Here is a 144179-nt window from a genome sequence, read left to right as displayed (position 1 = left end):
ATGTTACCTCTGTGTCTGTCACAAAATATAAGCAGATGCCCAAAACTGGATCAAGTATTTTAAGAATGAAACAACACTATAGGGGGAAAAATGTAGTTATCAATAACATATAGACAAATTTGATTGTGTTGAGTGTCTGATTCACAGAGGTGGTTTTGCCAGGTTTTTCCTCCTTGGTTGAGTCAATTTAATCAAAATGGAAATTTGATATAGCATACTTATTCCATATTTAAATTAGAAAAACATGACGTGCTTTTGAGTATGACCTGCTACATCAGCTCTTCCATGGCAGCTGTGAGAGCACAGGTTCTAGAGAAAAACACCCTGAGTTCAGCTCCTGCCTCTGCCACTTAATAGTTTGTGATCTTGGGAAAATTGTTTAAGAAAAACATTTACCTCATAAGGTTATTCTGAAAACACCTGCCTCATAAGAGTATTATAGGGCTTCCCTGGTGGCACAGTGGTTGAGAGCCCGCCTGCTGATGCAGGGGACACGGGTTCGTGTTCTGGTCTGGGAAGATCCCACATGCCGTGGAGTGGCTGGGCCCGTGAGCCATGGCCGCTGAGCCTGTGCGTCCAGAACCTGTGCTCTGCAACGGGAGAGGCCACAACAGTGAGAGGCCCACGTAACGCAAAAAAAAAAAAAGAGTATTATAACATCAGTGAATACATGGAACTTCCCTGTTGGTCCAGTGGTTAAGACTCCACGATCCCAATGCAGGGGGCCTGGGTTCGATCCCTGGTCAGGGAACTAGATCCCGCATGCTGCAACTAAGAGCCCACATGCCGCAACTAAAAGATCCCACATGCCGCAATGAAGATCCCATGTGCCACAACTAAGACCCAGCGCAGCCAAATAAATAAATATTTTAAAAAAGATAACATCAGTGAATACATGTGAAGTTCTGAGATCAGTGTCTGGGAAATACTAAGTACTCTATAAATTTTGCCCATGATTATTATGTAAATGAATCTAAATGGGTTCCCATAAGTTCTCAATGATTATAACTAAAAAGAAGAGTTCTATGGTCAGATAAGCTTATGAATCAGGTTTAACACAATTAAGCAATTTTTTTTAAACCATAGTATTTCTCAGAGCCTTCCCCATGCAAATGTGTATTATAAATATCCAAGGAAGAATTTACTTCCTAATTTTTTTCACAGCCAGGGCCATTCCCCAAGTGAAGGAACAACAGTATTCACAACCTCTGGTTCAGAAGCTAAGAAAATTGTTGAGTCGTGGTTGCCTGAACCACTAGGATGGAAATTTAAAGCATACTGATTAATTACCATATAGACCAGGTAGGTCTTACTTAAAACTTTCCCTTTTTGAAACGGCATCTTATAAAGTGGGATTGGCAGGAGGCAGAGTTGTATATGGTTAAAACACAGACACTAGAGTTGGACAGACCTGGGTTTAAATCTGTCAAACAAGTTATTTAATATCTCTAAGCTTCAGTGTCCTCACCTGTAAAATGGGGGCAATAATGATATTTACCTGCTAGGCTTGCTATATGAATTAAATGAGGTAATTCCTGGCTCTGTTAGCTATTATTGATGCATATATCCCACAGAGGGGCTAATATTTGTCAACAAATAATGAGTTAGTTATTCTGTTCTCAACTACTCTACTCATTCAGAGACCTTGATGCCTCCAAGGTGGCAGTAGGAAAAGCACTGCAATGGGACTCAGCATCTGTGGGCTTTAGGGCAACCTTTTTGCTTGATTGAGTAGTTAGTTGACGGACATATATCATGTGTCTACTGACATCATCATGCCTCCCTATGCCGTTTCCTCTTCTGTGAAAAACAACAACAGTAGCACACCTTTCCTACCTGTCTCTGGGTTATTGTGAGATCAGATCCCTGATTCTCATCTTCATATGGTTTTCTTAAAGTATAAAGGCTTATAGCTTTTTCAAAAATAATTTAATGAATGCTTACTATATTCTAGGTGGTGTGCTGGGTCTTACATGTAATTCCTCATTTTAATCCTCACTATCAGGTGGGTATTATCATACCTACTTTAGAGATGAGGAAACTGAAGGCTGGGAGGCCAGATACTGCTCATTTCCCCCAAGGTCTCATAGCTAATAAGTGATAGAGCCAAGAATCAACTCCAAAGGTCTTAGAACCACTGTGCTTTAAAAAATAATACCATTAAAATACATTGTAAGTTTGAGATTAGTATCGGCCACATACAATTCATCTCTCTACCAGGTTCTACAGACATCTTTCTAATGTTGTAAAATCCTTAACTTGGAAAGCACACAGCAGTTAAATGAATGAAGATGAAGCATTGGGTAGAAAACAGAATGATCAACACAGGATCCACTCGCTTAACTGGATGATTATTTATGGACACTGGCTAGTTACTTAACATTCCCTGTGACCGATGTATATTTGCTATGATTATTACTACGATTAACATATGTTTGAGGACACCAACTGGAGAAAATCCAGTCACCTGTGTTAATTGATCTCTACCTCCTGGTAGTTCCTGGATGGCAAACTGACATGCACAGCAAGCAGCTTCATGGACTGAAGTTGAGCAAGGTCTGTCAGAGAGGGAAAATCCATATTAATGATATGCTATAAAACACTTTTTGTTAGTTACATATATTCCTTTACTTTCATTTCCCAAGAATAGCTCAGCTGTCAAAGCATTTCCAAGATTTCCATAGATTCGGCAAATACTGTGCGATTGAATTATTGCTCTGAGAGAAGCTGCAATTAAAACACATTAATCATTGTAACAAAGGATCCTTATTGAGGCTGACAAAGGTGGTGAAATCTGATGAGTAATTAGTCTGGTTAATCTTTTAAAAGTGAATTAAACCGCTAACAAGTTAAATCACTGTGATTTTCAAAATAAGCCTCCAGGGTGAGCAGAGAATGGGAATATTATCATCATTTTTAAAAGATATTTTCTTCCTCTTTCTCATCTCTGGGCTTGCATTGGAGGCCCTGGGTTAGAATAGTAGGACCCAGAGGAGCAGCTAGGGAGAATGAGGCTGGTCAAGCTTTTACCCACAATGATTTCTCAATATATCTAAGAAAGTCTTATAGTGGATGGAGGAGGAACCATGCATCGTGACCTTTAAATCTGATTCAGAACTAATATGGCACCTGCTTACCAGCCATTCTCAATGACCTCTGGCGGATATATCATGCCATTCTGATTTCTTTCCCACCAACCATGACAACAGGGTCACTCATGTATAACTTTGCCTTTTGCCCTTCCCTCTAGTCAGATGGCTTATTCTTCCAGACAACACCTCTCCTCTTTGCATGTCAATTACTGTGAAAAATCTGCCATACCCTGAAATGAACTGAGATGGGCAAATGTGAACTAATAAATCATGGGAACTGGAACAACAGGATAATCCTTTGGGCTAAAGTCTTCACTTTGGCTGAGCCTCCACAACTTTTGGGAGGTTTAGTGGATGTTGTGATGCATGGTCCAGATGCCCTTCAGGTAGGAAGGACTTATTTCTCCAGCTGCTAGGAGTGCTGCTGGCATTTGGTCCTCAGCTGTTAGCCTTGAGTGAAGAAAACTGCCCCTCCAAGGTCATGCTTCCTTCCAGGGGCAGCTGATACCCATTTACTGATCAATGTGGCGGTATAAAATCTGGCCTGACTTGGAACAACTCCAAGGGGGTCATTCTGATTCTGGAGTTCCCTGGGGGGTTGGCTAAGGCCTTTGCTGGGAGAGTATCGCAGCCCAATTTCTCCCTTACCCAATCTTAATTTCTTCTCCTCCCTATAGGTATTAATCACAAGAGGACTCCCTAACAAATAAACTGACTGCTAAACTCCTTCTCGGAATCTGTTTACAGGGACTTCCCTGGTGGCACAGTGGTCAAGAATCCACCTGCCACTGCAGGGGACATGGGATCAAGCCCTGGTCCTGGAAGATCCCACATGCCGCGGAGCAACTAAGCCCGTGCGCCACAGCTACTGACCCTGCACTCTAGAGCCCGTGCTCCACAACAAGAGAAGCCACCATGATGAGAAGCCGACACACCACAACGGAGAGTAGCCCCCGCTCACTGCAACTAGAGAAAGCCTGCGCACAGCAACGAAGACCCAACGTAGCCAAAAGTAAAATAAAATTTTAAAAACTGATGGTGAGAAAGAACAACCATTAAAAAAAAAAAAGAATCTGCTTCCTGGAGGCCCCAACCTATAACAGAAGATGTCTCACTTGTGAAATGGAGGTCTCAAATGACTATTGATCCAATAACAGCAGATGGGAACAATGAATCGGCCAAGCTCCCAACTCAGCTACCTCCCAGCTCTACATTACTCCTACAGCAAGAGTATTCCTACCAACAGATGCTCTAGGAGATGTCAAGGATCATTCCAAAAAAGAGAGATCATTGCTATCACAGATGAAAGGCTTATAGCTTTGAAAAGCAGGTGGATCTTAAATTATTTAAGCCTAGTTACTTAACTTTTCTGGTTTTTTTCATCTGCACAGTGAGCAGGTACAATCAGCCTCACAAGTTTATTGGTTAAGTGAGATGATATATGGCAGTTGCCTGATCCCAAATCCTACCAAGGGTTTATTTCTCTTTTATACATCCTCCATCCCCCTCACTCTGTTTTCCAGATTCCAGGAAAATCACTGCTTTTCTTTTTTTCTGACTGAGTTCATCTAATCCACGGGTATTTTGGAGATTCCATTTCAGGTGTTCATTCACCCATCTTCAGACCATGAAGTCTCTCTTGAGACAGCTGTTCTCATCAATTAGATGTCCATACCTGTTAGTTCTAATGCGGGTGAGGGCACCTCATTGTAATTCCCTGGGGACTGACAACACTTTGCATTCGGAAAATACAGGGGACAGCTCAATGTTGTTGAAGAGTGATTATTTTCAGTTTAAATCTGGGCTCTGTTCCTGGTTTCGAGTATGGCAGCCACTTCTCCCCACTAAACTGTAAGTTCTATGAGGGCAAGTAGCATATCATCTCTTGTCACCCACCAGATCTAGCCTGGAGGGAGTGTTTTTTGCCAAATTACTTGGGGATGTTGACAAAGAAACTGATAAGAGAATAAGCAATACCCATAAAAATTACATGTCCTGGGATCTCCCCAATCACTCTGTGGCAATTCCCAAGCCTCTTTAAATATTCTTTAATCTCCTGGTAATGCTGCTGTCATAGGTAATTGTGAATGAAAGCCAAATTTACAATGTTTTTGTCATGAATCAGACCCCTGTCTCTATTGCAGCAAATCTAAAAAAACCTGTAAAAGTATCAAGGGAAAGTTTGGGAATCTGGCTAAAATTGGACCTCAGAGAAAAGTGAAATAGAATTGAGATTTTTGGCCCAGGATAAGGGAAGTTCTACTAACTCCCTTCCCATGAAAAAGTCTATTGTGAGGAAACTGTTCAAGTCTTCCTTGACTTCCCATAGGAACAAACAAGATTGAAGCAGAAAGAACTTTGGCCAGGATTACTGAAGAATACTGAAATCTTTAGAGATTAAATCAGACTACCGTGTGTGTGTGTGTGTGTGTGTGTGTGTGTGTGTGTGTGTGTGTTTTACTTTCAGGATTGCTTTTTAAATATTTCGTTTTATAGCTATGTAACATACTAACATGGTTTCAAAGTCAAATCTACAAAACAATGTATGTTCAAAGAATTCTAACTATCCCTGATCCTCCTATTCTATTCTCTCCCTCTCCCCTAAGAAACATGTTTATGTTTTTAGTTTGTTTTGGCCTATATCCCTTTTAAAATCTCTTTTTTCCTTTTTACTCGCTATTACCCTTCAGTCACTCATTTATCTATTGAGCTTATTATTCTCTTTTGTGTTTTCCTAATTTAGTCTTCATTTCTGAAATAAAATTTTCCCTTTATTTCGAATTCTTTCCTGGGTTTATCACTTCATTTCCAAAATTTTCAGATTCCACATTGTCATTCTTTTATATCTTCTATCAGTTTAAAAAGTTTCTTTTAGCTTGTCTGAAATATTAGGACCTTCTTTTCATCCGTTTCATGAATATCTTTTTCTAAGTGGCTTTTAGTTTGGGGATGAAAATATTTCCTTGATGCCCCAGCCTCAGTGCCCTTCATCTTCACTCCTCTCTACACACCTCCACCCAGGACCCTTCCCAGGAACTGACTCAGAGATTCTACCCTCCCCACTCCTCCAGGGTCTTGATCCCCCCAATTTCTGTCACTTCTCTTTTTCTGTACTTTTAACCCCTCCCTCTACTGGAACTTTTCCTTCAGCATATAAACACGTTTGTATCTTTAAAAATTAATACAAACTGCCCCCCTTCCCATCTTATATCCCCCTTTAGCCATCTTCTTCTCTTATTCTTCTCTTAGCCAACCTTTTGCAAGGTCTGTCTGCATTACTTCATTTCCCATTCCCTTGTCAACCCGTGTCAGTTAGCCGATGCCTACACCCCTCTGCTGAAACTCTTGCTGAGGTCACAAGTGACTTCCTGGTTGTTAAATCCAATTACCTTTTTTCAGTTTTTATCTTATGTGACCTGTTTCTACTCTCAGACACCACTGACTACCTCCTCTTTCCTGAAATGCTCTCCTTTGCTAGCTCTCTTTCTTTGATTTCTCCTTCCTCAGCCAACCACATAAATTTGCTATTCTGGGGGTTCCATCCTTGGCCCTGGTCTCTCCTCTTATCGCCTGTCCTCCCTGGGTGATCTCATTCACTGCCTCAATTTCCACTACCACTCCAATGTTAATGATTTCCTATTTACTACTTATTTATTTATACCCCTCCTTATTAAAAAATTAACTTAAGACATTTTAGTAAGATATACAGTGAAAAAATTAACGGAGAAAATCTAGGCAAAGGGTGGTGGTGGGGGTCTACAAATAAGGTAGAACACAAAAATGTGGTTCTAAGATTTCTTGTAGCCAGTTGAAAAAGGAAAACAGAATAACGCATACATTTCACTATTTGCTCAATAGAAGCACAGAATTCACGGTTTTTTGGGGTTTTTTTGAATTCACGGTTTTGAGACACAAGCTTTTGGTCCCATAAAGTCCTCATAAAGGGGACATTGCACTGTGTTATGGTGTGTTCTCAAAATATATTAGTATAGTAAATACAATGATGTTTTTCTACAAACTGTTTTTTTTTTAATAATGCCTCCCAACATTGATAAATTTGATTTTTTTTAAAGTAAACATATGGAGGGCCAAAACAATGTAGTCCAGGTACTCTGGTCTTTGACAACCAAGCCCATATTTTCAAACATTTTAACAGCAGACTTCTTTGTTAAAAAGGAAATCTCATGCGGAGTACTAACACTTAAAACCAATTCAGTTGGAACAGTTCTGATTGAAAGGGAAAGCAGAGCCCTTGTCCTTCCATCTCCTGTCCATCCCCACCCGCCCGAGAACCTCTGAGGTTCAGCAGAACAACTTCTGGAAGCCACCATCCCGACTTTGGTTCAAGGGTAAATTCAGAGAATCCCATCTTGAATGAAATGCTTTAGACAATTCTCCGTAATTATACCCCGAAGCTGAACTTTGGATCAGTATTGACTAAGGACATGGGGCAACAATTATTCAGCAATACACTAAGCAAATTAGCACAACCATTTTGGAAGACAATTCGGCAATACCTTTAAAAAGTAGCAATAAGTGGTAGTGAGTTCAAGGATATATTTGCAAATACGTGTAAGTGTTCTAAGTTGCCATGTAAGTACAGATCCACATGATGAAATGATTGGCCAAGTTGCAGATAGGATCAGGATTCTCATAGGCAATGGCTCTCAAACTTAAGCTAGCATCAGAGTCACCTGGAGACTTGTTAAAACATAGATTGGTACACTCCACCTGCAGAATTTCTGATTCAGTAGGTCTGAGAAGGAGCCTGAAAATTTGCATATCTCACAAATTCCTGGGTGATGCTGATGCTGCTAGTCTGGGGACAACACTTTGAGAACCACTGTTCTTTTTTTTTTTTTTGGCAGTACGCGGGCCTCTCACTGCCCTGGCGTCTCCCGTTGCGGAGCACAGGCTCCGGACGCGCAGGCTCAGCGGCCATGGCTCACGGGCCCAGCCGCTCCACAGCATGTGGGATCTTCCCGGACCGGGGCACGAACCCGTGTCCCCTGCATCGGCAGGCGGACCCTCAACCACTGCGCCACCAGGGAAGCCCCAGAACCACTGTTCTTAAAGAAACTTAGGGAAACCTAAGGTAGCTACCTCACCTACCCAGAGTATCCAATTGCAGGTATGTAATATTCCTCAAAATATAATTTTGAATACAATCTAACTCAGATGTACAGAGCAATCAAGGCATTATATTGCTATGATTTAAAATGGCAACAATAAATGTTAAAACAAGAAAAATCTTAAAACATTGTTGTCATCTTGGTCTTTAAAAATATACTATTAGTAAAGATGCCTAAATGTTTAATTGAGTGATACAACTTTCTGGTGGGCAAAAAACAAAAACGAAAAAATAAAACAAAACCCCAAACCCTAGTTAACTTCTTTAATTCAGAGTGAGATTTCACATTTTTATTTCTTTTTCTGTGAACTATCTTTTGATGCTATCCTTTCACCATTCTAACAGAACTGTTTATCTTTTTCTTAACAACTTAACACAACCTTGGTCTGCCATTGGGTTGCAAGTATTTTCCAAGTTTGTCTTAACCTTGTGGTCATTTTTTAATATACATATTTTGAAATTTGTCACATTCAAGCATACATGTCAGTCTTTTCCTTAATATCTTATGGTTTTGTATTTTGAAATTTAGAAAGTTCAAAATCTCTATTGAAGATTATATTTTAAAAATTCACCTATACTTTCCCTATCAATTTTTATGGACTTACACTCTTTTTAAAAATTAATTAACTAAGTAATTAATTAATTTTTAGCTGCATTGGGTCTTTGTTGCTGCACGCAAGTTTTCTCTAGTTGTGGCAAGTGGGGGCTACTCTTCAATGCAGTGCGCGGGCTTCTCATTGCGGTGGCTTCTCTTGCTGCGGAGCATGGGCTCTAGGTGCGTGGGCTTCAGTAGTTGTGGCACACTGGCTCAGTAGTTATGGCTTGCAGACTCTAGAGCACAGGCTCAGTAGTTGTGGCGCACGGGCTTTGTTGCTCCGCGGCAAGTGGGATCTTCCTGGACCAGAGCTCAAACCCGTGTCGCCTGCATTGGCAGGCAGATTCTTTTTTTTGGCAGGCAGATTCTTGACTACTGCACCACCAGGGAGGTCCTGGACTTATGTTTTTATGTTTAAATCATAGACTCATCCAAATTTTATCTTGATGTATCAGCTGTATTCTTTTCTCCAAACACTAGCCAGGTACCCTTAAGCTTTATTAAATTATCTAATATAAAGCTTCCCTTTTAAGGAAAAGGAAGAGATCAATATTTATTTCCCAGAATTCCCTGGTGGCAAGAATCCCCTAAGGCACATAGTAAAATATAAGTTCCCAGGCCCCTACCCAGGAGACTGATTAATGTGGCAGGGGTGTGTGCAGGAATTTATATATTTTAATAAGTACCCCCAGGTGATTCTTATCCAGGAAGTTTGGCAAACACTGGAGCAGACTCTGCTCTGGATCTAAATAGACAGGACCATGCCTTCAGAGATTGGATCCTGACATTTCTTGAGAGGTCTGGGAATTTGTATTTCTTAGACCTGCTTCCTTAGACGACCTTCCACCAAATTACCCAACCACAGCTCAAATCCAAACCAAATAGGTTCTTTCTAAGCACCCTCTTACTGAGACATCCCATGGTTTCCCAGGGTGTGCGCTCCCTCACTGCAACAATAAACCCAATTTGTTCAACTACATTACGGGTGTGTCCCTGGTTGTGTTTGGCTGAAGGGCATTGATAAAATACAAAAGCCTCTTTGGTAGTTCTAACATCTAAACAATTGCTGTAGTATCTGTTGATTTTTAATAAAACATACACTACCTTCAAATTAGGCCATTTTATTACTTTTAATAAACACTGTATTCTTTGTGAAAGTTAATTTGGGACACTCAGTTATACAGTTGTGTCCCATGCATATGAATTCAGCTATGTGCATTTATCTCAAGAGTAAGTTTCTAACGGTTTGGTATGGTTCTTGCTCTTACGTCTCCAGCCCCTATGATACTACATATTCCTGTGGATGTGTATTCTACTGCATATTCTAGTGGAAAGAGAGATCATCCAAGTCCACAAAGCACAAACATTACTTAACAGTAGATTAAAAATAACAATAACAGTATACGAAACAGTGATTGTAAAGAAACACAATTTTAAACACAAATACAAGCTCCAAATGGAAATATCTAAAAGTCTCTAGAGTCAGTCCTGAAGAAACAAAGACAAGAATATTGCAGTCTCATATATACACTAATATGTATAAAATAGATAACTAGTAAGAACCTGCTGTATAAAAATATAATTAAATTAAAAAAAGAATATTGCAGTCTCTGGAATTTATTGTGAAATGGAATTTTTATGAATCTCTACCAAACTTTTCCTAATTATTTGCATATTTGTTGTCTCATGTGAAAGAAACTTATCAAAATTACAATTAAATAAAAATGTTTTTGATCAACTATGAGTGAAGACATGTTGACAAATCTGGCTATACTGACTACTGAATGGGAATGTGCAAAGAAAAGCAGTTTTGATATAGTCAATGACAAAGATGCAGAAGCTGTATTTCAAAACCAGAAACTATAATGTTAGTATTTGTTCAGCTACAGACCAATAAGTAGGTATAAGTTTTTTCCCCTTTTTCAAAAAAAAAAATTATTAAATTTAATGTGTCATTTTATTACCTTTTTCTTTTTTGTATAATAATATTTTTCGTTTTGTTTAAAGTTTTAAAGGCATGATTATACACATGATATTCAGCAAAAGATTTTCACTATCTGCATTTTTCACTGGCCGTTATTCTTGTGTGTGTGTGTGTGTGTGTTTATTGAGGTATAATTAACATTATAACTAATGTTAATTATAAGCTAATTAACATTAGTTTCATGAGTACAACATGATTCCATATTCATATATATTGCTAAGCAATCACCACAATAACCCTAGTTAACATCTGTCCCCATACACAGTCACAAAAAATTTTTTTCTCGTGATGACTTTCATTATTCCTTTGTTTCATCTATGATTATTACTGAATAATTGTGTTGAATAGCGAGGGAGTATTTAACAAGAATCAGCTCTGAGTATCCAACATATGAGGTGCATCACTGCAGACCAGGCTCTCTTTGCCTTGGGACCTCAGCCTGGAATGCACTTTCTCTTTCTCCTGCCAGGTAATCTTTACTCATGCTCAGGCCTTAGCTAAAGTGATACTTGTGGGAAACCACCTTTAAACCTTCTGCAGTCCAGAGCGCCTGTATATTTCCCTCTGGACCTATATTTCCTTTTTTCATATTGTCCACGCCTGTTTAACTGTTTATTACTTCAGCTAGCTTGTGAGCAGCATAAGGAAAGGGCTTGTATTTCTCCTGCTTGCTCAATAGGTGTTTGCTGAGTGCATTGAATAATGAATCCCCACCCCAGACACCTAAGGTAACAGATCAAATAAGTAATTGGCCTGAGCTACAGAGCAAGTCTTTTGGTAGAATTCCCAAAGCAGGAAATTTCTAAATAGAAAGTTTTCTAGGAGGTATTCCCACAACAAACTTGTGAGAATCAAAAGAACCAACTTCAATTTTACCTTCCCTCTATTCTTCTAGTCCCTGCCTCTCTCTGCGCTTTAATATCACAAAAGTGCCCCAAGAAAATTCAATGTAAAGATAAAGAAAGTAAAAATCCACTAGAGATGTCTAAAAACAAATAGAATATCAAGAGGAATAGGACTTGAGGAAAAAGAGAAGAGCAGGAATATCCTCCACCCAGAATAGAACTGTGAGGGGCAAGCACTTCCCCCCTTAACCCCTGACCTTGACAGGTACAAAGTTCTCAGAATTAGGAGGAGTGAAGGGGCAACAAACTTGGGTCTCCAAGGCTGAGGCAAACCCAGAGGAAAGAAAACAAGACTGATTCCTGGGGAGGGGATCAGAGAGCCTCCTGTTTTCCTGAGGATCCATTGCTAGTCCAGGTCAGCAGATAACAGGAGGCCAGGCATCCTGGATGAGCAATGCCTTGAGTTCTCCCTTGTCCTTAGCATTTTAACATGAGGATTCAGGGTGATAAACACTCACAAGTGACTCGTGTTCCCAAGAGCCCTTGTATCACTTGTGTTCAGGGTTGACACCCAATCCACAGGATGGCTCGCAGGGGACCCTGAGCCGTGCCATAGCCTTGACCATCAGAGTTGCCCCAGATATGATATGAATATCCAGTGCTGATATGAATGTCCAGTGTGGGTAATTGAGTCTGCTTGCCCAGCAGAGAAACCCAGTATTCCACATACAGAACTGCTGTACTGATTAAAATGTATGTTTTGAGGCAGAAAAAGATTCCCTACATTATAGTGGGACTGAGAAACTTGCATGTCAGGGTGAAGCCTGATACAAATTAAACAAATGGGTAACAAACCCTTCTGGAGAGGAGCTTATAATGGAAACACTGACGGGATATAATTATGATCTGGATTTTGATCACTACGTTCTATTGAAGACACCTCCGGTATACAGTAGTTATGTAAAATACCTGTACACTGTTGTCAAGTGGCATTTTAAAAAAGCATTAAAGTTAATTTTTAAGAGCCTCAAAAACCACAGTAATGATTAAATGAGGAAGCCAACACTGCATTCTCTTTGCTACAAAGGAATTCAAGAGAGGCAAGAGGAGGAGGTGACTGGTGGCAATCCACTTAAGTCCTGTCTGTTTTTCCTTCACTTCTAAGAGATTCTCAGCCTTCATAGTCTATTTTGAAGGTCTAATTGAAGGACTGGTACACAAATGTAGCCAGATAGCATTTTTCCAAATAATTAAATTCAACCAATACTATGGATTGCTTGTGGTACACACAACATAAATCACAATTATTGCTCTCAAGGAATTTACAATCTAGTGGAAGAGAGATAATCCAAAGGCACAAACTACTAATATGCAAAGCTAAGCATTGTAGATACCATGGGGCCTTAAGGCTCCTTATTTAGTTGGGAGACTAGGAGAAGCCTCTGAATATTCAGGGCTTAAACAATAGGCAAAATCTTCAGGAACAGACAAAGGTGAGGAGTGTTTAGGGCATGGCAGGCAGAGCGAACAGTAAGAACTATGGTGTGGAGGCCCTTAAGGTCTGAATTGGGCAAAGCACTAGACAAGAGAAGTAGAACTTTCCAATGGGTGATAGTCATTAGTTCGAGGTCAGCCTGGAGTGAAAGAGTGGAAAAAGACCCCGTGAATGGCATGCTGACGACTTAGAACAATAAGAATGCTTTATGCACTGAAGATTTGTTATCAGGAAGAAGTCCCATCAGAGTCATGTTAACATCTCTAAGCAAGAACAAACCTGATAATGCCCCTTAGTGACAGAATTGTCCCTTAAAAAAAAATAGATGTGCTTCAGATGTTTTTAATAGGTTCTAAATCCTTTTACACTTATCTTTCCTTCCTTTTTTTCCCTCTCTTAATCAAAGAATACTATGCTGGCTCCAGCCCTCAGATGTCAGACCTCAAGCTAAGCCTGATTGAGAAGTTTGCAGATGAGAATTAAGAAACCAGAAAAAAAAAAAAAAAAACCTCAGATTATACTCTTAGAATTAGACCATCCAGCTTCTGCAGCTTTCTTGTCCTTTTCTATCCTGGGCCTCAGCAGGAGGCAAGCTGGGGGCCTCAGACTAGGGAGGATTGGCTGGTCTTAGGATGCTATTATAGACAACAGAGTTCCATGTCTTGGTAGTAAGGGAAAGTTAAGTTCAGAAGGGTAAAAATGCCACTACTCATTTTCTTCTTCCAGGGTCCTTAATCTTTGTAAAAACAATTAGTTTTAATTTTCTGAAAGCTTTGGGTTTTCTGTACATCTGTACATCAAGTCTCTAAAGAAAGCACATCTGGGGCTCTCCTCGCCCTGGTGGGAGTCCAAAGAAAGGGAAGCTTGGTAGAAAGATTCATCTTTGAAATTCCTGAAAGATTCCATTCCACTGGTTTGGTACTGACAGATCTACTTCACCAAGTCTAAATTTCTCTGCCTGGAGTTGCAGCGTGCCGCCACAGCATCGCTGTCCATGGTGCTGACAACCACTGTTCCGCTAAGCAGACATGGTTGTTTCTCATTTCTGAGACACTGTTGATGGTGAATTGAAGGTCCTTGTGTGCACTATGTCAAAATGGTCATAGTTGTATATATTTTATATTCTATCTGAAGAGTAACTTTATTTTTTACTATATTGCATAACAAAATTATGGTTTACATTTTCCAATGTAGGTAGAGGATTCACATACACTGAGAGTTCTACCATGTTTCTGTTGATGATAAAATATCTCCCTCTGGAAGGCACATGGGCTATCCACTCTTCCCCATATCTCTCTACTTATAACTCTACCTGGCTTTAAAAGTACTCTCCAATCTGATCATAATACCTGTATATCCCTATCTCCTGCTTTCAGCACACACTCTCAGCAGCAGAGAGCAATTGCCTTTTCACCCCTCACATGCTACAATCAATCCCCTCTATTTCTTGACTCATTCTGGCTCCCAGACTGTAATTCCCCTCTATGACTTTCCTTCTTTCTCATAAAAACTCTACCCAGATTTCAACGTTCAGTTCCTACCCTGCCTCCTCCATGTAACCTTCTTTGATAATCCAATTACTTCATTCTTCCTCTTCTCCAAATTCTTTCAGAATTTGTTATTTGGAAAATCTGGCATTGCATCTGGGATCATAGCACATTTGGAAGGGAACCTCAACTTTAGTTCCATGCCTGTGCCAAAACAGTGCAGTGGAAAGTGCATATGTTTTAGTATCAGACAATTTTTTTTTTTTTTTTAGTATCAGACAATTCTTAATTTCAGTTCTAACTTCTCCATTCCCTAGCTTGAGTTGAGGTACTTAACCTTTTAAAGCCTCCTTTCTTCTCTAATCATGAAGAAAAATGTTTAACCTATATATCATGAAATTATATATGCATTATAAATTATTTGGCATACAATAGGCCCTCAGTAAATGAGTTTTTGCTCTCTTCTTCCTCCCCACTGTAGCCTTCATACTACCCAGCACAATGTTGAACATATGGTAAATGTGACTTTACTGAAATGCACAGAAAATTCAGTTTGACTACTCAGCTTTTCTGTGAAATCCACCTGCAAGGAACTGGCCATCTCTCATCAAGCACATTTTGGGCAGAGAAGTGTCCACAAGGCCTGAGAGAGCAAACTTAAGAGAGACCATTAGAATAGATGTTAAACTACTTGGCTCTTGAAATGGTTATAGTGATGGTTAATTTTATGTGTCAACTTGACTGGGCTAAAGGGATGCCCAGAGAGTTGGTTAGACATAATTTCTGGGGGTGTCTGTGAGTATTTCTGGATGAGATTAGCATTTGAATGGGTAGACTCAGTAAAGAAATTGACCTCATCAATGTAGGTGGGAATGATCCAATCCACTGAGGGCCTGAATAGAACAAAAAAGTGGAAGAAGGGCAAATTTGCTCTCTACCTGAGCTGGGACATCCACCTTCTCCTGTCCTTGGACATCAGCACTCCTGGTTCTCAAGCCTTCAGAGTTAGACTGAATTATACCACCAGTTTTCCCAGTTCTCCACCTTGTGGATGGCAGATTTGGGGAATTCTTGCCTTCCATAATCCTGTGAGCCAATTCCTATAATATTACCTCCTTTTATATATCTCTCTATATATCCTATTGGTTCTTTCTTTGGAGAGCCCTAACACAGTCATGTTCTCAGTCAAGGTCCGATGACCAAGTACAAAACTCATGGATGTGGGCACTGGTGAAGGATACACGTAGCTGTGAAAACCTGACTCCTGCACAACTTGTGCCCAAAACTCTTTAAAATTCAAAGTGCAGTGTTGGAGGAAATTTTTACTCTCTACACTTGCCAAATTTTGACATTTCCCCCCTGACATTTTTATTTTCTATTATCAGAATTTCTTCTGAAAAAGAGAAGAAAAAGAAGATACATAGAATATTGGTTTTAAGTGTTATTTTTGTTCTTGAAAAGGCTTCTCATAGACTTTAAAAGAAAGCTTTTTTCCTTCAGAGATTTATTTTGATAGAATTATCTGAGCCTTGTCAGGAAGAACAAAATTTTTGTGAGCCTACCGTACCAGTAAAATGCCAAATTATATGCTGTAAGTTTTTTGTTTTATCTCTGGGTCCAGTCAAAGAGAGAAAAGATTTTGAATCCAGAACTATTAGCATTTGGAGACAAAAAAGAGTCTTCACTGCAGCTGATACCCTGGGGCTTGTTCCCCAGCCCTACAGGCTCCATCACTCAGGTGGGAAGATGCTATATCCCTCACACACACACACACACACACACTTCTGGAAATCTAAGGAGTTTACAAACAAGATCAATTTCCTCAGTAGCCTCTTTTAAAAGCATTAAGACAACTTTATAATGAGCACCAGGAGATGAGTGCACACACACATGCACACACACACACACCACACCCCCACCAAAAAAGTAACATTTTACTGAGGGCATTAAGTCTGCACTGGTATATCCTGATCACAAAGAAGTAACAGAGTGCAGTGGGAAGAGTTTAGACTTTAAAACCAGACACATCTGGATGTGAATCCCAGTTCTACCACTGTCTGGCTCTGCTACTTTGGGCAAATTACCTAACCTCTCTGAGTCTCAGTTTCTTCATTTGTATAGAGGAGATAATAGTAATATCCGTGTTGAGGAGTCATGGTTAGAATTAAAAATTATATGGGTAAAAATGCCTTATGTATTGGCTTGCCTGCAGTAGGAGTTCCCTAAATGGTATAATGTTACTATAAATGAAACCTGGGACTGTGACACCTGAGAGACAAACTTCATGTGTTGGAGACGCCACAGGCAGGCTAGTGTGAGTGGAAAGAGGCACCAACAAGTCGGTGAGGCTGCAGAAATGAGCAGGGGCCACATCAGGTAGGAACTCATGCAACCACAGTAAGGACTTTGGAATTTTGTTCTCCGTGTGATGGGAAAGCCATGAAGAGTTTTGATTAGGGGAATAAAAATTTTCGATTATGTTTTGAAAATATTTCTTCAGTTGCTATGTAGGAAACAGACTGTGGTTGAGTGATTAGGAGGCTACTTTTGGAGTCCAGGTGAGAGCTGATAATGGTGGGAGATGATGATGCAAATGGCAAGAAGTGTTTTGAAGTGCAGTATGACTTGATGGTAGAGTTGACAGAACTTGCTGATAGACTGGGTGCATCGTATGAGAGAGAGGGGAGGAAAAATATGATTTTTAGAGTTTTGCACTGAGGAATTAGGAAAATGGAATAGCCATGAAACAGGGAAGACTGTGGGAGAAGCAGTTTGGGTCAGAGAGAGCAGGGAATGAAGAATTCTGCTTTGGGCATGGGAGGTCTGCAATACCTATTAAACACCCAAGTAGGAATTGGAGACCGGACCTCAGAGGAGAAGTGAGATAGGAATTTGGATGTTATCATCCTAAAGATGGTATATGGAGCCACGAGAAGAGGAGATTGCCAAGGTAGAGACAGAAGGAATCTGAGGCCGAGGGCACTGCAACATTTAGAGGCTGGAAAAGGAGGAAGTCCAGTAAAATAGACTTAGGAGGACTATTCACCCCTGGATTTAGCTACACAAACATATTGGTAAGTGGAATAGTGGGGACAAAAGCCTGATGTGAATAAGTTCCAGAATGAATGGAAACTGACGGAGGAAAAAAAAAAACCAGTATAGGCAACTCTTTTCAGGGATTTTATTGTAAGGGGAAAAAAAGAGAGAATAGCTGGAAGGAGAAGTAGAGTCTTGAGAGTTTTTTTTTTTAAGATGGAAAACATATTAGAATTTATGCTGATGAGAATGATTTAGTAGAGAGGGGAAATTAATGGTGCAGGAAAAAGAAGTGAAAATATCAGGAGTGAAGTCCTTGAGTAGGCCAGAGGAGGTGAGATCTGAAGAAAGTGGGAGGGTTGGCCTTACACACAGTGAATTGTAAGAGGAAAGAAAGCCAAGTTTATGAGCAGAGATTCAGGAGGCTGGTAGAATAATTGCCTTGCATATTCTAGAACAAGGCCTAGGCCAAAGCACATTACTGGAGAGTACCCTGTATTGGAGATGGGGGCATTCTACAGTATGATATTTCACCACACAGCATAGGGAAAGGTAATTTTGTTTTTCTCCTGGTTCCCTGCCATCGACCCCTCCTGCAGCCTCTGTGGCTTTTCTCTCCAGACTCTGGCATGGACACTGCATGCTAATGAGACAACACTTGGTCCAATCCCAGACACTTGTTTCTGAATAATCTGGCATTTTATCAGCACCTACAGCCTTGGTTTTCCTGATGGAATAAAAGGCCAACGCTCTTAACAACCGTCAACTAGCTCTTTGGTGTGGTTTGGCTCCATGTCATATTAACCCACTGGGAAGTCTGGAACAATCTGATGAAAGGAGCACACCCTCCCCCTTTTGGGTCCTCCCCCAAACCACAGCTCAGACAGCAGGGGTTCAGCTTAGTCTTTCTGGGAAGATGGAGGAGGATAGGATGTCCTGACAATTTCAATTCCACACACCCATTTTGAACATCACCAGGGCCCTCTGGCTTTCCTGAGTCCCTTCCAACCATTCAAAGGCCTTGTTTTTGTTTGCCCTCTGGCAATTCTCATGTCTCCCTCCTCTCCGTCTGCTAGTCTTCTATTTCTCCTGAATGTGATCAAAGTCAGCTTAAGTATGACTTAAGCCCTAAATTCAAAATAAAGTCTCCTTCCTATTGAGAATTAAAAAAAAAAAAAAACCCAAACAAGAACAGGTTTCTCTCAGTTCAAGTTTGAAAATGCCAGGCAGAAGCTACACCTTTTAAATAAGCTTTGAGATTTCTTTGAAGATGGCAGAAAGATGGAAGAGAAAGAGGATCGGGTAGCAACTGGCTTCTGTGAAGTCCAGCTGGCACTGTAGAGCTTCCTGAATTCACAAGGGTCATCAGAGGCACTGAGATAGCAGAGATCGTTGTGGCAGAAGCAACTGGAAAATGTCCTGGGACTGAAACACAGACAGATTAACATCACCCCGGTGGACACTAATGACTTGCACTTTGAAATGCCAGAGGCTCATACTGCCAGTTAAAACAAGGGAAAAACACATTTCTAGTCTCCAAAGACCTTAGATCTTTCCAAACTCTGCAGGCAAATGCAGCCGTCATGAATTTCTGCAGCGGGGCAGCCCCTTCGTGACAGTAGGGGAATCACTGCCAGAGTTGCTATGGGCAGCGTAGTCAGCAAAGCTGAATAAAACAACCCCTGAAAACCTCTCAGAAGTTAGTAATGATTCAATTTATAATTCAACACAATCAAGCCTACAGCATCTCCAAACACCAAGCTTATTTTAGTGATACCACATAAAACACTTTTTCCTCTGAAGGTTCACAGGCTAGACAAAAGGGTTTCCAAAAAAGTTTTATGATTTACCATCAACAGATAATTAGAATGTCTTTTCAATCACTGGCATCTGGATAAAGTAATTTTGCCCCAGCACAGGCATTTCTAGGAAGCAAACAAAAGTCAAAGAGTAGGGCGGAGTCAGATGGCGTACTAGGGGGACGCAGAATTCACGTCTCCTCACAACTAGGGCACCTACCAGGCACCGGTGGGGTACCACAGACACCTCAGGCGACGGGAGGAACCCCCAGCGACCAGGTAGGACGTGGGGCATTGGGGCAGTGAAGGGGGAGGAGAAGTGGAGGCAGGACGGGACTGGCTCCCCTGAGGAGCAGCTGGGGTAGGGGAAGGGATCCCACCCCGTAAGGGGTAAATTGGGGGACCACTGGGAGGGCAGAGGATCAAAAGGGAGTGTGACCAGGTTTCCCCTAACCACTTGGGCCCCCAGGAACCTGCTGAGATCCCGGGCCTCATCCTCTGCCCACCGAGGCCCCCTCCAGCCACGCAGGTCCTGAGGGAGTGGGAGGGAGGGAAGGGGGAGTAAAAGTAAAGGCTGGACCTCCAGGACAGGCACCCCTGAGGGGTGGCTGGGGAGGGGGGTTCCTACACCCAGCGGGACCCACCCGCGGTTACGGGTCCAGCAGTGACGGGGGACACCCTGGGGGAGACGGTGGGGGAGGGGCACGAAGGAATGGAAGGGAATGCGGCCAGTGCCTTCCCTGTCCACTTAGGCACCAGGGAGCCTGTTGGGCTCGGGCCTAATCCTCTGCCCTTGGAGGCTCCCCCCTGCCTCTCAGAACCCCAGCCCCGCCCTTACACCCCCACCCAGGGCCCTACCTCTACACTCGGAGACCCCCTCCAACGAGCTGGGCCTAAACCCCACCCACACACCCTCACTCAGGGCCCTACCTCCAAACTCGGGAACCCCACACTCCAGAGGCCCTCCCTTCCACGTGCTGCCTCTCCCCACCTGCACAGGTCCTAAGCATAGGCCCTGCCCGACGCTTTAAGGTCTCCCTGCACCCTCCTAGGTCCTGCCCCACCCTAAACCCCGTCCCTACCAAAGTTCCACCCCCACCCCCCCACCCCCGCCTAAACTCCACCCCCATAGCCAAGGCTTTTTTTTTTCATCTTTTAGATTGGGGTTCTGTTTTACCTTGTTGATTCATTGTTGTTGATACTTTTAAATTTTTATTTTTCCTAATAAATCTTTTATTTTTCTAATTTTATTTTATTCTTTATACTTTGTTATTGTTCTCTCCTTTTGGCTTGTCCCCTCCCCCCCCACACCCTTCCTTTTTCCTTTTTTCTGTTGTGGTCTTATTTTACCTTGTTGTAGTTGTTTCAATTACAGTTTTATTTTTCCTAATATATTTTTTATCTTTCTAATTTTATTTTTTTTTTAATTCTTTGATATTGTACTGCTCCTTCTTTTTCTTTCTTTCTTTCTTTCTTTTCATTTTTTTAACCACGCCACGAGGCTTGCGAGATCTTGGTTCCCAGGCCAGAGGTCAGGCCCAAGCTCCTGAGGTGGGAGCTCCGAGTCCAAACCACTGGACTAACAGAGAACCTCAGACCCCAAGGAATATTAATCAGAGTGAGGCCTCCTGGAGGTCCTTATCTCAGCACCAAGACCCGGCTCTATCCAACTGCCTGCAAACTCCAGTGTTGGACGTCTCAGGCCAAACAACCAGTAAGACAGGAATACAGTACCACCCATCAAAAAGAGAGAGAGAAAATAAAGAAACGACAAAAAAAATATGTTACAGATGAAGGAGCAAGGTAAAAACTTACAAGAACAAATAAATGAAGATGAAATAGGCAAACTACCTGCAAAAGAATTCCGAGTAATGACAGTAAAGATGATCCAAAATCTCGGAAACAGAATGGTGAAAATACAAGAAACATTTAACAAGTATCTAGAAGAACTAAAGGGCAAACAAACAGTGATGAAAAACACAATTACTGAAATTAAAAATACTCTAGAAGGAATGAATAGCAGAATGACTGAGGCAGAAAAACGGATAAGTGAGCTGGAAGATTAAATGCTGGAAATAACTGCCAAGGAGCAGAATGAAACAAAAATAATGAAAAGTATTGAGGACAGTCTCAGAGACCTCTGGGACAACATTAAATGCACCAACATTCAAATTATAGGTGTCCCAGAAGAAGAGAAAAAGAAGGGGTCTGAGAAAATATTTAAAGAGATTATAGTCGAAAACTTCCCTAACATGGGAAAGGAAATAGTCAAGTCCAGGAAGCACAGAGAGCACCATACAGGATAAATCCAAAGAGAAACACACTGAGACACATACTAATGCAACTATCAAAAATTAAATACAAAGAAAAATATTAAAAGCAGCAAGGGAAAAGCAACAAATAACATACAAGGGAATCCCCATAAGGTTAACAGCTGATTTCTCAGCAGAAACTCTGCAAGCCAGAAGGGAGTGGCAGGACAGACTTCAAGTGATGAAAGGGAAAAACCTACAACCAAGCAAGGATCTCATTCAGATTCGATGGAGAAATTATAACCTTTACAGATAAGCAAAAGTTAAGAGAATTCAGCACCACCAAACCAGCTTTACAGCAGATACTAAAGGAGCTTCTCTAGGCAGGAAACACAAGAGAAGGAAAAGACCTACAATAACAAACCCAAAACAGTTAAGAAAATGGTAATAGGAACATATCAATAATTACCTTAAATGTAAATGGATTAAATGCTCCAACCAAAAGACATAGACTGGCTGAATGGATACAAAAACAAGACCCGTATATATGCTGTCTACAAGAGACCCACTTCAGACCTATGGACACATACAGACTGAAAGTGAGGGGATGGAAAAAGATATTCCATGCAAATGGAAATCAAAAGAAAGCTGGAGTAGCAATCCCCATATGAGACAAAATAGACTTTAAACAAAGACTATTACAAGAGACAAAGAAGGACACTACAGGGCTTCCCTGGTGGCGCAGTGGTTGAGAGTCCTCCTGCCAATGCAGGGGACACGGGTTCGTGCCCCAGTCTGGGAAGATCCCACGTGCCGTGGAGCGGCTGGGCCCGTGGGCCATGGCCGCTGAGCCTGCGTGTCCGGAGCCTGTGCTCCGCAACAGGAGAGGCCACAACAGTGAGAGGCCCACGTACCACAAAAAAAAAAAAAAAAAAAAAGGACCCTACATAATGATCAAGGGATCAATCCAAGAAGAAGATATAACAATTGTAAATATTTTTACACCCAACATAGGAGCACCTCAATACATAAGGCAAATGCTAACAGCCATAAAAGGGGAAATCAACAGTAACACAATCAGAGTAGGGGACTTTAACACTGCACTTTCACTGATGGACAGATCATCCAAAATGAAAATAAATAAGGAAACACAAGCTTTAAATGACACATTAAACAAGATGGACTTAATTGATATTTATAGGACATTCCATCCAAAAACAACAGAATACACTTTCTTCTCAGGTGCACATGGAACATTCTCCAGGACAGATCATATCTTGCGTCACAAATCAAGCCTTGGTAAATTTAAGAAAATTGAAATCGTATCACGTATCTTTTCTGACCAAAATGCTATGAGACTAGATATCAATGACAGGAAAAGATCTGTAAAAAATACAAACACATGGAGGCTAAACAGTAGGCTACTAAATAGCCAAGAGATCACTGAAGAAATCAAAGAGGAAATCAGAAAATACCTAGAAACAAATGACAATGAAAACACGACGACCCAAAACCTATGGGATGCAGCAAAAGCAGTTCTGAAAGGGAAGTTGATAGCAATACAATCCTACCTCAAGAAACAAGAAACTCTCAAATAAACAACCTAACCTTACTACTAAAGCAATTAGAGAAAGAAGAACCAAAAAACCCCCAAAATTACCAGAAGGAAAGAAATCATAAAGATCAGATCAGAAACAAATGAAAAAGAAACGAAGGAAACAATAGCAAAGATCAATAAAACTAAAAGCTGGTTATTTGAGAAGATAAACAAAATTGATAAACCATTAGCCAGATTCATCAAGAAAAAAAGGGAGAAGACTCAAATTAACAGAACTAGAAATGAAAAAGGAGAAGTAACAACTGACACTGCAGAATACAAAGGATCATGTGAGATTACTACAAGCAACTCTACGCCAATAAAATGGACAACCTGGAAGAAATGGACAAATTCTTAGAAAAGCACAACCTTCTGAGACTGAACCAGGAAGAAATAGAAAATATGAACACACCGATCACAAGCACTGAAATTGAAACTGTGATTTAAAATCTTCCAACATACAAAAGCCCAGGACCAGATGGCTTCACAGGCGAATTCTATCAAACATTTAGAGAAGAGCTATCCTTCTCAAACTTTCCAAAATACAGCAGAGGGAGGAACACTCCCGAACTCATTCAACGAGGCCACCGTCACCTGATACCAAAACCAGATAAGGATGTCCCATGAAAGAAAACTACAGGCCAATATCACTGATGAACATAGATGCAAAAATCCTCAACAAAATACTAGCAAACAGACTCCAACAGCACATTAAAAGGATCATACATCGTGATCAAGTGGGGTTTATCCCAGGAATGCAAAGATTCTTCAATATACACAAATCAATCAATGTGATACACCATATTAACAAAATGAAGGATAAAAACCATATGATCATCTCAATAGATGCAGAAAAAGCTTTTGACAAAATTCAACACCCATTTGATGAAAACCCTCCAGAAAGTAGGCATAGAGGGAACACACCTCAACATAATAGAGGCCATATATGACAAACTCACAGCCAACATCATTCTCAATGGTGAAAAACTGAAAGCATTTCCTCTAAGATCAGGAACAAGACAAGGTTGCCCACTCTCACCACTGTTATTCAACATATTTTTGGAAGTTATAGCCACAGCAATCAGAGAAGAAAAAGAAATAAAAGGAATCCAAATCAGAAAAGAAGTAAAACTGTCACTGTTTACAGATGACATGATACTACACATAGATAATCCTAAAGATGCTACTAGAAAACTACTAGAGCAAATCAATGAATTTGGTAGAGTAGCAGGATACAAAATTAATGCATAGAAATCTTTTGCATTCCTATACACTAATGATGATAAATCTGAAAGAAAAATTAAGGAAACACTCCCATTTACCATTGCAACAAAAAGAATAAAATACCTAGGAACAAACCTACCTAAGGAGACAAAAGACCTATATGCAGAAAACTGTAAGACAGTGATGAAAGAAATTAAAGATGACACAAACAGATGGAGAGATATACCATGTTCTTTGGTTGGAAGAATCAACATTGTGAAAATGACTATACTACCCAAAGCAATCTACCAATTCAATACAATCCGTATCAAACTACGAATGGCATTTTTCACAGAACTAGAACAAAAAATTTCACAATTTGTATGGAAACACAAAAGATCCCGAATGGCCAAAGCAATCTTGAGAAAGAAAAACAGAGCTGGAGGAATCAGGCTCCCTGACTTCAGAATATACTACAATGCTACAGTAATCAAGACAGTATGGTACTGGAACAAAAACAGAAATACAGATCAATGGAATAGGATAGAAAGCCCAGAGATAAACCCATGCATATATGGTTACCTTATCTTTGATAAAGGAGGCAAGAGTATACAATGGATGAAAGACTGCCTCTTCAATAAGTGGTGCTGGGAAAACTGGACAGTTCCATGTAAAAGAATGAAATTAGAACACTCCCTAACACCATACACAAAAATAAACTCAAAATGGATTAAAGACCTAAATGTAAGTGCAGACACTATTAAACTCCTAGAGGAAAACATAGGCAGAACACTCTATGACATAAATCACAGCAAGATCCTTTATTACCTACCTCCTAGAGAAATGGAAATAAAAACAAAAATAAACAAATGGGACCTAATGAAACTTAAAAGCTTTTGCACAGCAAAGGAAAACATAAACAAGATGAAAAGACAACCCTTAGAATGGGAGAAAATATTTACAAACAAAACAACTGACAAAGATTAATCTCCAAAATATACAACAGCTCATGCACCTCAATATCAAAAAAACAAACAACCCAATCCAAAATAGGCAGAAGACCTAAATAGACATTTCTCCAAAGAAGATATATAGATAGCCAACAAACACATGAAAGGATGCTCAACATCACTAATCATTAGAGAAATGCAAATCAAAACTACAATGAGGTATCACCTCACACCGGTCAGAATGTCCATCATCAAAAAAATCTACAAACAATAAATGCTGGAGAGGGTGTGGAGAAAAGGGAACCCTCTTGCACTGTTGGTGGGAATGTAAATTGATACAGCTACTATGGAGAACAGTATGGAGGTTCCTTAACAAACTAAAAATAGAACTACCATATAACCCAGCAACCCCACTACTGGGCATATACCCTGAAAAAACCATAATTCAAACACAGTCATGTACCACAGTGTTCATTGCAGCACTATTTACAATAGCCAGGACACGAAAGCAACCTAAGTGTCCATTGACATATGAATGGATAAAGAAGATGTAGCACATTTATACAATGGAATATTACTCTGCCATAAAAAAAACGAAATTGAATTATTTGTAGTGAGGTGGATGGACTTTGAGTCTGTCATACAGAGTGAAGTAAGTCAGAAAGAGAAAAACAAATACCGTATGCTAACACATATATATGGAATCTAAAAAGAAAAGAAATGGTTCTGGTGAACCTAGGGGCAGGACGGGAATAAAGACACAGACGTAGAGAATGGACTTAAGGACACAGGGAGGGGGAAGGGGAAGCTCGGATGAAGTGAGAGAGTAACACTGACATATATACACTACCAAATGTAAAATAGATAGCTAGTGGGAAGCAGCTGCATAGCACAGGGAAATCAGCTCAGTGCTGTGACCACCTAGAGGGGTGGGATAAGGAGGGTGGGAGGGGGACACAAGAGGGAGGGGACATTACGGGGCTATACATATGCATATAGCCGATTCACTTTATTATACAGCAGAAACTAACACAACATTGTAAAGCAATTATACTCCAATAAAGATGTTAAAGGAAAAAAGAAAAAAAAAATCAAAGAGGAAAGAGCTTGCTGGAAACTTTCTCCAAAGGAAAATCTTTCAAGAACCACTCTCAGCTGCAGGAAGGGAACGTTCCCACACCAATTTGATCAGCAAAATAAACGGGGGCTTTGAGCAGTGCGGATCAACAAAAGAGTATCTGGTGTGACTGAAGGAAGGAAATCTCTGGTTAAATATCTAAAACTGCAAATGGGTAGGAACTGATTAAACGTAACATCAATCTCATGAAATCAGTCCTAAATGAATCTAAAATTCACACATCACAGGTTTCTAAAGTCAATTTAGCGCTTACAAATCTGGTCGACAAATAACTTTCCAATGCCCTGCACCAGGTGCTACAAGCAAGGGGAGAAGTAAAACTGGACCTGAGTTCTCAATTTCTCATCCAGTTGAGAAGGCCAAACTAACAGAATGAAAGGGGCATAATTAAATGCCAAATTGTGCAATACTGATCTTAAGTTGAATATAAATTCAGAAATGAGAGAAATCAGTGTTGGTTGGGGTGGAAGAGTTCCTGGGAGGCAGAGTAGCAAAAGACCCCCAATGAACGAAGACATATTCTTCTACAGGCCTGCCTGCAATTGTCACCATCACTGCTGTGCCTTTGCATTGTGGTTATTATTTTAAAACAGTGTAGGATAGTGGTTAGATACACACTGGCTTTGGAACCCGCCTGCCTGGGTTTCAAACCTGGCTCAATCACTTATTAGCTGTGTGATCTGGAGCAAATTAGCCTTTCTGTGCCTCAGTTTTCTCATTTATAAAATGTAGTTACTAACAGATCCCACCTTATAGAACCGTTCGGAACATTAAATTAGTTAACGTATGTAATTCACTCAATGAGTTTATAATTTGGTGTGCATCAGAATCACCTGGGGAGTTATGTAAACTATGGGGTCTGTAGAAGTTAAAGAAACTAAGCTCCCTAGTGCAGCTAATTACATTTGGGGAGATGGTGGTAGGATATAGTGTAGAGACTTTTTTCTTTTTTTTTTTTTTGCGGTAACGCGGGCCTCTCACTGTTGTGGCCTCTCCCATTGTGGACCACAGGCTCCGGACGCGCAGGCTCAGCTGCCATGGCTCACAGGCCCAGCCGCTCTGCTGAATGTGGGATCTTCCCAGACCAGGGCATGAACCCGCGTCCCCTGCATCGGCAGGCGGACTCCCAACCACTGCACCACCAGGGAAGCCCCAAGACTTTTTTCTTTGAGTGTCTTATTTCCAAGCCACTTGGTCAGCAGACCATTTCACCTTTGTTCTAGGGTGTTTCTCCTCAACCTCCGTGCACAATTTTGCTTTAGAATATTTTTGGTGTGTTAGTTTCAATTTGGAGTATATCTGATTTTTTAAAAAATTCATTTATTCTTGACTTGTTCCCTTTTGTTGAAACTTTGGAGTATAGCTTGGTTATATTTTCATCTTTCAACATTTTCAGTGTGTTATCTTTTTTTAATGTAATGAAGTTATAATCAACAAAATGATAAAGCAATGAGAACACAGAGAATGAATTAAAACAGTAAAAATAATTTAAAAAATCAACTTACTGATGTTTAGAGGAAGCATGCTGTTAAAGAATTAAACCTAAAACTATGGAGAATAATGGTACTACCCAAAGTCAGTATGTATTAAGTTGGGCCTTTTTCTAGTGCAACAGCAAAAGCTCTCTGAAACCAGCTTAAGTACAAAGGTGATTTATTGGCTCATGTACCTGGTAATTAAGTCCAGGGGTAAATCTGGCTTCAAGCACAACTGGATATGGAAACACCAATAAAGTCATAAGCCTTCTCTCCAGACCTTGGCTCTGCTTCTCTGTGTTGTTCTCATTCTCTCCTACTACATACAGGTGTCTTGGTGGGGCAGGGAGAATGCCACCAGCAATTACTGATTCACGTTTTCATGGCTGATAATTCTACAATAAGGTGTCTTTCCTACCAGCTGCAGTTAAAAATTCAATGAATTATGCCATGTGCTTTATTTTGGGTCCCTATTACTCTAGCCAAAAGGATGGGATTCTCTCATAGCCTGGCTCATGTGCTGATCCCCTGACCACTAGAGGGGTGTAATATTGGAAATTAGAAGAAGTATGAATGTAGGGGAAACATTGGGGAACAATGAAAAAAAATGCTGACAGTCTCCTTCTAACATGCAGCGATAAACACCTATCTTTCTTGCCATATATAATTCAAAAAAGTGCTTTAATCTAATATAATTCAACTGTCCCACACTCAACGAAAACACGCCACTCACTTTCCAGTGGGAGACAACCTCAAGACACACATTGGTTCTACATCCTGCTTGCTGTGCCACATTTGCAGGTGATTTGCATTCCTCCCAGTCAGGCCTGGAAAGCAAGATGGGCAGCCAAGAACAATAGCCATATCAATGTCTTTGCAACTTAATGCAATGAAAAATCCATATATTCTTTACTAAGCACAAGTAAAGTCTATTAGTTTCCCTCTCCAGCTTAAACTGAAATTATCAGAAGGTAAATTGCATAAAAGTATCCAACTTGTAAAAGAAATTACTTTCCAACCCTTGGAGAGACACAAGCTAAAACAAAATTTCGTATTACCTATTGCTCTTAGAAAATTAAATATATTTTCTAGTTCCTTAAAAACAACAACAGGGCTTCCCTGGTGGCTCAGTGGTTGAGAATCTGCCTGCCAATGCAGGGGACATGGGTTCGAGCCCTGGTCTGGGAAGATCCCACATGCAGCGGAGCGACTAAGCCCGTGCGCCACAGCTACTGAGCCTGCGCATCTGGAGCTTGTGCTCCGCAACATGAGAGGCCGCGATAGTGAGAGGCCCGCGCACCGCGATGAAGAGTGGCCCCCGCTTGCCACAACTAGAGAAAGCCCTCACACAGAAACGAAGACGCAACACAGCAAAAGTATATAAATTAATTAAAAAAACAAAAAAACCCAAAACAACAACAACAACAACAACAACAAAAACTTCAGTTAAACAGGAAATTTAAGAGACCCATGTCACATTTTAGGAATTAACAATGACTGTTAATAAAGACTTCCTAAAGTTTATGTTCAGCTATTACAAGGATGATAACTGTTTTCTGTCTTGAAGGGATTCAGTTGTATAGTACATTGAAATGCCAATTACGTTTGACTACTATTCTATATTGATTTATCCGGACACTATCCGCCCTGTGGGAAACACATAAACTTTCAGCCTTCACACATGGCAACACTGGGAAAATATCAGCAATAACCCCTTGTTGCCAATGCTGGTTACTTTCTTACAGTAAATGACCCTGCACCTGTCTTCCTGGTTTGTGCACTTATGAAAGAATTATTGTTTGATGGAAGTGTTGCTGAAGGGTGTAACAATGACAAATTGGACCTCCACTTATAATGAGAATCTCGGGGCTGTCTGCAAATAAAGGTCTGAGCAGAATATTTTTTGAATAATTGGGAATTACATACATGTATAAATTTGGATATGAAAAATGTAGTCACAGATGGAAGAAGCCCTTGATTCATCAGACAAGTTGCCTTAAGAAAAAATACAATCATAACTAAACATTAAATCTGCTGCTTAAAATATGTTAAGGCTTTTAAGCAAACGAGGCTTTTAAACTCAAGGCAATCACTTGGTTCTTTGCTCACAGTAGTTTGGATGTATTTGTGTGAAAATTGGAGGAGACTCCAAAAAGGCCAACAAACAATTATGAATGATCAGCTCTAGTTTTTGATTCTTTGCGATTCCTCATAAATTATATGAGGCCAAGAAAAGGTTAATTTGACCTAAGTGAGATTAATGTCCACCGCCTTGTAAATTTCCCATTCAGGGCGTTGAGTACCATACTTTCAGCTAAGAATTTTGAAGTTAAATCTTTTTCTTTTTTTAAACTTTGGTCTTAAATGAAAATCTTTGTCTTAGATTGTATTAGCTACAATCTCAGATATTTCATGTTTTATGTAAAATGACTTAGCAACAACAGCAACTTTTTTTTTTTTTTTTTTTTTTTTCAGTACGCGGGGCCTCTCACTGTTGTGGCCTCTCCTGTTGTGGAGCACAGGCTCCAGACGCACAGGCTCAGCGGCCATGGCTCACGGGCCCAGGCGCTCCGCGGCATGTGGGATCTTCCTGGACCGGGGCGCGAACCCGTGTCCCCTGCATCGGCAGGCGGACTCTCAACCACTGCGCCACCAGGGAAGCCCAACAGCAACTTTTAATGTGTGAGCAACTATTTACTGGAGAAGTCAATCAACCATGTTGTTCCCATGAACACGTCTCCAGTTCGAAGAGGTACAGTCTGATACATTTATCTGCCTGTTTCTGTTTACCCTGCACTTATATTGACATGACTGAGTACAGTGTTTTTCAAACTCCAAGTCATGCTGTATTAATGAATAGTGAAATCAAAATACAACCAGCATTTAAGATCTTTTTCTTTATGAACACTTAAAACCATATATAAAGTAGAGAGAATAGTAAAATGAACTCCTATACACCCACCCAGATTTTAAAAATAGCAAGATATTCACACTTGCTTCTTATGTCCTTTTGTTCTAACTTTTATTCCTTGGGGATGTTTCTTCAAGAAAATTCCACACAGCATGTTAATTTACTTCTACATATGCCAGCACGTATCTCTAAGAATATACAAGTATTTTCTTACACAGCAACAGAGCCCATTATTACACTAAAAAAGCAATAATTCTTGTATTGTGCATTATACCTGTGTCTAAAAAAGTCTTCTTATAGCTGGTTTGTTTGAATTAGGATCAATCAGCATTTTAAAAAATGAAATAGAAAATAGATAAGTAAATATCTAATGGCATCACATGTAGCAAGGCTCATTACTGTTTTATAAAATTTTTTGGTATGTGTGTATTTGTGTCACTTATAAAACGTATTTTCTTACCATTGGTCATAGCCACGGAAGCATGAACACCACTGGTTTAGAGATCCTCTCCTTTACTCGATAGGCTCTGGGCAAACTTCTGTGTCCAAAAACACTTTCTGCAGTTTAAGAAGGGTTGTATATACAGAAAGGAGAGCTCTGTATCTTTACTTTTACTGTTCCCTCTGACTAGAAGTCCTCTCGCCATGATGTCTACTACTTAACATCTTCCCCAGCCTACGAGGGCTGAAATATCATTCCCACTATGAAACCTTCTTCTGTTCTCCTGCCTGGCTATCATTTGGCTTGTCTCTTCTTCATTCTACTCATCACACTGCCTAATGTGATGGTTATCTATATACAATATGTGTTTTATCCTCTCCTATAAATTAAGCTCATCAAATGTAGTATGAATAATTTCTTTGCCCTGAGATGTAACTTGCCCCGTGCTTTGCTTACACTAAGCATTTAACAACTGGAAAACTAAGTTAGGAATTTGGGACACTGGCCATAGATTATTAGGCAGTAAAGATGTTGGGGTCAAAAACTGGACCCCAGGGAGAGACTGGAGAAGAACCCAAATTCATGAGGTTTAGACTTGATTATGAAAAGCAACAACAATATTGATAGTAGTAACATTATTTTTCACAGTTTCCTATGCGCCTGTAAGTACGTCACTAATATTCCCAAATAATCCTGGGAGGAAAGGGTAGATATCACCAGTTTTACACATTAAAAAAAAAAAAGCAGTTAAGTACTTCTGCAAAGTCTGGCTTCTAAACTGTTAAAATTCTGTTCAGAGGCTATTCTATTTACTGGGATGGGGACCCCTAATTTTCTAACCAACAGTTGAACGCATTTCATAGTTCAGAATAACTTGAGGGAGAAACCAAGGATGCTCAACCTGGGCTTCTCTTCCACTTTGTCACATCTTCTGGAGACTAAAGAAATCTGAGGACAACTTGGTCAAGTGTGAACTGAAAAACAGGCAAAACCACTCTTTCTCTCTTACACACACACAGCACATACCTTGCATGTGTTAACAGCTAGTCATCCTTCAGACCTCAACTTAAAGATCCCTTCCCTGGAAACGTTTTTTGATTCCCAGGTGAGGCATACTCGCTCAAGGAAACATGTCTCTTTCCTTCAGAACCCCTGTTTCAGTGTTTAATTCCTTTAGTGTGATTATTTGATTAATATCTGCCTTGTCCCTTAGAATGTAACTTCCATAACAGTAAGGACCATGCCTGCTTTTGCCCATCATATTTTTTTCTACACTTAACTTGCTGCCTGGCAGAACTTAGGGGTTTAATAGTGAATACATTTATGATTGAATAAATGAATGCCTAGACAAATTTCATCAGTATTGCCTCATACTTCAAGAGGAAGCCTGGTACAAGAACAGAGAGCATCTTGGTTGGAGATTAAGGGTTTCAGAGCTAGAAGCAAGTAGAAAAGAATATGCATTCATTCTCACTACTGCCTCTACCAGCCTCATTGATTCTGCAACCACATGGCTTGTCCTCCCTTCTGTGACATTGGTTGGACTGTCTGGATTCTTACCTAAAGTCAATCCCTTCACTTTTGTACTGGATCCCATCCCGTCTTGCATATTCAATGTACTCTTTCTCCGTCTTATGCTGCATTATCAGTTTTTCACCCCTTACTGCAGCACTGTCCAGTAGAATTTTCTACGATGATGAAAATGTTCTCTGTGCTGTCCAATACGGTAGCTACTAGCTATATGTGGTTGAATGTGGTTAATTACTAAGGAACTGAATTTTAAAATTTATTTAAATTTAAATCTCCACTTCCCCTTCCTTCATGTACTCTTAAACTTGCTTCGCTCAATCATTTAGCTCAGCATGTCACCAAAATGGCTCTTCTAAGCATCACCAGGGACCCCTGGGTTGAGAAATCCTATGGTCAATGTTGAGTGCTCATTTCACCAGAACAGCAGCATTTTACGTGGTTGATAATTCCCATGGTTGAAAGATTTCTCTGTTATTTGTGAACTCACTACTCTCTCTTGGTTCTCCCCCTACCTCTCTGGCTATTCTTTCTCAGTTTCTTGTGCTGGATTTTCATCTTCGCATCCTCTAAATACTGAAGTGTCATAAATCTCAGTCCTTCGACCTCAACTTTTGTCTATCCGTATTTTCCTCCTAGGTGCTTTCGTCCATTTCTCATCCATTTCTATGGCTTCAAATAATAGATACAGACAATAAACTCCCAAGTGTATCTTTAGCTCTGAACTCCAGACTTGTATATCATACAGCCAACCCCCTACTCAAACTTGACATTTCGATGTCTAACAGGCACTTCAAGTTTAATATTCCAGATTACTTTTGATTTCACCTTTTAAATCTGCTTTTCCCTCAGTCTTTCTCTTCTTAATCAGTGCCATCTCTATCTTTCTAATTGCTCAGGTCAAAAATTTTGGAGTCATTTTTGACTTACATCCCATAGCCAATCCATCAGTAAATCCTCTTGGTTCTATTTAAATAGAGTGAGGATCTGACCCTTTTTCATTCTCTCACCTGCCACCCCCCTTGTCCAAGCCACTACCATCTATACTCTGGATTATTGCAAAAGCCTCCTCACTGGTCTCCCTACTTTTATTTATCCTATTCCCTTAAAATCACCTTTTCAAACAGCAGCCAGTGTAATCCTTTAAAAATGCAAATGGATTCATATCACAACATACTAAACTTTCCAGTGGTTTCCCATCTCATTCTGAATAAAAATCAAAGCCCTTACTACAACACTCTGCATGATGAGGCCCAACGCCCACGGTCTCCACCACCCCATTTGCTCTTTCTTCTCATCCACACAGTCCTCATTGTTCTCCGAGGGGGTTAAGCATACCATCCTCAATTCTTTTCCCCTTATTTATTTTACATCACAGTTCTGATCTGTCTTCCCAAACTAAACTTTGGAGCCAATCGAATCAAAATCCAGACTTGGTCTCTTTTGTTCTCTGCTGTATCCGCATCTCAAATAGTGCCTGGCACTATTTGAGAACACTATTTATGTGTTCAATAAATCAGTGTTGAATAAGTGAATAAATAAATTATATCCTAGTGCCTAGTAGAATAACCCAGAGTAAATCATTTAACCTTTTTTTGGATCTCATTTTTCTCATCTCTCAAAGGAGAAATGAGCTGGATAACCTCCAAACACATTTATTCAGTAATTATTGAACGCAACCTACCGTGTGCTTGGCACTGGGTAGGTGCTTCCGCTACAGGAAAAGGTCGCACGGTTCCTGCTTTCACGGAGCTCCTTGTCGGGCTTCCGGAAAAAACTTCTTTCACCTGGGAATGCTTAGAATACAGCTAGGTGAAGAGGGCGCTGGAGAGTTGTCTGTACTTGAAGCCTGTTCTCGGCTTCCCACATAACTCCGATTGCCCCAACAGACACTGAACCGGCAAAACTTTGCTGAGAAAGCTGCTCTGAATTGTTTGAAAATACATACATAACTTGACTATCAATTAGTGTTTTTACAAACTGAGATGGCATATTACAGTACTGTTTTAAAAGTTATGTTTATGAATCGAAACCTTTGGGTAACTTGGGAACTTGGAACCCAAATTTACATATATAATATGCAAAAAATCTTTTAAGTTGATTTACATGCACAGGGTACCCTTCCAGGTCGTAAGGCTGGGGCCCTCCTATTTTATCCCCAGACTTGGCTCAGGACTTTTTTTTTTTCAGGACTCTTAAGCATACTGTTATCTTGCTGGTGCATTTACTGAAGGAATGGGTGGGGTGGGAGTTGGGGAATATAATGCGTTCACCGCCAGCTTTAAAACTATACGACCTTCATTATAATCCATCCATTTCATAAAGCAAGGCACTGCTCATGGACTTAAAAGTTGTACCTCCGTATACCTTTACACTGTCCCCTGGCCCCAAGCACACAAATCACATCACATTTAACCTTGGAGGCCCCTAGCACAGTGCAAAGGTCCTTAACGTTCTTCCTATCCCACACTTCTGACTATAGTACGTTCCTCTTAGTAGGCGCGGCATCTTCGGCTTGGAGCGGGAACCGCGTAACGTTGGCTACAACTCTCGCACTCTGCAGAGAAAAGTCTCACACTCCGGGTTCTTCACAGTCGGCTCTTCTCGAGAGTTCCCGGGTGTTCTCGCTAGTTGGCCCCCCGCAAGCCCTTGCGCGAACCTGGGAGGAATCGACCTCTTCCGACTCTACCAACTGAAAATTGAAGGGGTGGAGAGACTGAACATGCTGACGTGAAGGAAAGAGAACGGAAAGGAACGCTCCGTGGAATGATATACCAAGCTACCTTGTAATGCACATATTTCGTGGGGATCATATGTCCTGGGAGAAACAGGTTTTTCAATCTTCCAAGTTATAACAACACGTGCCTCCCCCTACATCTGGCGCGCCCGGCCTTTGGTCTCTCCCGCGCCGGAAGACCCCGCGGTCACGTGCTCCCCCATCCTTGCCCAGCGTGCAGCCTACGGTGGGGACGGCGGAGCCATGGCGGCCCTGCTGAGACCGGCCCGCTGGTTCCTCCGCGCCGGGGCGGCCGCGCACCTCCCGCTCTCCCTGCGCCTTCTAGCGGGCGGCCCGAGCCGGCCGCACGCCGCCTTCTGTCCGCACGCCGCTCGCGCCGGGCGCGTCGCCGGGTGAGTGTCCGGCCGCTTTCTCAGCCCGCCTGCAGCGCGGCAGTTCCTCGGGGTCGTGGACGTGGGCGAGGGCCGGGTCCCACTTGTGCTCTTTCCACACCCTCCTCGCTGCTCCAGGGCCAGGCGTCCCCGGGCCTCGTATCACGCTCCTCACCGGGGGGTTTAGGGTGACAGGGTTGGTCGCCTTCAGAAGGTTACGGCCGCGGGCGTGGCTTGCTTCCGTCATGGATCCTGCCATCGCCGCCTCGGACTCGGTCATCCTGCCCTCGGGCTACGGACGTCTTAAGAAGCTGAGAGGGGCTTTGAAGGCTGCTGCTGGGGGTCAGGTGTTACTTTTCTATGATTGACCGGCTCGGGTGTTGTCCCACGTGCAAGCGTTATTGGTGCTTAGTAACCAACTACGATTTAGGTTTCGAGAGCTTTCTTTTTGGAGGGAGGATAGGTTGGGAATTGTGGGTGAGCTAGGGGTAGTTTAGAGGTGGAAGTTTAATTATCATCAGTGTGGGCTTTTGCCTCCGTTTTCTTCAGTGGAGTTTACCTCAGTATTTACGAAGATGTGCAGCGGGTTGGGAGTCGGGACAGTAGACTCTGTAAATGTCAGTGAATGGATCAGTGGACACATTCTAGGCACTCTGTGGGAACTGGGGGTGCAAAGGCAGATTAAGTTCTCAGTGGGTGTCAAATGTGTGAATAAATGCTCTCATGGATTGAAGTTTATCAGGGGGTAAGTTTGGTATAGACTTTGCCAAGGAGAGGATAAGGAAGCTTGATGAAGGTGTTAATTTGAGTAGTATTTTTTTTTTTTACATCTTTATTGGAGTATAATTGCTCTACAATGGTGTGTCAGTTTCTGCTTTGTAACAAAGTGAATTAGCCATACACACACACATGTTCCCATATCTCTTCCCTCTTGCGTCTCCCTCCCTCCCACCCTCCCTATCCCACCCCTCTAGGTGGTCACAAAGCACCAAGCTGATCTCCCTATGCTATGCGGCTGCTTCCCACTAGCTATCTATTTTACGTTTGAGTAGTATTCTGATCACCTGAGAAGGGTAGATGGGCACTGAGGTTTTAGAGTTGAAGAAAAACTGATTTTGAAAGACGAGTGTTTATAAATAGAGGTACTTTGGGAGACAGCATAAGGACTAAGAGCTGAGGATCTGGAATAGGCCAGGGCTGGACTGCGGGCTTCTCTATTTGCATTATGCCACTCGACAAGTTACGTAACGTTGACAGGCCTCAGTTTCTTTAGTTATAAGGTGGGAGTAGTAATAGTGTTGGTGACATTGCATGAGGTTATCTATATAAATCTCTTAACATAGGGCCTGGTTCCTCGTAAATGCTGTATTAGTTACTAGAATAGTAACAGTAATAGCTGTGATTGCGTGGATTTTTTGTGGTCCTTGGAAATGTACATTATGTGTAGAATTACATGGAGGAAATGTTTTATGACTTCTTAGCAACTTAGTTATACATCTTTGGAATGTAGTCTGCTTATGACTTGGAGCCTACCTGAATTTTCTCATTAGGCCTGAACAGTTAACCTTTAGAAGTTGTGCCTCTGCTTTCACAGATCTACACTTCTTGGCTTTCAGAGAGGTTCTTTTGAGAAAGTTGTGCCAATTATTTATATTTTTCTAGTCCTTAACATCCCTGTGAGGCCAGGGGAGGGTCGATGTTACATTTCATCTTCGCTGTTGCGTTTGAGGAAAACAGTAAGGGGAACACAGTCTAGTAGAGAGGGTGTTGGTCTGCTCATCAGACCTGGGTTCCATTTACTTGCTGCATAACCTTACCTAACCTTTTTGATCCTCAGTTCATTGTCTGTGAAGTAGAGGTAACAAGGCCTTTCCCTCTTCTTTTAAAGCTCATTTCTTGTCATTCAGGACTCACCTTAAATGCTATCTCTTCAGGGAGGCCTAACCTCAACACTCAGTGCAAACCCTATTTTAGTTGTATCACGGCATGTCTCACTTGTTTGATATTATTTACCTGCCCGCTGCTTGTTTCCTTAGAACTTAGTCTTGTTCACCATTGTGTGCTCAGCTCATAACAGGCAGTAAAGAAGTGTTTGTTTTCTTGTTCTCCTGGACTCTGAACATTTTCTATACAGTTTCCTACCCACAGCCTGTAAGCATGCTCACATCTTTCCCACCTGAAAAACAAAACCTTTCCTGAAACTGGACTTAACTCCACATGCTCCCCAGTCTCTTCTTCCTGTCTGTACTCCTGTCTCCTTCATTTCTTCACTTCGAATTCGCTCTTTGACCCACTGCAGTCACACCACTGGGAATAGCCATCATTGTTTTATTTATTAACTTTTTATTATGTATTTTTAAATTTTAGAACTTATGTGCCTTCAGGAACAATTGCAAAATATTTGGGGGGAAAGCAATAAACTAAAAATCACTCTTAATTGTATCACCCACAGAGAGCCATTGAGATGTGTGTGTGTGTGTGTGTATATATATATATATATATATATACAGAGAGAGAGAGGGTGCTTTTAAAATTAGGCATGTGTGAGATGTAAGTTTATTTCATTTAATTTTTTTAAGGGACTTCTTTAATAACCAGATCCACTCTTGGTTTTTTTAATATAAATTTTTTTTAATTTTTGGCTGCGTTGGGTCATTGTTGTTGTGCGCAGGCTTTCTCTGGTTGCGGCGAGTGGGGGCTACTCTTCGTCACAGTGTGCGGGCTTCTCATTGCAGTGGCTTCTCGTTGCGGAGCACAGGCTCTAGGTGCGCGGGCTTCAGTAGTTGTGGCACGCGGACTCAGTAGCTGTGGCTCGTGAGCTCTAGAGGGCAGGCTCAATAGTTGTGGCACACGGGCTTAGTTGCTCCGCGGCATGTGGGATCTTCCCGGACCAGGGCTCCAACCTGTGCCCCCTGCATTGGCAGGCAGATTCTTAATCACTGCGCCACCAGGGAAGCCCCCAGATCCACTCTTAAGGCCTTGACCTCTGGCATTACTGTCTCCCATTTCCCCCTTAATGAAACCCTTTTATTGGCATTGAAGATGACACCACTCTTTCTTGATTTTATTCTCTTTAGAATTTTTCTCATTTTGTTGCATCCTTTTTCCTCTGTTCATCTCTTAAATGCTGATATCTTTCGGGGGTGGCGGTGGTTGTCCTTAGTCCTTTTGTTTTCTCATTTTTTTTCATTCCCTTTGGGCGACCTCTTCCATTTTTAGGGCATCAGCTGATACCTGCCTATCTGATGATGGCAATATTTTCCCTCCTGGAGGTGCCTGCCTGCTACTAGGCACCTCCACTGGTTGACCTATAGGTACTTCAAACCCATACATCTCAAACTGGATTCATCACTTTGCTGTACACCAGAAACTAACACAACATTGTAAGTCAACTATACTTCAATTTTTTTTTTTTTTTTTTTTTTGTGGTATGCGGGCCTCTCACTGTTGTGGCCTCTCCCGTTGCGGAGCACAGGCTCCGGATGCGCGGGCTCAGTGGCCATGGCTCATGGGCCCAGCCACTCCGCCGCATGTGGGATCTTCCCGGACCGGGGCACGAACCCGTGTCCCCTGCATCGGCAGGCGGACTTTCAACCACTGCGCCACCAGGGAAGCCCTATACTTCAATTTTAAAAATTTAAAAAAAAAAAAGAAAATATCAAACTGGATTCATCTTTCCTCCCAAATCTGTTCCTTGTGCGTCCCCTGTTTTAGTGAATGTTGCTATTTCTGTCAGCTTTATAGAGATTTTTCATTCATATTTCTTTGACACTTCCCTGTTCCCATCCTCCCTCCTATGTATTGGTTGCACAAATGATTAAGTTCTGTTAGATCTACTTCATCTGGAATGATTTCCCTCTTCTTCCAACCCCCACTTTATTCTGTAGTTTCCCTGGTAATTTGATCTTGTCATTTTCCTACTTAAGAATTAGATACTGTGGTAGCTTCCATTTGTTCCAGGATAAGGTGCTTCATGATCTGGAGATGCCTCTGGAGCCTCACTTCTTGTGAGTTCATTCCCATGGTGTCCTCTGTGCTAGCCATCTCAAACTCTACTTCAGAGTCCTCCACAGCACGGCTTCTGAAACTGTAATGAGCATAAGAATTCCCTGGGGATCCTCTGAAAATGTGGATTCTGACTTTGTAGGTATAGGTAGGGGACTGAGATTCCGCATTTTTAACAAGCCCTCAGATAATAAAGGTGCTGCTGGTCTGTGAACCAGCAAGGCTTTGATGGAGCACGTTGCACATCTCTTTACCTTTGACTGTGATGTTCATTTATGGGTTGTGTCTCCTCTTCTCTGTTTAATCTCTGTTGCTGGCTTCTCCCTTTGACCACTCCCTTCTTGTGCTTTCTCTCAGATCCGGAATCACTAAAGCACCCATTAACACTATTGCATGTGTACCCACCAGCACTCCAGACCTGGTTGAAGGTTCCTTGAGGGCAGGGACTTTGTCTTACTCTTTTTGCTTCCCCTGGTGTCTGACTTTGTGGCACATAGTAGATGTCAAATATTTGTTGAGTAAATCAATGAAAATCTTAGACATTGAGGAAGGAATATTTGTGGGATGCAATGGAGTTTGAAGGGGTACTTAACCCATTCATGTAGTACAGTGGATCTCCACAAATTCACCCTGATCTTGATTTCCAGGAATGTCTGAGAAGGACAGATGAGTATTATTGAGTGAAATTATTAGAATTTATTAATACTTAGGTGCTTCAGAGGAAAGGTAAACTTTGAGCTAAATCAGTTTGGAAGCGGATCTAGATTGATGATTATCTTAAAGGTGAAGAGCACATATTGCCCTATGACAGAATGATGTGACTTCTAAAATTGAAAGGAGAGAAAACTTTTCCTTGTTTACCTTTCATTAAAAAAACGTTCTCAGCACATCTTAAAAGTCTGTCTGGGTCCTTTGGAGTTGCGATTCAGCCTCTGCTCCCTGTGGGTTTAAGTTTATCAATTACAGAGGACTATGATAGGCACGTGTACAACATGTTATGTATGTGCTATCCATAGAGAGGAATATAACACTGTGGCATTTCAGAGAGAAGAAGGAAAGAAACATTTGTTTTGTGGTAGGGGATTGCTCAAGTTTAAGAGGCCATGTGGTAATGAGTAGTTAGAATGCTCCAGGGGAAGAAAGAGGAGGAAGAAACTTGGAGGCCATACTTTTATCCTGTGTGTCTACGTGGGGTGGGATGTAGTGGAAGTTGATACTGCAAAAGCCAATCAATTTCTTTTTTTAAAAAAATAATTTATTTTTGGCTGCGTTGGGTCTTTGTTGCTGCACGCGGGCTTTCTCTAGTTGTGGCGAGCAGTGGCTACTCTTGGTTGCAGGTGCACGGGCTTCTCATTGCGGTGGCTTCTCATTGCGGTGGCTTCTCTTGTTGTGGAGCACAGGCTGTAGGCACGCGGGCTTCAGGAGTTGTGGCACACAGGCTTAGTTGCTCTACGGCATGTGGGATCCTCCTGGACCAGGGCTCGACCCCGTGTCCCCTGCATTGGTAGGCGGATTCTTAACCACTACACCACCAGGGAAGTCCCCAATCAATTTCTTAAAACTACCAGCGTTGATTAGAAAGTTGTTCAGAAGCCGTTGGAGGCTTTTGAGAAGTACAGGTCTTGACAAAGTTTACAAAGACCCTAGGAGAAATAGGGACTGGGGATAGATAGACCAGTGAGGAACAACATTGATACATACTGCAGATTAGGCTTAATAGGGCCACAACTAGGTGGTGCAGAACTGAAGAAAAGATACTTCCTTTTCTGAAGGAAAGAGAACAGGAGCTTGGTGAGAATGTTAGAATTAGGAAGAATTGATTTGGAGGTTAGGATAAATAATAGTACCTTTGAGGTAGATCTTTACCATTGTCAGACTGTGTTTGTATGAATTTATCACACACGTTTCATCTTCTGTGGGTTGATATTACAAGTTAGGAAACTGAGGTTTAGAAGGGTGAAGTAATTTATCCACGATCTCCAGTTGGGATTCAACTGCAGATGCTGTGATTCTCAGTTCCCAAGTGCTTTGAATATGTTGTGTTTTAGGTGCTAAAGGGATTACTTATGGACATAAAAACATTTTTTAAAAAAGGCAATACATAATACAGTATAAATTGAGGAATTAGAGACTATCACAAGTAAGTAAGCATATGATAAGGTCTCAGAATGTAAACTCTGGAGGGCATCTCTAGAATAATCTAGTCTATCCCACTCTTGCTTTATATTGATAGATTCTACAGAGTATCTTGCTCCACATTACATCTAAGGTCCCAGCCTGGGTAACTGACTCTTGTTACTTCCTGTCATAGCTGAGACAAAGGAGACATCCCTTTGGACTGGAGGAGCCTGAGATGGAGGGGACATCTGGATAGGTGGAAAGGAATGGCATTGGTGTTTCAGGTCAGAAGACTGTTACCAACTGTAGAAGGGTTGCAAGTGACTTTTTTACTCTGAAGTTCTGTGACTTACCATAGAGCATAAAGCAGTGTTTGGGGGACAGCTTAGCTGGGCAAGAGTTTTTGGAGAGCTGAGGTCTTGGAAAATTCAGGGAGAATTTTTCAGGGAGAAAGTTCATTGTGACAGCTTTACAAGAGATTTTTTTAAAAGATCAAACAGCATATATTTATTGAGCACCTTCTATAATAAGAACTATTTATTGAGCACTATTTTGTTAGGAATCTTATTTTTTTATGTGATCTTTACAAGGTAGGTACGTTTTCTCACTTGAGGGAACTAATGCTTAAACCAAATACCTTTCCCAGAGTCACATACCTGTTAAACAGCATAGCTTGGATTTCAGTAGGCCTTTTAAAATAAGTCTTGTACTTTCTGCTAATACATTTTAAAAAGAAGAAATAATTTAGTTAATATTTATTATGCTTAATTTGCTGGGTCCTTTATGTATACTTTTCTCAGTGTTGCCCAGACCTTGGGCATTTGTGTACTGCCTTCACATATTTTGCCAAATCTAGTACTACCTAAACTATTATTTATGTTTAGCATTTTTCTTTTCATTGGGTTTAGGTTTAAACTGACATTTTATAACTTAATTTTGTTTTAAGCAAGAATTCTAGGAAGATAAAGAGCTAGATGCAATAGTTATTTTAAACTATTTATTGAAGTAAATAAAACTACAGAAATAGAAAGTCTTTGTCTACATGCTATCTAAAACCATTTTCCTGGCAGAAGTGCAATATTTTGGGAAACACTGCATTATCTCAGTCTTTGTGATATTCCTGTGAGGTGAGTACTATTATCTCTGAGATTTTACAGGCTTAGAGAGAGTTGTGGTAACTTGGCCAAAGTTAACATATCTTAGAAATGGCAGAGCCTGAAATCAGTACAGTCTGTTTGTTTGTTTTTTTTCCCTTGCAATGAGAATGTCTTGAATGACCTAAATTTTGCATAATGGCTAACTGTTTATCCTTTTTTTTTCCATATAATTAGAGACTTTTGGCTTATAATTAGTGATAGTTCCCAGGAAACATGGCAACAGATATAAAAAGAGTATGTTAGACATTTCTTATTGGAATCTAGGTTTCTATTGAGTCTGGTGTTAGCAAATTTGGAATACTAGACTTCTCAGTACAAGCTCTTCTGTTCTTAAGCTTCTTTCTTTTCTCCTTATAATATAGACTTTACAGTTAGGGGCCATGTTGGAAATTCTTAATTTTTTTTAACATAAAATATTCCTGTTAAATTTGACTCTAAAGAATTTTAAGGACCAAAATTAGGAGTAATTGCCAAAATTTCCCCTCCTTATCCCAATAACCATTTTACATTTTTACATTCAAGCCCACACTCTGAAAGCTGGTGTGTTTCCACTATGCCATGGAGCCTTCTGTTTTTGTCTCTAAGATTGTGCTTATCAAGTGTTACGAAAATGATACATAATACGTTAAGATGTATACAGAGGATTAATTAAGACTCTGTAGGGCTCTTTTACATGAATTTTTCTCTATTACATGGAAGTGAGAATTAACAAATTGTACTGGCAAGACTTGTTGCCTGGAATTTGCAGTTAAATCAGGTGGGAGCCTTGGTGATTGTCATCTCCGCGCCCACCCTCTAAGCTTCAGTCTCTCATTTGGACTGCTGCAACAGCTACCTAAATGGTATCTCTATTAAATTCTTGCTGCTTTCTAATTTTTGGTCCACCCTGCAGCTAGACTGATCTTTTCTAAACAGAAATAGATCATACCACAACCCCTGCTTACAAAACCTTCAGTAGGGTTATATAACAGTTTTGTACTTGGAATGAAATCTGTATCTAGAATAAAATCCAGACTCCTTACCTTCACAATCCTCCATGATCTAGCCCAGCCTTCCTCTCCAATGTCATACCATCTGTTGCTCACACACTTGGTGTACTGACTGTTCCACTTGGCCTAGAATACTCATCCTCTGATATCTGTATGGCTGCTGCTTTTAATCCTTAGTTAAAAATTTTGAGTGTCATCATCTTTGTACATTTAATCCAAAGTAGAACCCTACTGTTGTTTGATTGGAGTCCTAGAACTTAACACAACTCGGGTTTTGTTTTTTAAGTTTAACTAATTGATTATCAGGTTTACTTACTAGATAAGTAGAAAGGCTGATCCTAGCACAGTGCTTTATACATAGAAGGTGCTTAATAAATCTTCTTTGAATCAATAAATGAAAGAATTTAGGTGTTGTGATAAAAGTAAAAAAAAACAGTTATAGGATCCTAAAGACGCAGTGGCATGAGACGGTTTTGGGGGAGATTGATCTGGCAGTTGTATGAAGAAAAGCTGAAGCCTGAGAAACTAATATGAGTTTTGTTGGAAAAATCCATGTGTTCTGGATTGAACAAGGAACTCGGAAATAAAGAGGTATCTGAGGGCTCAACAGATGTGCTGTGAAGGATGAGAGGGATTGAGCAATTATCCTAAGATTTTGAGCTTGAGGGAACAATGTTAAAGATGGTGTAGTCAGTAGCAGTGAAGAAATTTGAAAGGAATACCAACCACTTTTAGGAGGAGTCATTGTTTTTTGAATTTTTAACATGTTAAAACTTAATTGGAATCAGTGCATACATAAAATGTATAAAATAATTATATACTGCAACCAAGTTGGGTTTATTCCAGGTGTGCAAGCCTGGTTCAAGGTTTGAATAGTCAGTTGATGTAATCAACCATATCAACAGACTAAATAAAGAAAACTCAAGTAGAATAGTTAAAATAAGGGATTGGTGAGAACATAAGAGAAATTTGGATACCTATTGCCTACAGAATAGTTCAGCAAAATATGCTGCTGTGAGAGCAGCATTGTGAAAATCAGTCTTGTATTTTATAAGCATGTCATAAAATCCAAATCCTGTCGTTATCAGCCATTGTAGACTTTCCCTTATCTCGTCTCACATTCCCTGCCTAGGTTTAATTTTTACCACTTTCCAGTGTAAACTGCCTGTTGCAGCCAGATAAGTTTCCTTGATGCCCTTCCGCCATGTTGAGCTCATTTCAGAATGAAATTACCCATGTACAGGTACAGGTCCTGTCATTTAACTAGCTTTTACTGTGACTTTGGGCAAGCTATTTCACTTTTCTTATCTGTAAAGTCAAGATTATAGTCCTAATTTTCTATTACCTTGCATGTCTTAAATGCATAATAAACATTAGCTACTGACTATACCTGTTCTATTGCTGTATCTTTAAACTCTGATAGCTCTAAAGTGATGCCAAATTGGCTCATAATAGCAGTGAAAAAGGAAGAAGAGAATAGGGAAGGGAGAGTTTTAAAAATGTATGTGATTAGTTTGGTGTATATTCAGAGTTTAAAAGGAATGAATAACAGTTCAATAAAAAGTTGACTTGAAAGAAATAAACACTGAGACTATCCAAAACATACAAAGAACTCTTAAAACTCAATGAGAAAACTTAATGACCTAGTTGAGAAATTAGCAGATCTGAACAGTTCACCAAAGAAATACTGAAGGCAAGTAAGCATATGAAAAGATGCTCATATCATATGTCATTAGGGAATTGCAAACAGTTAGATACCACTACATGCATGTTAGAATGGCTAAAACACCTATGGCATCTGTGGTGAGATGTGGAGCAATAGGAACTCTCATTTATTGCTAGTGGGAATGCAAAATGGTACAGTCATTTTGGAAGATAGTGTGACGGTTTCTTACAAAGATAAATAAACATAAGCTTACCATATGATCCAGCAGTCACACTCCTAGATATTTACCCAAATGAGTTGAAGATTTCTGTCAACACAAAAACCTGCACATACATGTTTACAGTAGCTTTATTCATAATTGCCCAAAATTGGAAGCAACTAGTATGTCCTTCAGTAGGTGAACTGATAAGCAAATTGTGGTACATCCATACAGTGGAATGTTATTCAGCACTAAAAAGAAATGAACTATCAAGCCATGAAAAGACACAGGGGAACCTTAAATGTGTATTGCTAGGTGAAAGAAGCCAATCTGAAAAAGATTACATCCTGTATGATTCAACTATATGACATTCTGGAAAAGGCGAAACAAGACAAGTAAAAAGTGGTTGCTAGGGGTTCAGGAGGAGGGGGAAGGGATGAGTAGGTGGAACACAGGGCATTTTGAGGGCAGTGAAATACTCTGTGGTTCTGTAATGCATGTCATGTATTTGTCAAAGCCCATAGATATGTACACACAGAGCGTGAACATTTTTGCATACTATAGACCTTAGCTAATAAAAATGTATCAATATTGGTCATCATTTGTAACAAATGTACCACACTAATACAGAATGTTAATAGAGGAAATTAGGTGGAGGGGGAAGAGGGTCTAATACATGGGAACTCCGTACTTTCTGGACAGTTTTTCTGTAAACTTAAAAATGCCTTGAAAAAGTAAGGCATTGATTTTTAAAAGTGACAGGCTTAATAGGGGAGCCTATTAATTAGGGAACCCATGGAAGCCTGTTTATAATAATCTAATAATAATCTAGGCCTTGTACCTTTTTGAAATATGGACGCTCAACTATAAAATCATTATTTTTTTCACTCAAGAGTCAAAAAACACTAGCACCCATTATAAAAAACAACAAAACCTGAGAAAAATAACTTTTTAAATGCCAGATTTTGCCAGAGAAAATTCATGGGTAACCTGGAAGTTGGTTGCTAGTGCTGGAGTCTCAGGAGGGAACCTGAGAAATTTAACTCAAAAATGTAAAGGAGCCATTTATGACACTTGGGTGAAATGATAAAATAATTTTCCCTTATGTGTTTACATCATTGGTCATCAGGTTTTGGAGGCAGTGCATTCCAGCTTGTTCAGGCCTGATGGTTAGGTTCCTGCCTTGCATGGACCCACCTTAACCCCTGCACTTGTTCTTTCCTTTCCTTTCTATCACAACATACCTATCGTTCTAGGCTGTGAACACACCCTTTTTCCTTCAGGGTGTGTTCAAGTGAATTTAAAAATAAATTCTGTGTCAAATAAGAAATGTAGAAAGTGCTGCCATGTGAGGAAGCACTGGAGAATCCTTTTTTTTTTTTTTTTTTGTGGTACGTGGGCCTCTCACTGTTGTGGCCTCTCCCATTTCGGAGCACTGGCTCCGGACGCGCAGGCTCAGCGGCCACGGCTCACGGGCCCAGCCGATCCGCGGCATGTGGGATCTTCCCGGACCGGGGCACGAACCCGTGTCCCCTGCATCGACAGGTGGACTCTCAACCACTGCGCCACCAGGGAAGCCCTGGAGAATCCTTTTGAAGAGTGAAGAATCCTTTGATTTAAATATGTAACTCTTCCCCTCCCCAGTTTATTTTATAGTAGATTCATATTTTGACTTAACTAATTAAAGCCAAACACACGTGAAGGAGACTTAGCAGCATTAAAGATTTATTTTGTGAGAAAAATTAGCTTTAGAATGTTCAGTATGCAGTGCTGGTTTATTAATGTCTGTTTTCTGCCTGGATTTTATTTGTGTTTGTTTGATCTTACATTTTATTTTATTTTTTAATATTTATTTATTTATTTTGGTTGCACAGGGTCTTGGTTGTGGCATGTGGACTCTTAGTTGCGGCATGCATGCGGGATCTAGTTCCCTGACCAGGGATCGAACTCGGGCCCCCTGCATTGGGAGCGCAGAGTTTTACCCACTGGACTACCAGGGAGGTCCCTGATCTTACATTTTGAAACTGCATTTTAAACAGAGGTTTTATTTTTATGCCCCTTCACAGTTTATCAGATTTGGGTTGTGTAAAAAACATTGACAAATACACTTCACTACAATTTTGAAATCTCTTATGTTATTTAGCTTTCATTGTTGAACAATATTATTGCACACTCTCCTGAACCTGACACATTGTTCTAGGTGATTTAAAATAATATTTTGTGTTTGCCTGACTAACAAGGGCATAGGTTAGTAACAGCCAGACAAACAGCCAGAGAAAACTTTTTTGAAAATAAGGGATAAGTATATGTAGGCATGTATCTTCTGTGGTTTATAGGTAAAAATCTAGCATTTAATTAATTCAGTTCATTTAACTAACTTTAATCAATTAGCCATCTACAAGTGCTGATCATTAGGCTTCTTAACTAAACAAGATAAGACATTGTCTTGTTTAGTTACTATTTTGACTTTTTCCATTGTTTTCCAGTCTACTGATTTACATAGGTGGAATCATTTATGGCCAGAGTGGTTGTGATTTGTCCCAGGTCACAGTGGTAGAATTTCTAGTCGAATATCAGTTACTGCCTCTGTGTTTTACATAACCTTGTTGTGAAACTACTGGTGTAGCTTTCTTTAATGTAACATCAGGTACTTAATCATTCAGTTTTGTGACTGGTTTTCCAGGTTAATAACATAGGATAGGAAGTCAACAATTTTATTTTTAAACTCACTAGTATGTAAATATTGATTTTGGTAATTTTGGTAAAAAATGTGCACATGCTAGAAAAATGTGATTGTCATCCTAAACGCATTCTCAAATTAGTAAGTAGAGTGTTTTTACATTATAGTTAGTTACTATATACTTAGTATTATTTAGTTATACTTACTGGCTACTTCTGAAAAGTCTAAGATATTTGGGGTAAAGATGTAAATCTCTGAGAATTAGATAATTTTGTGTGAGATTTGAATGCACAGAAAGAGTTTAAATTCAATTCAAAGATTTATGACAGGGTTTCCTTCACACATAAGGATTATTTCTAAGTTTGATGTTTGTAAATCAGGTAGAGCCTATTTCTACAGCGTAGAATACCTCTGATTTCACGTTTTGGAGCATTTGGTCTGCATGCTAGACCTGTTTTATTAAAATGTTGAATGGTTTAAAGGTTGTTTGCTTTTTGTAAACACACATATACTAGTCTGACCTTAATTTTTTTTCCTTTTGACTTTCCCCAAATTAATGATGTTTAACAGCAGAAATCTAGTTTTATATTTGTTGGTTGCAGTTGTTAAAATGATTAGAAAAGTATACAGTTAGCATTTTGACATATGAATTGAGAGTTGAAACATCAGTATAAAATGTTTCAGATTTATTTAGAAAGATGGGAAATTCTTTCATTGTTAATGATCCTTTAAAATGTATAATTTTAACTTGGAAATTGGTCTTCTTAATAATTCATAAGCAACACCTGGAAAGCATTTGAAGAATGCTTTAGAATTCTTCAGAATTTTAGATATATTTTAGATCTCTTGTCTCATTTGTAGAGGTGAGAAGAGCTTTGTAGCATAATCTTCATTTTCCTTCACTGACTTGGTTTTGGTTAAGGGAGATTTAAAAACACTTAAAACATACTGTATTATTGTCTTAGTTTGAGTTGATTCCATGTGAAAAGTTATCCAGACATTGTCAAACAGTTATTCAAGAGGTTAATTTGCATGCAATTTATGTGCATGTGACTTCATTTAAAGCAAAGGTCTAAACTTTCTTCCCTACCAATTTATACTTCTCTGTGCATTTTTGTATTGTGCTATGAATTTAGGTATTTAGTAACTAATAAGAAAGCTTTGTATAAATTTTACTCACAAAGATGACCTATGTGGTTAGTAGTTGACATAGTTTATTTCTAATTGTCTTTCATTTTGTAGAGAGCTACTGAGCCAAGCCAGGCTGTATGCCATTGCTGCTGAAAAAAAGAATTATCTTCAAGAGGAGGCCACTTCTTCTCATAGAAGGAATACCAGTCAGTTTGATTGGGCTCTAACGAGGCTAGATAATTCTGTTCGAAGAACTGGCCGCATCCCTAAGACTCTTCTACAAAAAGTCTTTGATAACACCTGCCACTCAGGTATTTCAAGATTTTCTGTTCAAAAAGTTGAACTTAAGTACTGGTTTGGTGGTAAGCTCATTATAGAGCACATTATTTGATACTTCAAATTTTGTTATTTCTATTCATGATTTTATGTTATGATTGTGATCTGTTTTTCCAACTCATCAGAGCAAAGTTTTGAGTAAAACATTTTGTTTTGCATGTTTATTTCAAAATCAGCAAATAAAAATGGTCTTTTCCCACAGTTTATGAAGGAATCACTTTGAGTGGTAAATTTTCTTGGAAGATATTAGTTTTTCTTATCTTCTATTGTATAGTGTCTGCTTTCCCTAAGATAATCACATATGACAAATTCCCAGAAAGACTGATAATCACTGTTTCCCTTTCATTTTCACTTAGCTATTAAAATTTATTTGAGTCACTTATGCAACTTTGATAATCTGATAGAAACTTGCCCTCAACACCCCCCCCAAAAAAAAACCCTAATCACACAAAAGCCCACGTGCAAGCCACACACATAATTTTGTATATAGTTTGAGAGCATTCACCAGCTTCCCAAAGCCCATCCATGATTTCAGTCACATTAAGCTGTAGAATCTAATGATGAAGGATACTAAAGAAGTATCAGTAATAATTTGCATTTAAAGACAGTTTTTATCATTTTCTCTCTTTGATTTATTGAGTTGTATGGCTATCACTGCAGTCAATTTTAGAACATTTTTATCACCCCCAAAAGAAACCTCCATACTCCTAAACATCAGTCCCTAGACCTCCATCCCTTCCAGCCCTAGGCAACCACTAGTGTACTTCCTTGTAGATTTGCTTATCCTGGATACTTTGTATAAATGGAATCATGAAATAAGTGGTTTGTTTTTGTTTTAAAGTCAGTTTTCAGAGACATGTGGATAAAGGGAGAAGGAAGTTAATATTTTGTAGAGGATTATAAATCTAAGTTGGATATTCTTGGGTTTTAATTGTACTGCTTTGTACTATTTTCATAAGATACTGAGAAGTTTAGCCTTTCTATTGCAGTGAACACTAGGTTCTTCGTAGTCTTGCAGATTGTATAGATTTATAATCTTAGCTTCCCTAAGAAAACAGATCAGTTTTAAAAACTTGTAGTAACATTGTAAGTGATACTTGTTGATTGGGATAGGATTTTTCTGATGTATGAGTACTCTTTTAATATTATCTTTAGTGAGGCAGGAGATTTTAAAATATTTACAGATTTCAACTTAAGTTTTGATATTTATCTGCATGGTATTGATACTATGTTAAATATTATACGTTAACCTGTTTTCATAGGTAGCCGAGGTGGTAATCAAGCCTTGCTTCTGCTGCGCAGCTGTGGTTCTCTCTTGCCTGAACTAAAGCTCTCAGAGAGAACAGAATTTGCTCATAGGATATGGGACAAACTTCAGAAATTGGGTATGATTGTATGAATATATGATGTGTATAAAGGGTGTAGATACTTTTTCTTTTAGTAAAAAAGAATTTCTTTTCATAAATGCTGTAGTTCAGTTTTATGGAAGGGTTTTACTTGATTCATATTTTTTTGTGATATGACTTATTTGGTGAGTTATAGTGACATCTAGGGGCATTAAGAATAAAATAATTTTTCATAACAAGTATTACTTTTAGGGTAAGTTAAAAAGAACGAAGTAGAAAGACATTTAGTCTGTCAAAGTTATAAGTGCACATACTATTTGACCAAGCATTTCTATTTGTTAGAATTTATTAACATATCAAGCATTTCAGTGTTTTAATATGTTTATACTTAAAAAAATTCCTTTTGACATACAGTTGATTTACAATATTATATTAACTTGAGGTGTACAACATAGTCTGTTAGAGTTTAGATAGATATACTCACACGTGCAAAAGGATATTCTTCATTGTAGCTTGTTTGCAAAAGTAAAAATTGGAACCAACTCTAATGTCCCTCACTAGAGGTTTGGTTAAATAAGTTATGGAGTGTCTGTAAAATGGAATACGGTGCAACCATTAAAAGAATGGAGTTCTTCATATACTAATGTGGGGTTTTCTCCAAAATATAATTAAAAATTAAGATGCAGAACAGAGTGTATAATTTGATACCATTCTGAAGAAAAATGTTTATATGTGTATGTGCATATGATATTAAAATATTTCTGGAAGGATGATAAACACTAGATACAATTTTTACTCTATACTTTTAAAAAAAATTATAGTTGATTATCCTATACTCTTTTATACTTTTTCATTTTGGGGCTATGAATAGTACCTATTCAAAAAATAAAATAGTTTAAAAGATCATTTGATAAAATTCAGTGTTCATTCCTGATTTAAGAAAATCTTAACAAAGCAAACTAGAAATATCTATATGTCAGTAAGTCACATAATTTAAAAACACTTGTTGAACTGGGAGAAATATTTGTGAGAATGGTTATATTCTAAAATAGAAAAGAGCCCTTACATAGTAGTCATAACATTAATACCTCAATAGAAAGATAGACACGCATTACTTTCTATTATAATTGTTCACAAACATGTCTTCTCTCTATACTGTATATCCTTTGTGAGAGTAGAATTCATAACATCTTTGTTTTTCTCTTTGCCAATAGAATAATGCTTTGAACTTATTACACTTGTTAACTAGTTGTTGAATTAATATTGTTAGAAACCTGGTAGATTGCTACCGTGACTCTTGTTCACAGACTTTTTTTAAGCTGTAAGAGATTTTTTAGCTTAGGTAATATGTCCAAAGTTACAGAATGAGCTGTGACAGATCCGAGACTGGAACTGCGTTTTCCAGACTAAAGGGGATTCTTTAGTCCCCTTTAGTCTGGAAATGATAGGCTCTCATTTCAATGTTGCCATATGCTAAATTTTTTTTTTTTTTTTTTGTGATACGCGGGCCTCTCACTGTTGTGGCCTCTCCTGTTGCGGAGCACAGGCTCCGGACGCGCAGGCTCAGCGGCCATGGTTCACGGGCCTGGCCACTCTGTGGCATGTGGGATTTTCCCGGACCAGGGCACGAACCCGTGTCCCCCGCATCGGCAGGCGGACTCTCAACCACTGTGCCACCAGGGAAACCCTAAATTTTTTAAAATAGAATTACTTCTGGTGTACTTCTTGGCCACATCATGATAATATATGTCTCCTTAAGTTTTTTTATTCAGGTTATTTATCTTTTCTGGAGTGTTCTTTTGTTTCTTACTCTTTAAGTCAATCCATTTTTCAAGCTATAATTTAAATCCCTGCTTTCTAGAGTTTTACCTCCAGTCCCAATTAGTGTCTCATCAGTTTCCTGCATTAGAATTGTGAATTTGTCTTTTTTTTTTTTCTTTGGCTGCATTGGGTCTTCTTTGCTGCATGCGGGCTTTCTCTAGTTGCAGTGAGTGGCAGCTACTCTGTGTTGTGGTGTGTGGACTTCTCATTGTGGGTTTTCTTGTTGCGGAGCACGGGCTCTAGGCATGTGGGTTTCAGTAGTTGTGGCACGCAGTCTCAGCAGTTGTGGCACACGAGCTTAGTTGCTCCACGGCATGTGGGATCTTCCTGGACCAGGGATCGAACCTGTGTCCCCTGTACTGGCAAGTGGACTCTTAACCACTGCGCCACCAGGGAAGTCCCTGAATTTGTCTTTTTAATAGATATTCTTCTCTTGGAGGCTGATGATCTTATCTTATTCATATTTAGATCTTTGTCATGAACCTTCCAGTGTTTTGCACATGTTGGGTACTAAAGTAGTAATAGTTGAAATTGTAGAAAATGTTCAAGCAAATTTAACTTGACTTCAAAAAAATACAAATTCTACTTCATTACATAGTAAATCTATTAGTATTAACATGGTTCAAATGCAAAAGGTTCAATAAAGTTTATAGTGAAAGGCTTTGACCTATGTTCCCCAGACACCCAGTTCTACTCTTGGGGCCAGTCAGTCAAATCTAACTTAAAAAAAATTCTCTAAGAAAATAATCACATTTTGGAAAAAGATAGATGTAAATTTTTTAGAAAACTATTTCTTACAAAGGCTGTTAATCTATTTGGGATTGCAAAAAACCTTGATCACTAGAACTCTGGTTTAGAGACAAAGGTAGGGAGGGATAAAAACTACTCTGAACAAAAAAGTGCAAACATGTTTTTAAGTATTGGTATTAAGGACAGATCCACATTTAATATATTTATATAATCTTAATGAAGGGAACTATATAATGACATCTTAAAGTTTTCAGATGACACCGTATTTTTCTTGAACAGTAAAATGTCAAGCTAATTAACATAACTACACATAAAAAGCCCTGTGAGATGACAGAAAAGTGGCAGGTAACTTTTACTGTGGGCAAGCACAAGGTAATACATGGAAGAGAGAATAATTATCCAAAATACACCAATGGATGAGCACTAATCTAGCAAGAAACCTGGCTTTTATCTAAAATAGTAATATTTTAGGATATTCTTTCAGGTTTGAACAAAATTAAGTATAAGATAAATGTAAGTGGATGACAATTTACAAAATTATTACATAACGAGATTGAACAAGAACATAATATTAAAACATTAAAAGTAATGGACAGCAGAGCCAGAGTCATGAGATAGTATTAGAGGTATAAGGGTATATGGTAAGGTACATAAGGAAATGCTATTATATAGCTTTTGATTATTAAAGTAAGATATTTTAGGATTATGTCCCTAAACTTTGAGTTTTTAATTTAAATTTTAAAGATTTTAATTCACTCTATGAAAGATGCACTATGTATTTTTAAAAAATGATTCTTCAAGAAATGACCCATGAAATTAACTAGACATAATAGTAAATATGGGGATAAAATTTTTACTGAAGTTCACAGAAACGTTTTTGTCATCTGTAGAATAATGTCAATGTGGCAGAAATAAAGAAATGAAACCCAGTTGAGTTATGTTAACATTGATCTTGACTAAAATCTGTATGAAAATCCAGAGTAGATGTTACTTATCTGGATTTTCAGCAGTTTCCTCAGCTTTTCCAGCACACTAGAGTAAATACCTTTATAAAATTATAGAATATAACTTCCTCAGCCTTAGAGCTGTAGCCGACCATTGTTAGAGTTCAGCTTGAGTTGATGGTTTTTTGAAAGTTCTCAGACACTACATGGTAACCCTGTTGCATAATTATATTACAGATGTGGACTTGCATATGGTTTCCTATAAGGCCCTGTATAAAGTATTACAATGGTTAAGAGATTGGGCTCTCAAGGCAGACTACCTACATTCAAATTTATGGTCACATACTAGCCTTGTGGCCTTGGGTAAATGGAAGAGTCAGTTTTCCTAATCTGTAAGATGGGGATGATAACAGTACCTTCCTGAAAGCTGTTGTGAAGAGTAATTCAACCTCTGTATGCAGAACACTTAGTACAGTGCCTGAAACATAGTAAATACACTACATGTCTAAGGTTAAAAACAAGTTTTCATTTAATAGAACAGGACTCTACTGCTTTGAAGGTCAAACTGACACCACAGGCCTGTGTAGCCACAGGCAGTTGAATAAAGATATAAAATTTAATTCCTGACAATTTAGTAAAACATGTTAGCACTGTATTGATATGGTAACCCTGATGTCATGTTGTGCGTTGGTATAGTAAGGCTGAGTGGTAACCTTAATTGATATGGCCTTAGGCAAGATAAACATAGAAAGAGGGCTTCCCTGGTGGCGCAGTGGTTGAGAGTCCGCCTGCCGATGCGGGGGACACGGGTTCGTGCCCTGGTCCGGGGGGATCCCACATGCCACGGAGTGGCTGGGCCCATGAGCCATGGCCGCTGAGCCTGCGTGTCCGGAGCCTGTGCTCCGCAACGGGAGAGGCCACAGCAGTGAGAGGCCCGCGTACTGCAAAACAAAAACAAAAACAAAAAACATAGAAAACAAAGGGCATTGGAATACAGGTAATTAACAATAGCAGACTAGAAATGGTGTTCAGCAACTAGAAATGGAGTGGAAATGGAGCCTTCAAACACTGAGTAGCCTGGTTAGTAAATAAGCAAAATTGTTAGCACAGTCCTACCTGTATATAACAACTGCAGTCACAATTCATCCATCTCAGGGTATCTGTAATGTGGCAAGGACTGCTTTATAAGGAAAAATCTTTCAGCCACTTTAAATGTAGGGGTCTTACTATTATAAAACTCTTAGAGGAAAACATAGGCAGAACACTCTATGACATAAATCACAGCAAGATCCTTTTTGACCCACCTCCTAGAGAAATGGAAATAAAAACAAAAATAAACAAATGGGACCTAATGAAACTTAAAAGCTTTTTGCACAGCAAAGGAAACCATAAACAAGATGAAAAGACAACCCTCAGAATGGGAGAAAATATTTGCAAATGAAGCAACTGACAAAGGATTAATCTCCAAAATTTATAAGCAGCTCATGCAGCTCAATATCAAAAAAATAACCCAATCCAAAAATGGGCAGAAGACCTAACTAGACATTTCTCCAAAGAAGATATACAAATTGCCAACAGACTCCTGAAAAGATGCTCAACATCACTAATCATTAGAGAAATGCAAATCAAAACTACATTGAGGTATCACCCCACATCAGAATGGCCATCATCAAAAAATCTACAAACAATAAATGCTGGAGAGGGTGTGGAGAAAAGGGAACCCTCTTGCACTGTTGGTGGGAATGTAAACTGATACAGCCACTATGGAGAACAGTATGGAGGTTCCTTAAACAACTAAAAATAGAACTACCATATGACCCAGCAATCCCACTACTAAGCATATACCCTGAGAAAACCATAATTCAAAAAGAGTCATGTACCACAGTGTTGATTGCAGCTCTATTTACAATAGCCAGGACATGGAAGCAACCTAAGTGTCCATCGACAGATGAATGGATAAAGATGTGGCACATATGTACAATGGAATATTACTCAGCCATAAAAAGAAATGAAATTGAGTTATTTGTAGTGAGGTGGATGGACCTAGAGACTGTCATACACAGTGAAGTAAGTCAGAAAGAGAAAAAGAAATACCGTATGCTAACACATATATATGGAATCTAAAAAAATAAAAAATGGTTCTGAAGAACCTAGGGGCAGGATGGTAATAAAGACACAGATGTAGAGAATGGACTTGACACGGGGAGGGGGAAGGGTAAGCTGGGAAGAAGTGAGACAGTGGCATGGACATGTATATACTACCAAATGTAAAATAGATAGTGGGAAACAGCCGCATAGCACAGTGAGATGAGGTTGGTGCTTTGTGACCACCTAGAGGGGTGGGATAGGGAGGGTGGGAGGGAGACTCAAGAGGGAGGAGATATGGGGATATATGTATATGTATAGCTGATTCACTTTGTTATAAAGCAGAAACTAACACAGCATTGTAAAGCAATTATACTCCAATAAATATGTTAAAAAAATACAGGGGTCTTGTCAGCATTTTCTAACAGGAAGGGAGTACTATGCTTCATAAGTAAGAGAACTTTTAATCCTTGAATAGGCAGTTACTTGTAACTGTCCATTAATTCAGTAATTACTCTCTTGTATACTTAGTTTCCTCTGTTCTGGCAGAATTTCTATATAGGTGGGTCTAAATATGGGGTATAATGCTGAAGTGATCATTTTACCCTCCTTGTTTGTTACATTTAAGTGCACATATTTCAGTTGTGTTAAAGGGTATGACTTTAAGTGATCTTCTAAAAATTTGATTTAAATTTCATTTGTAGGTACTGTGTATGATGTAAGTCACTATAATGCTTTGCTTAAAGTCTACCTTCAAAATGAGTATAAATTTTCACCAACTGACTTCTTGGAAAAAATGGAGAAAGCAAACATTCAACCAAATCGAGTAAGTAGTTGCTATTATAAATGTTTATTGGTCATATCCACTTTTATTTTTACCCAGAAAAAAAAATTTTTTAGGCAGTATTAACTGGTCCATTTCATTGACAGGTGACATACCAAAGGTTGATTGCTGCTTATTGTAATATGGGAGATATTGAAGGTGCCAGGTATGTAGTTCTATAAATGTATGTTTAAGCCAACAAATTTGTAAGTCTTGTAAACCTAGAATATTTTCATTCTTTTTTTTCTAAGTTTCTACTTAGTAAGAAAATTATTTCAGAAGTATTTTAACCTAGCAAATTTGGTCATATGACTTAGATAAAATATAAAATTTTGTAAAAGGGGAAATGTAATTGAAAATTGCTGTTTTAATTAAAAATTTCATTTACTGGAGCAGAAGTTTAAAATTGTTGAGGTACAAAGCTGGCTTTACTTTTTTTTTAATTGCTGTTTCCAAAAGTAAATGTTCTTAACCATTTACACTGTATTCATTTATAAAACTGATAATATTCTCTTTTTTCAGTGATTTGTATAAAATTAGTTATGACATTTCTCTGCTCATGTAAAATTTATTAATACTTTTGGATGGAGGGTTTAGGAAATAAGGAATAAATTGAAATGTACAATCTCATATTTAATGAAATGAATCACTAAACTTTATGCTTTTTAAAGGTTAATTAGTACAGAAGAAACAATCAGATTTTTAAAACTTACCTACTGTTTTTAACAAGAGTACTTCAAGACTATTGATAGAACTTCAGGGAGTGGAATTTTGTGTGCACATGTTGTAAAAGGTGTTTTTCATGTGTATTTCCAAGAAGTATTTTTATTTCTCTTTTGTTGCAGCAAGATTCTTGGATTTATGAAAACTAAGGATCTTCCAGTCACAGAGGCAGTATTCAGTGCTCTTGTTACAGGGCATGCAAGAGCTGGGTAATGTTCCACCTAAGGTTTTATTCTCAAGTGAGATTTAAATTACAGAAAATTATTGTGGAAAATTCTTAAACTATGTTTATCTACCTCTCAAAAAAAATCTTGAGTGTGTGTGGTAGAACATGCACATCTTAAAATAAATTATTCTTAAATTTATCTGTTTCATCAAACTTTTATTTGAAGATTTCAGTTTTAAAAATTGGACTTGATCCAAAGTAACTGACTTTGTAAAGTTTATTAACTACTCTGCTAGTGACCTGGAAAATATTTATTTTTGAAGAATAATTTACTAAATGTTATTCTTTCCTAAAAAGGTAAATTTAAGTCACAACATACCAAGTGAAAGAGGGCACGTTATTTAATGTCTATGTAATTATTATTTAATTTGGTTTCTATTTTGGAAAAGTTACCTATAAAAATTTGAGATGTTTATGATCTTTATTATTTCAGAAATCTGTTACCAGTTTAATATGTATTTATTCTTTTCTGATGTTATGATTCTAAATGGTACTTAAGAATTTTAGTAAGCGTAAGTAATACATTCTAGATTAAATGATATGACATTTGGCAGTATTATGGTAATCTATTTTATTTTCTTTGAATTAACTTACAGAGATATGGAGAATGCAGAAAATATTCTCACAGTGATGAAAGAGGCTGGAATTGAGCCTGGTCCAGACACATACCTAGCACTGTTGAATGCATATGCTGAGAAGGGTGACATTGACCATGTTAAACAGGTGTGACTTATATAAATAAACATACTTTAAAATCATTTGTATAAACTGTGCTACATTTTGCAGGATGCAGAAAAGTGTAGTTTATATGTTTTTAAAGATATCTCTTGTAGACAGTCTTGAAGGAGAATTCTTACTATAGTTCAGTACTTTGGTGTTGATGTAACAGTTATTGTTGGAATAGAATGTTTCTCTTTTTCATAAAAGAAGTCTTAAACCTTTAGATGGTATGTGTTTCTAATTTTTTTAAATCTTGGTATTTTAATTTATTTAGCTCTAATAAAAAAAAAAAACTTGTGTCTAACTTGTTCTTCTAATTTCTGGAACTGTCTATAGACCCTGGAGAAAGTAGAGAAGTCTGATCTTTACCTTATGGATCGTGATATATTGCAAATTATCTTTAGCTTCAGTAAAGCTGGGTATCCTCAATATGTCTCAGAAATTTTGGAAAAAATTACATATGAAAGAAGATATATTCCAGGTAGTTTTACAATTTTTATTTTCATGATTTTTCTAAAAATAAGAATTACTATTTTTACATGATGGAAAGGGCATTCTTTAACAAGAGGGTATTGTGGTAGATGAACATAGGATTCTTTTAAAGTCAGCTTAATAAACTGAAAAACTTGAGTGAATGAATACGTGGGAATGTTTTGATTTGGAAGGATTTCACTATTATTTAGGCAGATAAATCCTTTTGGTATTTGTAGTTCATAAGTTTGTCTTTCATATTGGTAGCAGTGTAGAAATATTGTTCAAATCAGTAACAAAAGATGTCTTTGTTTTCTTTCCAGATACAATGAACCTCATTTTGCTTTTAGTCACAGAAAAATTGGAAGATACAGCATTGCAGATTTTATTAGCATGTCCTATATCAAGGGAAGACAGTCTGAGTGACTTTGGCAGTTTCTTTTTACGACACTGTGTGACTATGAATACGGTATTTACATAGTCCATTTTTTCTTTGTAGACAATGTAATTGGCAGTGAAACAATATTCTTTAAAATAAGAGAACATATTATGAGATTAGACCAACTATAAATATTAAGAGAACTTTGTTTTTGTGTTGGAAGATTATTGGATGGAAAGAGGGTGAGAAGTTCAAATTTTTTATCTCAAAAGTGGTAGAATATTTGCAGAAGGTCAAATGGTAGGATATTTGCAGATTCAGCTGATGTGGTGCCTTTCTTTTCTAGCCTGCAGAGAAGCTTAAAGACTACTGTAAGAAGTTAAAGGAAGCCCAGATGCACACATCTCCTTTCCAGTTCACACTCCACTGTGCTTTACTAGCCAAAAATATGGGTACTATATTCTCGTAATTAAAACCCACATAAGTAAGTTTTGCTGGGGTAGCTTTGTAATATTTTATGGTGTCTCTTTCAGATTTGGCAAAAGCTCTAATGAAGGCTCTGAAGGAAGAAGGTTTTCCTATCAGAACTCATTATTTCTGGCCATTACTGGTTGGACATCAGAAGGAGAAAAATGTTCAAGGTTAGGTTTTACCTTTTACAGATTTAATAGTGGTTTAGATATCCAGTATAACAGTTTCTACACACATCTGATTATTTGGGAAAACATGCTTATTAGATCTTATGAGAAAATAGAATTAAGTCGTAGTAAAGTATTAGGTAAACGTTTAAAAAACAAACATAATGGATTTCTTTCATCTTAATTTCCTTTTTTTTTTTTTTTTTGCGGTACGCGGGCCTCTCACTGTGTGGCCTCTCCTGTTGCGGAGCACCAGCTCCGGACGTGCAGGCTCAGTGGCCATAGCTCACAGGCCCAGCCGCTCCGTGGCATGAGGGATCTTCCCGGACCAGGGCACGAACCCGTGTCCCCTGCGTCGGCAGGTGGACTCCCAACCACTGCGCCACCAGGGAAGCCCTTAATTTCATTTCTTAATTCATCTCTGATCTTGATATTCAGAGTTGTGATTGTGGTTTTAAATAGTTCATTGTTTTTTTGTTTTTTTTTTTTTTTGTTTTTTTTTTTTTTTTTGCAGTACGCGGGCCTCTCACTGTTGTGGCCCCTCCCGCTGCGGAGCACAGGCTCCGGACGCGCAGGCTCAATGGCCATGGCTCAGGGGCCCAGCCACTCCACGGCATGTGGGATCTTCCCGGACCGGGGCACGAACCCGTGTCCCCTGCATCGGCAGGCAGACTCTCAACCACTGCGCCACCAGGGAAGCCCTAGTTCATTGTTTTTAAGTTTTTCAAAAAACTCTTTAGTTCTTGATTTTACATACATACAGTGTTTGAAATTAGTTTAGCCTTATTAAAGATAAAATATATACAATCAGACCATTTTCTTTGTGGACCAGTCTTATTTCTTCTTAACTGAGCTGAGTTAAAATAATAGGAAAGGCAGGAAAACTTTTATTGCAAAATGAATGCTCATGACCTGACAGCCAACTGATTGAAGGACAGAAATGTTCAATCTTTCAGGTTCTTAAGTACATTTAAGCATTTAGCATACTTTTACCTGTACACATGGGATGTCTATAGGATATGAATAAGAATTGAACAAATATTAAATTTTAGAGTACAGTATCTAATTCTTTGGTTTGCATTATTGGTAATTCAGAAAGAGTAGTCTCATAAAAAGATGCTTTTAACAGAAGTACTTCCCCCTTGGGGAAACAAAAAATGGTCTTTTTCATTTTATCTCGCCGTATAATGTGCTTTAGAATGAGATGCAGAGTTGTTAGTATGACATTGGGTGACAAACAAAATGCACAAACAACAAAAAAAAGTGCTTTTAGCAGACTTTCATATTGCAATTTTATTTAAATATATAGCTGTCTTCTGGTTTAAAGGAAATAGTGAAACAAGTATTCCCTAATTGTTTCTGGCTGTAAAAGTCTCTAAATCCTTTTTAGAAAAATTTTTGTGAAAACAATATGCTGGTTGATTAACTCTTTGCATATCCTCCAGTTCTGAAAACTCTAAGAGTTAACCTTTAACCCTAGTATTTTTGAACCACAGAAAGTTTGCATCATTCCATGAAAATCTTTGGCCATGTTAGTATTGTCCACAATTCACAGATATGAAAAGACTTTTGGTACTCCTGTTGAAATGTTTGTTTATTCATCAGGTAAATTTCATTTTCTCAGCCTATCATGGTATCTAGACTTGAATTGGTTACTACATTTTTACTACTTAGTAAACGTGAAATAATTCAGGTAATTCTTTCCATAGTTGTAGCTCAAACTAGTAGAAAAGTGGACTTTATCTTGAAGCCATTTTTTTCTTAGAATCGTAGAATCAAAGGTGCCTTGTTGAAAGCTCACATTATATTAATGAAGGAACTGAGAGCCCAGAGAGATTCAGTGGCTGATCTTAGGTTCCACACCTAGTTGTCAGAAGTGCTGGGATTAGAACTAGGATTTCTGTCCTCCTGTTGTAAATACTTATTTTTAATACCGTAACACCTCCATATTAGACACTTGTAAATATGCCGTACTTGTTTTATAAAAATTCTTAGCTCTTGGTTAAAAATTAGGTATCGATTTTGGCATTAAGGACATATTTAAAAAGTGGTACCAAGTTTTTTAATCAGTGAAGGTTTTAACTGGAAAAACAGGAAAGCTGGAAAGTTAACTTGAGAGTACAAGAGATTGTCAGCTGTTTTACAGTTTTTAAAAAGTACTTTCTCCTTTGCAGGAAGTCCTGAAATAGAGTAAAGTATGTATTCTACAGTCTTTTCTTCATGTAACAGGGAAATGGCTGTATATATTCTATATAGTTTCTTTAGTGTAAGATAAGAAAGTAAGATTCTTTTTAGTGCAGTCAATTTGTTTTTTGTCTGGGGAAAGTCATTATAAACTGGTAGAAATAAATAATTAACAGAAGAAAATGACTACAGAGATGGAGGATGTAGAGGAGTGTTTCATAAGGAATAAATAAAACCCTTCAGGAAATCAAAGAAAGGTATGTAGAGGTCAGATCAGACTGAACCAAGTGTTCAACAATAGGATGATCAAACTTTTATTGAATTCTAGAATTTTCCTGGCTGCAAATTTGGCCAGCCCTTAAAAAAGATTCTTATAATGACTTCCTCATGGCTTATCTTGCTAGTATTTTTCTCTGTTGTGCAAATGGAAAAGTCCTCTCTTAGAATTTTAGCAAATTAGCGCAAGTGAGAGGAAATAATGCAGAGTTATTGAGGGATTATCTACATCCCTTGGTATATTTAGGAAACATGAAAATAAGAATATAAAACAGGTAAAATATAAAAGGAAGGGCTGGTATGAAAACCTAAATGCCAGTTGAGTGAATGGTTGAGTAGATGATACTTTTTAAAAAGTAAGAAATTGCCTCCTCGTAAAGTGAGCGCTCTGGGTAGAGTCTAAAATTATGTGGAGTAAAGAGTCCTAGTTGGTGGAATTTGTTCAGGAAAACCATATATCTTTCCCAATAGTTTGAACTACTTTAATTCTTATAAAACTTTTTGAATGGAGACTTTCCTTTAGATTCATAAACTTTCTTGTGCCTACATTTGAAATATTTTTACTAGATTGTTTAAATTTTCTAAGTTCACAGAGGTTTGGGATCCTCATTTATCTAAGTTAACATATGATTATTTTAATCTTTTATTTTAAAAACAAATATGAATTGTATTTTTGAGGAGGATATTTGTAGGTATGTCAGATCAATCACCTTTCTTTCTCCTTATTGAGAAGTGTTTCCCTCTTCCTGTCCAACTATAGTTACTGAAGGGAATATCCTTGTGTGCTTCCTCAGAGTGCTTGAGGGAGTGATTGATCTTGGCTGAGCAATGGTGTGAACCCAGGTTTTCTTAAACCTGCTTTAGTTTCAGTTGGAAAGATACATGAGTTACAAATGCTACCAACCGAGGTCATCTAAACGAGCAGAATGCACTCCTCTCCCTGAAAAACATTATTGGAAAAATGAATTAAGAGAATAAAATATATTTGAGGCATAGATGATGAGGGGAAGTGTTTGTATAGGAATAGGAATCTTCTATCTGCAGTCAATTTGTTGGCCTGTTTTCAAACATTAGAAAATGAAATAGAGTTACCTTATGCTAAATTTTTGAAATTATTAGAGTATTTTAAGACAGCTAAAAAAATTAAATCACTGTTACTATTAACATTTGTTTAGTATTTTTAGGGTTTCACACTTTTTTTTTTTTAGTTTTAATGACCATCCTGGGAAGTAAATAGGCAGCTGTATTATCATTCCTGTATGCAAAATGACTTGATCCCACATCCTTCTGATTGGAGGGAAAAGTAGGTTTTTGCAGTTTTGTAGTGTTACAAGCACCTGCCAGCAATTAGGAGACAAGGTTTCTTTTTCAAGACACGTCTCTGATCTTGAAGAAATCGCTTACTTTAACATTTTTGTTAAAATACAGATTATTGGACTTCTAAAGGCATTTCCAGCTTTATTTAAATAGAGAAGTGTACACCCCGCTTCTCCCTGCCCACCCAGTAGGCTGAAATGAAAGTCTTGTTAGTATGAACCTGATATATTGATCTAAACTGAGATGTAATACTGCGGTTCTTTTTGTTCAGTATGTTCTGTTTTTTTCTGTTGTCCTCCATCTTCCTGTAGGCCTAGACCACAGAATTTCTTCCATACCTGTGGGTAATATTTACAATTTTTGTTACTTTGCTTCTATCCATTCAATAGGCATGAACTCTTATAGGTCAGAAAATTGTTCTATTTATTGAGTGCCTTGACTCGTATTGCCTTGCTTAATCCATGGATGGTGGGTAGAAGGATCAAGCCAAAAGGTACATGTTAAAGTGTCTAGAAGGCACGGTTCTGGCATATTGCCATTTCTAGTGTGTAAGCTAAGAAAATGGCTCAGAAAAGTGGAGTTACTTGCTCAGATTTACACTGCCATTAAGTGGAAGAACCAGGGTTGAAAGGTAGGTCTCTTTAAATTGCAAAACCTGTTTTTGTTTTGTCACTTCTCTGTAGTGTCTTATCAGACAGTGCAGTCATTACTGGCCAGAAGGGACATTGAGGACATTAGCACAAGACTATTACAAGTAATTGAAAAGCAGCTAAAAAGAAAAGAAAAGCAGCTATGTCCTCCTGTCAGGTGCTTAGTAATCTTTGCATATGAAGAAGAGCCCAGGGCTTCCCTGGTGGCACAGTGGTTGAGAGTCCACCTGCCGATGCAGGGGACACGGGTTCCTCTCCCGGTCTGGGAGGATCCCACATGCTGCGGAGCCTGCGCGTCCGGAGCCTGTGCTCCGCAACAGGAGAGGCCACAACAGTGAGAGGCCCGTGTACTGCAAAAAAAAACAAAAAAAAAAAGCACTTTTGTCTTGGAAAGATTTCCTCTAATCGCTTCTCTCTGCAGTATTTAGTCATGTCAAGTTTTATTTTGTAGATCTGTATTGCTCTGTGATAGCAATGCTGTTTTATGATCTCTGTTCAATTGGGATACTGGAAATTACTAAGCATCTTGCTTGTTTTCATTTTTCTTATAATTTCTAGGGTATTTCCTTAGCACTTTCTCCTGAATTAATAGGGAGAGATGAAGGAAGGAGCAATAAAATTTTTTCATTTATCATCTTACTATCCAGTTCTGTTGTTCTTTCTCTTTCAGATAAACAAAATGCCGAGTACTTTTCCTACGTTATAATTCAGAAAGTAAATGAACTGAACTTTTTGATTTTTTGTTAATTTATTCCAAGTTCCTCATCTTTGTGCTTCTAAATTTGATTTTACAGGTATAGTTGAAGTCCTCAAAGAAATGCATGAAATAGGAGTAACTCCTGATCAGGAGACATACATAAATTACGTGTTTCCATGCTTTGATAGTGTAAAGTCAGTTCGTGCTATTTTGCAGGTGAGTGCAAGTGTGGTTTTAATTTCATAATTGAAGAACATTTTTCCTCCCTAATGTTTTGTGGTAATCAAAGAAAAAAAAAGTCACTGAGCTGAGACTAAAATGGTTATGTTGGTATATAATTTTCTGAAGCTTTGTAAAAATATTGGTTAGCGTAACAGCTGTAGTTTTTTTTTTTTAATATTTATTTATTTATTTTGGCTGCACCAGGTCTTAGTTGTGGCATGTGGGATCTTTAGTTGTGACATTCAGGCTTCTTAGTTGTGGCATGTGAACTCTTAGTTGCAGCATGCGTACGGGATCTAGTTCCCCTACCAGGGATCGAACCTGGGCCCCCTGCATTGGGAGTAGGGAATCTTACCCACTGGACTACCAGGGAAGTCTAGCATCTGTAGTTACTAAAGTCTTATAAAGGTGAAGTAGTATTTTTCTTCTGTGTTGAAAAGACAGTATGTCAATATCAGACAAAATTTAAATGAAACAGTTTCACTCTTTAATCCCACTCTACAGTGCAACTGCACCTTTCATTTTTGAATATTACTTTTCACTCCTATATGAATTTTCATAATAAACTCTTAGTATATTTACTATTCTGTTTTTTTTTTTTTTTTTGTAAGTAATCTTTTGTATGACCCCAGAGCATTGTTTTCCTGCCAGATAATTCCTGTGCCCACCAGAATAAGTAAGGCATTTATAAAGGGGCATATGAAAAATTGACCCAGTGCACTGGGGCAGCAATGGTTACACTTTCCATTTTCAGAATAAAGTGCTATGCAATTAGGAACAACATGGCGGAGAACCACACATTTTAGTAAGAAATATTTTGTTCAGAAGACCTGTTTCCGGGCTTCCCTGGTGGCGCAGTGGTTGAGACTCCGCCTGCCGATGCAGGGGACACGGGTTCGTGCCCCGGTCTGGGAGGATCCCACATGCCGCGGAGCGGCTGGGCCCGTGAGCCATGGCCGCTGAGCCTGCGCGTCCGGAGCCTGTGCTCCGCTACGGGAGAGGCCACAGCGGTGAGAGGCCCGCGTACCGCAAAAAAAAAAAAACCAGAAACAAACAAAAAAACAGAAGACCTGTTTCCTAGGTGGTCACATAATGCCTTTATTTTTCTAATATTGTGTTAGAGTGTTCTTTTCTTTCCTTGAAATAATTTCATAATTACAGTCCTCTTCAAGGGAGAGTTTATGTCTTGAGTGTCTTTACCTTTCTTCCCTGAGTATTTAACAGTGTATTTTGACACTGTGCTATACATATTTTACTGTTAAAAAATATATTTAAAAAAGTAATTTTCCCACATGTTATTTTTCCCCAAAACCTACTTTTTTCACGGCACCTTTACATTATAGTATGTAATTCCACAAATGATTGTTTATGTTTGTATGATGTTTTATTGTGTGGATATACTGTAATTTATCTTGATTCGTTTCTTATTGATTAGTTAATTTTCAATATTGTGCTATTACTGTAAAGTGGTTCAGTAAACATGTTTGGCTAAATTTCAGCCCATATACTTAAATTATTAAATATGATGTTGAGATAAATCATTAGCCATTTGAAGTTAAATAAAACTAAATTTGATCTTTACCTCATTATATGTCTTAAAATATCATTTTAGATCAGTGCATTCAATTTTTATTTTGTTGTTAATTAGAGAATTGTTCTAATGTCTTCAATAGTAAACTCTTCCTAGAAGGAAGACACTCTAAGGGTAACAGATTATATGAATTTGAAGATAAGCATTTAATTTGGGATGTTGGGACTGTATCTCATAGCTTTTGCTGAAGTTTGGTTATTCAGTTTATTTGCATTATTTTAGAAAACGATCTTTTTTAAATGAAGGATTATCAGAATACGGTCATATAAAGAAATGGGAAAACAGGAAGTTTGAATGACATATCAAAATATTTTTAGCTGAGGTGTATTATCATTGAAATATGCTTTATCCCTAGGAAAATGGATGTCTACATGAAGATAGTATATTTTCTCAAGCTGAATTGAGAACTGAAGCAGTAAATGGAAACTTAGACTATATTTTATCATTTTGTAAGTATGCAGCATTAGAAGAAAGCTTGACAGGTGTTAATTTCAGTTACTTTTGAGGGCGTACAGGGTGGTTCGTGCCCTCACTGCCTGCCTCAGGTAGTTCAAAGTATTTTCCTCAAAAGCAAGGAAGTTTTTATGTTTTATTTAAGTTAGCCTTATAAGATAGTTTATGAGTTTAACTTGTAGGTAATTTGGAAGTAACTTTAAAGTTAATAGGACCTTGGAGATAACATGGTGTTAGGTTGGACTGGGGACCCAGAGGACTTGGGTCCATATTTATAATTTAGCTGCAGATTATAGGACCTGAAACAAATACCCGTATTGTTCTTTTCTTTCAATTTTATGAAATGGGATAGTATTGCCTATCTGTCTACCTTGTGGGAGTTTTGAGAACCATATGAGATCTTGTTTTTGAAAGTGTTTTCTAAACTAATGCTTATTATGACCCTAAGTTACATGAAGCCATCTCCCAGTCCTCATTATTAAAAACACAGTAAATGTTTCCAAACACTTATAAATGATAGGGTGCTTTACAACGTTCATCACATGTTAATAAACTTCCTCCATTGATAGATGAAGAAAGGCAGAGAGATGTTAAATGATTTGCCCAAAGTTAGTGATTGAGTCTGAACCAAGATCATCTAATCTTATGAACTTATTTTTCAACTATACTATGTTTTAATTTAATAAATTAGACATTTTTTAATTTTAATTTTTAACATATCTATGGCATTATTTTGACAGTGTTTCATATCTTGTGAAAGAGATATCATTTAAAAATAAATATACAAACATCAATTTCTAGCACACCGAAATGTTAAAAGTTAAGATTTTATTAACGTATATTCAAATTGTGTAAGTGGAAGCTTTGTTAAAACCAGATTACTGGTGTATGTTATCTGTGTTTGAGTTATTTAAAATAGTTTATTGTATTATTATAAAGGGAAAGGCGAAGTGTTCAGTATGAAAGCGTTGACTGTTAGAGGTGTAGTTATTTGAGTGTAAGATTGAGTATTAATGCTGGCTGCTATCCGAGAGTATTGATTTTGCCTTCTACTCTGTATAATATATAGATTTTCCATACTGACAAGATGAAAACAGAAGCATTAGCTGAGGGATCTAGGTGCATAAGGTGGATACATGAGAGCTGCCTTTTCCCTTTATCATACCATCCACTCTACTTCATTGTCAATCTCTTGAAATTTTTCACACTTGTTTGTTGCTAAGGAAACTAGATGCTCTTTGTCAGCAGCCTTCCAGCTTGCTGAGACGTTTCTGGTCACCTTTTTAATGAATAAAAACTTGATAACATTCTGTAAAATACTAATTTGAATAGTTTAGAAATAAGTTTCCAAGAGGTTGTTTATTAAATGTGAAAAAGAAAAATGCCATGAACTTAAAGACTAAAGAAGATTTCAGCTTCCTCACCCTTTGAATTACAGATCTGTGAAGAGCAGTTAGTTCTATAATTGCTGGTATTCCCTGTAGGCTGCTTATAGATAGGCACTTTTGGTTACTACAAGGAATGGCAGGTAGTAGAGAAAAGTAAATGGCTTGTCTTTTTTTTTTAATTGAGGTATAATTGATATACAATATTATATTAGTTTCAGGTGTACAACATAATGATTCAATATTTGTGTATATTGCAAAGTGGTCACGACAGTAAGTCTGGTTAACATTCGTCCACATACGTGGTTACAAAAATTTTTTTTTCTTGTGATGAGGATTTCAAAGATCTACTCTCTCAACAACTTTCACATATGAAATATAGTATTATTAACTGTAGTCACCATGCTGTACATTCCATACCCCTGACTTATTAAATGGCTTATTTTGATCAAGTTTGTGGAGTAGTAAGAAACATTTTCCCACTTGATTTTATAGGCATGGAAATTAATTTGATCAAGCAAAATTAAAGGTTACCGAAAAGCATGTGGTGTATCCACTTTAAAATTCCTGAGTGACTAAACACAGCTCATTTCAGAGATGATTTTTAGAGTTTTAAATGCCACATGAAACCACTGAGAAACTTACGCTTCCTGTTCAAGGGATCTAACAGTCAGTCTAAAGTATTTCTCCTTGTGTGTGTGGGTTAAATTTTTATTCATATTTAGGGAGATGAGCAAATCTTAAAACCTAGTGTGATTTTTCCCATGAGTTTTTTTTTAAGTTAACCAGCTATCTTAATCTTTACCTAAACTGTATTTATTAATTCTATCTTCAGAATTTACCTCCACTATGAGATCCTATCTAATTCCATCCCTCTTGAATCATTCAGTAGCTGCTTTGCATATATACAGAAAAGATTAAAACAATTACTTATAATATGGCACTATTTTAATATAGTGACAGGGAAAAATAAATTCAGGATATGCCTGCTGTGATTCTGTCCCAATATAATTATGGCAAGGGTTATGTGGAGAACCAGGTCTTACGCATTAAGGCCTGATTCTTATACTAAGGCAAATCAGGCTTAGAATGTCAGCATTGAAACGCTGTATAAATACCAAAATGAATAGTAGAGCAAACAAATCATCAGAAAAGTGAAAGATCAGTATAAATCAGTTACATAACAGAGGTAAAGAGGTTATTATGACTTTAGGTTGTCACTCTTGCATGAATGCAGGTCATAGATCATGTGGAAAATAGAATGAGGAAGTGTGAGTGGTTCAACAGAATCCAGCAACACTCTCAGAAAAGAACTTTCCCCCTCATCTTCTGTCTTTAAAGGGTAGTTACAGTCTCTCCCTTCATAGTGCCATGTTGTCCAGTAACATACAGCCTTGGTATGTGTACCAGACTGACTTTGAGTATGCTGGTAGATTAGTTAATTGCCATTTATAGAAAAGAATATTTATAAATTCATTAGTTGTATAGATTTATGTAAATGAAGTAAAGTGTTTTAAAAGGATAGCTTATATTGCCAGTATATATTTCTGCAATTTCTAATTAACTTTGTATGCAAACTTTAACATTTTAAAAATAATATTTCCCAGATGAAAATTGAAAGGTGTTGGTATAAATGTGCTTTCAAATAAATTGATAATTTAAGTTTTTGGTTTTGGTCTGGGGTTTTATGATGATTATTTTCTTTTGCAGTGGAATCAAATACATTGCCTTTCTCATTTGCTTCATTGAGAGGCAGCCTAATTCTAGGCTTTAGGAGGTAAGATGATCACCTTATATAATCTTTGCCTGAATATAGACTGATTTCTCCTTTTTGACCTACTGTGTGAGGAAAGAAACAGATATTCTTATCTTCCAATACACTAGTTACCTGAAATAACCTTATCTATTTTATTCTTCCTACTAAGTAGTTGTGAGTTTAGGCTGCCTTTTTGTATCATGTATTCCAAGAAATTCATACTGATTTGGTAGAGGTCTTGTTTCAAAAAAAGAAAGCACTCTTTGAATATGGCGAGTTGGAGTTATAGACAAATTTGCATGTATATTTGATTTATACTTTGAGCATTTAATTACAAGAGGAATTTTATTCAGTGTAATACTACTCTCCTCCTCGGTGTGCTCAGGGAATGTTAATGACCTTTTTTCCCAATTTTGTTGTTTTGAAAATATTCAAACATAAAGACAAGTTGAGTGGTAAAGGAAATACTCACATACCCTTTATGTAGATTCACCAATTGTTGATATTTTGCCATATTGACTTGCTTTCTCTCTCATACACTTTTTCTATAATATATACATATGGACATATACATATACATATATACACTTTTTCTCCTTTTTTGCTGAACTCCTTGAAGTTGTAGACATCATGATACTGGATCCTTCAATATATCTCTCTCAAGAATAAGGTCATAATCTATGTAATCCCAATACCAGTATCACTCCTAAAAATTAACACTACTATAATATCAGCTAATATACATTGTGTTAAGATTGTCCCAGCTGTTCTAAAATTCTTTTACAGCTGTTTTACTTTTTGAGGATTCAGTTAAGTTCATGCATGGTATTTGATTGCTATCTCTTTATTCTCTTAAAAACAATTCCTTACTTTTTTGGTGGTGGTGGGGAAAGAATCGAGGCTTCTTTCTCTATAGAATGTCCCTCTCATATTTTGTGTTTACCTAATTTTTCCCTCACGATCAGACTCAGATTGAACATTTTTAGCAAGTATATTTCATAGGTGATTGGCAGTTCTTAAGGAATATAATGTCAGGTGTCTAACTTTGGTGCCATCAGCTAATTTTGATCATTTGCTTACATTGGTGGCCCCCACTTCTCTTCCTTGCAAAGGAACCTCATCTCCTTTGTAATTAGTAAGGCGTCTTTGGGGTGATACTTTGAGATAGTGTGTCTACCCTGTTTCCTAGCACCTTTCACTCAGTGGTGATAGTAGCCATTGGTCCTTGTTGAATCAGGTGTTAGCAGAGGTGGTTGCAAAAGGATAAGTTTCTAATATTGTTATTCTTTCTTTGTTTATAATGTTAATGACTTCTGATATTGATCCCAGTAATTTTTAGACTGTTTGTTGATGGAAGCACTAGGTTTTCTGTTGACATCTCTGGAACCTCCATTGCAGGCAAGAAGAGATAGAACAAGTAGGAGGGATTCTTGTTGCCATTCTTTATTTAGCCAGTGCAGTTCCACTCCTCTCATACACCTACATAGATGTAAATAATTGCTGTTTTCCTGAAGTTAAGAAAAAAAAAAAAAACAAGGTCTGTGCCTATAAAGTTTGAAAAATACAGAACACATAATCAAGTAGATAAAAATGCTAGTAGAGCCAGATTTTAAAACAAGAACCCATAATGCATTTTGAAGTGAAATATAGTGACTTTTCATATAATTATCCTTGACAAAAGACTTGAAAAAAAGTTTTTCATATAAACTTCCAGATGATGGTTATTTCCTTCTTTACCTTTATTATTTTTCTTAGTCAGTTTGAAAGCCAGTTGTTATATTTCACAAATCCTACACTTTTTTTTTTTTTTTTTTTTTTTTTTTGCAGTACACGGGCCTCTCACTGTTGTGGTCTCTCCCGTTGTGGAGCACAGGCTCCGGACGCGCAGGCCCAGTGGCCATGGCACACGCTCCCAGCCGCTCCGCGGCATGTGGGATCTTCCCGGACTGGGGCACGAACCTGCGTCCCCTGCATCGGCAGGCGGGCTTTCAACCACTGCGCCACCAGGGAAGCCCTAGAGCAGCTTTTAGTCTAGGATTATTCCCACTAAAGTAGTCAAGCCCTACTATTAAGGTAGTATCCTCCTGATACTGATAATTCTGTCTGCTAGCCCATGTATTTTGAGATTATTAGGAATGTGAACTATTCCAATTCCATGTGTGGGTTCTGGGAATTGTCTTTTTTTGAGCTTCTGGAAAGTTCTCAGGTAGTTTCCTGGACTTCAGATTGTTTCTTCACTCGAACATGCTTATCAGTACTTAGCTGAAGCCTGAGGACAACCCTCTGCAGTTCTCCAGGGCTCTGTATTTGTCAAGGTCTCTCTGCTCTGATAGTCTGCCCTATAAAAACAAGTTTTAATTAGTCCCTTCCAGAGAAATATTTTAAATCTGTAGGTTCTAAAACTATATTATGTTGATGAATTTCTTATTGTAGATACTGAAAAGTTTCAGGTTGTGGTAATTTGGCATTAATCATAAGAATGTGCAAAATTTGAAGTATTTGACCAGAGGTAATTTCTTTCTTTTCCTCCCACCCCCAAAACAATTAAAAATTCAAAACATAGTCATTACAGTCCATTATCTTGGCATTAATGTAGCCTTCTATTCTTTCATTTGATGCTGAGCCAAATAGTATATATATTTTCAAATCCCTTTGTCAGTACATTCAGTACAGCTTTTGAAACAGTCACCTATCACATGCTTCTCAGGGTCCTGTTGTACTCTTCTGGCAACTTTAGAATTGGCTGAGTGACTGAAAGCTGTTCTGAAAACCAAACTGATTGGTATTGCCAGTAGACTCCTGCAGCTCCTATAAGGATTAGCCCATAAGAGATTCACTTAAAGTTACCAGAAAAAATTATTCATAGTTACCAGAAATAAGTTATAAAACATTAAATGAGATAGCATAGTCACTTTATCTAATTCTAAGGGAAACTTGGATGTGCATTTCAGTATTGGAATGCAATTTTTGTAAGAGTTATCTGCCTTTAGTATTACCTGCCTAATAGTGGTAGATCCATGGTCCAAGAGGCAGTAGTTCCTCCCATGTGTTCTGTAACCTATTTGGGCCCAGATTAATTTTTTATGCTATCCCACAATATTTTTGAAAGACCAACACTATTTTCTTCATATATTCTGAGAGTGGTGTTTAAGTGGCAAGCTAGTATTTCTGTAAATTGATAAGCTCAGGAGATGGTCATTGAATACCAATTAAGTGTCATGCCTTCCCGAAGTTTCCCAGTGTATAAACCAAACTGGTAGCCTATAGAGGCGAAGTCACCTATATAAAATGTTTAAAATTCAGTATTGCTATTAGTTAGGATGAGATTATTCAAGGTTATTAGGGAATTTTTACTTTAAAATTAAAAAAAAAATAAAGCTATTTTAAAGTATTTGAAAAGGCATTTACTCTGGTAAAGTTAGTGAATTCTTCTGTCAAATCCAGGGCAAGAATATGTTTAGTATGAATAAGATTTTCTTTCCTCTTAACAATAGTTCCAGCTGAACAAAGTTCAAATGAGAAGGAAGGCAGTGTACATTTTGTATATTAGTGAAAACTCCACCCCAGAAATATTGAGTCACTTCTAAGAGACAAAGTGTCGCTGAAGATAGTTCAAAATTTGGTTGGCAAATACCAAAAAGAGAAATGTTTGAGAATTGGCTTGGAGGCACTTAAGTCTTCGTAGTCCATAGATAAAGAGTTCTGTGTGATATAAGGAGAGATTTTTCTGACCCAATGGCAAGAGTTTGAACTTGACAAGTGGGAATCTGTACCACTGGAGCAGAGCTGCCTTTCACATGTTGAAAAAAATGAAGTTTCTGACACTAGCCCTGTCACAGTCAACCAAGTTAAGTGCCAGGTGTTAAGTTCCTCTTTTCAGTCAGCCAGTGAGGCTCCCACTCATGACATTTTTACAAGGAGAAGGGAAGTACTTCATGAAGTACAGTTTGTGAGTACTCAGGAAGTATTAGCTCTTAGCATGTGTTAAGGGCTGGGACTGTGAGGTAATAGGTAATTCAGGAATGAATAGGAATCTTCTTGCCCCCAACTTGTTAACTAGGTACCAGAAAATAGGAAAGCAACTGCAAACTATCTTGATAATTATGAATATATAGAGGAGAAGATACTATCTGAATGGATAAAGAAGATGTGGTGTGTACACATGCACACACACACACACACACACACACACACACACAATGGAATACTATTCAGCCATAAAAAGAATGAAACAATGCCATTTGCTGCAACATGGAGATACCTGGAGATTATCATGCTAAGTGAAGTAAGTCAGAAAGACAAATGTCATATATCACTTTTATGTGGAATCTAAAATATGATACGAGTGAACTTATTTACAAAACAGAAACACAGCCACAGAACACAAACTTATGGTTACCAAAGGTGAAATGGGTGGAGGAATAAATTAGGAGTTTAGGATTAGCAGATGCAAACTACTATATATAAAAGAGATAAACAACAGGTCCTACTGTATAGCACAGGGAACTATGTTCAATATCCTGTAATAAACCATAATGAAAAAGAATATATATATATATGTATATATAACTGAATCACTGTCTCTTTCTGCCAAGGTTAGGGGAGGAATGGGTCAGGGCAAGATGTGTAGAGAAGGTGCTGAACTGAGGTTAAAGGATGAATAAACATTTGCCCAGGGGAAGGAAGGGCATTCCAGGCAAAGGCATTGAAGCTGAGAGAACAGTGCATTTGGGAACCTGATGATAGATTGACATAATGGTTGCCCGTGAAATAATGGCAAGAAATAAAGCCAAAGTCGTAGCCTGGGGCTGTTCACAATTGCTCTCATTCTAAGTTATGAAGTTTAGACCTTGAGTCATGGCTTTCAGCCGCAGAAAGATTGACATAATGAAGGTTAAGACTGACTGGATATTTGAAGCGGGGAGAAAAGGGTACTGGTAAGGGTAGGTGGGGGAATAGGACAACAGCAAGAGATAATCAACAATTCGTGGGATCCTTTTAGGTGCCTGTGGAACTTCCGGTGAAGATAATTCTAAACTTAGCCTTTCTGAGTCTGTTTCTTCTTCTGTGAAACAGGGAATTTAAATGCCTGCTTGCAGGATTGTCTTAAAAATTAAAAAATAAAATGCACTTGGAACCTAGTACAGAGGATTGTTTTTAAGGAGCACCTAGGGAAGGAGAATTTCTGAAACAGATTGAGTAGCATCACTGGAAAACTGGCAGGGAATGATCAACAACACAAATCTCAAAACTTAGTCAAAGGGGACCAGAAGGTGTTAGTTGAATTTTGAATTGAGATTAGTGGTAATAGTAAGAGTACTTTTCAAGTGGAGGTTTGGGGCCAGAAGCCAGATTGCACGGATTGAGTGTGTGATGAAGAAGTGTTAACTATCCTTCACACAGCTTAGTTGAAAAGATTCTGTGTGGGGTTTTTTAGTTTGTTTTTTCTGGACCTGTGCCATCTGTCATGAAGCTTCACATTCAAGGTAGTGCTTTTTGTCATTTTCAGTTATTTTAGATATATGTACAATTTTGAGAGTTTGCCTCTATGCCTTCCCTAGGTACTTCATGCCAGGTTTGATGGCAATTTACTATCTTAGGGATATTTTTTGTTCTCCATTAAGTTGATGTTTGATGAAAGATATATTAAAGTAGCTTTTCTTAAAAAAAAAGTCCAGTTTATTAATGCTGAGAGTTAGAATAGAGATGTAAAATTTAGACCAGAGATGGTATGTGTTTATTTTTCATTATGGAGCTTTCAATCATTCACGAAAGTAGAACTCCAAAGTAGCCACTGCCCAGCTTCAACAGTTAAGATTTGGGCAGTCTTGTTTCATTTATTCCTTCCCCACCCCCACCCCCCTTTTTTCCCCTAGACTGTTTAAAATTATGGACCTCTTGTCATTCTGTCTCATATATACCTCAGAACTTACTTTAAATAAAACAACCACTGTAATGTTATCACACCTGACAAAACTAACAGTAATTGAGAAAACGAATTCACTGAAGTCCCAAAGGGGTCCATGGTACAGGACAGATGACAAACCACTGCAAATCTTGCCACTTAATATTGTGCACTTTTGGGCATTGGCTTCTCAAGTCCTTGCAAGCTGATTTCCCTACTCCCTTTATTCTCACCCTCCTCCCCAGCACCACCACCCCCTACCCCAATTCCTTAGGTGTGGTAAGCATCTATCTACAGGTTCAGATTTCTTAGAATTAAAGCGGATTCTAGCCTAACCAAAAAAGATGACTGATTTTTTTATCAATATAGATTTTTAGTGTATCTTATTCTTCACTGCACAGCATTTTATCTTCTTTTTTTTAACTAATTAATTTATTTTGGCTGCGCCAGGTCTTAGTTGCAGCATGCAGGATCTTCTTTGCGGCATGAGGAATCTTTAGTTGCAGTGTGCGGACTTCTTAGTTGCGGCATGCGGGCTTCTTAGTAGTGGCATGCATGTGGTATCTAGTTCCCTGACCAGGGATCGAACCCGGGCCCCCTGCATTGGGAGCGTGGAGTCTTACCTGCTGGACCTCCAGGGAAGTCCATATCTTCATATTTTGAGTGCTCACTCTTCTTTCACTTACTATTTGGCCCAAAAAAAAAAAAAATTTTTTTTTTTTAAACATATGGAAGTGTCAGGTAGTCGGAGGAGGCTGCTCTGTAATCAGTGGATGGATGAGTTGAAAAACTTTCTTGTAACAGTTGAGAGATTGTCTTCCAGTTCAGCCTAGAGATACAATTTTTAGGTCAGTTTATCATGTCTTCTGCTAACTGATTACTCAGAGTTCTTTCCAAAACTGGAAGAAACACTATTAAATGCAGGGCTTCGTAAACATTTTTTCCCCCACTTACGAATAAGATTTCATCTTTCTCAAAACTTTTCCTTAATGTGCTTTAGTAGGAGGGATGGTTTTTATCATAAGGCAGAGGATTCTAGAGGGGCATGGAACATGTTTTTATTTTTTGTTTTGAAGTACTTATGGAGTCATGGAAGTTGCAAAGATAGGACACAAAGGGCCTGTATACTCTCCAGCCATTTTCCCCCAATGGTTACATCTCATTTTATCACACGTATAGATTTGTGTAACCATTACTGCAGTGAAGATACAGAACTATGCCATCACTACAAATTACCCCCTGCCCCCAGTACCTCTTTATCTCCCATCCACCATTCCTAACCTATGGTAGCCACTAATTTGTTCTCAGTTTTTATAATTTTAGTTTGCAAAGGTTATATAACTGGACTCGTAGAGTATATCATATTTTGAGATTGGCCTTTTTTCACTCAGTGTAATGTCCCTGAAATCCATCCAAGTAGTCATGTGTGTCAGTAGTTCATTCTGAATGTTTTTAAAGTTGAAATAAGTGCCTTATTAACTCACTATACCAAAACAGTCCACCCTAAACTACCCAACCTCAAGTTTAAAGAGGGCTATGGATTTTTAAAAAGGCCTGTAAGTTTTGTGGGTATTTTACAATGTTAAGTATAATATACATAATTATAATAAATATATAAATCATTCGCATTGTAAAATTATCATTAAAATGTAACTAGTCTCTTTAAATAAATTCTGTGTTTGACTTAAATATACAAAGCTTATAGACATTAAGTTTACAAAGCTTAAATAGTATAAGACTAGGGTTCATTGGTTACCCAGTTTTGTAAATGATTTTTCATTTAAACAGTCAGAATTTGGGTGAGCCGTTCTTTTTGCTTTCCTGAAATAATTTCACATTTATAGAAAATTACAAGAGTAGTACAGAGAACTTTTATATATCCCATTTATTTAACTTTTAGCATTTTTTGACATTATCATTATACATTCTTTCCATCTATTTATACATGCATGTATATATAAATTTTAATTTTGGGGAACTATTTGGGCTTAGGTTGCATATGTCATGACCCTTTATCCTTAAATATGTCAGTATATAATTCTACAGAACAAGGATGTTCCCTTAACACAACTGTATCACAGTTGACAAATTCAGGAAATTTAACGTTGATGGAATATTTTTATCTAATACAGCTCATATTACCAGTTTTATCAATTATTTTCTCTTTCTCGCTCTTTTTTTTTTCTGTCCTCCAGAACAGAACAGAATCCAGTTCAGGGATGGATGTTAGTTGTCTTTTCTCTTTAATTTTCTCTGATCTAGAATAGTTCTTCAGGCTTTGTCGTTTATGACATTAGTAGTTTTGGAGAATACAGGCTGGTTATTTTCTAGAATGTTCCTCATGGTTCCCCATGATTAGTTTCATGTTACATCCCTGATTGGAATACCGCAGGAGTGATGTTCTGTCCTTCTCAGGGAATTAAATCTAAAATGTGTCCGTCAGGGCTTCCCTGGTGCAGTGGTTGAGAGTCCGCCTGCCGATGCAGGGGACACGGGTTCATGCCCCGGTCCGGGAAGATCCCACATGCCGCGGAGCGACTGGGCCTGTGAGCCATGGCCGCTGAGCCTGCGCGTCCGGAGCCTGTGCTCCGCAACGGGAGAGGCCACAAGAGTGAGAGGCCCACGTACCGCAAAAAAAAAAAACAAAAAACAAAATTAAAAAGTGTCCATCAGCATTTCATTAGTGGTATTAATTTTGATCACTCAGTGAAGATATTGGTTCGATTTCTCCATTACGTGGTTACTGTCTTTACCATTACAAGTAATAAGCAGTCTTCGGTAGGCACTTTGAGACCATGCAAATATCCTGCTCCATCAAACTGGGACCCCAAGATTTACTGATTCTTGTTCTTGAATCAGAGCAAGAGCAAGAATCAGTAAATCTTATTTTGAGGGTTCAAAGTAAATGAGAGTCAATCTTTCTAATTACCTTGGCTTGAAAATTCACCTTGATTTTGGAAACACTTATTTACTTACATTTTTTAGGGCTTTGATCTGTATGCATTGCATATAATAATTGCTAGTGTCTTTTAACTTAAAAATGTTTCTTAAACTTTTGGGTTTATTTTTAATCCTTTGCTGCCCCCTGCAGGTCTATGAATATAAATCTTTGGAGCAAGGTAAGTATTCCTAATATTGCAAATCATAACATGGTATATAAAAAGCAAAAGTTATAATAGCTTCATATATTTGTCATGTATCATTATAAATTAAGTGAATTTAGAATCTTCAAGTTGGTCATTTTAGTTTTAAAACTGCTTTCCTGGAGCATGAAATTTATTATTGAAGTGATCCTTTACTTTGTCCTAAATTCTTCATAAGGTTTTCAACTTTTCAAAAAAACAACTGTTAACGTTATTGCAGTAACCATACAGGTTTAATAATTATTTTAAAAAATATATGCATGTGTGTATATGTTTGTGTATCTATATGTATATCTATATATGAATGATATACAAATAAATTTTAAACTGTTATCTTTTTAAGAAGTTAACTGCTTTTATGCAGGAAGTACAATGATCCTTATGCTGAATTACAAGAATATTTGTAGCTTAATAAAATCAGAACGCACACTATTGATTGGAATTCCCAATTTAAATAATTTTTAAAATCTTATTTTCATTCAGTTCTGTTTTTAGTATTACTTAAACTGCCATTCAAACTATATAGTCAGTTATATGGTTGAGATATTTATATTTAGAACTAATTTTTTGACTAGAAAGATTTTTCATTGGTTTATTAAATGAGTCTTTGTTCAAAATGTGGTGTTAAATTTGGCTGTCATGTCTGATGTATGGCTATAGCTTCTGGTAGAATTTATTGTCTACCTTCTACGCATGTCTGTGTTGGTTAAAAAACAGTTTGTAGGTAAGGATTGTTTTGTTTTGCTTTGCTTTTGAACAGTTTCTACCTTAACCTTTGAATTGCTATTAACAGCAGCATGATTTATGGTGGAGTGAAGTGGGGTATGGTCAGTTTTGCCTTATTTTCCATATTAGAAAATAAATAGTTGAAGAAGCTGCTGTAGTTTGAGTTGTTAATACTTATGGTATGTGCTGGGCACTATTTAAAGAACAAATAAGTTCACTCGTAGTATACACATGAGGTAATTCAGAATTCCTAACTCATATCACTTCAGAAAACTATGTTCCTTTCTTATTATCTTCTGGCTGTGGATATATAGTCAAGTACTGTGATCAAAAGTTAGATGTCAGTACTGTATGTAGGTTTTGTAATCGTTTTCATCATATATATTTGAATTTTTTAAATTGAAATTTTTTGGCAGAATTAATGTTGATGAGTAAGTCTTTAGTTTTTGTGTATTCGGTTGATAAGAATCAATGAGAACAAACATGTTAGAACTTTCAACCCCCTTTTGTTTTAATGCCATTAAAATGACTGGGAAAATGTTGAAAAACTTAAAAAAAAAGTTATTTAGTGGTTCAGGGAATTTTACTTTCTTACTTCTGTAAAACTACACTTAAAAGGAGGAAACTAGACCAATTTCAACAAGACCAAAAACAATACAATGACAAATAACATTGGTTGATAATTTCTATATTTCCTGTTATAACAGTTTATTTAAAACAGTATATAAAAGATCAGTTTAGAGGCTTTCTTAGTGACATTTCATGAAACATTGCAGTTTTCCTTCAACATGGATTTGTTTTGTTTTTGTTTTTAAAAGACAAGCCTATTATTTAAAAACGAAACAATCTCCTTGGCAGGTGGGGATGGTGTTGAATTACTATGATACAGAATAACACCTTACTGGGGAGAGGCTTTATTATTTCAAGAATTCAATTTCAGATTGTATTTGTTCTTGTTTGCTTCTCTTGCTGCAATGCACGCATTTCCTGTCTTACCAGATAACAGAACTGTTGTACAAGGATGGACGTTATTGCCAGGAGCCTCCAGGACCAACGGGTAGCGTTTCAATTTCGATGATTGTAACTTATCCACAAATCCATTCTTCTGTGTAATGATGGACTGACTAGAAGGATTACAGCAGTAAACATTTTCTTTTTGAAAGTGAAATTTGAAAACATTTGGTTATAAATCTTTATATTGATAACCACAACATTTTGAGATCTATGAGGTGTTTGGTTTTATCATAATTGTTTTTTTAAAGCGAGGGTTGGGAGGGCTTTTTTTTTAGATATTGAGGAAATGCTTCTTATAGAATCAATCAAAATAGGCTTAAAAATTAGTAATCCTTAGTGTTTATGTGATTTTAATGTTTTGCCAGTATAATCAAACATATAAAATAGTAAAGCGGTCTTGTAGATTTTTCCACTTAAATATAATTTATTACCTAAAATATATTATTTGACATTTAATGATTTTTGTTTTCACATAATAAAGTGTAGAATATATGGGTTTCTGTAAGAAGGTACCCTTCTTGAAAGTTCGTATTTTTCTATCCTAGGTATTAACACATGGCCCTATACATTTTATGCTTGAATGCATAGGAAAATTACTGTTGTTACAAAGCATCTTTGTTAATCTCAGTTTTTCATTGGCTAATAGGCAGCTCTCCACAGGATTACTGTATCTGCTTATTAAAATTATTTAACTTTCTATACTCAACATTTAACAGTCCTCTCTAATTTTATGTTTCCCTACTAAGTATTGCCCACCAAAAAATTAGTGTAGAAATGTGTACAGGGCATTTATTTATTCTCACTATTTGTGATTTGGACAGGAAAGGGGTAAGGCCTTGGGCAGGACAACTTCTGTCACAGAGTGGTGGAAAAAAATAGATTGAAGTAAGATTCAGTACTGAAAAGCTGTCACTCGGTCTGAAAATAATTAATATTCCTTTCACTCACCAGTTAGATATGTGCTCCCAAACCACATAATCTCTATGCCTCAGTGATCATTGTTGCCATTTCAGAGCCTCTCATCAGGGTGACATCTCACACCAAAATGATTTCTTATAAATTAATCTTGATAACATGACAGTCTCAGTAATTTTAGTGGAATGCTTTCTCTTGTTTTTTTCCACAGAAGCTGTTGGCTATTTTCTTTATAACTTGATTGACAGCATGAGTGACTCAGAGGTACAGGCCAAGGAGGAGCGTTTGAGACAATACTTCCATCAGCTGATGGAGATGGTACCATTTCATTTTTTGCTATATAATGCCTGTCCTGCCTGACATGTATCTATTAGATTTGAAATTGCTGCTTTTAAGTACAACCAGACCACTTCTCAATGACATAGATGAGTTGGAGACTTAAATTATGTCTGAGATAATTTCTGTTAGACAAATCTCAGTTTGGTTGTCTAAAACTCAGTTGTTTTTTCTCCTCCCTTCCCTTTGCACAGAATGTAAAAATTCCTGAAAACATCTACAGAGGCATTCGTAATCTGCTGGATAGCTACCATGTTCCTGAATTGATTAAGGTGTGTGTGAAACAGTAATCAACTTTTTAAAATGCTTAATTTATATATAAAAGCATGTTAAAATTTTATTTAAATATGTTGCTTTTGGCCAAAAGTTTATTTAAATGACAACCTTTAAAACAAGGCTTTTCATTGATTGTTGGTAAATGCTGTTTATATATTGAAGAACGTGTTTAAAGTATTTATTACAGTGGTTATAAAGCATGAACAATTTCTGCAAAATTTTGGAAGATGGAAAAATAACAGTGAAATGAAACGAAATTTCCAAAATTTGCTTTTGACATTTGCTTATATATTTTACACATGTTTTCTGATTCTAATTTAAATCCCAATTTTAGGATGTTAATATGTTGGTTGAAAGAGAGAAGACAGACTCTCGAAAAGTAAGTAGGCTTTTTGAGTAGATTCTACATGCTATAGTAACCACATTTAATGAGAGTTCTAGACTGTGTCCTTATAAAACCAGTGGTTCCTAACATTTTTGTCATCAGTGTACCTCTAAGAAGTTGGTAAAAGCTATTTCAGAAAAATCAGCATATCTCAAAAAAATCGGCATATCTGAGAAATTTGCATATAATCTCAGGAGCTTTATAAACCCCTGGAGTCCATCCCCAGATCCCCAGATTAATACCCATGATAGCATTTATGACATTTAGGAAAGGTCAGTTTAAAGGGAAGAGTGACAAAGGGTGCATTTTCTTTGTAGGAAATTTCTTTCCTTCTTTTTTCTTTCCATTTCTGTAGACTGCACAGCCTACATCATCTGATTTGGAGTCTAAACTTGAAAAACTAAAAGCTGAAAATCAACCTGTAGGAGATGTCCTGAAGCAACTCATATTAATGCTGTGTTCAGAAGAGGTAACTTTTAACTATTTCAAATACGCTATTAAAGTAAAAAGAAATTCTTTATAGATAAAAGTAAGCAAAGCCAAATATAATATTTATGATTTTTACAATTATTATACATCATGTCTGTGAAGAATGCAATTAAATGAAAGGTTAGCTAATTTCAGCTACACCTTGAATGGCATGTTTTCCGGTTACTGTAGTTTGTTTACAATAACCTGCAAAGTGAATGATAGTAACAGCCATGATAGGTTTATCATACATGCCAAATGTCCTTTCAAGCCATGGCTCCGGTCTCTTATATCTAGATTGTCAAGCAACTGATACATGCAGTCGTCATTTGCAAGTCAAATATTACTGAGTTGTTAATGCAGGGATTGAAATTCCATTTTCCTGCTGAAAAAAAGTCTTTCTGAGATAAAGGGTCTCTTGCCTTTTTTCAGCAGGCGTCCAGCTGTACTTTGTGTTCATTTTAGTGTGCGTCTGCAATTTGTGGTATATCACTAGACTTTTTCGGTTTTTAGTTCAGTATCATTTGGTCTTATGCCTGTGTTTCTAGGGTAACAGAAATAACAGCTGACTTTAAGGTTATAACATGGTACTATTAAATTCTAAAATATTTCCTTACATTACTTGGATATTGAACTAGACTGTGAGGAACGTTGCAGTGATAGACATTTCTGTGCCTGGAAATTGGATGGTGAGTAAGGGCTCACTTGGTACATATTTAATCTGGAAGTTTTTTTTTTTATAATACAATACCCAAACCTTAAAACATCAAATTTGGCATAGTGGCCGGTTTTGCAGTGTAGATAACAAATCTTTTAACCCCCACATATATATATCTTTTCCTGCTTTTTAAAAGGCAAATAAAAATACCAGGGAGCAAGGTGAAGTTAATAACATGAATCCATTTCTTTTCAGGGAGCAAGGTGAAGTTAATAACATGAATCTATTTATTTTAAAAGTACTATTAACTTTTTTTACACTCTGAACATTGAAACTAGAAATTTTATTTTATTTTTATATTAATTTCTTATTTTTCACTTCCATCCTTTATTTTAGAACATGCATAAAGCTCTTGAATTGAAAGCAAAATATGAATCAGATATGGTTATCGGTGGCTATGCCTCTTTAATAAATTTGTGCTGTCGACATGATAATGCAGAAGAGGCATTGAACCTGAAACGAGAATTGTGAGTACCCTGGCACTGAAACAAATCATCAGCATGTATGCTGATATACAGTCCTTGATGGATCATGTAGATTGAATACTACTCTCATATAATGTGAATTTAAAAAATTCTCTTTTGTGTTTTTGAAATTTCATACTGTAAGACTCTTTGATTAATTATGGCTTGTTTTCAGCAAGGAGTTTTTGTTTAAGTATGATAAGACATTCTATTCCTTAAAGCCAGTTTTTTTCCTCTTGATTATACAACTGCATATGACAACAGTGGTGATGGTAACTATTTTATAAAGCTTGTTAAATATTCCACTTTCTGTACTGTAGGGTAAACAAAATTCTGTCCATTTCTAAGGTATCTTTGGTTTCCCATCCTGATACATTTACCAAATAAAAATATGTCTTTCAGGGGTATTTATTTCAGTATTCATGACAAAGTTAGAATCACCTTAAGTGCCATGAAGCAAAAGAGTTCCTTATTAGTGTCATTTGCAGATGGAAAGATGCAATATATATGTAGTGTTAGATTTTTACTTCGTCACTTTGAATATAATTACATGTGGATTTGTATATGGCTTCAAAAATAAACCTTAACTAAATTGTAGAGGCCAATGTTAATAACAGTACAGATTCTGATGAGTTTTTGAAAAGTGATCAAGTAGATATTGCAGTCCTTTTAACAGTTAAACAACTTCTAACATAATATAAATATGGCTTTAATTTTTAGTGACCGTTTAGATTCTTCTGCTGTCCTTGATACCAGCAAGTATGTAAGACTTGTAAAAGTATTGGGAAAACATGGCAAGCTCCAAGGTAAGCGTCAGCACATAAAGGAAACATGTGATGCAAGTATCTTGCCACTGGAATAACATGTGAATTGATATTAATGGTATATCATGTCTTGCAAAGTGCTTGAACACTTTGCAAAATTTGCATGTGAATCCAGCCAGAGCTGCATGGACAGTGTAGGCCATTAGTTTTAATGGATTGGCAAGCTTGTCATTTACATTTGCACAGCTCAGTGCTTTTTGCATTTCTGCAGCTAGTTTTTATTAGCATTGCTGTTTGGATTGAGTTTGAAGATCATGACTTATGGCACAATTTGCCTATATGCCTGCACTAATGGCTTTGTTTTTGCTTAAGAACATTAGAAGGCTGAACATAAAACCTATAAATATAACCTTAATTCAAGAATATGAATTTTGCAGGAGTCTTTGTCTTCACTTTTAATAACATTAACAAAATGTGTACTTCAATAAGGTTTTACATAGAAGTTTGCGGGGAGAGCCTAGCCGATTATATTGTTGATTTATATACTCTAATTTTCTCGTAGTTGAGATAATGCTAAACGTAATATAATTACACTTGATAATGTATTCTTACTGTTTGCTTGTTTCTTTCTCATTGGGCTTTATTTTGAAACTCTTTTTTTAACCTCCCTCTCTTCCTTTTATTCCTAGAGAAGATTTAAAAAAAAATCTTTATAGTGAAAAATATGGAGAAAATATTTGATTTGAACATTGAATTTTTTCCTAGGAAGCCTTTCTAACACAAAATTCTTTATGAAGATTAGACTGCTTTTTAAAAATCATTTTCTGTAAAGCGGTCAAAACATTTTTTCTGTGCAATAATTAAGAACAACATTATAAAAATGAACTTATTCCATATCCTAAAATGTTTGTTTCTGCCTTCCTAATGAAGCTTAATGAATCTAATGTATTAACATGCAGTCTTTTGGAAAGCTTTCATTGGCTCTGCTTGGCTAATTAGTATCGACATAGCAAACAGGCCCTATCGGTATCAGACCATTAGTCTGGCTGTATGTACAGTGTAAACACATCTTTTATTATCTGGCCTCCTGACAAGCCATCTGCCGAAGAAACAATGGTGTGATTTAGCAGATGTTAGCTCTGAACGATAAAAGCATCCATTTAGGAGGATCTTACAGCTATAGGGCAGACAGTACAGGGTTATGTGGTGCAGAGTGGGCACACAGTCTCTATCTATAATTTGTAGTCAAAGTTGCAGGGAAATGATAAAACCATGCTATTGTGGATTTATAATTGTAGTCTCGTTTAGAAATGCAAGTAGTAATTAACTTGAAATCGGCATTATACACTAGAATTTACATTCCTGCTGGGCTTGAAATGCTGTTTTAATAGCAGTTTGTTTTCCCTACATGAAATTACCTAAGGGTCTTTTGTGCTACTTCATTGTAGATGCTATTAACATTCTAAAGGAGATGAAAGAGAAGGATGTTCTTATCAAAGATGCAACAGTCTTGTCCTTTTTTCACATCCTAAATGGCGCAGCTTTAAGAGGTGAAACTGAAACAGTAAAACAGTTGCATGAAGCCATCGTGACTCTAGGGTTAGCGAAACCGTCTACTACCTTAAGTTCCCCATTGGTCACCCTGTATCTGGAAAAGTAAGTTAATTGAATTTTCAATTTTAAATGTTGGCATTGAAAGAATGAATCTAATCATTTGGGGATTATACTTTATAAATTCTCTGTAGTGCTGTGGAAGCCTTGGAGGTTATTCACCACAGAATAAGAGGACTTCTGTGGAGTAGGTGACCTATAAAATCACCAGCCACCCTGTGGTCCTATGGATTACTTCTCAATGGAATGATCTATGGTGATTTTTTTTTTGTGGGGCATGTGATGATATTACATGAAGCCAAATTTAGTTTTTCCCAGTTTTGAGCCTTATAAGTGTTAATTATTAATAAATATAAGAAAGAAGGATTCTCTGGGGCTTTTGATTATGCTTCACGACTGTTATTCAGGTAATGATGTGGCAGCGTCTCTTCATTGCTCCTTTCCTCCATGTAGTATTTTAATTGTATGTACCAATACAGTAGTTATTCTGGCTTCGATAAATATTGTAAGAAGATGTCTCTGTGTCTTGTGGGAAGAAGATGAATTTTGTTAATAGGGTGAGATTTACTGAATTTGAAAATTTTTACATTCGGAATGTTTATGTTGGTGCCCAATTTAAGGTATTTTTTCTAGTGCAAATCATAAAGTCAACCTACTCTCTTGTAATGAGTGAAACATTTTAGTAAGATGATAAAGTATCCTTTATTCTTTTCCTTTTGTGTTTGTTTTTCTTTTCCATTTTAAAAAATTTCTCAGATCTTACCTCTTTGTCATCTCTTCCATGGCTTAATGCAATTTTTAATCTGCTTATTTTGTGATTGTGATTTTCTAATTTTAGTTTGGATGTTGCCGTATCAGTGTCAGGAGAAAAGTAAAAGATAAATCTTAACGGTTCTCATATTCTTCCCACATTTCTGGTAGTTTTTCTTTATTTATTAGGGGGTATAATTAATTGAATATAATGAATGATTTAGTATTGAATTTAAAATGTGGGATAAAAACATCTCTTTTAACTAACTGTTAGGAAATATGTGTACACACATATATATATATGCACACACATACATGCACAGAAATGTTTTATGAAATAATTTCTTTGCCATCAATCAAAAAGTAGTTTATCAGCTTATATGATTTGGCTAAATCTTAACCTCCACAATCTCAGCATTACATCTTTTTAAAGAAATAGTGATTCAAACAATTATTGTGTTATTGAGTTCTCATGTTCACAGCCTACTTTATATAGAAATCCTATAATTAATATGCTTCCTCCTAGAATTTTTTTGATTGTTTAAAAGACCCGTCTCTGCAAATTGCATGTGGAGCTCTGCATAGGGATTTGAAAGAAATGGGCCCAGTGCCCAGAAGAATTAGGCCCTCCTCCACCACTGGGCAAAAATAAAATAATTAACAATGAAAATGAGGCCATGGTAGAAAAAGTATCTTACAAATAGAAATACTTTGAAGAGAGAGGAGATACAAAAGTTTTCCAGAAGAGGTCTGCAGATGGGGCTCATGAACCAAGGAGAACTTCCCCCAGGGGAAAATGGAAATAGCATGGGATTCAGATGTTAATGTGGAGCATACTCTGTGCTTCCGATTTTACTGTACAGTCAGATTTGTGTGTCTCTGTAAAATCTGACTGTCCCTGTTAATTGGGCTAGAGAAATCTAAATTAGTTTCTTTTATGATTTTTTTTTTTTTTTTACTACTTTCAGATACAACGAGAAATTACCTTCTATTTTTATTTGCCTGAATTTGTTTTTGTTTTTTGCTATCTTTGCTTTGCAGAGGCAGTTTCCATGACAAGATCTTCAGTTTCATCTGTCATGATAAAAAGGTTTTGTTGACTCTCTTAGAGTCAGGAGAATAATTAAAAGGAGATAAAGGAAATTTCATTCATGTTTAGCAGAAAACAGTAGTAGCACTCCTGGTGGGGGCTAAGTTGGAGGAAAACATTGACTTTGCAACTTATTTTCAATTGTGTTTTCCCAACTGATGGAAGATAGCTAATTAATTCAGAATCATGACAAGTGCAGTACTAGGATTAACTATGCTAGCCTGCCCAAAAGTCTACATGTATTTGATTTGATTAAATATGTTTAATCTTCAATAATATCAGGTAATTGGCCTCAGCAGGTATGAACTCATCTGGAGAATGAGGCTTTTATTCAAACTTGAGGTAGAATTATGAGAATCATTTCAGAACACTTTACAAAATCTTCATCCTTTCAAAGGCAAGCATCTTTTTGGAAAGTCATTGCAAAGACTCTGAAGAAGGCTGTCACTTACAAATTGTAATTCTAGAACAAATTTGCGAGGTTGAGTTCCTTAGAAAGATGATCTTTAAGATTCAATAGATATTAATTTTGGACTGACTTTTCCAGCATTGGATAAAACACAGGAGAAATTTAATATTGTATCAGTTTGTTACTTGGATATTGTTTTAAAAGTTTTACAGTTATGAAAAATAATACATTTTGTTTTTATTCATTTGCCAAAGGAAATCCAAAATAACAGGTTTGCAAAATTTTGAAGAACTTGTTAAACTAATCTGATTTGTATTATCAAAATAATACTTGCACTGAAAAGAAGTATGCTGATTTGAGCAAAATTTTCATGTGTTTCGTTTACACTGGGACTGTTCTGTAAGACACATGTCTACATGTAGTCCACATGAATGTTAAACATTTTCCTTTGTAACTACTTAAAAAAATTTTTTTAATTGAAATCATGCCTGATCCAGAAAGATGACCTGGATCCTCCATATTAAGGAAGAAAGAAATGCTTTAAAATAGGTTAAAAGAGCTTTTGATTAGTCTTTATGCTATGATAAAGGAAATAAAATTAATGAAATCTGGGCCATTAGTTTTTAAAGCATAAAAATTTGTATGATGCAGTTTCAGATTCACTTGTATAGCTGATCCATTTTGGTTTCATTTCATATGAAAAATATCTGAAGCTGTTTAACTGGATTATTTAGTGCAAATGATCAAAGAAGCTTTAATTTCTGCTTTCCATTTAGGATTTTTCTGTGCTGATTTGTGCTATAATCTGTATATACCCACATGCATTTCATTTAAGTGAATCATGGACTTTGTCCATATAATCCTCCCAGAACTCTTGCTAAATTAATCTTGAGTTCTTCATAAAGGTCACAATTTCTGTAAGATGAACCTATACCAATACGTTTTAAAATTTACTGTAACACTTCAATATGTTGCAGAAGTGGGAAATACATTTTTTATAATGCTGGTTATTCTGTCATATATACTCCCCTTCAATTTTGGCATCTTCATTTGTACTGGATACTTTTATTATTTGTGGGAATGCTCGCCTTCTAGAGTAAAACTCTTTATGTGTTGAAAGGAAATTAAGGAGGTTTGGCTCTTTTACTCCATTATTGCAATTAAGAATTTAGCATCATCAGTGCCAAAGGACAAAAGTGGTTCATTTGCCCTAGGGGGACAGGACAGTGATAAGATGATTTTTCGTCAAGGATCATTGGGTCGTAATTAAGTTACATTCATGGCTATTGCTTTTTGAAGGATGATTGGTAAATGACAGGCTTCATGTGCTTAGTACGGACAGTGTTCAGTAGGGTTTTTTCTCCCTCTGTCAGAAAATCCTGTTGAGCCTGATAATGTAAATGTGGCATTTTATTCTGAACAAAAGAGCAGGGAAATGAGCTATCTTGTCTAATCATTCAGTTGTTTAACACCGACTTCCAGTTTAGACTCAATTGGCTGGAAAGCACTTGACATGTAAAGTTAGTGCTGTTCCGAACGCATGTTTGAGTAAATTTGAAAGTAAGTGACAGCTAAATTGTACCTAGGGAAATTACAAAGCCTTCAACACAGTTAATTTTTTTGGGAGGATTAGTTGTAATTGCAACACTAGTCTCCTTGAAGATTCCGCATTTATAGATGATGAACAGAAAAAGAAACATTTAGCTCTTTCAAGGGCTGGTTCTCTTCACAGAATAATTTTTGTGAAGTCGATGGTTTCTCCTGAATTGATTTCTTTCCACACTGAACATCTGCTTAAGATTTATAGAATAGTCAGTTTTTAGAGTGTTACGGTGTTTTTTGTTTCCCCCTCCCTTGTTTTGAACTTTTTTCTCCCCTAAAGCCCCTCTTTTCTCCACTGATTTCAGATTTTGAGAGCTTTTCAGTCAGTAAGCTCTTTAGGTAAATCGCCACTTCACTAACACTTTATGCATAATGTTGAAGCACTTTATTCCAATTAAAAAATTAATATTTGTCATTTAAAATTTTGATTAAATTGGAAGTTATTTGCTATAGGTAAGGAGACTAAGTTTAAAGCTACCAATAGGTAGATAGTTGTCACTGGTTGTTCTTGTTCAAGATTGTATGAAACACATTTGTGATTTTTACAGTTATATATAAAGGAATTTGAGTTAGGAGGACTTTGTTTTCTGGTACCTTTAAGTAGATAGTTTTATGATCAGCCTCATATAAATGTTATGTCCAGGGTTTGTTTTTCTGTCAATGACATAAAGCATACTTTCATTTCATAATAAGGACTAACACAAGAGGTAACATCAGATTTGCCATGTTCTTATTGTACTCAGTCTTATTATATATATGTGTGTTCTTAAAATTTAGAATTATAGAATCTTCCTTTCCACTGTTCTGTTTTTATTTCATAGGCTCCCAGAATTTTAATAAAGGCTATGTGAGTTAATTTACATCAATCAAAAATATTTTAAAATGATTGTTTACTTTTTATTAGCATGTATAGTTTTATTTATGAAAATCGCTTTATGTATATCATTGAAATACTTTGAGAGGGTGTCTAGTCGTTGAAAATATCACAGTGGATTTTTCTTAGAGATAATAGTATGTTATACAGTTGATTTTCACTTAGTATTATTTGAGGTTTTTGAAAGCAGTGGCTAAATTTTTATCAGGATTGGACTTTTAAAAATTTGTGACCCGTTTGTATATAAAGCTTTAGGAATTATGCGTGTATACTGAAATAAGCACGGAGTAAGTTTTGAATCCAGAATTAATGTTTTCAACAAGATTTCTTCAAAAGATTATTATTTTAGAGTAGAGTTTTAAATCAGTTCTAGTGTTTTAAAGTGTACAAAGGAAATCACAGAATCATTTTAGGTCACAGAAACTAGAATTACACTGATTGATAAAGTCTTCCCCCACATTTTGGGTATAAGGCAGTTTCCGCCTTTTTCCATTTGATATTTTACTGCACTTACTGATTTCATCCAGCCTAATAAAAGTGGTATTTTCATGTGATGATTTTTTCTGCTGGTGTGAAACATTTGAGATGATGAACCTAACAAGCTCAAGTTCATAGAACCTTGCGTTAGAGTATTAGAACTGGGAGGGAACCCAAAGGTCCTTGAGTTCAACTGTTGTGATAATCTGCTTTCATCACTTCTAGAAATGTGTCACACTGCTGTAGCCAAGCTGCATGTAGTACTTATCAATTGGGATTGAAATTCAAAAGTCCTATGCGTATACAACTATTTTCACAGTAATGTGAATTTTATATACTTTCTCATATTTTTCATTTCCCTCACCCAAAGTTTTCAAGCTTTAATAGGAAAGATTAATGATGACATCAAATCATACGAGGAGTGGACATTTTTATCTCTTTAAAGTGACGTGATCCAACCAAACACAAGTCAGACTGTAGATAATAAGCACTGAAAAGAAACGACTAGACCTTAGTTCATTTCTATCATCAGTAAGCGCACTTTGTACGAAATGTTTCACTATAGATTTCTAATTCATTTTGTTGGCAACCTGGGGTCAGTGACATTGTTACTTAAAATTACTAACATATGAATTATTTCCATTTTGCTATACTTGTCTTTTCTGTTGTTGTTCTGGGCATGTATAATCTTCAGAAGCATATATTTGGAGACCAAAGACTATTAACATGTCTCTTTGATTGACAGAACAATTATTCACTCATTTATTGATAGCTTTGACCTAATGTAGGGAAAATACAATTGAGACAATATTATCCTAGTTTGGAAATTGATCTGAAAAAGCAAATTATACTGCTTTTTAAAAATCAGTGTGTGTTAGTTTTTCTCTTAAATATTTTGGTAGTTTTCCATTAAATGGAATTGTAAAAAGGTAATAACTTGTATCTGAAGCAAGGGAAAATACTGATTATATAAAGCTTTATATCATATGTGGTAGCATTTCTCTTGTATGACAGTAATCTAGCCTGCAACATCTACTTGCAGTTTTGAAATTAACCTGTAATTTAGTCTTCACCCCAAATGACAAAAATTCAAATGACTCTGTGGGGTGCCGGAAGATGCACTGTAAACAGGGCTTAGTAAGGGGATACGGTGGAGTTCCGTCAGGATAGGCTCATTTTCACTGTGGCAGTATTGTAGTGGAATTAATGCTTCTTCATGATAGTTTACTTTTTAGTACAGTTTAAAACCTTAATCTAGATAAAATGGTAATTCAGTCTAGGGCAACATAACATTTGTATAATGAACCAAAATGTTAGGGCTTCAATGGAAAATTTTAAAAGGCTTTCTTCCTTTTGAAAACTGTTGCACATGTGAGAGAAATGTGTTTTCTCCACAAAGATTGTCACTGTTATTGCTACTTGTACTTTGGTCCATGTCTCTAACCATGCTTCTTTTTTTAATACATTTCATACTTTCTTTTCAAAAATCTTTAATTTCTTATTCCATATTACACCACCTTATTAGGTTAAACAAACAACATTGCTTTTAATAGAGCATAATGTATAATTAGATGTACTCAACTGAAAGGGGGGAGAGTCCAGGGACCTGATGACAGTGCCTTTCTCTGTTTACCTGGTGGCCTTAGGCTAATCAGTCAATCTCCAGATGCCTTAATTTCCTCATCTATTTAAAAATAAAGGAAGATGGCAAGTAGAATTGGATCACATAATCTCTACAGCTTTTTCAAGGTCTTAATAATTTCTCATAGTGTCATTTTCCAAGAGAAATAGTAGGTTTTGAGGACACACAAGAATGTGTTTCCACACTCTTATTTAATAAACTGACTTAATGAAAATATCTTTTTATTTTAATTAATTAACCACATAAGAGAAGCTTCGATTTTATAATTGGAAATAATTTTTAAAAGCTTACCCTCTTATGAAAAGCTTTTAAAGAGTTCTAGAATTCACCAACCCTAAGAATATCCTAGGTTTAGCAACAGCAAGTTTCTATATGTATGAATCCTAAAGTTACTTCTTCCTGGGATTTCCTTGTGGCACAGTGGTTAGGAATCCGCCTGCTAATGCAGGGGACATGGGTTTGAGCCCTGGTCCAGGAAGGTCCCACATACTGCGGAGCAACTAAGCCCGTGCGCCACAACTACTGAAGCCCGAGTGCCTAGAGCCCGTGCTCTGCAACAAGAGAAGCCACAGCAATGAGAAGCCCACGCACTACAATGAAGAGTAGCTCCTGCTCACCACAACTAGAGAAAGCCCACGCGCAACGACAAAGACCCAACGCAGCCAAAAGTAAATTAAAAAGAAAAAAAGTTATTTCCTCCTTATCTGGAGAGGCAGCAGTATGAAACATATGATGAGAAAGGTGAAAGTGCTTGAAAAGTTCTGGATGACTGTTGATGGACATTTAATAAATTTTCCCAAATCTGGAATTATTGAGGACCATAAACACAAAGTAGTTGGAAAAAATATTTGACAGTAGTCCTTGTTTTTAGAATAATGCATTCTTATAGCAATTTATATATAATCTGAGAGAATGCCTTCATCTTTTGGACTTTTTAATAAGTACCATTTAGCAAGCAAAATAATAAAAGTTGAAGCAGGGAAAACGGGGAACCACTAATGATGTCTGTACTCTGAACATTGACTTTTATGTAAGGATTGTTTCTTGTATTTTTTTTTTTCCAATTTGGCTTCGTGGTATTCTACCTTAAATAAAACTTACTCGTGTACCTTTTGACTGGTCATTGTATAGCTCTCAAATTAATTAGATATATTTTATTCATTGTTAATATTTTGATGTTTCCAAGGGATGACTTACCTACTGCTCTTGAAGTCACGATTGACTGCTATAAAAAGTATAAAATACTACCAAGGATTCATGATGTCCTATGTAAACTGATAGAGAAAGGCGAGACTGATCTAATTCAGAAAGGTTAGTCACCTTCTAATTCGTTAGTGTTGTTAGTTTTCTTTTTTCCCCTCTTGCTTATTTAATCTTAATGTGTTGCTGTGAAGAGAGAATTGAACAAGAAGGCAAGCACATCCAGAGAAACTTTGTTACACTTCTGAGTTGAAAAATATCAGGTAGATTTTTAACATAAATGTACTTGATTTTAGTAACTTCATTTTGAAAAGTCACCCCTCTTGTTTTTTTTGTGTGTGTGTGTGGTACGCGGGCTTCTCACTGTTGTGGCCTCTCCCGTTGCGGAGCACTGGCTCCGGACACGCAGGCTCAGCGGCCATGGCTCACGGGCCTAGCCACTCCGTGGCATGTGGGATCTTCCCGGACCGGGGCACGAACCGATGTCCCCTGCATCGGCAGGTGGACTCTCAACCACTGCGCCACCAGGGAAGCCCCCCTCTGTTATTTTTTGGTCCGCTTCTTGATGATCTGCCTTTGTGAGATTTTCAGCCTTATCCTCACCAGTTCTCTTTTAAGCTAGTCACAGGTACTTAATGTCATAAATGTATGCTGTTACATAATGAATGTGACAGAAAATTGGTTGATTTAGCTATAACCTTTAAGTTATTCTAAATATTTGTTTTAAAGTTTTCTTGTATTTGTTCAGAACTCTTCAAGTGATATAGTTAGTCTATGTTTTGTCTTCTAATATATTTTCTTCTTTCCTCTCTAGCAATGGACTTTGTGAGCCAAGAACAAGGTGAAATGACTATGCTGTATGATCTCTTCTTTGCCTTCCTACAAACAGGAAATTACAGAGAGGCCAAGAAGATCATTGAGGTATGATTTTAACTCCACTGTTCTAATTGTACAGCTATTTAGACTCTTAATTAGAATATGTTTACAAATTTTAACCTTTAATTACACATGTTCTGATTCATGTTAATATAATTCAGTCTCAGTAATGTGGGGTGAGAGGGAGAGACTCGGCCAGCTTCTTTATTGTATATAATTGCAGTTCAGAAAAGGCAGCCTGGTTGTATATTGAATTTGTTTCTTCACTTTGTTAAATTCACTGTTATATATCAAAATGATATTTGCATATTAAATCTTGGATTGTGGAACAATTAAATTAAACTGGCATTCCTGTGTGTAAAATTGCTAATCCTCTTTGCCAAGGAATTCTTTGTTCTTAAAAGCAGTGGAATTTAATTTGCTGCAGACCATGCTCAGATTTATTTGTAATGCTTGTCTATAAGTTAATCAGCCAAACAAGTGCTGTCTGCAGGTGTTTGGCATTTAATTTAAAATTTCTTCTTTTTTTTCACTATGGTAAGCAGCTTACGGGAAATGGTAGGTGACAAACCTGGGCTATTTAGGATTAGTATATTTTACCTAGGCTTGATTGAAATTTTGCTTACTGAAATTGATAAGTCAAAGGGCAACGATAAAGTCTGTCCAAATTGTGATTAATTTCACTATTAAACAATTCTGTATCTCCTAAAAAAATCATTTCAGAGAAGATGGACCCATCGCCTTAAGAAATATTACTTTTAATGTGAGTAAAATAAACTTGTGAATACATCAGTAATCATTTTTCTCTCAGATATACTTTACTGTTACTCCATGTCTTTTCCCAAAAGTGCCCATGGTGGATGAGACATAAAGGTGGTGTTTGGCCTCCTTGTTTTTATGTTGATGACTGCTTATAATGGATTTGAAAATAGAGGCACACATCCCAGAAAATTATTAGTTTCTCTTGACATTTTTCAAAGAAAAGTCTAGTATGAAAAAGGACTGTGAAATTAATTCAGAACTTTCTTATATTTCTATCTGTCTTTAACTCAATCTCCTGTCGGAGGGAAGTGTGGAGTATGCTGTCTTGGACAGGTGCTTCTATAGCTCGAGTAGTTCATTTGTATTTTCTAGAAAATGTTATAAATTCTCTCATTGAAAGTGCACAGTGTATGTATCTGAAAATGAGAGAAGCTGTCTGCCTGTTGAGTTCTGTACTCTGTATGCATGTTATCAGTATTAGTAAGGCACTGATCAGAGCAGAAATAAAGCTCAGGTATTCAGATAATAGTGATTAGAGGTTCTACAGCAGGAAATCATGTGCCTCTCTTTGTGTAATAAGCAAGACATAATAGGAAGCACAAAAGGCATGAGTGGGTTCTCCTTCTGACATCTACTTGCTAGTGTGATAATAAATAAGTTACTAAACCTTTCTAAGCTTCCTCATCTCTAAAAGGGAATATAGTATCTTTCTTTAAGATTCAATCACATAATGTATGTAAAGCAGCTTGCATGTTTCCTGGATTATGGTAGTAATCAATATTATTAATTCTCTTTGCCCCTTAAAGGTAGAGATTGTGTTTTCTTCATCCCACATAATTCACAGTATGATGCTTAGCATAAGGTGCATGTTTGTCACATGAATAGGCGAGAGGAGGCTGCATCTTAATTACTTTAAAGCTTTGCCAATGTACAACATCATTGAGTGTAATCATTTAGGAATGGCTGTCTACTGATGACACAGTTTTTATAGTGAATGTGTACAGAATTGCTTAAAGGGTACAGAATAGCTTTACAGAATCCCTCTGCAGTACCCTAGGGTAGGACAGCAGGGTGTGCAATATATGGAAATATACTGAAGCACGTTTTTAGGGTTTTTTTTGTTTTTTTAATGGTTAGTTGGAATTGAATTAAAGTGGGAACTTGATTTTTTTACTATTAAAATTCAAGACCTGGAGTTCTCTCTTGTGGTTTTCTAAGGATGATTGGAAATATTAAAAGTAATGAAAATTAATAAACTAGGACTGTATCACCATATGAAAGAATATTATAAATACTGAGGAACATTTTTATTATTCCCCAAAACACAATAGTGTCTTATCAATGGGTAGATTCACTAGAGTTGAATTTCCAAAGCAAAATATACAATAAAGCTTCTTTGTATTTGAAACACTGTGGGAGATAAGATAAACCAAGTCATACAAATGGTCTCATTAAGTAAAGAAAGAGACAAGATTCAGTGTATAATATGACCTGTGCTTTTAAAATGAGTTGGTATACATACATATATATAATACGTTTTAACATAGTTTTATATTTTAATTCTACCCATGGATTATTGCAGGAGGGTGGAATTATAGCTGGCATTTTGCTATATACTTTTCTGTATTTTCTGAGTTTTCAGTAATGAGCATATGTATTCTTATTGTATATATACTCAGAAAGAGTGTTATTTTCTAGTAAAAGAGAGAGAAAAGTAAATAAGACTTACATCCACCCTCAAGGAGCTAATGTGAGATTAATACGTGAAGATAATGTCTATATAAGACTGAGAAGTATTGACTGCTGTAAGAAAAATACAAATAGTTCTGAGAGTTCGAGAGAAAGTTACTCCCAGTGTAGGAAATTAGGTAAGACTTTATTGAGAAAATGGGGTTTAGGGTGTGGCTTGATGGATGTGGTAAGTACTGTTCACGTTTGGGAGTTTGATAGGGTTGGGCAATGTATTTAAGGTATTAGAGGTAGAACAAAGAAGTAGAAAAGGGAAGTCTCTAAGTAGTTCCTTTTTTTCCTCCAGCTTCATTGAGATACAAGTGACATTTAACATTGTATAAGGTGTACAACCTGTTGGTTTGATGTACTTATATATTGCAAAATGATTATCACTGTAGTGTTAGTTAACACCTCCATTACCTCATGTAATTACCATTTTTTTTTTTGTGGTGAGAACATTTAAGATCTACTCTTAGCATCTTTCAAGTATATGAGAGTGTGTGTGTGTGTGTGTGTGTGTGTGTGTGTGTGTGTACGTGCACGCTGTATTGTTAAGTATAACTGCCATGTTGTACGTTAGATCCCCAGTACCTGTTCGTCTTAGAACTGGAAGTTTGTACCATTTGACCAACATCTCCCCATTTCTCCCCACCCCAAGACGCTGGCAACCACCATTCTATGCACTGTTTTTAGGAGTTCAGCTTTTTTAGATTTCACATGTAAGGGATATCATACAGTCTTTCCATACCTCTGTCTGACTTATTTTCCTTAGCATAATGCTTTCATGGTCCATCTTCATTGTTGCAAATGGCAGAATTTCTTTCTCACGGCTGAATAGTGTGTGTGGTGTGTGTGTGCGCATGTGTGTATGACTTGCAAATATTTTCTCTCATTTCATAGGTTGCCTTTTAATTTTGTTGATTGTTTCTCTTGCTGTACAGAAGCTTTTTAGTTTGATGTAGTCCCACTTACTTATTTTTGCTTTTTTCACTTATGCTTTTGTGTCTTATCCAAAAAATTGTTGCCAAGACCAGTATCAGGGAGCTTTTCCCCTGTGTTTTGTTCTGGGAGATTTATGATTTCAGGCTTTATGTTAAAGTCTTTAATCTATTGCAAGTTAATTTTTGTAAGTGGTGAAAGATAGGGGTTTAATTTTATTCTACTGCATGTGATTATCTAGTTTTCCCAATACCATTTATTAAAGAGACTATCCTTTTCCTGTTGAGTATTCTTGGCTCCCTTGTCAAATATTAGTTGACTATATATGTGAAGGTTTATTTCTGATTCTGTTCCATTGGTCTTTGCTTCTGTTTTTATTCCAGTACCATTCTGTTTGATTATTATAGCTTTGTAGTGTAGTTTTAGGAAGTGTGATGCCTCCAGCTTTGTTCTTTTTCAGGGCTGCTTTGGCTATTTGTGATCTTTTGTGGTTCCATACAAATTTTAGGATTGTTTTTTCTATTTCTGTGAAAAATGCCATTCAGAATTTTGATAGGGATTTCACTGACTCTATAGATAGCTTTGGATAGTATAGACATTTTAACAATATTAATTCTTCTGATCCATGAACACGGGGTACTTTTTCATTTATTTATGTCTTCAGTTTCTTTCATCAAAGTCTTATAGTTTTCAGTGTACAGATCTTTCACAACCTTGGTTAAATTTATTCCTAGGTTGTTTTTTTTTAATCATTTTGCTCATCTTGTGAATGGTATTTTATTTTTTTCAGATATTCTGCTAGTGGATAGAAATGAAACTGATTTCTATATGTTGATTTTGTATCCTGCAACTTTACTGAATCCGTTGATTAGTTCTAATCGTTTTTTGGTGGAGTCTTTAGGATTTTCTGCATATAATATCTTGTCATCTGCAAACAAAGTTTTATTTCTTTCTGATTTCTTAAATAGTTCTTTCATCCCGGGGTATAGGATTTATAGGAAGTATTTTGTAAGGGTAGATTGTTCCCAGAGACCCTTCAATATCACAATAAGCAGGCTTGAGTTCATGCAGAAGACAGTGAACGCTCAGCAGTGTTAGAAACAAATTTATACTAGCAGAAGAATGTGTGATGGATGAAAGGGGGTTGGGGACAGTGAGATTAATAGTATCTGAATTAGGATAGTGGTTGTAGGGGTTTTGTTGTTGTTGTTGTTTGCGGTACGCGGCCCTCTCACTGTTGTGGCCTCTCCTGTTGCGGAGCACAGGCTCCAGACGCGCAGGCTCAGCGGCCATGGCTCACGGGCCTAGCCGCTCCGCGGCATGTGGGATCTTCCCAGACCAGGGCACGAGCCTGCGTCCCCTGCATTGGCAGGCGGACTCTCAACCACTGCGCCATCATGGAAGCCCTGTTGTAGGGATTTTTAAGACACTTTACTCAGTCATCTCAAATGATATCTAATAATTGAAGGATAGTGACCTTAGCAGAAGGTATGGTGAATTAACAGAGGCATAATATCATCTAAGCTCTGACTTGAGAGAAACTAAGCTCTAACTTAGATCTCATACAGCATCTCCCATCATGAACCCTTATAAGTTGGCATTGGCAGATTTTGTCACCTAAAACTTACTGGATGAAGTCCTTTAACTAAGGTGGTTGATAATATTCGAGTGGCTTCCCAGTTTGACCAATTTCACCTCCTTCCGTCCCTCCCTCCTGCCCTTCAATAAATAATTATGGCTCACATCTTACAGTCTTGTTCTAAAGATAGACCTTAAAAAGATGAATCCATAAAATGCAATAATTGCTGTAACAGAAAGTGCTGTAGAAAGCATCTGTTTCAGACTAGATCTTTCTGAGGAAGTGATGTTTGGGATGAGAACTAAAGGATGAACTGGGAGCCAGCCAGGGAGCAAAAGCATTTCACTTAGAGGGTACTGTCTGTGCAAAGGCCTGAGAAATTTTGTTATGTTTTTATAGATGGTACCTCTTTTATGGTTCATAGTAGCAAAGATTTGGACTAAAACTCAGGCCTCCTGAGTTCTAGTCCCATGCTTTTTTGCTAGAAATTATGAAAAAATAGAGTGGTATTTCTTTGTTTTTTTTTGTTTGTTTGTTTTTGTTTTTTGTGTTTTGTTTTTTTTTTTTGCGGTACGTGGGCCTCTCACTGCTGTGGCCTCTCCCGTCGCAGAGCACAGGCTCCGGACGCACAGGCCCAGCGGCCATGGCCCATGGGCCCAGCCGCTCCATGGCATGCGGGATCCTCCCGGACCGGGGCACGAACCCGCGTCTCCTGCATCAGCAGGCGGACTCTCAACCACTGCGCCACCAGGGAAGCCCTATTTCTTTGTTTTAAAAAAAAAAAAATGACTTCATTCTTTCGGCCAAGTGTCTTTTAAGGTACTTCATTCACCTCCCAGGAAGGAAGTGTTGCAGGTCATTTAAATAAATTAACAGTTTAGATCATTCATTTTGTGTATTAAGACTGGAGGTTAAGTCCAGGGAGAGATGATAAAAACAAGTACAAAAAGTTAAATAATGACATGAAATGTTAAGTAACCATATTAAAGGTTTCTATAAAGCAGTATATTATTTAATTTTATTCTTAACCCTTTGAGCAGTTCAGTAATCACTTATTGATTGCCTGCCATGTGCCAGGCACTAAGTTCTCAGGATACAAACACAAAGATGAGTAAGAGTCTGCTTTAAACTTATTTAGCATTTCTTTTTCTAACCTCATCCCTTGAGGTTCAAACCTAGATTACAAGTTAACCAATATTGGTAACATTTTTATACTTCTCAAATGATTTTCATGTACATCTTCACGTGAGCCTCACATAACAACTAATTAGGGCAATGAAACTTCATTCAGTTCAGGGTGTGAGTGTGGAGCTTATTTAGTTAGTAGTAGTCATGGAATTTGAAATCACGTCCTGATTTCACATTTTCTGTTGGTTCCCTTACACCATTTCTACCTCCATGATCTCTCTCTTTTAAAAATTGAGATAGGATATAACATTTCATAAGTTTAAGGTGTAGGACGTGCTTATTTGATATATTTATGTATTTCAATACAACCTCCATGATCTCTCAACCCTTAATATCTGAACCACCAAAACAACTTATCGTTTCTCCAAACTTACTCTTTCTTGACTTTTCCCTCTCGTCTTATCTGCTATTATTACCCTTCCATCACACTTCAGCCAGAGTAAATTTGCTGTCTTCTCAGGGGGCAAAACTCTTCTTTTTATGTCTTTGCCTTTAGGACCAAAAGTTTGGATTACAGCAATCTCCCAACCTTTGTTCCTCTTCCCTTTGTTCTTTAATAGATCAAATTCAGGGTTTTATCCTAATTTGCCTGCCTTAATAAGCCAGAATGGATCTTATATATAAAGAAGGGATTTTAGAGATAGTTTCCCCCTCCAGCCCTAGAATTTCAAGAGATGTCAGTTCTCATGCAAATTCATACCCCTCTTCCATGAGTTAGTTTACTTAGTATTTTCTGTAACACCTGGATCATATTTAGTTAATGATAGTTAAACTGTTAGTTTGACTTGCTCAGACATATTTTCCTCCTTACTAGACCATGGTCCTTAAGTCTGTCTCTGGAGATTTTACAGAAAAGGACAATTATTGAAAGGTTTAATAATTTCCATGATACCCCTTTTTCTCCTTGCTCTCCTGGCTATGGGGATAAGTAATTGCGTTCTTGCTGTTTTTGTTTGTCCCATATACCTCATGCACTTGATTTTCCTCCTACTACTCCAACTAAAGGACATGAAGCCAGAGTAGTTGTTTGTTTTCTTTTTTCCATTTCTAGCAGTAATGGTAAGAAAACTCAGAGCAGGTAAAAATCACTATTTTAGTTAAATTTAAAATGATTGCCTTTGAGATAGAGTTTTTTTTTTTTTTTTTGCGGTACGTGGGCCTCTCACTGCTGTGGCCTCTCCCGTCACTCCGGATGCACAGGCCCAGCAGCCATGGCTCACGGGCCCAGCCACTCCGCGGCATGTGGGATCTTCCCGGACCGGGGCACGAACCCATGTCCCCTGCATTGGCAGGCGGACTCTCAACCACTGAGCCACCAGGGAAGCCCCTGAGATAGAGTTTGAAGTAGAAGGATCTTCATCTGTTTTTACTTTAAAGGTAATAATTACTTGATACCTATTTTCACTAGTGTACATTGAAGCCTATTATGATAACAGATTTACATCAAGGTAATATAATGAAATAAATGAAAATTATTTTTTTATTTTGGATTACTTTTTTTCTTATACAAGTGAACCTAGTACTGAATTGGAACTGCACACAGAGTGTTTTGAAGCACAGTAACCCAGGTGGAAACAAACATGCTGTATTTTGGTTTGGGGAAGTTGTTTGTTTGTATTTTTGCTTGCATTGGGTCTTCATTGCTGCATGCGGGCTTTCTCTAGCTGTGGCAAGTGGTGGCTACTCTTCATTGCAGGCATCTCATTGAGGTGGCTTCTCTTGTTGCAGAGCACGGGCTCTAGGCGCATGGGCTCAGGAGTTGCGGCGCACGGGCTCTAGGGCACACGGGCTTCAGTAGTTGTGGTGCATGGGCTTAGTTGCTCCGTGGCATGTGGCATCTTCCCGGATCAGGCATCAAACACATGTCCCCTCCATTGGCAGGTGGATTCTTAACCACTGAGCCATCAGGGAAGTCCCTTTTTTTTTTTTTTAATTACAGTAATTACTTTATCCTCACTGTCTATTAAATAGATTGTATGTAACAAAAACAGGAAAAATTAAGAGTTGAGTTCATTGTTTTAATTAAGCAGTAACTGGTTTTGGATAAGTTACATTTAGCATCCCAATTAAAATTCTATTCTTCTGCATGTTTTATTATGTTTTTCATTTTTACTTTAAATTTGCAGTGTTTAAAATTCAATAAGATGTTAAGAGATAAGCCAGAAATGTAGACTATTACAGAAGCCTAGGAGATTTAGTTAATCTGACCTAGATGTTATTTTGATGATTGAGATTTATTTTTGAAAACAGTTCTCAATTTCAAAATGAAGCACACAACTGCCGTATAAGTCAGTTGTCCTGCCAGTGACAGGCAGATTAATCAGCCACAAAAAGGAAGAGTTTGCCATAAAAGTTGTGCTAGTCAGATCATTGGCATTTGGATGAGACATAATATTGAAAGTTATAAGTGAATGTAGCTCTTGCATTTTGCCATGTTCTAAAGAGGATTATCTAGTATTTTTTCAAGGGCTTTTTGTATACATTTGATGTTGGCTTCATTTTCAATGTAATGCATGTGAAACAAAACAGATAATGTGAGAAAATACTTGAGTAGAAATTGTGTACAAATGTAAATATTAATGGTGTTTGAGAATATAGATCAACAGTTAATTATTCAACATTTATTTCGTGTATCGCAAAATGTGGGTACTTGCACAGTTAGAATGAGAACACTTATACAACTTCTTCTGTACCAATTTTTCTGTCATTCTACCAAAGCTCTGAGATGTTAGTTCTTGTGTCAGTTTTTAATTTAACATTGTACAATACTATTTTTTAAAGTTTATTTAATTTATTTTTGACTGCATTGGGGCTTCGTTGCTGTGCACAAGCTTTCTCTAGTTGCAGCGAGTGGGGGCTATTCTTCGTTGTGGTGCGCGGGCTTCTCATTGCGGTGGCTTCTCTTGTTGCGGAGCACGGGCTCTAGGTGCATGGGCTTCAGTAGTTATAGCACGTGGGCTCAGTAGTTGTGGTGTGCAGGCTCTAGAGCGCAGCCTCAGTAGTTGTGGTGCACGGGCCTAGTTGCTCCGCGGCATGTGGGATCTTCCCGGACCAGGGCTCAAACCTATGTCCCGTGCATTAGCAGGTGGATTCTTAACCACTGCACCACCAGGGAAGTCCCTACAATACTATTTTTAAGAAATAAAAAGTAATGAGGGGGCTTCCCTGGTGGCACAGTGGTTGAGAGTCCGCCTGCCAATGCAGGAGACACGGGTTCATGCTCCAGTCCAGGAAGATCCCACATGCCGCGGAGCGGCTGGGCCCGTGAGCCATGACCGCTGAGCCTGCGTGTCCAGAGCCCGTGCTCCGCAACGGGAGAGGCCACAACAGTGAGAGGCCCGCGTTCCACACACACACAAAAAAAGTAATGAGGACTTATAAATAAGATATCAGATGTGAGGGTTGCCTGGTGTCGTCCACAAAACTGAGTGGAGAAAGCAGTAAATGTACGTCCTCTGGACTGGAGCAACCAGGGTAACGAGTATGTTGTTTTCTTATCATAATGCTGGGAAATGTAGTCTTTAATAGGGAAGCCCTATTACAGATGATGAAAATACTGGAAGTAGAGTGACAGATCCTTGGAATTATATGTGAAGTGGTTTGTCTTTTATTTCAGTATCCAGAATTGTAAAGTAATTGTTTTGAAGCCAGAGTTATTGACTAAACCTTAGTAATTCCTAATTGAGGCTATAACACACATCGCAATTACTGAAATAAACTAAGACTATGAACTAATTTTAAGTACTTAGCTTGTTTTTAGTACTTAGCTCTTTAAACGTTTAGTTTTAGATACTAGGCAAATGTGTGGTAATCAATACTTTTATCACTGATTTTTACAAAGCATGTTTCTTTAAAAGCCATTGGTTTTATCATTGTGACAATTGTTAATAAGTCAACATAACATATTAATAGTTTTTGCTTCCTGAATCTATTGGGATCTCTGAAGGTGTGTGTGTGTGTGTGTGTGTGTGTGTGTGTGTGTGTGTGTGTGTGTTTAATTTGACATATTTTGGAGTTTTTTAGTCCATCATTTCAAGGTTTCTTTTTGAGCTACAGAAAGCTTAGCCATTTTTAATAATTAAAGATTTATGGAATGAAAATTGACCTACAAAGTAACGTTTTGAAATAACCTGAATCTTCTAGACACTGGTTAAGTATAGTTTGTTCTAATCCTAAAGGTCTTTGATAACTGTGGGATTAAGTTATAGGTTTCTTTTAGTATATACATTTGTCAGGGAGGAAGCAGGGTCATTAGAAGGAAAACTATTTGTCTTTGAGGGAAAATTAACATTTAGCTAAAGCCTTACCTGTGTGCTGTATGATTATTTTATTTTACAGACTCCAGGCATTAGAGCTCGGCCTACAAGACTTCAGTGGTTTTGTGATAGATGTATTGCAAGTAACCAGGTTTGTGTTTAATTTCTGGTCTCACTCACCTAAAACTGTGAGTAGAAAGCAAGTGTCCTACATGGCCTGTGAGCGTTTGGGGAGTTCAGGTGATGCAGCATTGCTTATCTTGGTTGTTTTCCAAATAAGCAATAGCTTAATTCTGGTTTCTGAGGTCCAGTGGAATCCCTAAAAATTTTAACTTGGGCTCTGAAGATTTTAGCTTGCTTTATTCTACTTGTTGGTTTGAGCCAGCTAATGTTTCTTTGGCAATTTAAATCTGCTTCAGTCATTAGTGACCAGAGGAGTCACTTGATGGGAGCCCATTGGAGTTTCTACTTTACCTCTACTCCAGCACAGATATCTGTTCACATCCTGCCAAGAAAAAGCCACAGGGAAAGAGGAGTTTAAAGTTTGGGTAGAGGAATATTCCTATGAACAAATACAGATATACTCACTGAGTCCTCCACCCTAAATACCTTTGAATTCTACAGAATGCTCCTTTGTGGAGGTTCCCTCAACTAGATAATTATTCATGTATGTTATTGACTCCAAAGTGTCCTTTAGCCCTTTAACTTAACATTTTAAAAAAATTATGATAAAATACATATAACATCAAGTTTATCATTTTAGCTATTTTTAAGTGTACAGTTTAGTGGCATTAAGTACATTTACGAAGTTGTGCTCAGTCCTTTAACTTTTGAAGTGAAGTTAATCTGCCCTTTGGGTAAAGTTAATTTGAAGGATTATTCAACTGTGATTTGTCAACTATAAAATGTCCTTACACAATCTAGATCCATCTGTTAATCTTATTTTTAAGGTTGAAACTCTAGAAAAATTAGTGGAGCTGACACAGAAGCTATTTGAGTGTGATAGAGACCAGCTATACTACAGTCTGCTAAAACTATACAGTAAGTAAGCTGACTATTCCTCGTGTTTTCATTTTGAGACATTTATTCTATGGAAGGCAGTGGCCAGAAAGGAATATCAGGCTGTGAGGAAGCTCCAGGGGTTGTCAAATGTGGAGTCTTAAACAGAGGCTCACGTAGAGGCCAGATTGAATTTTCTCACAAAATGTTATATTGTATCACTAGATACCCTACAATCTTCATAATTTCTGACATTCTTGCTGCAATAATGAGAAGGTGAGAAAAATCTTCATCAGAGCCACAGAATTTAATAGGAGTTTTTGAGAGACTATTCTTTGTTTTCTTTTAATTTAATTTCTTTAGTAGATTTATTAGTCACTTCTATGAATAGGTAATCATTGACATGTTCATGTATATAGATCTTTTTCCAGAAAAGTGCATATTGATACAAACTCATTGCTGAACAATTGCTTTTTAAAATGTGATTGTATTATAATATAGTTTTGACTCAGTTCTATATTAAAAATGTTTTTCTACATTTTTTCACCTACAAATGGCTACATTGAACAGATATACTAGAATTTACTTAGCCAGTCTCCTACTGCTAGACGAGTGAATAGATTTCAGTTTTCCATATTATAAAATAACACTACATTAGTCATCTTTGCATCTAATATTTGTTAACACCCTTAATTGTTTCCGTAGGCTGAATTTGTGTTTTTATTAAGGGTTAAAAGTGATGAACTTTTCTGAAACGTTTGACCTCTATTGTCAAACAGTACTCTAGGACTGTGCAGTCTCTTAGGGTATTTGGGTAGAGAGGAACAATACTTAGAATAGTCAGTGACCTTTCTTCCTTCCTTTCCTTCCTTCTTTTTCTTCATAGATATTTGATCTAGATTTCTTCTTCTCTTTTTCTTTTGGGAAGTTTTCCTTCACCAAACACAGACAGCAATGAATAAGGTGATTTTATTTGTCTTTTTGAACTTGTGTTTATTGTCATTGGAAGCTTTGTCTTACATCTTGATGGTGTATGTAAAATAAGACTTGCTGTAAAATTTACATTTCATTTGTTGGTTGCATTGACATACCACAACGTAATTCTTAAAACTTTGGCTTGAATATGATCAGATTCTGGCACACAATGCTCAGGTTGTTGTTGAATGTGTAGAATTTAAAAACTTAGGTTTTAGGTATTTAGTCCTTAATCAGTGGATTATAACCTGTATTTGAGTGCTGATTCTCCCTCCTTCCCCTGCTTTTTCTTACTTTTGAAGAACTGTTTCTTGCTTAAATTCTAATTTTTTTTTTAAATTCTAATTTTATGCAAACTAAAAAAAAAAAATACTAAACTTATATGTCCAGATGAATCTAAGCCTTTAAAATCATTCCCATAAGAAGACTATATAAACTTTCGTTCAGAAAAACTCTGAAGCCCTTACTGTGCTAGCCGTTGAGGTAGGCACTGCAGATAGAAAGGTAGTGCTCAGAAGAGTTAGACCTGAACCAACACTGAGAATACCTTGGGGTGAAAGAACAGCTGTAAGGATGCATGAGGTACAGCGGTAGTCCAGGGAAGGATGAGAGGCAGCCAGCCTTACGGACTTCCTTCTCCTCTGCAGATGACCTTTTGTTGTTGCTTTTTTAAAAAGAAAGAAAAGAAAAAACAGCTTTGAAGTTCATCTTAAAATTTCCTTTAGGGATAAGCAGGAACTCTTATAAACTCTGAGGTTTATTACCCTTTTCTTTTCTTTAATCCCCTCTGTCTGTTCTGATGGACACCCCGCTTCCAGCTCTGTATTTGAGCCAATAGTCTGAGGCTCTCTCCTCTCCTTAGCTGAGGAGCCTCTGAGGCTGAGGTAACATGAAGGTGGCCTCTCCTGGAACTGGAAGCTGGAGGAATCATTATAGGGAAGTATACTTTTTAACCCAGTTTGTTTACTTCCCAACTTCTATACTGCTATAAATCAATAATGTGGTTGTGATAACCCTGATCCTTCCCTTTCTGAAGAAAAAGTAAGGTTTCTCCTCCTGAGACCTGGCCCCCTCTGTGTTGCCCTCTGACTTGGACCACTACTTAAATATGTTAAATAAAGCACTGTGGACTCAATTTATTTGAAAAGGAACATATAGTATGGAATGACATATGAAATGTGGCCCTGTAACACATGAAAAAAAATCCATGTTTTAGATTGTGGATTTCTGAGAAAACGATTTGTTTCACCTATTGGAATTTTTTATGAGCTCATTCTTTTTCATGATGTAATTTTCACCCTTGAAAGGAGTTCATTTAATTATTTGGGTTTATTTGTTAAAGAGCAGTTTTGCTTGTTTATTTTAAAACAGTACCTTTCACACAGGTATACACACTTATTTTGTTGTGAATTACAACATACTACAGAAACATGTACAAGACAAAGATACATTGCTCCATGGTTTATGACAGCAGCATCCATATGACTATAATCTAGATTAAGGAATAGCAAATGTAACTCTTTTCATCCCTTTAAATACTAGCTGACCTAAACCTGTTTTCATTTTCTACTTGTTCATATATGATGTTCATAGGTGGTCTGTTACAAGAATCAGCTGTAATTCAAACTTCAGTTCTATCCTTTCTAATACATTTTGACCTTTCATTGTGATAGTCTTGTAAAATTAGTTCCTAAACATTACATGAATGAAACAACTCCCTCACCTGCATATGTACTATTATTTCTAAATGACAATACTATAAGGAATATTTTATTTCTAAATGACAGTATTTTCACCTTCTTAACCATTTTCTTATATTTGAAACACTTCAGTTTCTTTACATATACAAAGTAAAGATAGTTTATTCTTTGTATACATACAGTACTGTAGCCAAAACTAAAGCTGTCTTACATTCATAATTTTGTAATAAAAATTCTTTGAATCTGTTTTTAAAACCCCAACATCTAAAACCTGAGCCTTTATCCTAAGAAGTTATTTACGTGCTATTTTCTTCAAGTACTTATGACCACTGACATTTCTTTTCACACTGTGTGGTCTTTTTCCCCCCCTCCAGTATTACACAAATACAACATGAATATATTCTAAATTACTGAAGATTCAAGCAGTGCAGTAGTGTACAGAGCAAAATTTGGAAATGTCATTGTGCGTCCACACCTTAGAGTGCACTTGTAAGTGTCCATCCTTCCAATTAATTCTCTCTACATTTCTATCCATGTATTTTTTTTACATATACACCTATTATTTTGATTGTTTAATGCTCTACATGTTTCATGCTCTGTGTCCTGTGGCTTTTTAAAAATTATTATGAAATAAATTCACAGGAAAAGATATATACTTACTTTTTCTCCTCTTTTTTCTTTTAATTAATTTATTTATTAATGGCTGTGTTGGGTCTTTGCTGCGCGTGGGCTTTTCTCTAGTTGTGGCGAGCGGGGGCTACTCTTCGTTGCAGTGTGTGGGCTTCTCATTGCGGTGGCTCCTCTTGTTGTGGAACACGGACTCTAGGCACACGGGCTCTCTAGAGTGCAGGCTCAGTAGTTGTGGCACACGGGCTTAGTTGCTCGGTGGCACGTGGGATCTTCCTGGACCAGGTCTTGAACCCATGTCACCTGCATTGGCAGGCGGATTCTCAACCACTGCGCTACTGAGAAGCCCTGCCTTTTCTCCCTTTAATTACCAGCTTCAAGTGCTGGTGTCCCTGGAACCTCCTAAGTTGATAATTAAAATTTTTTTAATGAGTTTATTAATTTTTTTTTGTATATTTGTGTTTCAGTTTGTCGCAGCCATTATTCTTTTGGGTGCTCAAATTGTCCCATCTTTGGCCACTGGGAACCCCGTTGCATCAGCTCCTGTGTCATTTGACATACCCCATTAGTATGTTGGGTTTTTTTTCCTGAAATACCTTTTTTTTTTTTTTTTTTTTTTTTTTGCGGTAGGCGGGCCTCTCACTGTTGTGGCCTCTCCCGTTGTGGAGCACAGGCTCCTGACACACAGGCTCAGCGGCCATGGCTCACAGGCCCAGCTGCTCCGCAGCATGTGGGATCTTCCCGGACCAGGGCACGAACCCGTGTCCCCTGCATCGGCAGGCGGACTCAGCCACTGCGCCACCAGGGAAGCCCGAAATACCTTTTTTAAAAAAAAATTTTTTTTAACATCTTTATTGGAGTATAATTGCTTTACTTTGTTGTGTTAGCTGTATAACAAAGTGAATCAGCTATACGTATACATATATCCCCATATCCCCTTCCTCTTGCGTCTCCCTCCCACCCTCCCTATCACAACCCTTCTAGGTGGTCACAGAGCACAGAGCTGATCTCCCTGTGCAATGCAGCTGCTTCCCACTAGCTATCTGTTTTACATCTGGTAGTGTATATATGTCACTGCCACTCTCTCACTTTGTCCCAGCTTACCCTTCCCTCTCCCCATCTCCTCAAGTCCATTCTCTATGTCTGCGTCTTTATTCCTGTCCTGCCCCTAGGTTCTTCAGAACCTTCTTTTTTTTTTTCTAGATTCCATATATATCTGTTAGCATGCAGTATTTGTCTTTCTCTTTCTGATTTACTTCACTCTGTATGACCGACTCTAGGTCCATCCACCTCACTATAAATAACTCCATTTTGTTTCTTTTTATGGCTAATATTCCATTGTATATATGTGCCCCATCTTCTTTATCCATTCATCTGTCGATGGACACTTAGGTTCCTTCTATATCCTGGCTATTGTAAATAGAGCTGCAATGAACTTTGTGGTGCATGACTCTTTGAATTATGGTTTTCTCAGGGTATATGCCCAGTAGTGGGATTGCTGGGTCATAACCCCATTAGTCTTTGATAGGTCCTTATTTTCAGGCCAAACAAGACCATCCAGGCGTACGTGGCATAATTCCTGTCCCAAACCTGGAGTCCTTATTTTAGAGGGGAATGATATTTAGAGACCATTATCAGGTGATTGACACATGGGGAATTTAGAAATTGCCCCATCCTATCAGTAATATGTAAAAATTTATCAGCTTTGTAATTAAAATACTGATCTCTAGAAATCTTCATCTCTTAGTTTAAATACCATAGAAACCCCATGTGAAGTGCCAGCTGTTGTTGCACACTGGTCAAATAGCCATAAATGAAGCCCCATAACTATGTCTGTTCCTGTAAAATTCACTGATAGTGTCAAAAATCTTTGGTTTTATTGCTTAAGAGTTCTCAAATCATTTAGTAGTCAGTGCTCTTATTCTTTAAAGAGGACACGGTGAGTTCCAGGAAAGTGATGGAATTATTGAGGGAGTGTCCATTCCCTGGTCACAGCCCAGGTTTGTGGCTGTTTGATTCTTCAAATAACAAGTATGATTGTTGTCTTGGTTGAAGGAATTTTAAGCCCCAGAGGGATACTATGAAAGAGAGGCATGGCCCTTCTGTGCCTTCGTGAGAGCACGGCTGCAGATTTTGGCACTGACTAGTTTGATTGCCTCAAATTTTTGTTATGTATTCTGTGATCCAGGTACATTTCCAAGATTTTTTTTTTTCCAAAAAAAAAAGTGTCTATATCTCAGTTGTTTTATGCTGTATGCACTTAGTTCTCACCTGTATTTTGAAAAAATTTTCTTGTTACAAGCTGCTAGTCCATTTGAATAGGTGCATCTCTGTTATATCTTGTTCTCCCAAAGTAGAAGCTTTTCATATAGTTTGTGCTTTTTTAAAAAGAATTACCTTCCCAGAGTTCTTTCATTCTGAAGGCAGAGTTGTACCTCATCCACCTCTTCACATAACATAATAGTTATGTTAGCTTAAAAATTAATCTCTTTAAAAAACACCTTAGCAGGGCTGTTCCCAGCACTTGGAAATCTTCCCTGTGTCCCCCACAGTCCATAGTACTCTTTGGCACAGAACAAAAGTGGTTCCCCTTTCCCCTTCTACAGAATTAAAGATTTGGGGGCTTGGGTTTTTGTTTTTTATTTAATCAAATAAATTAAAGTGTATTTGATAACCTTTATGTATAAAGTTTTATACATTAACATACTTGAAAAATTACTCTTGCATTTTACATTACATGAGAACATTTTAATGAAGGAAAAGCATAATTATCTTATGAGAGTCTTGCTTTGAAAATTGATTGTAAATTTAATAAGGGTTTTATATTAGGCTGATTTTTATTGTCAAAGTATGTATAAAATCACTCTGAACTTTAGGTTAATTTCTACTGTTTGGGCCACCTTTCAGCATATTCCTTATGAAAGTTTGGGCTGCAATCTTTGTATGACCCCTGGGAAATTCTCTGCCTCTGCTTGTTATCTTTTTCTTTATTGCAGGTTTCTGATGGACTGTGAATGTGTTTTGTTTTTGTTCTTTGAGTTTTTTACTTCCAGGAGTCAGTTATCAAAAAGCTTAGCTTTTCAGTTTTAGGGTGGGAGGGAAATCTAGGAAAATTCCATGTGTTTTAGTATTTTGGTATTTTTGAGAAACAAATTTACTCATGTTTTCTGGAACATTTGTGTCCTGAAACACACCCTCTTCCTGGAGCTGACCATACACCATTAAGATATTCATATTAGCAAATTTTTTTTAAAAGGCCACATTTAAAATAATACTTCTTTGTGCCTAATAGGTATATTGAATTTAGTGTCATAAGACATTTTTCATATTTTGCTCTAGTTTTTCACAAGCAGAAATGGCTTGATCTTTTCTTTTTTCAAAACCCGTTAGAATGTTTAAAAATAAGTTCTTGATTCTTAAGTCTTTGCTATTTGTGAAGACTAGGTTACCACATAGAAGGAACTAGATATTTCATTATGAAGGAAGCTGCCTATTTCTTTCCAGTAAACTTCCTGTGATCTTACTTAGTCTGAGGGCATTATCAGAAATCTATTACACACTGACATAGAAATTCTTCAAGTTGACAGAAGAGACAGAATTCTCCCTACTTAACTAAGGGAAAAAGGTTTGTTGATTTGTCACTTTTGACAAAAATCATACATTTGCACACTTTCAATCATTTTAGACCTTCAGCTCTGTACTGTACTGTATATGTGTATCCCATCGTCTTTCCAAAGTCTACTGGTCATAGTTGAATTGTTACCTGTTTCTGATTTTGATTTTAACAGTGGGCAATTTCTCAGTTACTTTAAAAAGGTAAACTTTGTATCAACATGATTTTCAAAGTTCTTAATAAAGTGTGGATTTTTTTTTCTATTTTTTAATAGGTAAGTAATTTCTATGGTTTAAAATTCAAAAGATACAAAAAGGTATACAGAAAGAAGTCTTCTTACCTTTGGTCCACAATCACCCTGGTCCTTTCCCTGGAGGCAATGTTTGGAATACTTCCTTCAGCATCAAATAAAAATAGTTCTGAATATTGTCATGAATTCTATTGAGTACGTTCATTAATTTCTGCTTATTTTTACAGAAGTGAATGGTGACTGGCAAAGAGCTGATGCTGTCTGGAATAAAATGCAAGAAGAAAATATTATTCCTCGTGGAAGGACATTAAGGTTATTAGCGGAAATCCTTAGGAACAGTAACCAAGAGGTTCCATTTGACGTACCTGAGGTAATTTGTTTTTAACTGTAAGCATAACAGATTTTGTTGTTTGTCTATAACTTTAGGTTATAGATTAGCCCAGCTTTACACTGAAAAGGTCACTGTTGTGTTTACCACTTTTTGTTTAATTGAATAATTTTATTTTTAAGTTGTGGTATGAGGATGAAAAACATTCCCTGACTTCATCACCCTCACCTGTAGAAGTTAGTCTCCAGAAAGAGCTATTGAATGCCTGCCACAGGAAGAAAGACAAAGGTAAACGTGTACACTGGGGTCTTCTTTCTGATAGCAACATGGGATCTAAGCCCAACAAATCATTAGTGATCTCGGGTAGAGATGGAACTTAAATTGTATATATTAATTATTTTCTTTCATTTTTTAAGTTAACAAAGACATTTTGGGACAATTGGGAAAATTTAAATATCGACTGAGTAGTGGGTCATTAAGGAATCACTCATTTTATTAGATACGATAACAGCATTATGATTTATAGGAAAATGTCCTCAAATTTTGAGATCTATAATGAAGTATTGAGAAATGGGAAAAAAATCAAGATTTCTGTAATTTATTTTAAAGTACTTAAGCCATAAAAAAATGGTTAAACAAATCTGGCAAAATGTTAATTATTAGGTGTAGGTGATGGGTACGTGGAGGGGGTTATTATACTATTCTTTATATTTTTCTGTACATTTGAAATTTTTCATAGTAAAAACTAAAATAGTGCATTTTTCAAAAATTACACTTTGAAAATAGCATTATCATTAATTTTTTGGCAAGTGTATTTGTTACATATTTTTACGTGAAAGCAAAAAATGATTAGGGCATTAACCATCATACTAGTGTGTGTTAAGCAGTATCTCGAGGTTGAAGGCAGGACATGAGCCCTGTTTCTTGCGTTTCTTCCCTTTCTTCAGCAGTAAACTTACCTGAAGGTATGCCTACCTCTATTGTGACTACTTTAAAATTTCTTTGACCATCTTGAGCCCTCTGATACAAGCTTGCCTATCACATTCTAGATGTTTTCATTTAGACTTCGTTGTACTCTCCCCAGATCATATATTACTTTTGTTTCCTTCATTTTTGTTAATTTTGCTACTGTTACCTTTAACTCCTCCAGTTTTTGTGTACATTTTCAAGTATGCTTTATGATAATTTAACCATTATGCAGCAGATTTTCTTTTCATTTTAGTATTGACAGTTTTGAGCTCCCTTCAGTAGAACGTTATCAATTTAGAAATTTATAGAACCTTTTAATTTCTTTTTTTAATATTGTATTTTTAATTTAATTTTATTTATTTATGTCTGTGTTGGGTCTTCTCTGGTGTGCACTGGCTTTTCTCTAGTTGTGGCAAGCGGGGGCTACTCTTCGTTGTGGCGCGCAGGCTTCTCGTTGCGGTGGCTTCTCTTGTTGCAGAGCACGGGCTCTAGGTGTGTGAGCTTCAGTAGTTGTGGCACGTGGGCTCAGTAGTTGTGGCTCGCCAGCTCTAGAGCGCAGGCTCAGTAGTTGTGGCACACGGGCTTAGTTGCTCTGTGGCATATGGGATCTTCCTGGACCAGGGATCGAACCCATGTCCCCTGCATTGGCAGGCAGATTCTTAACCACTGCTCCACCAGGGAAGTCCAAACCCTTTAATTTCTTAACTAGAAATTTTGTGACACTGACATAAAGTGTCTGAAGGAGGAATTAAGCTAAGCTCTTAAGCTTTCTTAATACTGCAGAGTAACTTTATTCTTTCTGAGTCATTTTCCTTTGTTGCATATTCAGTCTATATATCCTTGAGTCTTTCACCATGTATCTCTTAAACCTAAATATAAAGTTCATTATTATCAGTACTATTTAAATATTCTAATGGAATTTTGATTTGATTGAAATGAATGTAAAGTTAGTGTATACTTCCTGTTTAAAGATTCCAAAGCTCCATATATTGCCTTTTTTTAATTGTTGTTTTTATTTAAGTAAAAACATTTTAACTAGCTAACTAAATGTAATGCAGTGTATATTATAAATGTAAAGATATACCCCTATTCTAGTTTTTTTTTAATTTTTAAAAAAAATAAATTTATTTATTTTTTTTGGCTGTGTTGGGTCTTCATTGCTGCGCGCTGGCTTTATTTGCGGCGAGCGGGGGCTACTCTTCGTCGCGGTGCACAGGCTTCTCATTGCAGTGGCTTCTCTTGTTTCAGAGCGTGGGCTCTAGGCACGCGGGCTTCAGTAGTTGTGGCTCGTGGGCTCTAGAGCGCAGGCTCAGTAGTGGTGCACAGGCTTAGTTGCTCTGTGGCATGTGGGATCTTCCTGGAACAGGGCTCGAACCCATGTCCCCTGCCTTGGCAGGCGGATTGTTAACCACTGTGCCACCAGGGAAGTCCCCTCTTCTAGTTTCAATATACAATTTACATTTATCTAGTTGGTTTCATTCTGTTAATTCTGCAGAGGTTTGAGTTACTTTTGTGTATATCTCAGAATTGAATGCTTGGCAAAATATGAATACTTTGAAAATTGAATTCAAGACTACAGTTTTAGAAAACCACTAGTAAGCTTTTCTAGGTTATTTTGTTACCTTAAATATTCAAATTGTACTTACTGTGTATTTTCATTCAGCAGAGTAGTGAACTATTATATACGCTTGTTGGGATGTAGCCAATAGTTGCAGTACATCATAACTTCTGACCTCTATTAAAAGGAAAATATATGCATTATGTACTGAATGATAGATCCTATCTTTTCTTAGTGAATATACAAATATTAAGATCATAACCTTTTTCTCTTGTTTTCTCTGAATTTAACTTGAAAGTTAACTAAGTTTTTGATATTGTCACTTCAGTTTAATTGAAGGGCTAATTCAAACTCCCCTAACTTGTAATGTAAACACAAGCATAATGTCTGCTTGTTTAGAAACCTCCAAAGTAGCTCAGAATGTTCTTCTGAGCGTTAATATCGTGTTCATTCCTATTTGTGTGTTCTATATTTCTTTACATGGAGCTTTATATCCATAAAAGTTCTTATGTGATAGTTCAGTTATGCCCCATCTTTATTGTGATGTGTTTATACACACCAGAGTGTGGATTGTAGTTTCAGTTGGATGTTTATAGCCAGGCAATTTTATTTCAGAAAAGTAAGTGACTGAAAAGTGTAGTTACTTCTCTTTTGGTAACATCTTTTCATTCACTGACAGTTATTGTGAACAAGTGAAATAAAACTGTTAATCAGTCAAACAAATGTTGCTTAGTTTACTTGTTAGATATCTGTATATTTGAAAATTGTATGTTTTTGTATAAGTCCTGTCGTAGCCAAATAATTTGATCTCCTAATTTTAGCATTACAGGCTATACTCACTGTAATGCTGTTGTGTTGGAGTCTTAACCGCAGGAACCACCCACTTACGGATTCAGGAGCGCTTTAAAGTGAATCTTTTGCTCCCCTCAATCTAAATTATACCCCTGGTTTGTTTGGACTTTAACACACATTTTGCAATTTATTTTGAAGCTGGAAACTGGGATCATCTTTTGATAAACAAATTCAGAAGAGCTCTTTTTCGTTTTTATTGGCATGAAAATAATTTATTGACTTTAGAGAGCTAGTATGAAAAATAATTTTAAAACGAGGCCCTTTCTGGTACCATCCATTTGGATTAAGTAGTAGTTTTCATAACTGTCACTTTGTTTTTTAAAGATTAGAAGAGTGATAACATCTGCTTGCTTGGTCAGTGTGTGTCTCTAGAGTGGTATAGTGAGTGAGTATTAAAAGAAGCAGAAATATGGGGGTTTCGGGCTTTGTTTTAGGGCTTTTCCCCCTCCTTTTTTGCCATTTCAGAATAATGTCATCTCATTTTTTGTTGTTTTTTTCCTTCATAGATGCATTTAATATTTTCCTGAAAGCAAAAAAGCAAAACGTTGTGTTCAATAGTGAAACTTATGCCAGTCTTATAAATTTACTGTTGATGAAGGATAATCCTACACAAGCAGTGCAAGTGAAAGATTTGTAAGTATTAGTTCATCTATTAAACCTCACACTTAAATATCAACTATCATTAGGATTTTTCTGATGTATTGTAGTAGCAGTTGCTTAATTGTCTTCAACTAGTCACAAAAATTATATGAAATGTTTTTCTAATTTTATGGGGGTTTTTAACCTACAAAAAAATATAACTTTTATTAGCCCTGCACACTGCAGTATATTTTATTTTACCTTATGTAACCTCACAACTCATGTATTCTATTCATATATAGGAAAGTAGTTTTTTAAATCATATTCTGTTTCTTGTTCAGCAACTCGAACTGTGTACCTTTTATGGTGGAAGCAGCCTGATACATGAAGACATCAAGGGCTTTGAACTTAGGCAAGGGTTTGAATCTTACTTGAAAGCTCGTGGGAAAATTTCCTCCTATCTCTGAGCCTCAGTTTTTCTTCTGTATAATGAGTAGATGATAATAAATCTTACATTAATGATTTCGTCTAGTTATTGAAGGAGATAGAGTGAAGTAGAGAAAATATATGGTACTCAACACATTTTAAATACCTTTTCTCTTTCCCCTTCTTGTTTTGTAATCTGTTTAGTGGTATTGGTGTTAGTGACGGTAGTGGTTTTGTCTCTGGCTAGTTCCCTAGAGTAAAATACTTTGTTAATCAGAACGAGAATACAGTTTTCTTCCCTGGTGTTGTGTCAGTTAACTGACTCTGTTGTCTTATCCCCAAGGAGTTACATTCAAAGTTAAGTAATTAATCAGAAAGGGCCTAGAAAGGAGAAGATCAAGGTCACCTGCTCTGGAAGGTACACCTGTCCTGTTGATGAGTCAATAGCTTTATTTTCAATGGCAAAGGTCGACCTTTTCCTAGTATATTCTAAGTTTTGAAATAATCTCTCCTGGCTAACTTTTGGCCTTCAAAATTTTTAAGTCGCAGCACTTTTGGAATATTAGAATCCTGAATAGAAAATGGATGTTTGCCATTCTTGGAATTCACTGGAAAACCTGGCGTTAATATTAGTGTTATGTTAAAGTTATGCACCATAGGGCCGTGTTTACTGTTTATGTTTCAGTACATTTTGAAAAATACGTTGTGTATGACTGTACTTGTCTGTGGAAATATACCTGTATCTATTGACATATACACACACACACAGTGTATATAATGCATATATATACACATAAGTACTATATATGTATGGATACACACATATACCATATATATCTATGATCTTGAATCACTTCTATGTCTTGATATAGGACGGTCACACTGAGACTTCTAAGTTCAGGTTTTTAATGCATTGTGTCTCATTTGTGTTTTTACTCAGTTGCTAATTAAATTATCCCTCTCTGGAATACTCAGTACATCCTCAATTAGTGACTTGGAAAATGTGACATTGAACAGCATCCTGTCATCTATAACCATTGAAGTCATCCAGGAGGTGCAGGTTTTTTCCTACAGTTACTTTTCTTGGAAAATTATTATCTAAACACTGTCCACAATTATCAAAGGTGTTTTGAAACAACAGTGATTTGGGAGGAAAGGGTGGCAGAAAAAAGAGAGGAACATTTTGTGTTGAGAATTGGGTATGATTAACTGAGGAGATGGAAGCAAATCTTTTTCAAGTCTTTTAGTCCTGAGGTTGGTCACAGAGACCTCTGAAATACTTCCCAAAAGTACAAATTATAATTCTTTCATTTTAATTGGGCTTGTTCTAGAATGGTGAGCCTCACATTCTGGTAGCATAAACAGATAACCCACCACCCACCTCAAAGGTTCTGACTCACCTGATCTGGCGTGGGGCCCAGGAATCTGCATTTTACTAAACACCCCAGGTGAGTCAAGGATCACGTCTTAAACATTTTGATCACATACCATTATCAGTGAGCTGTACTACTGTAAGTATGTGATATGTAAGTATATTATAGAGCATACTCCAAAAATAGCAGTTTTTTGGAGAATAAGATTTAAAAATAGAAACTTAAACATTTTCTTGTCTCACCTTAGAGCATTCACACAGTGTGCATACCTCTTGCTGGAGACCCCTGATCTAGAGTAGTTTTTCAGATTGCATTTATAACCTGTTAGTGGATCATGGACTCTCTTTAGTGGGGCAGAATCAACATCTTTTTTAGTTAAATAGAATAGAAAATATCAAAGCATTCCATGTAGTAGAGATATTTTGTGAACATTTGCTTTCAGTTATATGTGCATCTGTATATCAGTGCACTGGTATGTACCGTAAAACCTCATTTCTTACTATGTCTGACTGAGAAGCTTGATCAAACAAGTGTGAAAGCTGTTGACCTAGAAGATGGTTATAAGCACAGCCCTTCTATTTACACTTATGTCCACAACCTGTAAAATGTAGGTTTATCTTCTTTTCTTCCCTCCCTCTCTAGATGTTCATGAAACCTTTCTGTACTCCTGAGGTTACTTTTATCTTCCCCTGTGTTATCTTCCAGGAGTATTTTGTAGCTGCCTTCCCCATGTAGTTGTGTGGGTCCAAAGAGATTCCTAGATGCCAAGCTTTAGAATGCCCAGAGGCACTTAATCTGGGGATCTGTGCACATCCTTTTCTTTGAACCAATAAAACGTTATATCTGACTATGAAGAATCGTATCTTGGGTTAGATCTACATTGGGTACTTTTGAAAATAACTCTGGACTGGGAATTCAGAAGCGGAAGTTAAGAGTTCCAATTCTCTGTTACTGGAGGAATGTCGTATAACTTCTCTGGATTTGTTTCCTGGTTCCAGCGTTGCCAGTGTTCCACTAGGTCATCTCTTCCCCTTCTGGCTCTGCATCAGTGATCAGAATGAAAAATAATTGTTGCTTTTTTTTTTTAGAGGCATCTTTATTGTAATATGGTGTGACCAAATGAGCTACTGTAGCAAGTGGTGGTACCCCCAGTATTATTCTGGCATTACTACTCTATTATTACTCTATAAATATACTCTATAAATAGCAGTCTGTTACAGTTACCTACATGATGCCACCTGTTCAATCTTAAGAGCAGTTGTTTTCTCTGTGAACTAATGCAGTCTTTGTTTTTGCTGTACCTTTGCTGTCTCTAATGTATTGCGGATTCACATGACTACTAGTGAGATTTCTGCAGTTTAAGAATAAGAAGGTTACTTAACCTTCCCAACAAGTAATGGAACCTCAAAAGTAACAGATGCCTTTAAAATTTTTGAAAGAAAAAAAGAATGACTTTCTTTCATTTTTAGTTAGAATTACAACATTTCCTTGTGTTTCAAAATAAAAATTTAGGTATAGTGAATTCTTTCAAGGGAGGGGAACTGCTTATTCATAGAGCAGTAATGGTTATGAATTGTTATTTTAAATCTCTGTTAACACTGAACTCTATTCTTAGGAAATTTGAGAATCCTGTGGTGATTAGCTCTGCTTTATCTTTCAAGAATAGCACTTCATTTTCTCTTGTTCCTACTAGCTTCTTATTTTATTCTGTCTAAAAATAATGCTAAATTAATAACTGATGGTTTTTACTGGATTGGCCGGTTTTTGTTTTCCAAAGTAAGATAAATTCTAATCACTGCCTAATGTCCTATGTGCGTGTTATATAAGTACAATCCATAGACCAGTCATAGCTCTGAAATCTCTAATATGAAACTTTCCATGTGATACTATCTTCTTTGGTTAAGACAGTAATTTTTGCAGTTGATTGTAAGTTAAAAGATTGATACCCCTTCACTCTGCAATTTTTTTTCCTTTATTTTAGCAGTTCTAAAAATGAAAAGAAAATCTGTGCTGTCCAGTCCAGTAGCCACTAGCCATAAGTGTCCACTTAAATTTAAATTATTAAAATTAAATATACTTAAGGTTTCCACTCCTCCATCACAGTAGCCAAGTAGCCACATGTAGCTGGTGGCTACCGTATTGGACAGCATGGGTAAAGAATATTCTCATTATCACAAGGAAGTTTGATTTGACATCTCTGTACTAGATTTTTTTCCAAAAGGAAAGATCAAAATTATGATTCAGAAGTAAACTTCTCTTATTTTATTGTATGAATGAGTAGACTGCAGAATCACCAGTACCTTCTGTAGTTTTTCTCCCTTTGCCAGTTTGGAATATATTTTGGTTGTGATTGGTCAGTTTCTACATGTGTAATATATGTTCAGCATGTAATAGAGCTGGGGAGAGTTTTCTTCCTATTTATCCTCACTTTCAAATGTATATTGAATACACACCTTCTTGAGATAGCAAGAGATTATTAAAAGAAAAATGTTCTGTGTTTTGAGATTTTCAAAAGGTTTGACAATCAAGTGTGATGTCAGAAGTTTTGCTGCCTTATGGTTTTAATGAATTTTAGGTAATATTTTCAAGTAAATATGGTATAATACATGTAATAATGTTGGCATAAGAAATGAGCTTAATTTTAATAGTGTCTGCTTGTTTATTTAATCATGCTAAAGATTGAGGAAGTAAATCCTTTATTTTCTGCAGTTTATAGTCTCATGTATGAGTTTTTGACTTAAGAGCTTTGACAGATGGGATAAAGGAAAAAAGTCAAACTGAGCAGTGGGTGCTTTGGTGGGATTAAGAGGATCGTTGGGGGGATAAAAAAATCCTTCCCCCAGGAACAGTAGGGGGGGAACCTCAGAGGCCGAAAGTGACTGAGAGGATGGGCACATCATGGTGTCTTTGGAGGATTTTCTTGGGATTGACGAGAGTAATTTAGCAGTGACCCTGCTTTTCTCGCAATCTGCTCAGCTTAGATGTTCATGTCGGTAGGCCGAGGTTGTTGGCAGCAAGATCATCACTGAGCTTGATAAGGCAAATGGCAGCAATTGCTTTTGCTCCTTTTGACCTGTGGAGATTTCCTAATCGGGAGATAAAGCCTAGGGGCATTAAGGATGCTGAAATTTCATCACAGGAGATATGCAAACCATGTAGCAAACAAATCATCTCTGGCTAGGGTTCTTCTTCTTTCTTTCGTTTTTTTTTTTTTTAATTATGTAGGTTTTAGTCATAAGAAAAGCAAGTTTTTGCTCTTGAGTTTTAAAAAGTTGGGGGGGGTTTGGGCTTCCCTGGTAGTGCAATGGTTGAGAGTCCACCTGCCGATGCAGGGGACACGGGTTCGTGCCCCGGTCCGGGAAGATCCCACATGCCGCAGAGCGGCTGGGCCCGTGAACCATGGCCGCTGAGCCTGCGCGTCCGGAGCCTGTGGTCCGCTACGGGAGAGGCCACAACAGTGAGAGGCCCGCGTACCGGGGAAAAAAAAAAAAAAGTTGGGGGGTTTCAAATTTAAGGCTGGGACAAGATTGTGTGAAATTTTACATTTTAATGTAGCAGTGGTTTTAGTTCTGCAGTATGTTCACTTTTAAAAATTGTATGTATCTAGATGACAGAAATTTGAAAATTAATCAGCCAAATGATATGGTGCTAGTAATATGCTTTAGTTTATATTTAAAATATAAAGTGCTGAAAATAAATGCTCATTTTTGTTGCCGAAAGAATAGTTTTACATTTTATAATTATGGTGAGTGTAGAAAAAAGAGGAAAAAGTATCCAGCTTAGGATACAGCAGAACAATGCAGGGCATGCAGTTATTTTAGTCATCTAATATGTCAGCATTCAAGAATCTGAACCGATTGTTTAAAAAAAATCTTGTACTTTGTTTCTTTTGTTGCTCATTTCCAACTTTGTCATCTGTCAGAATGCAAAAAAAAATTATCCTTCTATAACCATTGACAGGATAACACAAAAGCTGTCTCCAGGTCGATATTTTGCAGCAATATTTTTAACATATGAACAGTAGTTTTTATAATTTCACCTTGGTGCTCAACCATTTATTATCGTATCAGAAGCATGTCAGTAATTCCTTTCTAAATGTCTGCTTCTTTTAGCGCTGAGACCCACATCAAGGGCTTCACACTGAACGATGCTGCCAACAGCCGCCTCATCATAACGCAAGTTAGGCGGGATTATTTGAAAGGTATGTCACAATGCTTGACCTTTACGTCACATTAATGCCTCTGCAGATTTTTCTTGTAACGCCCTTCGAATACTTGGATAAAGGAGTCCATTTAGCAAATTACCTGCTTATCAAGAGCCTTTTGTGGTAGCTGAGAGACGTAAATTACTGTACATGCATTTATAATACAGCTTGAATATGAATGTACATGTCATTTGACCACTTAGTCCAGTTTCCATTCCATTTAACACAAGATGGGTTTTCTTAAGATGAATCACAGCTCTTCAGACATGCAAAATTTGTGTTGCAGAAGGAGAGAAAGTACAGGCTTTCAAGTGCGTTAAAATTCACAGCACAAGTCATTTGGCTTTGGAAATTAACATACTTTAGAGCATCTGAAACAATTCCCAGCAGTTGTTTCTTGCATATTGTGTTGGTTGTATGTGAGTTAGCAAATGAGTTAAATTGAGTGTTAAATGTGTGGGATTGTGCACCAAGTGATTATAATATTGATTTTTAAAACTTAATCTAATACTTTTTTAATAGTTCATAATACCAACAGCAGTAAGATACAGTGTTTGTTTGGAGTTTCGGGTTTCGAGCTTTTGAATTAAGAGGATAACACCAGAAAAATGTGGAGATGACTTTGGGGAGGGTTGGGATGAGGCCATTTGTTTGGTAGAGGCTGTTTATGGGCTTGCAGAGGAATGGATTTGGATCGGATAGTCTTATGAATGAGCTCCCAAGGGGAAAAATGATGAATCTCTTAAATTTAGATAAGCATCTTTTCACATTTAATTTTACATTTGAATTTTAGTTGATACAGTAACACCATGGTTTTGCCGATACAACAAAAGACACTTAGGAACTCTTTAAGGAAGGTTGAAACAGCTCTTTAACCGTTAAATATATTGCCTAGTTTTTTCCTCACTCTGTATATACTCCTCACTTGCATGCTTATAAAATAATTTCACATCTCTGAAAGTTGCTAATTGTGCAGCTTTAATGTTGCCTCTAATGCCTAGAGGTATTGGTCTTTGGATGTCTTCCTAACTGGTTAGGACTGAGTATGTAAGTGATCATTTCTGCCTATGCAAAATTGCTGCCTCAGTATTCTACAGGCAGGACCAGCCTGTTAGACAGCTTCAGTCATAATTGAGTGTTGTAGGGCTTGCTATTAAAACTTTAAAAGCTTTCATTTTCTTTGCAATAGAAGAGGCTTTTTGGCAAGTAGATATTTAGAAACAATTTTTTTCTACTTTTCGAAATTTTATTTTTTGGCCACGACACGCAGCATGTGGGATCTTAGTTCCCTGACCAGGGATTGAACCCGCGCCCCCTGCAGTGGAAGTGCAGAGTCTTAACCACTGCACCTCCAAGGAAGTCCCTGATAAACAATTTTAAAACATTGAAAAATTAAACTTGCTCCCATATAAATAAGTTCACTTTTATAAATGACATTTTGTAGACATGGAGATCAGAATAAAACACTTTTTTAATTTCAAGGAGTTAATTTTTGAGCTGAATCTAATCAGTGTTTAACTTGACTGCTATCCCACTTGTATGTTAGGTACCCTGTGAAGACAACAAGAAACTATGATATAATTTCACATCTGTTTTCAGCTGTTCACCTGGAGGTTGGTTGAGAGTAGAAGCTATGAACCCACCTCCCAATGCCTCACCACGGACTAACCTACTGTGGTCATTGTCAAGGACGGGAATGCTGTTGGCACTATCCACATCTCCTTATTTTGTTCCATGGCTGACTAGAGCTCCCAATTAAAAAAAAAAATTCAGGTTGCTTTTTCTCAATTCCAGCTAAAGCAGGAAGAAAAATAAAGCCAGTTCAAATGCTGTTCTGGAATATTAATAGCTGATACATCACACAGTTGCAATATAATCAATATTACTAGTAAATTAGGTGACAGTATGATAAGGACTTGGGGAGGGGTGTGGATGGATACTGCTTTTGGTGTCCCGTAAATCATGAACTGTCCAGAAGTCCAGCCCTGTATGGGAATATGATTTCGGTTCCAAGGTCCCATGCTCCCTTTGGATAGACATAAAGTGATCTCTTCTCCTCTATCCTCCACTGTTTCACACACACATGCACCCATAGATGCAGGATCTGGGGTGGTTAGATTCTTGGGTTGGTGTCTTAACAGTATGACCTTGGGGAAATTATTTAAATTATCTGTGCCTCAGTTTCCCACATATAAATTTGTTACTTACCTCAGAGGGTAGTTGTGAGTGTGACTGCTTAATACTGTGTCTGGCATGTAGTAAGTGCTCAACAAATGTAGTAAAAGCTCAGTAAATGCGCGTTACTATCATCACCATTGTTATCTTATTTTTGTTGCTATTTGATCCACTGGTGTGGGAAGATCCTTCTGGCTGACAATATTCTTGGCTAATAAAAATATTCCATATTATCTGTGTATGACCACCAGTTAAAATTTTATCAAGTTTATTTTCTATAGATAATACTATTAAAGTAGTATAAATAACATTTTTTGTTTCCTGTATGTTCGTGTGTATTTATAAAATTTTATTGAATATGCCTTCTAAGCTGCCTATTTTCCCTTTTCCCCATTTGAGAATCACTGGTTTAGAATGTAGATTTGGAGTAATAATAAATTGTTTATTCAGTAATAAATACTTAAATTCATGATGTCTTTTACTGTATCACTTTTAATAGAGTGTTTATTACCCTTTCCCCATTCTTCTGTTAAAGATAGACTGTTATTTGGAAAGCTGCTTTGAGGGTCTTAGTTTTGTATAGGTTACACTGCTTTAATTTCTATAGAGCCATGAAGTTTTCTTTGGTAGCAGTGATTGTTGTGCTAAGTATTGCAATTTCCCTGCAGTCCATCATTTTATTTAATATAATGATTTTGCTACCCTGGCACTTAAATCAGTAAATCAGAAGGATATTCCATATTTATCCATAATCACATACTTGTAAGTATGATACTTTAAAAAAAAAAAAAAAAGAAAGAAACTCCTGAAGGGTTTCTCCCTGGGAATCTGGTGAGCTTTATTTTCTCCGAAAAATCAGTGTAAGAAAATATCTGCAAGATATGTAACCGTGTAAAATAAATTTGTTAGTGTGTAAGTTGAGTGTTCCAGTTTGGCTGCTCTTCTTGTATGATCAGTCCTTTTTGGATTAGAAAGAGACATTGTTTTCAAGAAAGAATCTTTGCGATATTAGAAGATTTTGATAATGATGAATCTTTTGAGTGTAGTAAAATCTGGGAAAGTATGAATGTGGGTAGAGGTTACATATTTTTGGAAGGCCTTTAATTTTTAGAATTTTTCCTTATTTATATTTCTCTGAACTTGTCAACTTCTTTGAAATTAGTCACTAAATGTTATCCCTGAATGGAATCCACATTCTGTCAGTAACATCTGCATTTTCTCTGTGACTTAAAGAAGAAATTTCTCTGGTCTCTGATATCTTACAGTCAAATAAATCTTTATTTTTTTTTAGGTTTCTCATAAAGTATTAATATTTTCTGTAATATAATAAATTATTCATAGCTTTTTGTGTATAGTCATTTTGTGCTCATATTTAAAAGCTAGTTTTCAAAACACATTAAAGTCAGTACGGTTCATATAAAAAAAGCTCTGTCACCTGCTCTTCTATTGTAGATGCTCTAACAACACTAAAAACAGCCTTGGATCTGGAGCAGATACCTTCTAGGATAGCAGTGACCCGCCTTATTCAGGCATGTGCCTTGAAGGGTGATACAGAAAGCATACAAGACATTCAGAAGTTGGTAAATGGACTCGAAGATTCAATTGGACTTTCCCGTATGGTTTTCATCAATAACATTGCTTTGGCACAAATAAAGAAGTAAGTATTTTCGAGCTTTCTTTTTCTCCATTGGATACTGGAAGGAACGTTATCTCAAATCCCACCTTTTATAAAACTAGGGTATTAGAAGCCGTATCAACTACAGAGGAAGTATCGATGCCAGTTGCTGATTATTCTATAGCTATCAGGGAATAATTATATGTTAACAAAATATGTTTTAGCTTTAAATTAAATCTTAAATCAACATTTATCAAAATTTTCAAATTCATAAAACTTGCTTCACGGTTGGTAACTTTTCTCATTCATACATTCCAGGCCCTTATTGAAACACTTGGTTGCAAAAGTGAAAAATAAGTTCATTTGAATGTTAACAACACTTGAAGGTGACACTCTACCAGTACATAGTGAAACAGAAGGCCTAGCAAGCTTGTTAAAAATACACATTTCCATCTTCCCCACCCTCCTACCCTTCCACCCATGTCAACACACATCCACACAAAGGGAGGTATTTAGAGATGATTCTCATACCACCATTTCTAGATTCCTTGTTGAAGATCACTACTGTAGAAGTAAATAAGAACTTGATTTTTATTAACCTCACTAGCAAAGTTAAAGATTCATGGGGGTAATAATGGAATTGACATTTTTCATGCTTTTAGAAAAAATGTTCTTTAGCAGTTAATCCTACATACATTTAATGGGTTGTGATACGAAAATGTCATGTTGGTTTTTACAGGGGTTTTTGTTCCTCTCTTTGGGCAGAGAAGAGGTTTTGTTTTGTTTTTCACCCTTTTAAAACTATTTCCCCAAATAGAACTTTAAACTTTTCCTTTAATAAGAAAATGTGATTAAGTTAGAAGATCCAGATAATTATCCAAGTCTTTGTTGCTGCACACGGGCTTTCTCTAGTGTGGCGAGCAGGGGCTACTTAGTTGCGGTGTGCAGGCTTCTCATTGTGGTGGCTTCTCTTGTTGCAGAGCACGGGCTCTAGGCGCACGGGCTTCAGTAGTTGTGGCACGCGGGCTTCAGTAGTTGTGGCTCACAGGCTGTAGAGCACAGGCTTAGTAGTTGTGGCGAACGGGCTTAGTTGCTCAGCGGCATGTGGGATCTTCCCGGCCCAGGGCTCGAACCCATGTCCCCTGCATTGGCAGGCAGATTCTTAACCACTGCGCCACCAGGAAGCCCCTGGATGAAATTTTAAATGTTACCATATAAACAGAGTTTTATATGAGGCCGAGAATATGTTTTTATTCACTATTAAATAATTCTCTAACTAAAACCCATAAGAAAACTTTATTATAATGGTGTACTCATTTTTAGAGAATTCTTGTTTTAGGTAATAATTCCAACATAAAATTGATTATTTGGATTTCGAGTGCCATATCATAACTGTAAAGTATCAATTAAAGAGCATCTTAACCAAAAAGATAGTCATAAAGATAATTTTTTATCATAACTTGCTACATAAGGCCATGTAATTAATTTTTTAAAATAAAAAGTGTGAAGATACTTTTTTCTGAGAATTTTAGTATAAATTGAATATTTTTCAAATGTTATGTATTACCTGACAAAAACTAATTGTAGTGACTGTGGGTTGAGAGACATGAAAATATACCTTTTAAAGACATCATCAGCATTTTTAAGAATCCTAAGATGTAATACATTATCTTTACTTCATGCACTAGTGACCAGTTGCAGATTATAATGCCAGAGTTATATAGCATTTAAACAAGTTTTCATTTTACATTCCAAACAGCTGCAGAATCAAGTCTTTGAGATACAATAATTTTTTAAGTTATTGTCTTTAATTCTTTTCTATATAGTTGTTTGATCTTGTCTCTAGAGCAGTTTTTAAAAATAAGCAGCTACTTCAGTTACTGTAGCATAAAGCACCCAGTGATTGCTTGTGCCACCTAAATGTGATTGGGTTCAACTTGCATAGTGTTTTTTATCTGGTTAATTGTAAATATATTTCCTTTTTTTCGTAAAATGCTTGCATGTGTGAATCCCAAAGTACTCATACTGAAACTGCCTGCAATATTAATACTAAAAGCAAATATTTCCTTATAATTTATTTTACTTTCTTTTACAGCAGTAACATAGATGGTGCAATAGAAAACATTGAAAATATGCTTACTTCAGGGAACCAAACCACGGAACTTCAGTACTTTGGCTTGGCATACTTATTCCGAAAAGTCATAGAGGAACGGTTGGAACCAGCACTTGAAAAGAGTAAGTTAGCTGTTCTAGCCAAAGGACACAGAAGCACTTTTCCTCTCTAGTGAGTCTGCACTGACTTTCTTTGGTGGATGAGTTAGTTATACCACTGTTTAAATGAAAGATTTTTCTTACCTGTCATTTTTTTCAGTAAGCATCATGGCAGAGAGATTGGCCAATCAGTTTGCAATTTACAAACCTGTCACCGATCTTTTCCTTCAGCTTGTGGATTCAGGCAAGGTGGATGATGCCAGAGCTCTCCTACAGGTAATGACCCACCATACATGGAGCAGTGGGGCTTGTGGCTTGTGAGAAGTCAGTTAAGAAATTACTAGACTTAGGTGTGTGGTAGAATACCGGAAATGAAGTGTGGTGCTGCCTGCACATTTAAATTTGAACGTGAATCAAGGTTACATGACAGGGACTGGATTGTAAGTTACAGGTTGCTGGTTTTAAAGATGCCAAATCAGACTAGAAATGTCTTTAGATTTAAGTGGGGGTGGGGGAAGACATGTTTTGCCAAAATGATTTAAAGACAAATGTTTCTGTGCAGATAGGTAATGCAAAACAATTCCTTTGATTTCCTAGTTTAATTTCTCTAACGCTGCTCTATAAATACTGTGCATCACCATGGCAACACAGTTTGCAGACAAAAAGTAGGAAATGTTTGCTTTTCAATTACAGCTCCTCTTGAATACTCAGACATTCTCAGTGCCTTATTCAAGATTTATTAAGAATTTGCTTTCTATTCACTTGTGTGTCACAGACACATTAAATGACAAATGCAGGTCTCTGTGGCCCGCACTCTCTGTTAAATTAGCAATCTTCAGGGAAGGAGACAACTGCATTCATGCCATTTTAACAGCACTAAATGTAAAGCTGCGCACCAACGGTGGGTGTCGTAGCTGCCACTGGTAATGTACACAAACAGGCACCGCCGGGGGAGCTCCTTCCCAGCAGGTGGCAGTCAAACAGTCACCGTGATCCCGCCAACAGCTGTGTTTGTATAGACTCCCTGTGTCAAATTGAGGCCTGGGACCAATTTCCGGTAGTAAATAGTATTATATTCACTTAACGTTTTTGCAAGCTGCAGCACCTCTTAAGTCGTAGATAGGGAAGGTAAAACTACTCATTTGCTGGAACTCAGCTTTTGATCCTTAAAGTTCATCTAGTTTGACAGTAGAATCCAAGTCATTTTTAAAAGGAATTCCTGAGAAATTTCTCTGTGTTAACATTTTTGTAAAAAGTGTAAATTGGCACTGCCTCTAAGGCTTTTTTACTTCTGTTCCTGGAGAGAGAGAAATGCTAGTTAGTTGAGAATTTTCTTGATTGGTTTGGCATGTTTACCTTTTCTTTTCCTTAAAAAAATTTTTTGTTTTAAACAGAAAAGGCAATTTATGATGGGGATTTCAGGAATCTTTTCATTGTTTTGTTGCCTTTAGTATTACAAGTTTTATCTTGAAAAGAATAAATTCTAATGCTTTATGTTTGTGTGTACATACCTAAGTGTACCCACTCAGGGTATATGCATGTCTAGCTGGACGTGTGATAGTATTCATTCAGCTTTAACACATCATTGTGATAGCTCTTTAGGAAGTCACACTTGGTATTTCATTTACCAGCTTGTTGATCAAGGCTCTTCCTAGTGAGCAGTCCAGAGTGGGAGACAGTGGGGATGTGGCAGCTGCCTTCAGAGCTGCATGTACCCACAGTGGCCTGTCTAGGGCTCTTGGCAACAGCCGAGCGTTGCTGCAACAGCTGTCTTTTCATTTTTATCCCTTCAGTAGACTGAGGTTTCAGATGATAAACCCTTTACCCATTCTTTACCTGCTTGTCAAACAGTAAAAGATTATTCTTGCTGTAGTGAAGAATACTTTATTCACAGATGTCGAAAGCATCAGTTTATAGTGTAAATGTTCTGTGTGTCCCCAAAAGTTCTTTTTATACTAGTCATTTTAGTATTGACAGTGTTTTAAAGCTTTGAAAGAGCAATGTGCTTTTAGAAACTTAAGAGAATGACATCTGTGATGAGTGTAAACTAAAATAATGTCTTGCCATATTTGATTTTACTATAGCATCTAAGATGGGATAGACACTTGATTTATCTGGTCTGTCATATAAACTTTTTTTTTTTTGAGTTTAACTTTTGTCTCTTTCTCAAGCACTGGCTGTCTATCGCAATGAAAGCCTTTTATAAAATAGAGAGATTGAAATCAGTCCTTTTGTATGCGTAAGTGTAGGTAATTATACTTTAAAGAGAACTTGCTTTGTACATTTTAATTTTTATAAAGAAACGAGCAGTTATCTCCCTGACACCTTATTAAATGTATAATTAACCTTATGATCCCTAGCTCACTTGTGAATGCTTGGCAGTATAATTGGAGGGGAATAGTGTTTCTTTTTTCCCTCTTTCTTTGCAGTCCTAAACCTCATTCTGTGGTTGTGGAAGCGTTGGTTGAATTTTTCCCTTTGCTTTTTAAACAGACCTTATACTTGCAGCGCCAAGGACAACATGCATGAAAGCCTGGCCTAGCTTGCACTTGTTCTCTTTTTTCTTGCCTTAAAAAACATTGGTCGACTGTTAGACCTTCCTGTTGGTAATGATACATTACTGTATTATTGTGAACTTTCTTAACTGGAAATATTCACCTTGGTCTGCTTGTTTATCAAAAACCTTCACTTACCAAATAATGTTTCAATTTTTAGAGATGTGGTGCAATTGCTGAACAAACCCCAATTTTCTTGGTGTACTGTATTAGGAATTCTCGGAGATCGGGAAAGGTACGGTGCTATTGTACTTGCTGACAAATCAATAATGCTATGAGCTAGTCTTGTTCAGAGGTATTGAGTATCATGTAAGAGCTTGTCAGTTCAGGACGTTTTCTTAAAATACTATAGAGATTGAACACTTGCTGGCCTGTGCTTGTTTACTTCTTTAGATGTTGATGCAGAGTCAGTTCTGGCTCCTTGGTTGTATTGGAAATGCAGAACAAGTTCATACAGTGAATTCTCTATCCTTGTAGTTATGCATTGAGCCCCAAGAAAGGGCCCTTAGAAATGTAAGAAACAAATCCCGTTGCTTGGGTCACTGGGTAAGTTTCACAGTGCAGAAGCACTGCTGAGGGAAACACCTACTGCAGAGTATCTCCTGTCAGGTGGCTCAGGTAGAAACCATGAGGTAGATGAACCCGTTAGCTTTAAAACTGGTATGTGCCACGGATTCATGTTCTCAGTTTGTACAGTTACCTTATTTACACTAAAAGGTATGTGTGTATGTGTGAAACAGAACCAAGTCTTATTTTTGATGTTTAAAAAAAAAAGAATAAAAGCATATTTCAAAATTTTTTTTTGTTAGATTTGATTTTTCATGGTGAGTGGGCACCAGAAACCCTGTTCTTAGTTTATTTGGGCATATTATGAAGTTTTAAACTGATCACCAATTGTAATGTTTCTTTTATGTGAAACGTTTAGGTTGTTTACAACTCTGGGAGGTCTAGTTTTCCTTAATTTTCACATACTTCCCCCATACATACACACACTTTAAAAAATAATTTACCTAATTGCACTTTTTATCTCTGACTCATGTATTTATTTACAACAAACATCATTTAGAAAATATTTAGTTGTCCTTTTTTTTCCTTTCAAAGAGACTGTATAAAATGGTGTAGTATTTGCAGATAACCTACCACACATCACCTGTATACTTTAAATAATCTCTAGATTACTTATAATACCCAATACAATGTGAATGCTATGTAAATATTTGCTGGTACACAGCAAATTCAATGTTTACTTTTTTGGACTTTCTGGATTTTTTTTTTTTTTTTTTTTTTTTTTTGGTCCGTGGTTGGTTGAATCTACAGATTCAGAACCCACTGGATACAGGGGGCCGAGTGTACTAAGATATACAAAAGGGAAAATAGTCCATTAAATTGAATAGGCAGTTCTGTTGCTAGGTTTTTTTGGTATAATGTCCATATATCAGTGTTTTATTTCACTGTTCTTTTGAGTCATGGTAATGTTACCTATATTTAATTTTCTAGGCACCAACTGTGAAGTCTTTGTTAGAATTGATTCCTGAATTAACTGAAAAGGAAGAAGCATACACTTCCATCATGAAAAGCTACGGTAATAAGTTTAATCTGACTTCATTATTTAAGTGATTTAAATATTTGTAGTATAGTCAACTAAGTCTTCAGCTCAAAGGCAGTAATCCTAAATATCAGATAATTGCTTATGGTACAAAATTTATTTAGCCTTAGGATATGTTTTAAAATTGTACTTAAGAAAAATACGAAATTATTCATGTAGTGTTAACATAAAGTATCTCTGAGCATCTTTTGAGGGGCCCTGATTTGTTGAGTAAGATCCCAGGTTCCTGGAAGGACTTGGAAGTCCACTTTGCTGTACACATTGGGAACCAATCCAGTCTCTCTAAGATGTTATGGAAAAACCTGAATGAACTTTTTGGCCAACCTAATACAATGTAAAATGGGTACATATTTGAGACTGCCACTTGACTTGCCTGTTTACTCCTTCAGTGGTCTACCTACTCCTTTGAAATGACAATCACCTTAACTAAAAAGTGAGCCCCAAGGTTTTACCTGCAGTCACAACTGAAATTCTAGTCTTTTAAGCAGTTTCCTCCCTGATCGCCAGGCAATCACACATGAAAGGGAACCAGTCTAAAGTTTCCTCAGTAATCAAGATAAATGTTAGCATTTGTAAATTATGATCACCTGTCCATCTGACACCCACTGATTTGCTCACTTTTTAATGGGTAAGTAAAGAGTTGCTTTGTTGATTTTATTGTTGGCAGGACACCAGACTGAGCAATCAGAATTCTCCATTTTTCTACCCTTATGAGTGGAACATATTTCAAAATAGTGCTATAATCATAAAGTTTCATTTGAGGAATTGGCAGATATTAAGTAATAACTAAGATGAAGTAGTGTAAAACAGCATAAAATTACTATTGTGTAATCCCACTTGGGAATTGGGAGGGAGAAGAGCAGGGAGATCAGGAAGTTTTAGTAAAAGGGAAGATATTAAAATTTTTGCAAATCAGCCACAAGTAGAAAGCCAGCTAAAGTTAGCTCCTAGGCTACTTCATCATCCAATTAAGTGAAATATTAGTGTAACTTGTATAGATGTATGTAGATTTTTTAATGTATATTAATAATGTATATAAAATTTTTTTTGGTCATTGTAGCTAACTGTATTCCTCATTTGCTTATTTTAGGATAGGAGAATATATTGAAAGTCTTTTTTTTTTAACATCTTTATTGGAGTATAACTGCTTTACAATGGTGTGTTAGTTTCTGCTTTATAACAAAGTGAATCAGTTATACATATACATACGTTCCCATATCTCTTCCCTCTTGCGTCTCCTTCCCTCCCACCCTCCCTAATTGAAAGTCTTTAGCTGCTGATCTTGATGTTGATGTAGATATAGACTTCCACATAATTTATTTTACACACTCCTCACCACAGAAGTCCCTGGATTAGCTTAATTTCAAAGTGTGATTTTAAGCAGAAGAAGATTGAATAGTGTGTGCTTACTTTATGATTGAAGACTTCAGTTTGTGGTCACTTTAACTAGCATGGGTCTTTAAAATAACTATTTGTCATTTTCCTTCTCTTTCATAGCGGGTGATGCTGAATGAGAGGTGTGGGGAAGGAAGGGCAGAGCTTGTAGATTATGAATGCTGAAGGTAGTTAAGTATTCCTTTGCTTTGGGATAAAGGGATCCAGGAGTCCCTGAATGGCTAAGTGTTTTGGGAAAAGAAGAAGATAGGTTGGCTTTATCTGTGATTAATATCTTTTTCTCTAGTCTTGGACAGTGATGTCGCATCTGCTAAAGCACTATATGAAAATTTGACTGCAAAGGATGTAAAATTGAATGATCTGTTTCTAAAGCGTTATGCAGTTTTGCTGAAGAATGCTGGAGAGTCTGTCCCTTTCACTGAACCCCCTGTGAGTATTTCTTATTTAAGAGGGGAAAAAAATACCTCTAAAGATTTGTGTGTGCTTCATAATAATGTGTAAAAAATAAGTTGAATACTTAATTACATGAGGATTAGATCTCTGTGAAGGATCCTCCAGAGAGGGCTTTGGGAACTGAACAGTCATGCCATGAGTTTGGCTGCAGGAGAACATAGCCCTCTGGGGCTGAGGTTTAAAATACAAGGTCAGTCTGAGACCTTCAACTGTAGGTATGAATTTATCAAATGTCCTTGGGGCAGTTCCCTCTTCATTTCAACTTGAAATAGGGTTTAATGGCCTGTATTTCAATAGCTAAGCATATTATGTCACTGTTAATTACTTGTTCATTTCCATTTTAAGTAAGTTGGGTTTTCTCTCTTTATCTAGGATTTTTTTAAATTGAAATATAATTGACAACATTATATTAGTTACAGCTATACAACATAATAACTCAATATTTGTATATATAGCAGAATGATCACCACAATAAGCCCAGTTAACATCTGCCACCATACATAGTCACAAAAGAAAAATTTTTTTCTTGTGATGAGAACTTTCAAGATCTGCTCTCCCAGCTGTTTTCAAATATGCAATCCAGTATTAACCATAGTCACTGTGCTGTACATTGTATCCCCTTGAGTTACCCATTGTATAACTGGAAATTTGTGCTATTTGAACCTCTTTACCGATCTTCCTCCTCCTCAAACCTGCCTCCACCAGCCTCAGGCAGCCACTGATCTGTTCTCTGTATCCATGAGCTCGGTTCTGTTTGTTTGTGTTTTTCAGATTCCAGATATAAATGAAATCATACAGTGTTTATTTTTTTCTGTCTGACATATTTCACTTAGCATAATACCGTCAAGGTCCATCCATGTTGCAGATGACAAGATTTCATTCTTTTTACGGCTGGATAATATTCGTGTGTGTGTGTGTGTGTGTGTGTGACATTTTCTTTATCCTTCATCCATTGATGGACACTTAGATTGTTTCCATGTCTTGGCTATTGTAAATGCTGCAGTGAACCTGAGGGAGCATATATCTTTTTTGAATTAGTGTTTTCATTTTCTTTGGATGAATACCCAAAAGTGGAATTGCTAGATCATATGTTAGTTTTATTTTTAATTTTTCGAGGAACCTCCATACTGTTCTCTGTAGTGGCTGCACCATTTACATTCCCACCAACAGTGCACAAAGGCTCCTTTTTCTCCAAATCTTCGCTAACATTTGTTATTCCTAGTCTTTTTGATAATAGATATTCTAACAGGTATGAAGTGATATCTCACTGTTTTTTTTAATTGTATTTCCCTGATTATCAGTGATGTTGAGCAACTTTTCGTGTACCAGTTGGCCATCTGTAGTTCTTCTTTGGCCACATGTCTGTTCAGTTCCCCTGTTGCTATTGAGTTATATAAATTCTTTGTATATTTTGACTATTAATCCCATATCAACTATATATGTTTACAAATATTTTCTCCCATTCAGTAGGTTGCCTAGGAAATTTTGTTTTATTTACTTTGCTTTGTTTAATAAGAGAAATCATTAGTGCAGAATTCCTTTTTATTGTTTCATTGAACTGAAAGTCACCTAAAACATGTTTATTTCAAACCCCTCGACCTTCCATACCCAGGTGTAAATACCTGCATGCACTTGCCCATGCATACACACAGCAGAGGCTCCTGGTGCCTTAATTCTCAGTTGGGGGCCCTTGAACTGGTGATTTCATGAAATAGAGAAGAGTGCTGAAGCTTGAGGAGACTGCAGCTGCTGTGGGCCCAGCAGTCTTTGCTACCAGTTTGAAGTACTTTATGTTTTTAAGTTTTGTACCATCACCTCTTGCTGGTAACTTTTTTTTTTTTTTTGCGGTACGCGGGCCTCTCACTGCTGTGGCCTCTCCCGTAGCAGAGCACAGGCTCCGGACACGCAGGCCATGGCCCACGGGCCCAGCCGCTCTGTGGCATGTGGGATCCTCCCGGACTGGGGCACAAACCCGTGTCCCCTGCATCGGCAGGCGGACTCTCAACCACTGCAACACCAGGGAAGCCCCGCTGGTAACTTTTATCTGTAACTTTCCTCCCTTTTTTTTTCCTCTACAGGAAAGCTTTGAATTTTATGCAAAGCAGCTAAAAGAGTCAAAGGAAAACCCTTTGTGAAGCAAGCCGGCACTACTTTGTTTTGTGTGTATTTGTGATTCTTTGTCTAAAATGTTACTTTTTAAATGTATTTGAGAGGACAAAATAAACAAATGAAAAGTTACTTTGTTTATGTACTTTTATTTATTTGTAATATATGATAATATTCAACATCTTATTGACAATAACTGTGTATACTAAGTCGCTAGACTTCTTTGGGTTTTGCCTACAGTGTAAATCAATGGCATTTTCCTTGAGGCTCCTGGTGTAAGAAGCCATAGTTTTTCAGGGTTCTTCTCCCATTTGACTTTTCAGATTCCCGGCTCTATTTCATTTATTATTTTCATAAAAAGATTGTTCCTTTAGTTAAGACTTGCTTGTCAATATTGTTTATCTGAAAAATTTTGGAGCTGGACAAAATGATGCTTATTGGGCTTTCTAATGCTTAATATTCTATGAAGTAACAATTCTTTATTAGTGTAAAGCCCTGCATACTTTTCCAGTTTTGTAAAATGTTGGCGCCAGAAGGCATCTCAGGAGTCATCAAATCCAGCACTCTTCATTTCCCAGTGAGAAGCTAAGACCCAAAGAGACTTGTTTGGTCAGGGTGCTCCCTCCATGCCTTCCCTTCTACCACGTAGGCTCCCACAAACCTCTGTTCACTGAAGTCTCCAAAACTGCATCTGAGTGTGAGTTTGATCATGAAGTAAGAGCAATGCATTTCCTTCGTCTTGGTTTCAGGTCTTCATCAGCACAAGCTACACCCTACACTGGACTTGTTACTTCATACTGCATATCAGTGAATATGTGAGTAAGTATATGAAGGAGTGAAACCTCTGTTTGTATTCAGTTTTATCAAAGTTATCCTCAAATTGGCCTTCATGCCTGTTAATATCTATACTGTAAATAGTTACTATAAAAGAATTTAAGATAGGTAGTCAAGACAGTTTACCATCTTAATATAATGTTAATCTATTTGGGGATTATATTATTTAAAAAGTTGAAAATGCTTTGTTTGAGAGTTATCCCCACTTTGGTGTATCCCTTGTTCATTTGAAATCGGTGATTAGCTACTGTTTTGGTTTCAGTGAGGTTACTTGGTTCCCACCATTTACATGAAGGGAGACCTTGCCTTGGGGAGTAAGCCAGCCTCACACTGTTTATGCTGCTAACCTGTGTCTTGTGGGATCAACCATTCTGCATCTACAGCCTGCAGATGGCGTGAGAGGGAGGGTAGATGGAGGGAAGCCAAAAAATAAATGTCACCGTGGCATCAACCATGCTTCGTCTCTGTTTTGTAGAGTTAGACCTAAGGAATCGGGCTCAGCCAGTGCCGAGTCCCAGCCTAGAGGACTTAGTAAAGCTTTCCTCTGTGTACTCCTCAGGTACAGGACCTGTACGTGTTGTTTTGACACTACCGATTTGCCATGAGCCTCACTCTATTAGGGATTCCACTGAAGCAGGTTTATATTTTGTAGTTATGCCAACCATAAGATAGTTGAGCTAAATTTTATTGATAGTCATTGAATTAGGTCTCTAAGATGAGGAACGACCTTGGGGCATAATCTGGACCTCCCAGTTATCTTTAGGGAAGCTCAGAGTACAATCTCATTTGCATGAAGTGACTCCAAGCCAGCCTTGTGTATGGACTCTGGTAAAATGTGGGTCTAGTGCAGAGGAAATAGATATAAATCCCTCGATGAGCTTTCTACTGCTTAATAACATTTCTAGCATTCTGAACAGCAGGCTGGACTATTCAGTATATTACATACATTAAAGAACTATCAAGTCAAGCATCTGTAGCACTGTATTGGCTTCCTGTTTTGAATGTAAATATTTAACATGTAATCATTGTATATTCTAGGTGAGCTTATGAATGCTTTCTAAATATCTAATAGCAAAATTGAAATAACTAGAAATATAAACACAATTATAGCAGCACTCAGTGGTACCTTTTAGATTCACATTATAAGCAAACAGCTAATTTTAAAAAGTAAATGTCATAAACTTTGGGAAAGTATAGTGTTTTATATGTAATTGTATGTTCGTGTATTTAAACCTGATATAATTTTAATGTGAAATGCTTTGAATAAATTGTATTCCAGCAACCTGTGGGCTTCTTCATTTTTATCTTATTATGTTTTTATATAACCACTTTAAGCCATTTCAAGGACTTGAGTCTTAAAATTTTTAATTAAAAATTGTGTGGTGGCCTCTGTTGTGGCCGGAATTTCCTTGTTTTAAATGGTGTACAGGTTGTGAGTGGGGAACCAGGGAAGTCACTGCTTATCTGCTTTAAGGACAAACAGATATTCAGTCTGAGATCTCTGAGGTACAAAGTTGGCAAGAATTAGAGTTGGGTGTGTGGTGAATGATACTTACAACAGAGGGGGTTTTATCTTGCTATAAGTGTCAGACAGAGGGAGCATTTTACAGCTGCACGGATGACTGGGCTCCACTCCACCAGGGCTGTCTTCAGCACACTCCCCTCTTCCTCCTGTTCCTCGCTTGTGAATGCTCACTGAGGCCGCTTCAGTGTCCCCTCTCCCACCAGGAATATTAATTGTTCTCTCTCCAGGGCCCCCCTGAAGCCACTTGAAAACGCAGCAGGTACCAACCACACAGGTTGTAAACTCACTTGTGAGGATCAGTTCTTTGTCTCCTGTCTGTGTGTCCCCAGCTTAGCACATTCATGAGTTGTCAGTGGTCAGTTCTGTGGGTTCTACCGTGTGTCAGGTGCCCCTCTTGCCTGATGTTCACAGTGAGGAAACTTAGGGAAGTTAATTTGCACAGAATCACAGCGATAATATCACATGGCCAGGACTTTGAGAGTCATGTACTTACTCTGAGGTTACAAAAAACCCGATGGAATCCAGCCTAAACTCAGTTAAAAATCCAGTTAATGATCAAATTGGAATCTCTAAACTATAGGAATATTTTTTAAAAACCTTTCACATTAATACAAGTGTTCGCAGTCTCTGGACAACTAGCACTGTATTTTCTACCAGTTAAAATACCCAGTGCCTGGCATAATCCCTGAGTTTTTAAGGTCCAATAAATTATTAAGCAAGCTTTATACTGCAAATTGTGCTTCCCGGTACAATTTATTTCTCCAGTCTATCTGCAGTGTGTGTGCTGTGCACATTTTTCCTCATGTCTTCGAGCAAACAATATTCATTTAGTATTTGCCTTTTTGAAAAACCAATATTTGTAGAGTTTCTGTAAGTGAAAGCAACATTCCTGAAGTATGGTCGAAATAGTAGCTGTAGGGGGTACAAAATCATGGTAACTTATCGCTTTGCTGTTGGCCATCATGAGCTTGAGTTTCCAACAGAAACATACCTTTTCAGGCTTGTGGACTCTACAAAGCCCACGTTATGCAGCCTTGGTACAAATAAGATAGCTGCATTAGCAAATTCAAAATAGACACTTTTTTTTTTTTTTGGCATGAAATAAACATCATCAGGTCCAGGTAGAGCAAAAAACACTTAACCAACTTAAGATCTACCACCTCTGTACATTCATTTGGACAACGGTTGGCTCTTGGGATCCATGTTTCAAGAGTTCACTAGAGAATAGATCTCACCAACCCTGCCCCCTGTGTGCACTTGCTGAGATTCTCTTAATTATTTACTTCTTTTTGTAGTTTCCTCCCCCAAGAACTTGAGCCCTCCCAGTGCTCTGCAGCCCCACCAGT

At 37.3% G+C, this 144179-nt stretch overlaps 1 protein-coding gene across 3 annotated transcripts; it reads left to right on the top strand.

Moving 5' to 3' along the window:
* The first annotated feature begins 35899 nt into the window (after positions 1–35899).
* LRPPRC (leucine rich pentatricopeptide repeat containing) lies at positions 35900–142590 on the top strand. 3 transcript variants are annotated; one of them, XM_032652711.1, is made up of 38 exons: positions 35901–36088; positions 50124–50323; positions 51611–51733; positions 57999–58120; positions 58225–58283; positions 58963–59049; positions 59663–59789; positions 60123–60267; positions 60581–60726; positions 60983–61088; positions 61170–61277; positions 66496–66614; positions 68567–68660; positions 71760–71826; positions 80802–80829; positions 82579–82636; positions 83720–83826; positions 84039–84116; positions 84455–84499; positions 84861–84974; positions 86028–86158; positions 86876–86961; positions 88368–88575; positions 96561–96685; positions 97389–97495; positions 107988–108056; positions 108856–108946; positions 116297–116439; positions 116580–116685; positions 120283–120409; positions 126267–126355; positions 129986–130190; positions 132244–132383; positions 132520–132635; positions 135075–135149; positions 136412–136496; positions 138202–138344; positions 140447–142590. In XM_032652711.1, exons 1-38 carry the CDS (start codon positions 35940–35942, stop codon positions 140501–140503), a joined length of 4185 nt encoding a protein of 1394 aa, XP_032508602.1. In that variant the 5' UTR covers positions 35901–35939; the 3' UTR covers positions 140504–142590. The 3 variants fall into 3 exon arrangements, 2 of the variants coding, with proteins under 2 accessions (XP_032508603.1, XP_032508602.1); XR_004352827.1 differs by having other exon boundaries at positions 132591–135149; XM_032652712.1 differs by lacking the exons at positions 50124–50323; positions 51611–51733 and having other exon boundaries at positions 35900–36088.
* The last annotated feature ends 1589 nt before the right edge of the window (positions 142591–144179 follow it).

This window comes from Phocoena sinus, chromosome 13 (assembly GCF_008692025.1).
Source record: "Phocoena sinus isolate mPhoSin1 chromosome 13, mPhoSin1.pri, whole genome shotgun sequence".
In the NCBI taxonomy this organism is placed as follows: Eukaryota; Metazoa; Chordata; class Mammalia; order Artiodactyla; family Phocoenidae; genus Phocoena; species Phocoena sinus.
This window is presented reverse-complemented; position numbering and strand designations above follow the sequence as displayed.

What these genes read in the sequence shown, in the direction of transcription:
- LRPPRC (XM_032652711.1), top strand. Translation starts at nt 35,940, where the DNA reads ATGGCGGCCCTGCTGAGACCGGCCCGCTGGTTCCTCCGCGCCGGGGCG. An exon ending in GACTGATCTAATTCAGAAAG is followed by an intron (nt 96,686 to 97,388) that starts GTTAGTCACCTT and finishes TTTCCTCTCTAG; the next exon opens with CAATGGACTTTGTGAGCCAA. An exon ending in TTCCATTTGACGTACCTGAG is followed by an intron (nt 116,440 to 116,579) that starts GTAATTTGTTTT and finishes TTTATTTTTAAG; the next exon opens with TTGTGGTATGAGGATGAAAA.